The 109687-nt window shown below is 36.4% G+C and overlaps 3 protein-coding genes across 8 annotated transcripts; 2 read left to right on the forward strand and 1 right to left on the reverse strand.

The window, feature by feature from the left end:
- The first annotated feature begins 253 nt into the window (after positions 1 to 253).
- Positions 254 to 11875, forward strand: dele1 (DAP3 binding cell death enhancer 1). The gene is made up of 12 exons (XM_028459269.1): positions 254 to 460; positions 1368 to 1485; positions 3330 to 3450; positions 4526 to 4670; positions 4768 to 4962; positions 6434 to 6504; positions 6624 to 6711; positions 6796 to 6938; positions 7554 to 7712; positions 8723 to 8815; positions 8985 to 9144; positions 11078 to 11875. The coding sequence occupies exons 1-12, from the start codon at positions 430 to 432 to the stop codon at positions 11326 to 11328; spliced, it is 1575 nt and encodes a 524-aa protein (XP_028315070.1). The 5' UTR covers positions 254 to 429; the 3' UTR covers positions 11329 to 11875.
- On the forward strand, positions 9336 to 73219 carry LOC114470890 (amyloid-beta A4 precursor protein-binding family B member 2-like). Of its 6 annotated transcripts, none has more exons than XM_028459263.1 (15): positions 9336 to 9341; positions 20952 to 22228; positions 24490 to 24698; positions 25201 to 25338; positions 27330 to 27415; positions 27574 to 27634; positions 29277 to 29423; positions 29641 to 29768; positions 57903 to 57908; positions 59966 to 60080; positions 65877 to 65952; positions 70789 to 70869; positions 70948 to 71063; positions 71174 to 71356; positions 72847 to 73219. In XM_028459263.1, the coding sequence occupies exons 2-15, from the start codon at positions 20983 to 20985 to the stop codon at positions 73027 to 73029; spliced, it is 2775 nt and encodes a 924-aa protein (XP_028315064.1). In that variant the 5' UTR covers positions 9336 to 9341; positions 20952 to 20982; the 3' UTR covers positions 73030 to 73219. The 6 variants fall into 6 exon arrangements, with proteins under 6 accessions (XP_028315064.1, XP_028315063.1, XP_028315065.1 ...); XM_028459262.1 differs by lacking the exon at positions 9336 to 9341 and adding an exon at positions 14266 to 14461; XM_028459264.1 differs by lacking the exon at positions 9336 to 9341 and adding an exon at positions 14266 to 14461 and having other exon boundaries at positions 24493 to 24698.
- Positions 73220 to 79840: 6621 nt separating this feature from the next.
- Positions 79841 to 96691, reverse strand: LOC114470768 (putative methyltransferase NSUN7). The gene is made up of 10 exons (XM_028459100.1): positions 96660 to 96691; positions 95147 to 95299; positions 92327 to 92510; positions 91485 to 91725; positions 91204 to 91347; positions 89210 to 89311; positions 87648 to 87783; positions 86817 to 86940; positions 81911 to 82178; positions 79841 to 80289 (listed from the first exon to the last, which is right to left on the reverse strand). Exons 1-10 carry the CDS (start codon positions 96689 to 96691, stop codon positions 79868 to 79870), a joined length of 1806 nt encoding a protein of 601 aa, XP_028314901.1. The 3' UTR covers positions 79841 to 79867.
- Positions 96692 to 109687: the final 12996 nt, after the last annotated feature.

The following is a 109687-nucleotide window of genomic DNA, read 5'->3' on the forward strand; positions in this document are numbered from 1 at the left end:
AAATATTAACATTTGTTTGTGTCTGTATGAATATTCTATAACTATAACTATTTATAACTCTAAGTGTATTTTTATGTTATGTATGTTGTTTTTGTGTGGGGGGGGGTGAGGGTTATGATGATATTTGAACTTTCAATAGCATAATTTATTGCTATCTGGAATAATGCAGTCCCTCTTTTCACCACAGAGAGTCGCTGTAGACCAGATTGTCTCTCTCACTCTATTGCGTCATCACATCCATTTCCGGGTTAGACGTCTTTGGGAAAACAGCTCGTGACCCGGTGTTTTTCTCTGAATCGAAACAACTCACACCGATTAGGAACCACAGAAGCCTTAAGTTATGCATTTTTGGACGTAAAGGTCTCCTAAAACATTTTAAACATGACTTTGTTATAGATAGCAATTTAAATCAACTGTGGTTGACGAACCATGTGGAGAGTTCAAGGGTTGTTTGGCAGAGGTGAGACAAATGTCAGTGAATAATGAAGTTGTTGTCAGTGATTTACATTTACGCACAGTCTGTGCATTGTGTGTCTGTTGATAGTCACGACTGTTTCTCCACGTGTTGTTCCTAAGGGTGTAAATCACCAGCTTCATCACGATACGATATGTATAGATGATGATACCGATATGTTTGCCGATATCACAAAGTCACGATACGATTTCGATTCGATTCACAAGCCAACGATCGATATGATGTGATATATGCGCATCTCACACAATCATTCACATGTATATCAGCTCCCAAAAAACAACTGAAATATGATTTGAACATTTTATTTCTAAGGTATTTCAGGTATCAGGCATTAAATAAACAGTATAAACACCATTCTGTAACATTTAACAAAGTGTTTTGTATTGTTTTGACTTTGATATGTGAGTGATTAAAAAAAAAAAAAAGTATCTGGTAGTTTTATTAAAATTACGACTGTGCAATAAGTTTTTAATAATGCAAAAATATGGCTTTAAAAACAGTTGATTTCACTGTTACAAACTGTAACCAGATGGGGAAAAAGTGTCACTGGCATAATAATAATAATAATAATATATTGTAGGGATGTAACGATTAATCGTAAGGCAGTTAAAAATCGATTCATAGGTATCACGGTTGACATCGATTTTCTGAAAATTGAATCGCAGTACTTTTTTTGACCAGCTACCCACAAGTGTAGGCGGCGGGCGGAGTCTGCTAATCCTTTCTTTCTGGCTGCCTTCTACTCTTAAATATGTTAATAAATGATTCATTACCCCTTTAGCACCGAAAGAATATCTGTAATATTACTTGAATATCTGTAAAAGTCACATTTTTCTATTAGCTCTGTCTACTTTAAAATCCTTAAACTGAGTGTGTTCCTACCACTCCACAGTGCTGCATCGATGCCCAGGCAGCAGCACTCTGCGACTACCTCAGAGTCACCATGTGGAGGATGAGGTCATCAACAGCACGGCTCTGCTCTCTAGCGCTCAGCGCTCCTCTGACAGCAGGTACGCTTCTTATCACCTCAGGCACACGCTCTGAAAATAGCAATCTTTCAAGAGAAATAAATACTCCAGCCAGCCCTGGAGCCTCTCACTTTGATCTCATGGCCTATAATAACTGTCATATCAAACAGTGATTGATGTGAGATGTTTGGATACAGAACAAACTTTACTACTCTTTGAAAAGTCCCTTTCAAGTGGTTGCATCATCATTTAACAGTGAGTCTATCTATCCATCTATCTCACAAATTCCTCGTATATGTAAATGTACTTTGCAATAAAAAACGATTCTGATTTTGATTCTAATGATGAAATGTTCTTTATTAAAACAAGAACTATATATATGAACAATAAAAGAGTCAGGGTTGGTCCCACACCAGACAGGAGTGACCAGAAATGATAAAAAAAAAAAAAAAAAAACTATAGAAATAAATATATTCAGGAGGCACTGCATACTGTTTCATTCCTCCTATTTACAAAGTTAGATTCTTTATAACGTGTGTTGACATCATTATGCTTTATAGTTTTGGTTTTTCATAGTGTTCTGAGCAAAATGTTGGACAAAGTGGGTACTTAAGCCAAAAAAGTTTGAGAACCAATGCTCTAACCTGTGCATGAGACACCAGCACCATTACTAGGGCCCTATAAAATCCATTTAATTATTTTTCCAAATTTTGTTAAATTTTTTTTTTTTTTTTTGATATTTCCTGTTTTCCACACTTTTTTTTTTTTTTTAATATTTATAATTTTTTTCCAGAAAATGTTATTTTTAATTCCTGTGAGGAAACAAAATAAATAATAATAAAAAGAAAACCATAATCAAACAAAAATGTATGTCAAAAATAAAAATGTAATTTAAATTCATGTGTAAGCTCCAATTAAAAGGTAGATATAAATTGAACTGACATATTTAACTATTCATAACAGGGTTGGTGTCAATTAGAATTGTAATTGCATAATTGATAATTACAAATATGGCGTAATTTTCATTTTAATTGTTATTTTTTTAATATGTTGCTGTTGTAATTGTAAATAAGTTGTAATTGAGTTTAGGTAATTTACTTCGTAATTGCCATTAAAATTCTACAAAAATTGTCAATTATAAGTTAACGCAAAACTGGGGAACCGTGTTACAGTTCTTTGTACAGTTCTACACATATGTGGTTAACAATTATTAAAATATGTTTCATATCAAGCTTTCCCACATTGTATCATTTAAAAAAAAAAACTATAAATCTAGGGCTATACTGACACAAAAATGGCTCTGATGCCCACACCAAAAATATTAAAACCTATATATTCATTGATTAGGAAGCTTAACAAGGTAACCAATAGATAGGATAGAAATTAGATGATAGATAATTGTTTTTAGTGTATTTTACAGCTGATTTAGGATTTATCACAAGAGGAAGGTTAACTTTTATTAGGTTATTTATTTCAGGCTCAATAATTGTAATTGAAAATATAATTGTAATTGAGTTACTGGTCACTGTAATCGTAATTGAATTGTAATTGAGCATGTATAATTGAAAATGTAATTGTAACTGAAAAATGTAATTGACCCTAACCCTACATAGGGCCCCTACATTCCTGAAAAAATAAGACTCCAACATGTAAAATGCACTGCGCTCTACCTCACTTCCTCTCTTTTTAGTTTTTCTTTATAAGTAAACAGTAGCGCGTTCAGCCATAATCAGACACACCTTTTTTCTTCTTCATTTCAGGTAACTTAAAGTTTGTTTATGTTTTACACTTGGATTGCTCATCAGATTTCATATCTTCCCTAAACCCAACAGCATGTGGTATGAAAGTGACTTTAAAGAATGTTTATCTGTGTGTTACTGGTACAGCTCCCAGCAGCAGCAGCAGCAGGAGGATGAGGAGGAAGGAGAGAGGAAGAGGAAGAACAGGACCTTTCAGTCCAGCTACTCAGAGCTTCCTCATTACACAGCGCTGGATGCTGTGGGTTGGGTGAGGCTGTTTTAATAATGTTTTATCTTCTTCCTTTTTTTTAATTTACTTTATTCAGGGTGGTGCCACGAGACATAAACAGTAAATAAAATAAAAATGAAGGTTTGGATTGTACCATACTCACTAATCAGCCCAAATATTATAATCAGACGACAGGATAAATATTGACACACACATGAACGAATGTGTGGACTTGCCATTAATATGATGTGAATTACAAAAAAAAAAATAATCAATGACAACTCCCACTGCCTTTAAAAACAATTAAATCTGCCTATTTAAAAGAATGACACACGAAGCAGGAAATCAGAGCAGAATTTATTTAAATTATTGAATAATCAATTACAACCAAAGCACTATAAACATCTGGATTACACATTCAAAATGTATTAAGAAGAAAACTGTATTAAACCTACACATAATTACTGTGCACATAAAAAAGTAAAAAAACAACAGAAAAGCACATCAAAATGACACTGTAGGGGGCCTCTATGCTCAACAGCACTAGTGAGAACCCTGATAGAACAATCACACACAGAAATACTCTTCAAATGCGCTGCATAGGGCTGCATGATTATGGCCAAAATGATAATCACGATTATAGTCACATTTATTTATCATGTTAGGGAAAAATCTGTATTTCTTTTGCACTACTTTAAAAAACAAAACAATATATGAACAGTTTACAGTGCAAAGTTAAGCTTTAAATGAAAATTATACCAAAAAAATAATTAACCCAAGAATTGAAAATGTACCAAGGGTTGCCTGAATAAATACACTATTACAAATACAACTCATTGGAAACAATTACTCAAAATTACTCAAAGCTGCCTCTGACCAATGTTTGAGAAAGTGCCTGATTTGATATGTAGCAGAGCCCACATTTTAAATGTAAATATTGCCAACGATCAGGTTAATTTAATCGTGGCATCCAAAATTGTGATTGATTGTGCAGCCCTAGTGCTGCATAGCTATGGCTAAGGTACAGGTGCTTTGTCATGATTTGAGTTAAAACAACAATGTATATATATATATATATACCAGTGTTTTTCTTACTCTAGTTGTTTGTCTGCAGGGTGCCGTGACAGTTCTGTTCATGCAGATGTGTCGGAGGGTCCACTCCCAGCTTTCCACACGTCCTGATCCCAGCCCCACACCTGGAGCCCTGACGGCTCCTTCTACTCTGCAAAAGTGTGGCTACAACATTCTGCTGGAGATCTGTGAGTGTTTCTCACAGCTGTGTAATCCTACAGCACAGCCACGGTGAGGTCACATGTTGTCCTCACACTGTTGTGCTTTTTTTTTTGATTCATGCAGTATCGAGGCGTGATGTCCTGCCCAGGAGGAGTGTTTATTGTCTGCAGGCGGCGCCAGAGATACAGAGCCGACCTCAGACTCCTCCCACTAACGGCAGCAGCGCTGACAGTCATCACAGCAGCAGTGAGCAGGAACAGCTGAGATCCACCTTTGACCAGCAGAGGGCACTCTTTGCACAGGATTTGTTCATACCTGGTTTGTTAGATTTTAAACAATAACTTATGGTGTGTTCACACCAAACGTGTCCAAAGCATCAACAGCGTCAGGTTTACATAGACAATATATGGTAGACGCGCTTCTAGGGAGTGTCAGAGGGACCGTCCCTCCTGTGTGGCGCATTTTGAAGGTTTTCGCTCGGCGGACGCTGCACAGTTTCAGATTTCAAGTTTTTGGCGTGCATCCGCCGCCTTCAATGCTGGAGATGGGGTTGTTGAACTTTTGGGGCATATTGCGGCGCGTCGACCAATCAGGAGCATTCCCCAACCGTGACGTATTCAGAATAATGAAAAAGAAAACATTCACCAGAGACGGATACACAAGCTCCTCTACTGGAATAGAGCGCCTGTAGTTGGGGTCCTGGTAGGAGATGCGAGCGCCGATGCCGATCAGCAGTTTGTCAAACTGGGCACAGGAGAGACGGAAGTAGCGCTGAAAGCGACTCTCGTCCAGGCGCAGCTCTGGTGAATCCAGAAACGGAGCAAATAAAACCAAGCCACTCTCTTGATAATGTAGAGCTGATGAACAGGAGTCGGAGGAAGCGTGTTCAGCAAGGAACTCCAAACTTTATCGTTCATTCACCCACACTTCTCTATAGCCCTCTAACATCACAGTGCACACACTGAGTCACACCAAAATACATCCGACCACAAACACAGCCTTTTCCACACAACAATGTTCCCCACCACTTCTCAGTCACTGGGTGAATTATACGAATAATAATAATAATAATAATAATAATAATAATAATAAATAAATTTTATATAGCGCTTTTTTGGACACTCAAAGACACTTTACAGAATTAAGGGATTATTCTTTCACTCCACACTTAGTGGTGGTAAGCTACTATTGTAGCCACAGCTACAATAGTAGTGAAGCGAGGCTGCCATAGTGCGCCATCGGCCCCTCCAATAACCACAAACACTCACTCACGTACGACATTCATACTAGGCAATGTTGGTGAAGTGTCTTGCCCATGGACACAATGACAGATACCACTGGGGTGACTGTCCCCCACTGTGGCACCTGGAATTCTCAGTGGTCTTCCATCCACCTACTAACCAGGCCCAGACCTGCTTAGCTCCAGAGATCTAATGGGATCGGGCAATGACAGGCTGGTATGGCCATCATACCTGGTGTGGCAATCAATTATGAGCGTAATTGATCGTCACAATATCATCCATTGTATGAACACCACCGGGAACAGAGAAGCCCCTCCCCTAAACGCGCTCTTCCCAATTTGTTTGGATGCACATCCAGAGCGTCTTCGACGCTGGTGACAAGCGTCTGACTCAATAAGCACAAGTGTCCAACGAGGGGCGTGAGACACGATTTTGACGTCCGAAACGCGTTTGGTGTGAACGCAGCATTACAGACTCACGGAATGATGAGTGTTTTTCTAAATCCTTATTATTTTTTTCTTCCTGATGTTACTTTTCTGCATCTACAGAGGAATCCTCACTGTCAACACCCTGTTCTCAGCAGGAAGAGGCTAATCAGGAAAATGCATCTAGTAGTAAGGTGAAAGGCTTTAGTTTGGATACATGATTTAAAAAAAAAAAAAAGAAAAGAACATTTTATCTCAAAGTGAATCTGTAAAAATGACTTATTCCTACCATTCAATGTGTTTTCACATGAAGCTGCCTGATGAAGAGTTTCTAGCAGCAGCAGCTCTGAACCTCAGGCATGTGGGAGAAACCAGCGTTCCTGTCGTCCTCAACATCATTGGTGATCGAATGGCACAAGCTCACTGTATATATTTTTTCACCACACAGTCTGTTGCTAACATCGTCACATTTTTGTTTGCCGCAGGTGTGGAAAATTCCAAAAGTGGGAGCTACAAGGAAGCGTTCACCTGTTTCCTCGCTGCAGCTCAGCAGGGCTACAATAAAGCTCAGTTTAACACCGCAGTGTGCTACGAGAAAGGCAGAGGAGTGGGTCGGGATAGGGAAAAGGTATTTTAACAAAGGCGCTACTTCAACAGATTTTGAGGGTTAGCATTAAGCCTTATTCAAAACAATAATTGGGCCTATAGTTCACCAATATTCACGGATATTTATTTCTCATTTAATGCCTTTACGTTAAATATTTTGCAAACATCCTTTGTGTTTCATAAATGTAAAAATTGTGACACTGTCATAAGATGGGTGACACAGAAGCTAACAATCAATCAAAGATAAAGTAATGATACACATAAATACATGGCAATCAATCAGGGTTGGGGGACAATTATGATTGTAATCACGTAATGGATAATTAATTACAATTATGGTGTAATTTGCATTCCTATTGTAATTTTGAAAATCAGTTGCTGTCGTAATTGTAATTGAGTTTAGGTAATTTACTTTGTAATTGCCATGAAAATTCTATTGAGTAACTGAAAACATAATTGTAACTCAAAAGTCTAAGTGACTCCAACCCTGAAATCAATAGATAATACATAAGTGCAAAGAGATTTCTCAGTAAACAAATTAAAATACATGTTACATGTCTGTCATTTTAAAATGTGACGATAAAATGGTGTTTTTCAGTGTGATTTACAGGTTTTCATGAAGTTGTTTCTTCCTCAGGCTTTGTATTATTACCAGCTGGCAGCAGATGGTGGCCACAAACAGGCTCAGTACTGTTATGCAAAGCTTATTTTGACCAGCAGGGGGCAGCACAGCTCAGAGGAGCTAGAAACTGCCATCACACTGTTAAAACAAGCTGCTGCAGCAGGACTCACTAAGGTAGGGCTGTCAACTACATTCTTACACATTTCTATCAATGGTTATAGAAAGCCCTTGGATCACGTAGGGATGTAAATAATAAATATACAAAATACCCAAAAGTCACTAAAATGAAGGCAGACTACTAATTGGAAACAATGGCTATTCTTAGATTGTCCAGTTTCACAGTGTATTTTTTGTCTTCATCTTGCTTTTGTTTGCCACTAACGACATTCATTTTACACTGTCAATGTTAAAATTCTGAAGGACATATCCTCTTGCTTACAATATTCTCCTCATCTGGCTTATATGTGCCATTAATAAGATGACCAGTGTAGTTCTGTGTAGTAATCACTTTGAAGCAGAATAAGCACCATTACTACACAGAACACTGATTCTTAATCCCATCTGTACAGTCAATATCTCAGTGTTTTATACAGTAATCAGTATTGTGCAGAATAAGCACTACTGCTTTCGCTCCCTAGTGTTAGTCCAACATGCAGTTTATGTTGATCACCTGTGAGATTCCACACCCCCAAACAATGAAGCCGCTCGGCTCTAAAACAAGCAGTTTTCAAAGACAGCGTTTTTAAAACCTTTGATACAGATACATTATTTGAAGCATGGAGTGATTTATTTATAGCTATAACTAGTATATTTAGCACAAAACAAAAATGAAGGTTTTTGTCTTTTTTCTCTGTTCCTCCCATGCCGACGTGTTCCTGGTTTTCTCATGTATTTCTTCTGACCTATTTGAAATTGCCACACTTTTAATGTATCTTCATTGACTTGTTGAGTTAAAATTGATTATCAGTCAGTATTAAAACCATCAGAGAATTCATTTTCACTGTGTAATGTTGCCTAAAGGGTAACATTAAATGTATCAAAAAAATATTGAAATCTCGAAATAGCAAGAAAATGGAAAAGTGATTTTCTTCACTGTGTTTATATTGAATGTTAGAAATGTAGAAATCCAGAACTATGTGAATGTTTTTGAAACTGCATTTAAAAATGTAAATTTTTGTCCTCAGGCTCAGGTTTGCCTGGCCTCCGTCTACTCCAGAGAGCCTCTGAAATATGGCTACAAGTTCATTGAGTACCTGGAGATGGCAGCAGAGAGCGGCGTGAGTGCAGTCCTTAAGGCTTCTAGACTTCATTAGAGATTAATCACAGACATCTCGCCCTCATTAAGAGGAGTTATTTAATGATGCATTTCAATGGGGGACTGATCTGAGTGCCATTCGTGGGCATGAACATGCTGAGTGTTTAGCTCAAGTTGGTTTCTGTGCTCAGGATGATACGGCCCTGTTCCTGTTGGGTGACTGTTATAACAGCGGCTTTGGTGTACAGCAGAACGTCTCCACTGCAGTTGAGTTCTTCAAACGAGCTGCTCAAGCAGGCAACATGCAGGCTAAGATGATGCTAACGCCACCAAAAGACATCTACGGTAAAGGTAAGGACAGAACTATGTGCATTAGAGCAGTGGTTTTGTTTTCCTTGGGAAATTATTTATTTTCACCTAATTGGTCTAAAAAAAAACATTTTTTAAAACTAATTCATTATTGTGTGTAAATATGCCATTGTGCTGCTATGAGTCCTTCCCAAAAGTGAGAGAGTCAGCTTCACAGCAGCTCCCAACCTCAGCTGCAGGTCAGAGTGGAGAGGAGACCCCCACCACTGTGGATGTGTGCAAATAAAACGACCTTAACTTTGATAGACATAAAAATCTTGTATACCATAGGATTTTTTTTCTCGCTATAAGCACCGCATGTGTACTTTGCTGTGCTTTAGGTCTGCACTCACTCTGAGGAGGAACAGATGAGGAGCTTATGTTTGCTTCTATCTGAAACACAGCGATAAAAGATAAAACAATTAAAAAGATGGCACACAACTGCCACTCAGTTCTCATCATTCTTGTTAATAAACTAGATTTGGTTCATTGTTGAACATCACCTCCCTCCATAACAACCTTTAGATCAAATCTGACACTCTTAATGGGATCCTCTACTGTTTTTACAAATGTGGCCTAAAACCTTTGAAATGTCCTTAGAAGATCAATGCCTAACAAAACATTATTTTGTACCATATTCTTTTTATTAACGTTTTAAAATGGGACTACTTTACCCTGTGCGCCGCCATGTTGAAATGACGTCATTGATTACGTGATTAGCCCATTTTAGTCCATTGAGTTCTTTAGGAGGTGAAGCATTCAGGATCATTTAGCAGCTTTTTCAGTCAAAATAACAACTTGTGCTGCTTTGGGTTGCTCTAAAAATCAATAAAAGTAAAAAAAAAAAGAAAGTCGACGTAAACCTCTTTTGTTTTACAAAATTTGATAATTTGATAAACAAAATCTGTGAGCCGAAAAAACCTGTGACCACAGGGGGCGACAGTTCCATCTACTGTTTTGTAGACTGCATGAAGAAAAGAAGACGAGCTCCGTGTATGTAAATACAGGCAACCAGGATCGACTGCAGCTTGTTAATGTCGGCCCAAGTTGAATCTGTCTGCTGCGAAGAACCAGTGTTCTTGTCAGAAATGGTTGAAGTTATGGTTTAAGTCCGGATTTTTTGCTCTTCTGCTCAATGGACTAAAATGGGCTAATCATGCCACCAAAGATGTAATTTCAACATGGCGGCGCACAGGGTAAAGTAAAAGATTAAAAGATTAAATCGGGGCTTTCGCCTTTAATTGGCCATGTAATGTTACTACATTAATGGAATTCCTCCTCTGCATTTAACCCATCCCTGAGGAGCAGTGGGCAGCCATTTTTGCGGCGCCTGGGGAGCAGTTCGGGGTTAAGGGACTTGCTCAACATCCCACAGTGACGGCCCAGGTGAGGCTTGAACCGGCAACCCTCCGATTACAAGCCCAGCGTCCTTAACCACTAGGCCACCACTCCCCATCAGTAGTCCCATTTTAAAAGTTAATAAAACAAATATGGTGCAAAATAATGTGTTTTGTTAGGCATAGATCTTCTAGTAAGGACATTTCAAAGGTTTTAGGCCACATTTGTAAAAACAGTGGAGGATTCCTTTAACGTTGAACAATTCAGAACAAAATTGAATTCTATAAATCTATTATGTATTTATTTATTGATGATAATGTGTTTATTTATTATAAAGATACAAAAGATTGTTAGTTGCACTTTTTATGCGAAAAACTAAATATGAAAGACCATGATAACTTTTTTCTTTGTGTTTATTTGATTCCTTTTCAAGACACTTTGATAACAATGACTGTATCTTGTTAACAAAGTTTCATTTTTTTTAACATTTTATTGTTGGTGGTGTGCCTTGGTATATTTTTTAAACCAAAAGAAAAACACTGCATTAGAGAATAATTATAATATCCCACTGACACCATCTGGTTTGTTTTGTTCCCAGTACATGGTGCTACATTGAGAACCACCCACTCTGCTCCGTGCTTCTCTGCCGTCCACTCTCAGATCAGGCACCCTCTGTCCCCTATGGCCGGCGTCACTGTGGCGTCCACCCCACAGGCTGCAGCTCTGCCTCTGCTGACTCACTCCTGTAGCACTGGGAGCTTGTGTTTGCCTCTGTCATCCACACCTCTCCACCTTCTTACACCCAGTACACAGACAGGAAGCTGCCAGTGGACCGTGGGAGTCGGATAAAAACCAACGGGGCAACAAATCAAACTGAGGAACGTATTAGAGACTGTGAAGGTTGTTTTCTACCAGGATGTACAGTAGGTCACAGTGTGTTTGCATTATATTTGTTTCTAAGCTTTTATACAAAGATGTGAGTATTGGATAGTTCAGCTTTTGTTACTAAAGTTTTTTTAGGGTTTAATCTCATAAAGTTTCTTATATGTTTGGAAAGTGTTGCAGGTGCCTTTAAGGTAAACTTATCTTGAAGCTAACAAGGCATTTTTACCACTACAAAAAAGAAAAACATGACATTTCAACTGCACTTTAATCTGTACACCAGTAAAACTGATAAAGTGCTGTTTGTGGCAGGTTTATCCCTAAATGTTTTACGCTCATTTAAAGTGAACTTGTGTTTCATGTTGTGGGAATAACTCTAAAAGAAAACGTGTTGCTCTCGCACACTTTGTTGTGGTGCACCCAGTTAGAAATAAGACACCACTGAGGGGAATTTTTGTACTGCAAGTTAAAAAAAAATGAATAAAAAGCAGTTTTAAAGCTGCTGTGTCTTGTTTGGTTGTTTTCACTTCTCATAATGTCCACACTCCACCTAAAACATCAGACTAGATATGTGTGCCAATAAATGTAATATCAGTTGGCATCTCCTTCATGTCTGCATCTGTAGTGGTGGTGGTTTAATTTAGCACTGAGTGGGGGTGGGGTTAATACTTTGTATCACTTAATAACTGAAATTAAGTAATGGACAATATCAGATATTGGGAAAAAGCTATCGAACATCTCTAAATTTTACTCCAGTGGTTTTTAGGTTTTTCAGTCAAAATGTGCAAAAACTTAATATTTATCAGACAAAATAATATATTGACAAGATCTGTTTCATTCTCTTGCATTAATAAACATGAGGATAAATGTAAAAATTTTATTTCTATTTGTTACAGTATTACATTCAATTAGTCAATGTAATACTGTGCAAACCCCGCCTCTGTCCACAACACCTTAAGAATTTAAGAAACTACTTTTTTGTATCCGCATGCTTTTGGGCAACCATTAGATCCATGAGCTGTAATGTTGGAAATACTGAGGTGTACTTTAAACAAAATAAAGTTAGCATACATTAATAAAAGCGCATAAACTATAGAAGAACACACAAGCTATTAGAACACCTTTCTTAGATGTTTGTTCTGCTGAATTTGCTGTCACTGCTCAGCTATTTATGATCCAGTAAGTGAATAGTAATGAGTGTCTAAATCTGTTTTAAGTAAGGCAAAAAACAAATTAAAATTAAGGACTTTATTAATTCTTGAGGAGCTCTAAAATTGATTTCATTCGTTGAAAACGTCAAGATTTTCTAAAATATGTCTCAGGTAAAAAAATAATTCCTTTGACCTTAAGGAATTTCTGTTAACATCTATTGTTTGCAGTAAAATCCTTAATACTGGTTATCTTAATATCATTCTTCACATCTATAAAACATTTTTTCTTCCTCCATTTGTTTTGCATGACAATTCCACCAGCAACATCCTTCTCAGCACTTTCAATATATTCTTATACATTCTAACATCATATGTGTATATTTTGAAGAGGATATACAGTATATATATATTATATTATTATTTTTTAAGTTAAAATTCTATCGTTTATTATTCCATTGTTTATTATCCACATTTGGTTGTTCGGAGACTCCAAATGAACACCATCCTGTCCAGAACGCTCATTTCCTTGAACAATAATTTGTTCTAACGCTTTATTTAATTTTCAAATCCATTTCTTTATTTTGTTATTTTCAGCCCTACAATGTAAAGCTTTTATTTATGTGTTTAACATATAGGGATAAGAGGAAGTTGCATTTTCTCTGAAGGGCTCAAGTTCAGGAACAACATCACTGTCAAGTTATGTTTAATTTTAAAAGCGTGTTTTGGTGTTGGATTGTTAGATGGTTAAAAGACGCTGAATTTGAACTTGAGATAAAAATAAAAAGTTTTACATTTAATTTAGTTTAGTTTAGTTCCTTCATAAATGAGAAGATTACACCACGAATAAATTAAGTGGGCTGCCCTATATTGTGATTCTGTCCATTCGAATTAAAAAATAAAAAAAATAAAAAATCAAGGTTTTATTAATTTATGGACTTGTTTACTTTGGGGGGCGCATTAAATTAGGCCTAGGGCCGCATGTGGGTCCCAAACCCCCAGTTGCCCATGTCTGGTCTATGGTATTGTGAACATTGTATGGTCCTTCCCTTACAAACAATCAAAGATCATGGTATCACTGTCAACATGCTTCACTTGGTGTCAAAAAGGTTCTCTTTAATATAAAAAGGTGTGTTTGTTTTTAATTGAAGTGAGTTATTTGATTGAAAAATAACCCACTTGTTTTTTATTGAATAATATAAAGACACATAACTACTTTCACACTGCTGAAGTTAAATCTCATTAACTTAACATTAACTTTGTGTATTAGAATATTATTTTGTTTGTTTTAATTTGAAAAATACAAATTTACAACAAGTCAGAAGTGCACACTATACAAAGATGCAGGAAGGGGACAAGCAAGCAAGAATTATCCATATACAATTCAAAGAATAAATAAAAAGGGTCAATCAGTCATTATTCCACTTTAAAAAATATTGTTATATATTGTCACAGTTTGTTTGTTTTATTATTGTTTTTTTTTTTTTTTTGTATAAATAAAGGACAAATTAAAGTTTTGATTAATTATTTAAATTCCCACAGAAAGCTTAGAAAAAGGGGAAACCTCTGTCAACAGTTGCTTTATGACGTCACACTCCGATGAAGAAGTATATAGTTGTATATTAGCTGAGTAATCATAGTTAAACAGTAATCACATCACTCATACCAGCTGCGCTCCCTCGCGCGCCTGTACGTCCTGCGTCTGCGGCTCTGATTGGTCAGCTCTGATTGGCGCTCCACAGCGCCGCCCCGAACCGAGCCGAGCGAAGCCGAGCAGAGCCGAACCGAGCCGAGCCTCTCCGTGGTTCCTCCCTGGCGCAGAGACACAGCCTGTGAGCACCGAGCCCTGTTGGAAGTGCTGCCGGTGTGATGAGACTCACTCATACGGGCGGAGTGGCTCCTAAAGGCGGCTGTGGTGTGCGTCGCTGAGGGAAGCGGGCGAAGCAGCATCGGTGAGTGGATGAACAGATGCTCCCCGTCCTCCCTGTGCGGCGCTGGGGATGTGGCTAGAGAGAGAGAGACAGAGAGGTGCTACATATTTACTGCGTTTATTCTGATTAAAACACATCCGCCTGGTAAATAAGGACATCTCCAGTGGAACAGCTCTGGTTTCTGGGTGTTTTTAAAGATAAACCTGCTTGTGAAGTGTTAGAGAGGGAGTTTAAAGGGAAAGCACCAAAAAGCGGGCAGCGAGGATATACTCCACCCATGACATCATCGACTTTCTCAAGTTCATCTCGGCCTCTTCGTGTGATTTCATCTGTTGCATTTTCCTTCTTTGGAAGTAAGAGCAGCTCTGACATTTAAGAAAGAGGACAAGTCACTAAAAATGGATTTATACACCCAAAGATCCCTGTCAATAACACACATCATATTCATCTTTACAGCACTTGTTTCTATGAATGATCGATTAATCCATTTGAATTGATTTTTCATCGAATGTCTTAATATCGATTCATCATATCCTAAAATTAATCAATTGAGACGTCATGTCTGATGCAGTGTTGCTGGTTCAATTCTTAATGTAAACATTTCAATATTTGTATTAGAGCCGGGCAAAAAAAAAATTAAAGAAAAAAAAATCGATGTAATCAATTTATTGAGCATGTAGATAAAAAGGATTTTTATTTTGCGAATTCGAGTTTAAAAAAATAAATAATAATTGAAAATAGAATCGAAACTAAAATTTTTCTTCAAAAAAATCAGAGATGTTTTTTTCAGGCAAAATCGCCCAACTCTAATTTGCTCGATATTACACATGGTAGAAAAGACATATTTAAATAATTTTAGATATTTTTCAATACTGCACTAAGCTAGAGTTATTTTCCACTATTAGCAGCATTAGATCACTTCCATATTCAAGTAAAATTGATACTACGGCTGCACGATAACGGCCAAAATGATAATTTTGATCAATATTGTAGTCACAATTATTGTCATGTTAGGGAAAAATGTGTTTTTATTTCACTACTTTTAAAGAAACAATATGTGTACAGTTTAGAGTGCAAAATGCACCTTAAAAATGTTATTATACTAAAAAAAAGTGTATTAAAAAAATCAACCCAATATATTAAAATTTACCAAAGGCTACCTGAATAAATACATAATTACAGAGTGCAGAGCCTGTATTATACATGTAAATATTGCTGACAATCAGGTGAATTTAATCGTGGCAAGCAAAATCGTGATCATGATTAAAATGTGATTAATTGTGCGGGTCTAATTAGTAATGACTGAAATATCCTTAACCAAATTGGAAAAACTAATGACTTCGCGAATCAAATCAAATCGGGCCGTTGTGAATCAAATCGTAATAGTTTTGAGAAATCTCAATGGATACCCAGCTCTGTTTGCTTAATGAAAAGTAATCAGAAAATGATGATGTACGTTGTCATTTTAAACCATGTCTTATAAAACTGTTGAAAACATCAAAGACATGCACTATCTTCAGGAAAGTTAAGTAACAGACTGGGAGATAATGGTTTGACCAGGATGTGGCTCTAACCAGCTGCAAACATCTCCTGCATCCATAAGTGACCTCTGCTGTCACAGAGCACATGGGATTTATGGAAGACAACAGTCTAACCACCTCTGGGTGTACTGAGCGTCCTGCAAACTGCTGTGTCATCCCACCACTCCCTCTTCCATCCCCCACACTGTTTAAGATCAGACTGGTTTCTGGTTATTGATCTTTTTCGCGAGGGATTTTCAGCTTCAGATCATGGTTTGTAATATATCTCCTGAGTTGAAGTGCGAGGTTATTTACATGACAATAATAGAGGGAAAGCTGCTGGTGTTTTGATGAGTCACAGGAGTTCAGATCAGTGCATAGTTGGTACCTGTTGAGTTCAGCACCGAAGTGTTGTTGTTGTCGTCTGGCTCAGTGACAGAAGGAGAGGAGGAAATTGGGTGGGGGGGTTATCTGTATAGATTGTTCCTTATACTCAGGATGTTGTCCTTATTTATTTATGTATTTATATAATCAGCTTTTACACATTTCTGTCTGCCTCAGACACTACCAATAATGACTGCAGTGTTATTGGAGATCTGCGTTTATGATAAAATGCATGTTTCAAGATGTCTACTACATTGTTTATTATCTTGTTCTCAGCTTCCTGACTATAATTTAATAGCTTTGAGCGTATACAGTATGAGCCAAGGAAATAAAAAAAAAAAAAACAAAAACACGTTTCCTCACCATCAGACATTAAATCAAACCTTTTTTTTTTTTTTTTTTTACCTGACCCTCTTCAGTGCACCTAATAACAAAAAGTATATATTAACAAATAGGAGCTTTACTCATCTTTAGGAGTTTTTTTAATAGTTGCTTGACCACAGAAAAAAACCCCTTCTGCATGTGTACCCCCTTTTCATCTCATAAGTACCCTCTCAATAATTTCATATGATTTTTCATGTGGAACAGCAGCTCTCCTAAAACCCTAGTAACTGTGTCTCAAGCATTGAGTGGAATTTAAAGTGGAATTTTTTTTTTTTTTTTAAATAGCATGTAACTTTTATGTGATTTCTTCAGTGGTAAGTAAATAGTCTCCTTTGTAAAATGTAGCTTATTATTAGGGATGTCCCGATACAACTTTTTAATTTCCGATATGATACCGATATTGCAGCCTTGCGTATCTGCCAGTATTGAGCCGATATCAGCATAAATCATACATACTTTTTTTTTTTTCTCTGTTCTTTAATAAACACATAATAATTACTTATTTTGTAGTGTGTAGTGTTAGAAAATGCTTGATCAAGTGATGTTACTCAGAGAACAATAGTCAGCAACAGTAGCGATGAGAAAAACTGACCCATTTATTATGAACAGATTGGTTACATAATTTTTTTTTAATACACAAGCTATTGTTGTAGGTAGGGCTGGGCAAAAAATTTGTAGAATTTGTAGATGAAAACGATTATTGTTTTGCAAATTCGAGTTAAAAAAAGAAATAATTTTTTTTTATTATTAATATTTATTTATTTTTTCACCAGTTATTTTTTTTGACTTTTTTGCGATTTGTCCCTGTGGGTTACTGTAGCGCGATGTTACCAACCCCCTCTTTGTTTACATTTGTTTACCCTTCGCCACAGGCATGTTTAATGTTTGATTCGCACTATGCTGAGATGCTAAGGGAAGAGTTTATTATTTTTTTAATTGTAATGTTATATGTTAAAATATGCAGTTATCTGATTTCTTAATCAGAAAATTTAAGCTACTGTGAAGTTGCTGTTGCACTTTTGCTTAAACCTGGGTTAAAGCTTGAAATTGTTGAACGACAGAGCCTCATTTACTTATTATTTTGGGATTGTTCTATGCATTTTAACTCTTGAGGACAATCACAGCAATAAAGTTGCACTTTTGACATTATATATGATGTCTGCAGTCATTTTTAAGTGCATTGAAAAAAAATAAAATAAAATTAAAATTTTTTTAGGCAAAATAGCCCAGCCATAGTTGTAGGCGATATATTAATTTTCTATATCACCAAAATAGACATCTTGACTATCGATATATTACCCAGGCTCATGGGAGAGGTAAGAGGAGATATTAAGAATGATACCTAACAGCCCTGAGGCAAGGTAGAACAACTGTCATTACTAATCAATAGTTGTAATAAAACCTCTTTGAGTCACTTTCTCTCTTTTACTCTCTGCTGCTCTCCTTTTACTGATCCTCGTGTCACTGATGAGCATCACATGTTTGATCTACACAGAGATAAGAGAGGCTGAACTGGTTAGCTCATCCTCTCCCTCTCTGCAGACCGTCTTACAGCTTTGAGTGCCCGTCCTGAGTGAATACATCAGGAGGCTGACTCATTCCTAATAGCATGCTAATGTATTCCAGCTTTAATAAATCTGATGTATTGTTTTCTTGTTCTTCTCCTTAACACTGCAGTGCTGACACTTCAAGTAAAACGAGATGTGAGGATAAGAGAATATTGGCACGTAAGGGTGTTGATAAAATCCTGTAGGAGTAAAGTGGTGGAGAAAATTATATTCCGACTTTGTCTTTGGTCATGAGATCAGAAACGTACATTTCATTCTGAAGCCTCTTCTTTCAGAAGCAGCATTAACTTCTTCAGCAGTTTGAGTTACAGCTGCTCATGTGTTGGATCTGATTACACAGCTTCCTTAAATGCATTGACTTTACTTGGCACGATGTAACCAAGTCACAGTTTCACTGTTTTTTTTTACCACGTTTAATAAATACTGGCCATTAGGGCTGGGCGATAAGGACTAAAACTCACATCTTGATATAAATCTCAATATTTTTAACAATTCTGGGTTAAATTTGCTGATGAAAAATGCCAAACATGCACATTTATTAACAAACGGCTATACAATATGTGCCACTTTTGGCTTTTTCTCCTGTAAGGGACAGCACATGTGAGTGAGCGCTGTTGTGTGGCTTGTTTAGATAATGGCCTGGGGTTTGGGGGACTCAGCAATCCATCTAACTGTGCTTTCCATACTGTTCTGGGTATTGAGATTATAGATTATATCAGTCTGCATCTAAAATATCTGATATAGATATTGCTTTGATTGGGTTTATTAAAGTTATTTGTTAGGGTCTTCTAATTTAATCAACTGTTGAATATTCTTATCTTTAAGGTTAAATAAATATAACCCATTCATTATTAATAAATGGGTACATTTTTCTCCTACTTACCTTTGCTGACCAATGTTCTTTGTTTGATATCTTATATCTGTTGCGCAACATTAAACACTACAAAGGTATGAATGATCTGTGCTGATGTCATGTCAGATCAATATCAGCATCGGGCAATACTAGGATTCAATGTCTGTATCGTATTGGAAGTGAAAAAGCAGTATCGGGACACACCTAATAACACTAAATAAGATTTGGTTTCAAAATGAACACTGCGAAAAAGCTATATTTTAATTTTTGGTTTGTGATCGTATGTAAAGTAATTAATAGCAGTGATAAATGACTTTAGGAAAGGTGGTTGGAAAGAGACAAAAAGAGTAAAATGATGAAGTTACAAACCACAGCAGAGGGTGTGGACGGCATTAAGGAAAACGCTGCTTCACAGTATTTCTGTTCTAAAGAAGGGGGTCATTGGTACCAGCTTGCATGAAACACATCGACATTATGTATAGGGCCTTTGAAATCCATTTGATTTTTCTTTAAATTCCATTTTATTTTTTCCCAAATTCTGTTTTTTCAACATTATTTTTTAGAAATATTTTATACATTTTTTCAGAAAATATTAGTTTTCAACTTGTGTGAGGAAACAAGTAAAAGCATATCCCCCTTAGGATGATGGCGTTTCATTCACATTATGTCTGTTTCTGTGTTCAACGGTGGATTCAGTTTTCATTGGTCAATTCCGTTAACGTGGAAATTATAGGGCTATAATTATACAGTGAGTACGGAGAGTATTCAGACCCCTTTAAAATTTTAATTCTTGGTTTCATTGCAGCTAAAATCAATCAAAAAAGTTCATTTTATTTCTCATTAATCTACACTCAGCACCCCAAAACAGAAATTTAGAAATTTTTGCAAATTTATTAAAAAAGAAAAACTGAAATATCACATGGTCATAAGTATTCAGACCCTTTGCTCAGCATTGAGTAGAAGCACCCTTCCATCGGGCCACTGCCATAAAGCCCAGACTGGTGGAGGACTGCAGTGATAGTTGACTTCGTGGAACTTTCTCCTATCTTCCTACTGCATCTCTGGAGCTCAGTGATCTTTGGGTTCCTCTTTAACTCTCTCCAAGGCTCTTCTCCCACGATTTCTCAGTTTGGCTGGACGGCCAGGTCTAGGAAGAGTTCTGGTCGTCCCAAACTTCTTCCATTTAAGGATTATGGAGGCCACCATGCTCTTTAAAACCTTGTGTGCTGCAGAAATTCTTTTGTAACCTTGGCCAGATCTGTGCCTTGCCAATTCTGTCTCTGAGCTCCTTGGGAAGTTCCTTTGACCTCATGATTCTCATTTGGTCTGACATGAGCTGTAAGGTATTATATAGACAGGTGTGTGCCTTTCCTAATCAAGTCCAATCAGTTTAATTAAACACAGCTGGACTCCAATGAAGGCGCTGAACCATCTCAAGGAGGATCAGAAGAAATGGACAGCATGTGCGTTAAATATGAGTGTCACAGCAAAGGGTCTGAATACTTATGACCATGTGATATTTCAGTTGGTGTTTTTTTTAATAAATTTGCAAAAAATTCTACATTTGTTTTTTTCTGTCAAGATGGGGTGCTGAGTGTACATTAATGAGAAATAAAATTAACCTTTTTTTTTTTTTAGCAAATGGCTGCAATGAAACAGAGCGAAAAAGTTAAAGGGCTCTGAATACTTTCTGTGCCCACTGTATAAATGTTGTATGGTAATACCATCAAATTCATTGAATAGATTGTATCTAAAATTTGTGTTGAACGTCCTCTCACAAAGTGTCTCTCTTCTCCAATCAGCTCTCTCTTTGCAGTGCTTGTCCAATCAACCATGACGTCAGTAGAAACCCCTCCCCTCTCACGCTCTGGCTCCTCCCCTTGTGGTGTGGGTTTAGTCAATCGCAGCGGCCCTACCACCACTCCTCCAAAATCCCTCAGCCTTCGCTCATCGTACAACCAGCTGCTCGGGCGTGATGTCATCAAAGAGTCTTTGGAAACTGGGAGTTCAGCTACGTTGCCCAGAAGCCGTCAGAGGCACACAATGACCAGCCTGCGGAGCGTTGCTGGGATGGGAGACAGCCTAAGCTTTAAGAATCAACCTGTCTCCAAGGGAAGAGGGCTCCCAATCAAGTCATCCTCTAGTTCGGCCCTGTACACCTCATGTTCGTCCTCCTCGAACACGGCCAACCCCAAACTGGCAAAGAATGGTGCCAACATGCAGAGAAGAGCAGAAAGTCAACAACTGGAGTTAAGCAGAGCCAACACAGAAAGCAAGATTCACAATGATCCCATCAATAATTTCGATTCTGATTGGCTGGAGTTTGGAAAAGACAACTCGCAGCTGCCTCCATTTCGTAGAAGGACCAAGAGCTTCCTGGAGTACCAAGGCAAAGGCTGGGATCTGGATGTTAATCGAGGAAACAAGGAAGAGACGGAGGAGAAGAAGCTGCAGCTGTCACCGGAGAAGGAGCAGGCCAGCTCTGCAAAAGAAAGGGAGAGCCACAAGGAGGAGAAACACAGCAGCAAGCAGAGCTCCCCGGAGGAGAAGGAGGAGGTGGAGCCTGTGGTGGAGGTGGACGAAGAGGAGGATGAACCCACACCACCACCAAGACCACCTCTACTCCCAGTGGTCGTTGAAGCTCCTCTATCCCCCACTTCTTCTTCTTCCTCTACCAACAGCCCAGAGTGGGAAGGCCACAACCACCTCCCATATCAGACTCCATCCCAGCTCCGTGAGGAGATCCCTGCCCAAGTTCCAGGGAGTCCTCGCAGTCCTGCAAAGCCACCTCGAAGCTCCCAGCCCCGAGTGATCAAGGTGGAATTGCATCCCAACAATGAAAACCAGTTTTTGCAACAGTATCCCCCATCGTCTCCCAAACAGGCCCGGTCTTCAGAGAAAAGCACACCCACTAAGACCAAGGCTGTTCCTGCCCTGTCAGACTCTCAACCTGAGGGTGGGCCACCTAAAGTGGGCCTAAGAATGGATCTGACTCCTGAAAGTCCTTCAGAGGATGAAGACTCAAGCTGGACCACGCTGTCCCAGGAGACGCCCTCTCCACAGACCCCACAAGAGACAGGTTTGATAGTCTTTATTTTCACTATCCTTTAGCAATAGCAGAAGTGTTGAGGTTTTTGAACAGATACTGCAGTACATACTTTATTCCCATAAACTCGGGTGACCATATGTCTGGTTTTAACCAGGCCGGACATGTCCTCTTTCTATATCCTGTCTGGGGGGATTTTCTAATTTTTGGAAGTTTCCCATTGACCCTGAACGTGCCACAGAGAGCACATTTGAATTACCGTAACTCTGTTAATATTGAAAAACATTTCACAGTTTCTCAAAACTTAGATATTTCTCTTTGTAGCCAATATGGTATCATTACAGTGATTTTACTCGCATGTGACTGTCTATTGAAGCGGCCGCTTTGTTTGGTTATTTTTGTTTTGTACTATTACACTAAAATCCTAAATATTTTAAGTAAGATGAATAGTCAATACTAGTAACCACTGAAGAACCTTTTAAAATGTGTCCCAGACAATTTGACGACATCAAAACATGACAACTTATATTTGAGTAAACTTTGAGTATTGAGTCTCAGGCCGGCCAGGACTTTTTTTTTCTGTCATACTTTAAAGAGAAACTAAACCCTTGCTTTCGCCTGACCTGCCACTTGTAGGGAAATTCAAAAAATGCCTTGATTATGGGTGGGGCTCCTGGAGCAGTTAAGACATGCCCAGTCTATACTATAAACTAGTATAGACAACACAACTATACTAGTCACAACTTCTTCACAATAGACCACTCCACTTTCTCTCTCTCCCCTCATATCCAAAATCTTGGAATCATCTTTGGCAGCCAGCTCTCCTTTGACCACCATGTCACTCAGCTCACTAGAACCGCCTTTTTTCACCTCATAAACATAGCCCGCCTCCGTCGACTACTCTCATTTTCTACTGCTGAAACCCTTATTCATGCAATGATAACATCTAGACTCGACTATTGCAATAACATCCTGTTCGGCACATCATCCAAAGTCCTTCATAAACTTTAATGCATCCAAAACTCTGCTGCACGCCTCCCACCCACCCCCGAAAACACGAACACATTACCCCTGTCCTTCAAAATGTCCACTGGCTCGCTGTCCCTTACCGTGTCCAATTCAAAATCCTTCTCCTCATACTTAAAGCCGTTAACCACCAGGCTCCGCCCCCTCCTACCTCACAGGTCTTCTACACCTTCATACCCCTGCACGCGGCCTCCGTTCTTCTAAAACCTATCTCCCCCTCTCAGAACCAAGCTGCCCCCTCCCTCTGGAACACATTAAACACTGTTCTAACCCTCCAACTTTCAAATCACTCATCAAAACTCACCTTTTTAAACTAGCTTTTAACTTATGATTGTTACTTATTTTCTGTATTTACCTTTGTTAGTTTCTTTTTATACTTGTGTGTAATTGTTTTAACTGTAAAGTGTCTGAGTTTTTTTTTTAAAGCGCTTATAAACAAAATGAATTATGATTAGAAAATCTCCAATGGACAATCTATGCTATGCTAACTAGCTACTCATTACTCAATATTCCTTTCTGCTCACTCTTCTCTCAATCCAACCTACTCACTACAGATTGTAGAGCCCACAGGTAATAGTTTTTATAAAAGGGGCGGGGCTAGCAGTGCTCGTTTGTGACGCAAGATGGTCCGAAAACGTCCCATGATCTTGTTCTCGGCCAATAGCAAAAATCACTTGTAAAAGCCTGGTTTCAACCCATAGAGGACAGTCACTCTGACATTTTACAACTAAATATTCCGAATTGAAATACTTTGACTAAAATGCTGAGAGTTGGACCAGGATTCATCAACAGCACTATTTCATACCCACATACATTTTGGGGTTTAAGTAGACTGTATCACACCATCCTCCTCTGTCTTTAACCTGCTTTTTACAGACAGCCCTCAGCTGCATCTATAACTAAAATTATTTTCTCTTTGAAGCAAGTCACCTCAGCAATATCACAGGAGTGTTTAAGATCCCCCCGAGCAGCGTTATGGTGCAGAGAGTGATTAGGATGGAGAAAGTACTGCAGACAGCAGGATATAAGAAAAGAAAGAAACGGGAAGCGGTCTGAACTAGATTCAATAAGAGGTTATTGTCAAGGATATACGGTGAAACAAGCATTAAAAGGAAGACAATCCATGTGATTATACTACGAAAAAAAAAGCCATGTCGTTGCTATGACAACACAAACTAGGCATTGTCAGTCTGTCCATTTCTAAAATGTATGATGTCGGGTCCCACTGAGTGTGTGCACCAGCAGTGTGTGTGTCTGTGTTCTCTCAGCAGATGTCTGGGTGGAAGGGAACCTGCCTCCGGGCTGGCGAGAGATCTCCGACTCATCCGAGATCTATTTCTGGCACATACCCACCGGCACCACACAGTATGACCGACCTGTTGCACCCGGCAACCAACGGGCTTGTTCTGGTGAAGAGTCAGAGGCTGAGCACGACCTGCAAAAGGAAACGCAGGACGCACTCAAGCCACCCAATGAGGTGGGAGCACAACACAGAACACACAATCAATAGATATATTTAGGGTTTTAGGGAGTTTTGAAAAAGGTTGGCATAAATATGAATACATGCAGGATGCTTGGCTATTTTTTGCTGCTGTAGGGAACAATATGTTAGAGCAAGGTTGTGTGTTTGCTTTGAGGGCCACCAGTTGTAGGTCTGCACTAGACATTAGAAAAAAATTAGTTTTACCCTATGTAATTATAGTGGCATTTTTTCCCCCAATTCCGTTTACTGTGAAGTTGGTCTTAAATTTAGGGACCCTGTAGAGGTAATAATTCTGGTGACAAACCCTGTATTTTAATGTTTACATTTTTACATTTAATCAAATCAGGTGAAAATATCAAACTAAATGTCTTATTCAAAGACTGGTGCACTACTGGCATCGATACTGGGAGGCTTTGGTTGAGTTGCTTTTGTCTATCAGTCCGACTCTTTACTGTTGACCATCTCATAATCTTCATCCTTTATTTCTCTGATGTAGCGTCCCAGCAGTCTGATATCTGACAGCTCAGTGGAGCCTGTCCCCTGGTCTTCAGGCTCGTCCCCATCCTCTTCCTCCTCCACGCCCTCTAATGACATCATCACTGCTGAATGTAACCCAGGCAGCTCCATCTCTGATGTAGGTTCACTTTGAAATGACTGCTTTTACAGCCGTGATCCTGTGTCTCAGATAAGAACATTTCCACTGCAGGTTCTGCTAACCTCTGACGACATATGCAGACATGATGAGTCATCATTAAAATCTTTAGTCATCGCAACCTTTTTTCTTTACAACTATTACTACTACATTTTATTATTTATTTCCTTTCACAAATATCTTTTTGAACTCCTATCCAATAACATCCTTTCAAAAAAAACAAAAAAAAACTAAAACCATTAAATATTTTTGCAATATTTTATGTTATCATTATTGTTAGTATTATTGCCATTACATATTGCAAGTTATACTGAATTAGAATAATACTGGTGATTCTGATTGACTGTAATCATGAAGTCAGGTTTAGTAATAATATTAGACTTGAAATTAATATTATTATAAGGGTTTTTTACGTCCGAGTCCTTAGATTTTGAGAATTGGCCGATACTGAGTCCCAATCCGATACTTCTATAATACATTAAAAAGATAAAGAAGAGCAAAAAAACAGATCCAGGACGACCCTTATTTATTTTATTCACCTTATTAAACATTCAACCCTAAACAGAGCACTTCTGTGACGTAGCTTGATCAATCAAGCAATAAATTCAAAGAAAATTCACTTTAGACTTTAGTGCAAGATTAAATAATATTAAATAAAAATGTCTAATATAAAAATGAATAGTGCCTCATCTTAAAATACCCAACAGGCATGTGAACAAATAAGAAAATAAAAGTGCCACAGTGCTGTAAAGTAAGGCCAGTAATGTGCTTTTAGGAACTGCACTCCTAATGCTTTCTTTCCTCATTTAGTTTCACAAATTGAAATGTATGTTTTTCTTGATGAAAAGTACAACTTAATTTTGTTGGTATTGCAGGTGCACAGCATATAAAGCATTGGCTGCTTACTAAATGAAGTGTGTGAAGTCTACAGATAGAGGTTGATTTAGAACAGGGGTTCTCATTTGTTCTCACCCTGGGACCCACATTTTTCCACGGTCATTAAATCTCGACCCACTTTTTTTTTTTACCAACCAAAGTTAGTATTTAAAAAAAAGCTTATATATAAAGTTTTTTTTAAACATGAATCCGCATATTTTTCTGTGCAACATGTGCCTGTCAAAAGAAAAGCGTCTTTCAAAATAAAAGACAAGTTCATCATTAGAGACATTAAGTATTTATTTATTTTTGACCAGCTGCTTCCGACCCACCCAGTACAGGTCCGCGACTCGCTTTTGGGTCCCGACCCACCAGTTGAGAATCGCTGATTTAGAACACACCTGCACGTCACAAACACTGGCACGAGCGCGCGCACACAAACACGCATGCATGTGCAAACAAACACTTGTGCGGAGCAGCCGAACACGCCCTCAAACATCTGTGAGCAGTGCACACACACACACTAGCATCAGGCTAGTTACCAGAGAGGCTAACGATACGTTTGGTCTCTTCCAAACAGAACAAATGTTGTAGGGATTTACTTGCTGTTGAACTCCTTTATTCCTTTATTCACTCCTTTATTATAGACTTGGGTCTAACTCTCCACCTCCGCTCTGCATCCAACTTGTTCTGCTGACCAAACAACAGACAGGGCTCCTCTTTTTGACACAAGTTCTTCTGCGTCATCATGTTCTACTAGTTCAGCAGCTTCAGAGCTTTCTTTATCCATTTACACCGTAACCAGAGCGCTACTGTTTACCTTTGCAGCGGTATATTCAAAATTTATATCATATCGAAAATATTTACCGGTATTTGGTATGAACCGGTATACCGCCCACCCCTATAATGATAATAAATATACATATATATCCGAGTCCTGATCGGAAGATAACGTCCGATTCTGATTGAGTCTGAAACCACGTGATCGGGCCCGATTTACGATCATGTCCTAATTAAGGACATCATTAATTATTATCACATCATATGAAGAGTTTTAATTGAAGGAATCCTGCTTTATTGAATCGTTTCCTTTTCAGGGTCTGAAGGACTACCCAGTGTATCCAGATCCCAGTCTGAAGGCTTTTGAAGGAGCAACTCTCCGCTATGCTTCACTGAATCTCAAGTAAAACTTACAAGCGTACATGTTTTTTTTTTAGATGGCAAAGTTCAAGACTTTTTGTGTGTTGTAATAACTATGCTATGTTTTATTTGCACTGTAAAAAAATAACCTTTATGCAATGATTGAGAATGTTTCTTTTGTTTTGTGCATATTCTCTGTAGTCCTCCAGCTCAGCTTGAAACTGTGGACCTCGACAATTCATTTTCTGACCCAGAGGCAATGGTGGGTTCATAACAATGACACACTTAGTGTCTTAATGTTTGAAACCACTTAAGGTTAAAGAAGAACAATCCTGTTTTGTCTTCACACTTACACATGAATAAATGCATGCATTATAAAAGACTGCTGCTGCCAACAACCACACCGTGCTATTGTTTGTTTAATATTTGTGTGGTTAGCTGTACAACAAAGACATCATCTCTCAAAGTGTACAAATATCTAACACAAGATAGCATTACTTCCACATACTGCTAAATTAAACTAAATAAAATTATCATTTCATAATTTACTCTAAATACTCATCCTTATTTTTTTACATTTTAAAGCACATTTGCATTTGGTAATTAGAGGGAAGTTGCCAGGTCTCTTTTGCAATGATGTAATCTACATCTCTCATTACCTATGCACCCCCCCACCCTGCCTTTTGATTGCTGCAGTGCCACCCAGTGGTCACTGTGGGAGCTGTTAAATGTTTTGACGACTGAGGTTTTTTATGAGGCCCCCCAGCACACACACCAAAACTCTCTCTCTCTCTCTCTCTCTCTCTCTCTCTCTCTCATTTGCCATATAGTTTCATTGCCACAGTAGCAGTTAGTGCCTCTGCTGTAATTGCAGTGAGATCAGTGCAGCGCATTTCTTAGTATTTTGCTAAAGTTCAGGAAAAAAAATAGTTGAATTAGAATGATACACATTAGTTAAATAATTTACTTAATATCATCGGCATTGGAGTCCAACATTTAGTTTAATCCTTTTGTTTCTGTACCAGCCTAATTCAATTAAATATGAAAGATGATGACAAGAAATGCAATGTGCATATTGCCCCCCCAAAATGGCTTAAATATTTAACCTTTATTGAAAAAGGTGAAAGATTATGACTATTCTGCTTCGAAACTTCTGAAAAATGACAAATGTGCAATCACATCTGCATCAGTAATAATAAATAATATATAGTTAAAAAACACATTTGTGTTTTGGGGGGGATTTTTGCCTATACTGCTAAGCACGCTCAATCTAAATCAATCCTTAGCAAATATTACAAATTGTTTCATTGTTAATAAAGGAAGCATTTACATTTAGATTACTTTATTTTTTTAGCTTGAGGTTTAAGGTTTTAGACAGATTTTTTTTTTACTGGGACAAGGGGGGGCTAATTTCCATCCACTGTCCCATTAGCAGGTTGGTGTCAACACATAAAACAGTTATGAATAAACCACATAGAGCTTATTAAAGTCAACTGTGAACAACTTACATGACACATTTATACCCAGTAAATTCTGAAGTTCTAGAGTGGTAATTATAGTGCTCAAGCTCATAATGCTAAAGTGCAATGTGCTAGCTACCTGGAAGCTCAGGTCCTCATTATAATGCACATTGCCAGATTTTTGCACAGAAACATGGAGTATAGATTGCATTGCACACTACCCTACTTTCAAAGATTATAAAGTGACATTTTGGATATAATATTGCACAATGCCCTGAGCACACTTTTGCACATGTAGCTTGTTAGTGAATATTGCACTAAAAAGCATACATATGTTTTACGTTAGCACTACTTCACAAAAAAATGCATAGTTTATGTTATGATTTAATATTGTTTATTTGTCCTTAAACAGCAATTATAAATATAACTGCATGTTTCTATTAGTCATTCCCAGTCCGGTCTCTGGGCTGGGTGGAGATGGCAGAGCGGGATCTGTGTGAGGGGAGGAGCAGCGTGGCGGTCCATCACTGTATCAGACAGCTGTCCTACTGCAGGAGGGACATACGAGACTCAGCGGGTGTCTGGGGCGAGGTCAGTGCAATGACAACATAATACACATTAGTAAAGATGTGTGAATTAGCCATTAAAGTTTAAAAAAAAAGAATGATTGTAAAACCTTTGAGCATACACCTCTTGTGTACTTTAATTGTTATTTAGACCTTTGAGGAGGAGAAAACATCACTGAACAATGATCAACTTTGAAGAACCTTGTTCCACATTGATTGCTCTCTTGTTTGCTGTCTGTCAGGGTAAAGGAATGCTCTTAGTGCTCCAGGACCACATGTTGAACCTTGTTGACCCAGACGACTCCAGCTTGCTTCACTCCCAGCCAATCAGCAGCATTCGCGTTTGGGGCGTCGGCCGAGACCACGACAGGTAGGAGTGAACTGTTGTTGTTTGTCTGTGACACAAGTGTTCAGTCTACTCCGTCCATACACACACACACACACACACTCAAATGCACAGATTTACCATGGTGTGGGATTACAGTGCATGTGGCCCTCTGGCTGGAGCTGAATCTGTGGAATGCAATAATTAATTCAAGACGAGAATCCTCCTCCTGACCATTTAGTCCATATATCAGCGCTAGACTCAGTTCTTAGTCTTTACCTGCCACCACTGAACTGACGGTGTGTTCAATCTTCATTGATTCTCCTCAAAGTTTCCATTTACCGTGTGCTAATATGGCACTAATGTCTAATCTGACTGAGTTTCTGGTTCCTCTGAATTTCTATAAATGGGAAGTCGTGCCCTTTGTGTATCAAAAACCTCATTTTCTGTAAAACTTGCTAATGGTTTCAATATTTTGAGTATAAATTGTTCCAAAGTTCTTCAAATACCTTGATTCATATCACTGAAGGTCCCTTATGTCATATGATGAAGTTTGGTTGGAATTTGGGATGCATATTTTAAGAAATGAATGGAAATGGAAATTGCATTTTTTTTTTTTTCTTTGCAGTTTTCACCAAATAAGGGGTTAATATGACATGATGTACACAGAAGCTGCAACTACAACATCTTTTTTCAGAAGCTAAACATCCTCATGGTTAAAATGATACTAATTTACCTTGTTATACCTCCTGTTGTAGTACCTCCTTAATGAGAGGCCTTTTTTTTTAGCTTGCACATGCACTATTGGATTGAATTGAATGAAACAATAAAAAATTATGATTCTATTGACAGAATTTTAGCACATAATCGGTTCTTGTTTGAAAACGTGTTTTGTTTAAACTTATATTTTACCACATACAGTATACAAGTTTATATTTGTATATTGTATTATATTTTCATGCGTATTTGCACACGTGTTTAATCCTGATTTTATATATTTAAACCATTTTTCTTGTTAATCATTGTATTGGTTTCTCTGTGTACTTTATAATCATGCATGTATCTTTTGTTAGTGTTTCTTTTCACCTTTGTTACCATTTCTACTTGTAGCCACTGTAACAAAGGTAATTTCCTCCTGGGATTATTACATTATTTCTGATTATGGTTGTATTTGTGACGAGGGACTGTTACCATGGTAACGTGTCACAGTGGAAACAGTGCAGGGTAGGAATGGAAGTGAATTTATGATGTGTTAGAAATAAGGTAAGAAGAGTGCAGTGAAACATAATCAGATGCACTTTAATGCTGAGCCACTTAGAGTAAAGGGATGTTGTTACAAATGAGAAGAGTGGAGGTCTGATCCTGACATGTGCACTCAGCTCAGCTGTACAGAAACTGTAGGAAAGATGAGATTTAAAAGGAGCTTATGGGAAGGATGAATCCTTTTTAGTGTCTGTGTGGATTTTTATTCCTAGTTCATTTATGTTTAAGTGCTTGTCTAGTCTTAAGTGTGTGTGCGTGCGTGTGTGTGTGTACATGACGAGGTGAGAGGAGAAAGTTGCTCCACGATGTTCGGTCCCAGAGGACTGTGAAACTTTCAGCGGATTCTCTCAGCAGTAATGGAGAAAGCATGTAGTGGAGATGGGAGAAAAGAGTCGGCCTAGGATATCTCTACCTACTGAAAAATAAAAAACTCTCACTGCTTCTTGTTGGCACTTTTATAACCTGACAGTTTGCTTTATGTTCTGCTCTCACTCAGTCACTCAAAAGATGGATTTTTGTAACTATTAGAGACCCAACATCCTCAAATGAACCATTTAATCATCATTTACATGGCGAGGACGTCATTCGTTCTAGCCCTGATGTCATTAGTCTTTCACTGTGGGATCTGCATGTTCTCCCTGTGTTACATCATCTGACCCAATCTGTACTATACAGTAAATATAAAGAAATATTTATTTTGTTTACAGTTCATGGGATGTTTACACTTCTACATTGAGATGTGAGATAATAAGAAAGAAGGAATAGCTACACTAAGAAATTTTTTACATATTTTGTATAACTTAAAGGGATCCTCCACTGTTTTTTTACAAATGTGACCTAAAACCTTTGAAATGTTCTTATTAGAAGATCAATGCCTAACAAAACATTATTTTGCACCATATTCCTTTTATAAACTTTTTAAAATGGGACTACTTTACCTCTTCAGTCCATTTATAGACCCTTTGATTGTTTGTAAACATTGTGATGTATTTTTTTTGGGCGGGGCTTAGCCTAGAAACAAAACCACAATTGTCTTTGTTTTTTATGAGCACGAGTGTCCCCTGGAGTCCTATTAAACTACGTTCACTAACGTTATTCCTCTTATTCTGGCACCCAAATACACAACAAGACGACATTCTAAAGCTGTAACATTACTAGCCTCCACAGTCTTTAGCCAGCAGCGTTTCCTTTTTTTTGCCTCCAGCGGGCCATTAAGGGTCTATATTTCAGGATCATTTAGCAGCTTTTTCAGTCAAAATGACAACTTGTGCTGCTTTGGGTTGCTCTAAAAATCAGTAAAAGTTAAAAAAGTCGATCTAAACCTCTTTTGTTTATCAAATTTCTGGAACCAAAAGAGGTTTACGTTGACTTTTTTTTTGCTTTTATTGATTTTTATAGCAATCCAAAGCAGTGCAAGTTGTGATTTTGACTGAAAAAGCTGTTGAATTATCCTGAATGCCTTCACTCCGATAACTCAATAGACAGAAGGGGCTATTCGCGTTATCAATGACATCATTTCAACATGGCGGCGCACAGTCTCAAAAACGGTACAGTAGTCCCATTTTTTAAAAGTTAATAAAATGAATGGGGTGCAAAAATAATGTGGTTTGTTAGGCATAGATCATCTGATAAGGACAATACAACATTTTTGGCCACATTTGTAAAAACAGTGGAGGATTCTTTTAATGCTTCAGACTTGATGTTTAAGTGTTACATTGGTATTGAGAACTAAAGCAAAGATATTTGATCCCATTTCAACTCAGATTATGATCTAATCTTGTGTGATGGGTTCACTAATGAGTGCACATGCACAAGGGTTCACATCCAGTTCCAAGCGTGTACTGTATTCCCTGGGTTTTCCAGTTTCTTCCGTCTGTCTGATTAATCTAAATTGCCCTTTAGAGTGGGTATCTCTGTGCTGGCCTTGTTATATACTGGTGACCTGTTGCTCCCCCTGCAGTGTGTAAACTGGCATGTCCTAAAGATGAATGAATGCACTCAGATTACAATTCAGAGATTTCTATAACTTCCAGTATGCATGGACATTGAAATGTTAACCGTAATCCCATTGTTATTATTAACGTCCAAAGATGTTGTTTCCCACTTCCTGTTCCAACACCCCTGATTGAATGAAGTGTCATCAAGCAGCTCTGCAGAAAATCTACTAATGATCCTGTCAGCTGTGTTGGAGCAGGAAGATGTTTAAAACATGCAGAGCAATGACCTTTTAGGACCTTGTTTCGACACCCAATGGAAACTGACGTCGAAGTTGTTTTTATTTGCCACTAGATGGCGTTAGACTCAAAGCCAGGATATAGGGAGAAAACAGTGGAAACACCAGATTGCAGGTTAACTGGATACTTGGACTAGAATAGAGTTAAGAGTAAATCCACTCTTATGTGTTAAGGTTTCATATACTCACATTTATTCAGTCATTTTGCTGTAAAATGTTTCTGAATATGTGAAACTTTAACACATTATTCCAAAAGAAGTCAAAATGAACTTTGCTCGAATTATTAAATCCACTCTTGTGTATAAGTGCAATTCTTTGACAGTCTCAATGTGCAAAAATGATAGTTTTGAACTAAAATAATGTTCTTTTCCCCCTTCAAAAAACAGTGTGACATAAATATGTCTCCTGACAAAATGGTATGAATTCATGATAAAAGCTGTTTATTATTAGTGGCACTTTTTGTTTGTGGAGTTGGCACATTTTTTGTGATACTTTGCCAATGTTAATGAGAGGGTGCGCAAACACACGCACACACACAAACATGCACACAGGAAGATGCATTTAAATAATTCAAAAAAAAAAACACATTTCTGTTCTATCAAGCTTTGCAGACTCACATGGAGCAGATTGATGATTTGTGTGTTTTCACTGGGCAATGGGCACACATCAATTATCTTCAGGTACCTGCGTGACCCTGAACAGAATATGCAGGTGTTAAACATGTAAAAGATCATTGCCACATTCAATATCTTCAATTTTATTCTACAGATAAAAATAATATTTTCAAATTGAAATGCTCTCATTGTGTGTTATAGTGTTATTAGTCTGTGGTTATCTAGGACTTTTTATGAAGATGTTAGATTACCAAGTGTGCTTACCTCACTTAATGGATCATTGTAAGTTCAAATGTACCTGATATCACACTAATTAGTAGTCTCTTGATATCAGATGGCTAAAGGATATAAGCTACTTGTAATTTCTGGAATATTATTAAAAGCCACAGATATACAGTAAAGGCGAGTCCAGGAAATCTAGAAGAGAACATTGGACAATGTGTGACTATAGTTTTCCTTCCCTTTGCTACTCATCTTAAAGCCACACAGCTCCTTTATCTGGACAGTGTTCCTTATTCTGCTTTGTGTGTTTTCTCTCCCCTTCAACTTGATCCAATGTGAATGAGTCCTCCAGTCCTAAACAGGGCGGGACAGTGGGGAAGGTGGGGTCTGCTCCCCGATGAGGTCATGAAGCTATATCTGGAGCACTCAGCAAGTCTGACTTTGTGCACGCTCAGTTTGCGTGTGTGAGTTTTTGCATATTTATGATACACCTGTGTTTGTATCTTCATGCAGACTTGAAGTGATGAGGTCATGGATCTTAATGTGCAGCTCTCTGCTTGCACGTGTGTGATGCTGAATGAAGGGTGTGGATGTGTCTGTGCTCTTTGTCTCCAGCGCTCTTTCTGCCTCCCTCTTATGTCATTGGCTGAACAGCTTTGCCTCCTCTTCTCTCTGCCTCTCTTTGTTTGTTTGATCTTTGCTTTTTAGTGGGGTGGGAGCTTTCCCTCTTCAGTCAGTTTGGAAATGCCAAACAGATTAAAGGAACACAGGCAGCAGGAGAGAAGATGGTTTAGAGAGAACAGGGAGGACAGAGTGCTTTTGAGAGGAAGTCCTCCACAATCAGTGTGATAGAGAACCAGTGAGAGAGAGAGAGGAAAACAAGGACCTGCTTCTCTGCTCGCTCTGAGCAGGACTCAGTGGGAGACTTTTCGGACCAGGAGAGCAAAGCCAGGGAAGCCGAGTGCAGAGGAAGGCAAGGAGAGGTGTACCAGAGGGAAGGGGAAGGAAAGAGAGGAGAGTTGAAGGGGGCAAGTGGCCCAAGAGGATTTGAAGAAAAAGGATAAGAGTGGGGAAAAATAGACACGGCAGACTGGAGGAGATTTACTCGGGAGTGCTGCAGAGAAGCCGCTGTAGCTATGTCACAGTGGAGAAAGAGCTAATGAGGCAGCCAAGTAGTTGTTGGTGACGGAACGAGAATGTCTGCCTGTGTAAGTACTCTTGTCTCAAGTTGTCTCCTCCATCCATCCGCCCATCCACCCTCCTCCAGCATCCCTCCGTTTGTGTTAGTGTAGAGAACACAACCCATGTGCATCCCTCTGCCATTAACTCCCCATCACTCCTTCCCTTCATTCATCTCCCACAGACTTTAAGCAGTGTCTGCCCCTCTCTCTCTCATTGGACAGCCATCAGGTGTAGAAGTGCAGGCTGTTAGTTTATGAGATACGAAGGAGACGTAAAGATCTTAGATCAGCTTGAAAAATCTTTGGAGTGAAAGAAAAATAAAGGAATAGAAAACAGAAGTCATGGATTGAATGTGCTGCAGGGATGTTTCAACGTGGACATGTTTGAGTGCGTGTGTTACTTACTCTGCAGAACCACATTGTGACAAATACAAATGGACGTTCTGATCTGTCTTGTAAAATGATAAATGTGCTGGAAATGCATATGCGGAGTTTTTTTCTCTTTCTCTCACTTTTCTTGTACGATAAGCCGAAGATGAGCAGGGAACCACGTATAGGATGATTGATAACTTCTGTCGTCAATTTGTGGTTTCTCTGATGTTTCTCATGCGGTCTTATTAGCTTTGAAACAGTGATGCTAAAAAAAATGTCAGTTTTAATCAGTGTATCTCTCACCCCAATAGCTCTAGCAATTTTTTGCTAAGTGAACTAATATTAGCTTTCGACACTCCCAAGTCTGAAGCAGATGTGTGAGCACATACACGCATGCACACACACTGAAGCCATATTCATTAGTGTGCAGCAGACGGACCCTCTGCTTGCCTTTTCTCTCCTTTTCTCACTCATTTCCGTCCACTTCTGACCTTCTGTGGACAGCTGTGGAATGTAGAAGAGAGACATGATGCCCTCTATTAACATTAATGTTTCAGGTCTGAAAACGTCTGTGCAATCTCCTCCATTCATGTCAATGGAGGGAGTTTCTGTGCACACATGGCCACTCCTCAAGCCCCTCCAGCACAGAGTTGGAGGTTATCGGCTGATAATAAGGCCCCTGTCGCCCTAATTAACATGCAGGACCCCTCCGATGATCCACAGGGACGGAGCCAGAACACCTCGACCCACTCGATAGATGCCACCGTGATTGATGGGCTTTCCTCCCCACTCCAGCTCTGATTTAAGGCCCATATCAACGTCTCTCCCTCTCATTTCTTCCAAGAAGTCATTGTTATTTTACATCTACTTCTATTTACCCACAATGCATCACTTCCATTTTACCACGTGCAACCACATAGTAGGATATGTTCACCGGGCTCCCAGAAACCTCGATCCTCCTAAGTCAATATAGGAGAGAAATGTACTCACCTCTGTCCAGCCCAGTTGTTAACCACACGGCGAGTGAAAGAGAGAGACTTACTTTGCTTTCGAAAAGAAAATCCCTTTCACATAAGTCCCATCGTCTAGTATTTTCCTCCTTACATTAGCATTGTTAGGCACACCTGCTGTAATCCCCGTCTCCCTGACAGATTACTCCTGCCTCTCCTATAGATTTCCTCCCTTGCTCCAGCAGCCAATAAATCTCCCTCCAATAAAAACCCTCTGTGGTCCTAGCTGTGGTGTCCGGAGGTGTGTGCAGATGCTGATGTTCGCTGATCATACAGAAGGACTCTGGTGTGTAATCAGTGTCTACCTGTAATCCCTCAACGTATTCAGACCACAGGCAGCTCTCTGTTTGAGGAGAATACATTAGAATGAGTTAGTATTGCCTGCTTTGATCAATGTTTCCTGCCTCCTACACGTCTAAGGGAATAATCATGAAGTGGGTTTCATTCTGTTTAATCCTAGTTTGTTTTCATGGGTGAGATACAAGTACGACTGCTGTTTGAGAACAAATGGGGTACCAATACAACACATTACCAATATAATTGGTGTTGTACCAATTATTTTCTGATGTAGCAACAATTTCAATCAAATCTTTTCAGTGTACTCACACCAAACAAATGGCCTTACAGACTCCAGTCAAGCCAAGTCATTTTTATTTATAGAACACATTTCAAAACAACAGATATTGACCAAAGTGCTGTACAAAGTTTATACAAGTTTACAAAAGTAAAAGAAAATCTGATAAAATAAATAAAAATACAAAACATTTGGAACAACTAGGAGCAGTTGGTCAGCAGACCTCAGTCAACAGGAAGGAGTGTGCACGATCAGAAAGATAAGAGGGTGCCATTCCATGTAAAGCCTTCAAAACAAACAGTAAAATCTTCAAATCAATTCTATAATGAACCAGGAGCCAGTGAGAGGCTAAAACAGGCGTAATATGCTATTTTTTGAGTGTACCGGTTAAGAGGCGGGCAGCAGCATTTTGGACCAACTGAAGCCAGGACAGCAGAGACTAAGAGACCCCTGAGTAAAGAGGGTACACACTTCACAGCACACTAGTCTCTGCCAGCACTAACACACAGATGTATCTTATATTCTCTTCTACACATCTTAGACTGTGCTGTGAAGCCAAATAAAAGTTCAAGAAAATGCTAGCTCAACCAGGAAAGGTGCCTCATCCACACATAGTCAAACCCAAACTACACTTTGCACAGGCCGGCTAAAGATATACAATTAAAGATTAGAAATAAACGTCATCTTGCCTCATATGGTGAGCGGCAGGGGTGGACTGGGACAAAAATTCAGTCCTGGCATTTTGTGTCCAGACCAGCCCATTACATTATCAGCGACACCACATAGAAGCCGTTGTTAAGTCAGCAATGCTAAACATGTGGCTCTTTATGTCTTAATTTTAATTATTATTCCCCCTGAAAATTTTGAAAGGGGGAAACTTTAACCCATTTTTACTTATTTCCTTTGGCCATTTTGCAACTTCTTTTGTCCCATTTTTACCCCTTTTCAAAAAGTTCTGACATTTTTTCAGACTTTAGCTATCTTTGGCCAATAAATATATTTTTTCCTATTTTTCGTTCATTTCTGCAAGTTCAATTTGACACTTTAAGCTAACATTTTTGCCCTTTTTCACTATTAATTGCCACATTATGCCCTTTGCCATTAAATACCACCTGGTTCCTCTTTATTTGCCAATTTTTTTTTCCACTCTTGACTGCTTTTGGCCACTCTTTTCTTGCCGCGTTTTTTGCCACTTTTGGACCATTTTGGACCACTTGTTACCATGTCTGCCTCCACTCACTCTTAGAAAGAAAACAAAAACATAGCCGACTGGACTGGCCTACTTGGGATCGACAATCGCCGTCGACCCCTAGTGAGCGGTAATCTGGATTAAAAGACAAAATGTGGCACAGAAGAACAAGAAAGACTTGCTTTCCAGCCACAACCAAGTCGTTCCCTCTATGTCCACTTTTAAAGGTTACTTCCAACAGAATAACTCACTAGATCACAATGCTTTGAGATGTGATGCAACTGTACGCTCATGTCATGGATGTGCAGCTGACCTGACAAATATGCAGCAACTGTTTCATGTCAATAAGAACGCTTGCTCTGTGGGAGATTACAATTGGAACAAAATGAACCATATCTAGTATAACCTGGTGTACCTTTGGACAATGTGGATGTATGATCTACTTGTGTCCACAGCCTTATTAAAATGGATTGTGGAGGATTTCTCCCAATTCAGACTGAGGGTGTATTTTATGTGATTTTGATGAAGTACATCTTCCTCTGTAAGTAGATGGGCCATAGATTACTGTATGTGCTGGCAGCGTAACGATTAATGGCACATGCGGCTAATTAGGTTACACATGCAAAATGTGGGATCCAAGCAGTACTGTGTGCAAAGCTTAGAAATAGCTCCTCACTACCACACACACACACACACACTACAGTGTGAAATCAGTGTAGCACTGCCTCAGAATGTTCACACTCTTTTATGAAAAGAACAGGCAGATTCACACTGACTCACATACATCGTAGCTTCCACCCGTACACACTGCAGGGGTATGATGTATAAATGATCATTTTCTCCCCTCTATACACATCTCCATATATTTCCATCTCGCCCACCCGCTTAAACACACTGTTAAATAGCTAATGAAGCATGACGGCTGTTGACACATGGGTGGTGCCTCTGTGTGTTTCCCCTCCCTTCTTCATTTCACAGTGAATGAGTGGAATGAGGTCACAAAGCTTTAAGAAAAATAAACCATGTTTGCGTGTTCTTCTCCTCAGGGAAACACTTTTTATTTAACCATCAAATCTGTAATTGTGTGTGTGAATTAGAGACAACTGTAAACATCATCAACGCTTAGCAAACAGCTGGGTTGGGGTCAATTTTTCAATTACAATTACGTTTTCAATTACCCATGTTTAATTACAATTAAATTATGATTACAGTGACCAGCATTTTTTCCAATTACAGTTCAATTACAATTATTTTCTGTCCTCAGAAAGTGAATTACAATTATGTTCTCAATTACTACATTTCAAATAAATAACCTAATAAAAGGTATTAAGTGTCTATTTGTACGGTTGTCGTACGGACAACCCCCGGTGCTATTGGGACGTTTACCAAAGTACACGTACGTAGCGTCTTAGGGTTAGATTTAGGGTTAGGTTATAACCCTATATCGTAACAATTTTTAGGTTTAGGTTTAGCATTAGGTTTAGTCTTAGTCACGTGACCTAAACTGGCCAATGAGGGGCACTGCGTACGAATAAAATGTCAGTGTTAGGGTCCAAGCAGTGAGGCAAGGAGACAAAAGCTTTACATTTCAAAAAAGGTGCTTTATTGGCCACAGACAAACACAGGCCAATAAAAGAGGTAGAATGTGCAAAAAGAACTAACACAAACCAACTGACTCAAATGAGACAGGAGTCAACTTAAATACAGGTTGGACCATACCAAATATAAATAAGCAGAAACACAGGGGATAAACAACCAAAACTAAGGGACAAACACAGCCCCCTTAACCCCAGTCCCCCTCTGCAATGGTCTGGTCCACTTCAGGCTGCCTCCAGCTCTCTCCAGGCCAGCCCCTCGCCACCCTTCTGTTCTTCTTAAAGGGACAGAGAATAATGTCAGTGTCAATCATCAAATGATTTAGGAGTTGTTACCTCTGTGTGGCCCGGCCATCACAGTCAGTATATTGATAAGGCAACCGTACAGATAGCCACTGCCTAAAAGTTAACCTTCCTCTTGTGTTAGCTTTCTGTTAGCATCTCTCTGATAATATGTCCTAAATCAGCTGTAAAATACACTAAAAACAAATATCTATTATCTAATTTCTTTCCTATCTATTGGTTGCCTTTTTAGACTTCCTAATCAATTAAAATATAGGTGTTAATATTTTTGATGTGGGCGTCTGAGCCTTTTTTTTGTGTCAGTGTAGCATACCACTCAATTTCAATCTCTTTAAAATGGTAAAATATGGGAAAGTTTGATATGAAACATATTTTAACAATTGTTAACCACATATGTGTAGAACTGTGCACAGAATTGTAACATTGTTCCCCAGTTTTGCATTAAATTATTTCATTTAATTTCGCTTATTTGTTTTTTTTTCGAGCAGGGACAAGAAAACAAAACAAAAAAACTTTGTGTACAAGGAAACCCAACAGAGAAAAACAGAGATGTTCAAAATAATAGATGAGATCCATGTACACTTATAATTGTAATGATATGTCTGCTCAAAAGGGAGTGGTAATATTGATAATTTATAGAATTTTCATGGCAATTACAATTAAAAAGTAAATTATATAAACTCAATTACAATTTATTTAAGATTACAACAGCAACAGGTTTTTAAAATTACAATTACAATAAGGATTATGCCATATTTGTAATTAATTATCAATTACACAAGGGCTAACAGCGTGGGCATTAATTGCGTGTGCGTGCACTGACATGGTGTCTTTCTAAAGTTCCTCATATCATGTGACAGCAGTGCTGCAGAGTCTGGTCCTCCTTTTGCCCGCGGTGTTCACTCTGCTGTTCATCTTGTTGCTGTAAACAAGTTTAGTGAGTGGAGGTAATTACGCACAGACGTTTTACATTAGGCCTAATGACTGAGGGCCATGACTAATTCACCAGGTCGCAGAGGGGTTTATCCTCACACAGGCTGTGAATACTGCATTGCCGCTGTGGATGCAGAAAGATTTACTGGCACTGCTGTGGTTCACTCCAAAATAGCTCCAAAACTCTCCTTTAAATTTGTTTGCCACCTTCACATAAAAGTTACAGTGTTGCAAGCAGTTAAAGGTGTTGTGGAGGATGTTATTTTGGCTTCGAATTCCAGGTGGATCATCAAGACTATTGGTCCTCCTAATTGTCAATCATTCTGACGTAAGGCCGGCGTACGTGCTCGTCCCTAGCTAGTTTTTGCTTGCTGCGCATGCGCACATTCAAGTAAGCTTGTATGAGCGATGCCGACACCATCTTGTAAACAGAGCTGTGCACGAGGAAAACTGGGCTCGTGCTGGGCGTCTTCACTCACAGCGGGGGCCACAAAAATATAGTTGTTTGATTGAAGGGCCACATTATCAACAATCATGTCAGCATTAGAATAATGACCAAATAGAGCATTAACACAGGAAAGAACACAGAGTTTTTATAGTAATGTTGTGTGTTTTCTGTCATTCTGTGTATGTTTGCTGTTGTCTTGCTTGTTATGGTTGCATTTTGTGCATTTCTGTTGTCTTTTTGTGTCATTTTCCTGTGAAATGCATATTTTATTGTGTATTTATGTTGCCATTTTGCATTTTTTTGCACATTTTGTGTATTTCTGTTGTTGTTTTGCTTGTTTGTTAGTACCGGGTTTGCGGAGTAATTTTTCTTTTTTTTCTTGTCTTTTTGTGTACTTTTGTTGTCATGTTCTGTAATTTTGTATAAAATTTGAGTACTTTTGTGTATTACAGTCTTGGGTTTGTTAATTTTTGCTTTAGTTTTCTGTGTTTTTGGAGTATTTTCTTTGTTTTTCTTGTCTTTTACTGTATTGTCCTGCAGTGTATTTTTAATTCTTTTGTTCTATGTATTTTTCTGTCAATTTCTAAGATTCTGTGACCACACGCAAAGTGACAGTAAAATACACAATACGGCAAAAAGTAAAAATGTACATATTTATGTATTGTTTATTTTGTGAGTTCTTCAAGAAGTGAGCAATTGTTGAGAACATATTCACTGTTTTGCATTATCATGTTTTACATTTTTTATTTAAAATATCAGCAGTATTATATATGTTTGTTTGCGCTATTTAGCACCATATAGTGCAGAATTTATTTTGAGTTTTAAAATATGCACAATAAATTGCATTATATGAGTTTGTTGTTATTTTTTTTATCTTTTTTAAAGCAATTTAGCTTTGTTAAGGGACTATATAATCCAATTAGAAACACTTACATTGTAATGTTTACACTTCAAGTTCATATTTCGATACATACCACTACCGTGAAGGGATTCAATTTATAACGTGTAATGGTAGGTCATGTAATATGGCCTTTGGATCAGACAGTCACATTTTTGTGGCCCCCACTGTCATAAAAGTTGTCCATCTTTGATCTAAAACTTTTTCTACATAAAATGCCTATTTTTCTCAAATATTGTTCACAAAAGTGTCTAAGTTTATGTTTGTGATCACTTATAAATAAATAAATAAATGAATAAAATCTAATTTAATTTGATGTTGTCAATAGTTGTCATGATACATACCATGTAAAAATGTAATAAATAAAAGAACCGTTACAACTGTTACCCAAGTCTAATACTAAGCATTGAAACATGCAATTTCTTGTGATAACCTGCACATTCAAGGTTTCAGCTCCAGATCTTCATATATTTGTTACTCATGCAGAAAAATTAAATAAAAAAAAATCACCAGAAAGTAGAAGTTCATAAAGGTGTTTTTCTTACCATGGATAAAGTAATGATATATCAGCTGTGCTTTAATAAAAAAATACTGTAAAAACATCATATTGCACCCAAATGTAGCTGAGCTTAGTTCTGTCTACTGGCTGGTACAACCCTGTTTACAACTCTGTGAAGTATGTGCGTGTCTGTGTGCGTGTGTTCTTCTTTCGTTCTTTTGCTATTTTTACGACTTTTTTATTACCATATCCCACATTCCATTACAATAAACTACAATTAACTTTGGTAATAAGCAACATTAGCTGTTTTCTATAACACAATTACAGGCCCTCAGGGGCCAATTTTAGAAATGTGCTTCTTTAAAGCAGTGTTTTGTAAAGCGTATGGAGTTGGAAGCAATGGAAATACATGCAGATGTAATGATAACATCATTGAATGGACACGGAAGCCTGAGAGTAGAGAGTTCACCCTGTTTCTACACTTGAGCAGGGCACTTAAGAGTAGATGCTTCTTTTACAAGGGTCGTTACTTCTTATAGCTGTCATTAATGACAATTATTTTAATGGTAATTTTTATTAACACTAACTTGTTAAAGGGTTTGTATAGTGGTTTTCTTTCCTTATAATGATTTGTAACATTTTTAAAGATCTGATTTACAGCTGTGTCATTAATAATGCTCACACTTCTCTATAACATGCATAATATTATTTTGTTATTGTTTTTTAAACTATTATCAGGTTTTATAATTGAAATATTTTTTTTATTTAGGTGTTTAATAGACGTCATAAAGGTTCCTTAAAAGCATCTATCCATCCATCCTCGATCCTAACTAGGCTCTAGTTAATGATAACTTTCCTTGTATTATATATCACACTTAATTGGTAACACTAAGGTCATGATAAAATGCAATGGTAATAATTAACGGGTCAAACTGCATTTCTCAAAGAAAATGCAAGTGAGGATGCATAAGCTGAACCCCTCAGAGTCAGTATAATTCTTACTATAACCCCTTGGAGTCAGAATTACCCCTCGGAGTCAGTATTATTAATAAAGTAAAATGTATTAATAATTACTAACAGCAAGTATTCAAATATTGTTCAATTCAAAAGAGTCATCCCAAGATACAGTATCTTTGTTCCATTCCAACTGGTTTGAATGGGAAAATTTCAAATTGTTTTTGCCAATTATTCTGTATAACTGTTAAACCAGGGATGGGCAACTCTATCACAGCGGGGACCACAAAAATGTGATTGTATCTGATCAAATAAACTTTATTCGTCCATTTGGAACTCGATTTACAGAGAAAGCGCCAGTGCAGAAACAATAAAACACATCACATATCCATTCACATAGTAAAATTCTGACATTCACGAGTTCCATAATGAATAAATTAAAAAACTATATAAGATTAAAAATAAATGGGCCAAAATTCATAGTCCTCAACTACATGATCAACATTCATGTCAGCATTTAAAATAATGACCAATCTGAGCATTAATACAGGGGGGAGGGTTTTGTCTTTATTTTGTCTTTGTCTGTGGTTTTGATGTTTTGTCAGTTTTAGTCATCTTGTGTGTTTTTGGCGTCCTGTGTTTTTTTGTTTTTTTATGTGTGTTCTTCGTGTAATTTTGTGAAATTTTTTTGTCATTTTCTGCATTTTTGTTGTCGATTTGTGTGTTGTGGTCAATTTCTATGTTTTTCTTGTTTTCTGTATTATCTTGTCATTTTGTGTAATTTTGTTAAGTTTGCGTGTCTTTGGATCTATCCTGTGTTGTGTTGTTGTTTTGTGTGTTTTTGTAGTCAGTTTGTTTGTTTATGTGGTTTTTATGTCTCTTTGTTGTCATTTTGCGTTTATGAATAACTTTGTGTATTTTTTAAATTTTCTGTGTGTTTTGTGTACTTTGTGAATTATGTTGGGCTTCATATTCCTTCCAACTTCTTGAATTACAATTTTTGGGGCTTTGGGAGCCGCAAGAAATTAGACCGAGGGCCACATGTGATGTACTGTATCTATTCCTAGTGCTGTCAATAGAAAAAATTAAAGCAGAACTAAGTAACTTGCACTTAGCGCGCCCCCTAAAGGTCCCTTTTGGTTATGTCACTGTCGTAATCCGTACCCCCCCACCACCTTCCCCACCCCACAGCTACATGCGCACCTTTGCTCCCTCAAAACAGTAGCAACCGATCACTGAAAAATCCTAATACATCAGTGACACTTTCACACATATAGTCCATGTGACCATGTGAACAGTATGTGGTAGAGAGACAGGTAAAATAAATGAATGATATGGGATTAATACGGAAGGGAGTGTGGAAATGTGTCATGTGTTTGTGTGCTGACAAAGCGGCTCTGAAAATGGATGGATAGATAGATAGATGGATATTTGTGTGTGTGCTGCCTGATGTAGCGCTGGGTTGCGAGTGTGTGTGATTGCTGTGTGTTGCTGCTGAGCTGTCACTGCATGGAGTTGCTCCGTTCCTCTGAAAAAAGGTCTTCTCTGCCTTTTTTTTGTTGGCTCTGCCATGATATTTGTTAGAGAAAAGTGAATTTGTAGACAACCGTGTGCAGCCACGGGGCTGGCCATAATCTAGCATTAGTTTGTATTGGACTGCCATAAAGCAGTACGACTTGCCACCGGGTCGGAGGCAGGAAAGTTGCTCTTTCCTGGCCAGTGACAGCAGGGGGAGATGAAAGACCCCCCAATCACCTCATAAACACTTGTATTACCCTCACAGGGACTACGAAAAGGATTTATTAAGGTGAAAAAGTTACTTAGTTCTACTTTAATTATGCTTTGTGAATAATTAATCTAATTAATCTCTTATTTAATCTCACCTAAAAATTGCTGAGAAACACCCTCAACTTGAGGTATTTTCATTTAAATTACATTATTATTGCAGATCGAAACATTTATCTGTAACAAAGTGGCTTTATAAAGTAATTTATTGTTTGTTTAAATCAGACTTGAACCATTTACCCTCCACTGTATGTGAGACTAGTCCCAAGGGCTGCTGACACCTTTAGTTTAGACCATCAGGGATATATTGATGTGTAGTTTAGTCAATCTACAAATAATAGAAAATAGAAATGAAATGAAGCATCAGGTCCATTTGAAGTGCTATAAGTTAGCACATCATAAACAGTAAGAACAATTTTATAATCAATACAATTATATAACACCAAATTGCCTTTTCTCTCCTTCAGATAATATAATAAATAAAACACTCAATCACAGTGCTGTAAATTAGCACATCAAAAATAACATTGTTCATCACAAAATAATGTACTGTAATAACATCAAGAATCTCTTAATAGTGGTAGTAGCCCCACCCACATCCTCTACAACCGCCACTCGGTCTAGTGTTGCATCCGAATAGGAGAATAGAAGGACTGCTGTCCGTGCTAGCTTCTATATAGATAGCATTGAGGTGCTAGCTGCTACATAGCTAGCATTGAGGTGCTAGCTGCCACACACAACTGGTCTTTAGTTTTCCATCCGGTGTGTTTTTATTTAACTAAAATTAACGGCCACAAATACTCAGGATCTATCGTTGTAGCCGGTGCATCAGTATTATGGGTATACCGGAAACGTGTGCAATGGAGAAAAGTTTCGGGGTTGTAAAAAAACAAGCGATTAACGAAATAAAATTTTTTAGCGCGTGAATTTTACCTGTAAATAATTAATCTCAGTTAACGCGTTAAAGTGACAGCCCTATCTATTCCAGACTTGAATGTGGCAGTGTAATATTGTTACTGTAATACACCAAAGAATAGAGACGTGTGACATGATGTTATTAGCTGTGTTTCCATTACAGATTTTCACAAAATAAAAGTGATATTTCTAAATGTCAACAAAGTATTATTGCACATTGATCGTGTTTCTGTTCAACGTTGTTTTGGGGAGGAGCCTCGTATCTCCTGTGAAATCTCATCCCGCGAGATTTTGCTGCAGGAAGACAGATGCTTAGAACCTCCTTATAACACTCTGTATTCTTTTGTTGTTTCATGTTAATGTGACAGTAATTTTAAAATACAATGCTAAGAAATATCTTGGTCCCCTCTTCTGTTTACACGTACTGCGCCATGTTTTCTCAGAAAGAAGAGATCATGTGCTTTTGCGACGCATTTCAATATCGAAACGTCTGAAATTCCTCCTCATGAAAGCATAAAAACTTCTTGGTGATATTTGAGTGTTTTTTCAAAATGCAGGTGTTTTCATTACCAGTTTTTATTGTGCTATCATTATCTCACTCAGTGTTAAATCTGGTTCTGGTCCACACTCCCTCTGGACTTCACCCCTAAGTCACAACACTGTCAGCAACAATGACTGTCAGCTCATTTGCTGTCAATATTTGAGACTGGGGTACACAAACTAAGCACACACCTGGTCCTCACCTCCTCCTTGTCTACATTCTGCTGACAGGAGGTTTGCAGGAGCTACTTAGACCTTTGAAATCAACATTTGCCTGTGTAATTACCATATGTAAGTACGTCAGCAGAGAAGCCAGTGCTATGGCGACACTCAGTGAAGCTGTTTGATAATCTAAATGGGTGTGAGGTCTGTGCTGAGCCTTGCTCCTCTATTCACTCCCTATATGTGGGACAGATGGTTTGGAGGAGACAGCAGCAGAAGAAAGATGGGTGGAGTGGGATTAGGACTAGTTTCATTTCTTTTTTATGTGTGTGAATGCGTGTGTGTGCTCAAACTTTAGCAAAAACATTTTCCCACTTTATTCAGGCTTGCAGAGCTGTGGATTTAAATATTTTACAGGAGATAAACCACATTTACAAAGGAAACATGTTAACTAAGCAGGAAAATCATGTGAATGATGTTACCAGGGTTGGGTCAATCACATTTTTCAGTTACAATTACGCTTTCAATTACAATTCAATTACGATAACAGTGACCAGCATTTTTTCCATTTACAATTTTTTTTTTATCTTTTATCAATTACAATTATGCTGTCAAATACTAATGTTCAATTACAATTAATCACAATTACTGAGCCTGAAATAAATAACCTAATAAAAGTTAACCATCCTCTTGTGTTAGCTTTTTGTTAGCATCTCTTATAATAACGGGTCCTAAATCAGCTGTAAAATACACTAAAAACAAATATGTGTCATCTAATTTCTTCCCTATCTATTAATTACCTTATTAGGCTTCCTAATCAGTAAAAAAATGTAGGTTTTAATATTTCTGGTGTGAGCATCTGAGCCTTCTCTGTGTCACTATACATCTCAATTTCAGTTTTTTTAAATGGTAAAATGGGGGAAAGCTTTATATGAAACATATTTTAATAATTGTTAACTACATATGTGTAGAACTGTACATAGAACTGTGACATCGTTCCCCAGTTTTGCGTTAAATTATAACTGACAATTTTCCATAAAATTTTCATGGCAATTACAATTACAAGTAAAATCGTAAATTAGCCATAGTTGTAATGAATTATCATTTACGCGATTACAATTATAATTGACCCAAACCCTGGATGTTACAACTTTGAATATATTTCCTTTTCTACAAACAAATCAGCACCTTTAGTACATGCTGAGGCAAGTGCGTTTGTTATTGATTTGTGACTTAACTGGGATAAAGGTGCTAAATTTTGTTGATATGAGATTTTAGTGATTGTGTTTTGTGCTCATTTCTGTGTTTTTGTCCCGTAAGAGTATACATGGTTGCATACATAGATCTATTGATTAAGTGGACTCCACTTATTTTGTGTTTTCTGCAGTTTTATTGATTCAGTGACTTGTGCTTGTAGTCAGATTAAAGATCTAAATGTCCTCCTACAGCATTTTTCTGTATAAACTATTAAAGTGTTTTCATTCCTGGCCTTATAAGAAATAGTCATTATGCAGCAAAGGGTGAGTGTTTAAAGAGAGAATTGCTCTTTGGGGGGAAAGCAGGCTAAATACTTGATGGTGATACAGACAAGGTTTTAAATCCCTGAACTGTGGCACAGAAGTGTGCTGACATCATCATACGGTATATGCTGTTTCGAAACATTTATGTTTGCATTATTGAATAAGAATATGCATAATGTATGTAGCAATCAATCAGCCTCACACCTTCAGTGTACAGTTACTACGCCTACATGCCACATTAGATAAAATTTACTGTGGTACTTTGAGCAAAACAAAGTGAAGTAAAAGAAGGCAGAAAGTAGACAAAAAAAAATTGAACAATAAATTATCCAAGTGTACAAATTTATTAGAATACAAAGTAGCTTTTCAGAAAAGTTTGCAAAGAGTTTGTCCGATTATTATAAGTCAGATAAGGGCAAATGGTGGCCCGGGGTCCACATGTGGTTGTTGGTCCAATTTTGTGCAGCCCTCAAAACAATGACTCCTGAAACCAACAAAAAACGACCACAAAAACACACGTAATAACAGAGGAATATATAAATCAACACTAAAAATACACAAAAGGAAAACAAAAACAAAAAAAAGCATGAAAACGAAAGCAATAATACACAAAATGAACGAAAACGACACAAAACAACCACAGAGCAACACAAACAACTAGGAAAAAACATACAAATATAAGGAAAATTTACAAAAGAAATTTATTAAGAAATCACAAACAAGATAACCACATAATTAAGAAAAAAAACACACACAATTACAAGAAAAATAAACACAACAAATATACAAAAAATAATGATAAAAATATACAAAAATGACAGGAAAAGACCGAAAACAAAAATACTCACACCCTGATTTCTTAGCTATTATTGCTCAGGTTGGTGATTTTTATAATGTGGCCCTCAGATAAAATACAATTATATTTTTGTTGCCCCCGCTGTGATAAAAGCTGCCCCTCCCTGTTATAAGTTATTAATTCAGGGCTCTGACTAATGCTACTAAAGGTTGCATCATTAATGCATTATTTGCCTATAGAAATTAATATGTGTACACACCTGTATTTCAATAGCATTCTATTTTGGCTTGTAGGTAATTATCAAACATCATTTAAAACCTTTCAACACAGTTATATTTAATTGCAAAAACACTTTTAAAGGACCCCAACCCTCACCCTGTGCACACTGTCACTCTGTGTTTTAAACATGTGTTGTGTCTGTAAAACAGAGTTGTCCTAACAGACTACAACCAGTAACTTGACTAAGTAGCATCTAGCTGCTGCCTCAGTTTCACTTGTTAAGGTTGCTTGTCTTTGTATGTACAAGCAGGCGCGTCCCACCCGTGGGGGATTCGGGGGATGCGACACCTGCACTTTGACACTGTAGATCATACAATTTTGTTGCACAGATTGCAAACATGGGTTGGACTAAATGGAAAAGTAATGCAATGGTTTAAGTCATACTTGGAGGAGCGAAGCTATTTTGTAAGCATTGGAAACTTTGAATCTGACAGATTACCAATGTCCTGTGGGGTTCCTCAGGGATCTGTTCTTGGACCCCTTCTGTTTAACCTTTACATGCTTCCTTTAGGACAAATTTTACAGAACTGTAAGGTTGATTATCAGAGCTATGCAGATGACACACAACTATATCTATCACTGAACCCAGATGACCATGGTCCCATTGAGGTGTTGTGTGACTGTTTAGAAAAAGTAAACTGCTGGATGAGTGAAAACTTCCTTCAACTAAACCATGACAAGACGGAGGTGATCGCCTTTGGCAACAAGGAAAAGAGGACTGCTGTCAGCAATTATCTTGAGTCTCGATCTTTAAAAGCTAAAGACCAAGTCAAAAACCTTGGTGTTCTGATTGACTCAGATCTTACATTCAGCAGTCAGATCAAATCTATCACAAAAACAGCTTCTACCACCTAAAGAACATTTCCAGAGCGAAAGGTTTAATGGCTCAGAAAGACCAGGAGAAACTGGCCCATGCTTTTATCTCCAGCAGACTGGACTATTGTAATGGTCTTCTGACAGGAATCCCCCAAAAGAGCATCAAACAGCTACAGCTGGTTCAGAACGCTGCAGCTCGGGTCTTAACCAGAACAAAGAGGTCAGAGCACATTACTCCAGTTTTAAAGTCTTTACACTGGCTCCCAGTCAGCCTCAGAATAGACTTTAAAGTTCTGCTGCTGGTGTATAAATCTGTGAATGGGTTTGGTCCAGAATACATCAGTGACATGTTAGTCAGGTATGAACCCAGCAGGTCTCTCAGATCTATGGACACAGATCAGATAGTGGAGCCCAGAGTTCACAGTAAACATGGTGATGCTGCGTTTAGTTGTTATGCTGCAAAGAAGTGGAACAAACTGCCAGCGGAGCTGAAGTCAGTATCTAATGTGAACATTTTTAAATCAAAGTTAAAGGCACTTTTTTTCTCTACTGCATATGATTGAGAGAGAGATTTTTTGTCATGTTGTTGATGTAATGATGATTTTACTGATGATTTTAATTGATTTTACTGATGATTTTAAATGTTCTTATTGATTTAAATGTTCTTATTGATTTTAAACGATTGAATGTTTTATCATGTAAAGCACATTGAGTTGCCTTGAGTATGAAATGTGCTATATAAATAAATTTGCCTTGCCTTGCCTTGCCTTTTATAAAAACAAACATTCATCCCCTCACTTTTCACAGAGGGATTCATTGTTGAAAATGTATTGGTCCAGTTAGAGTGATTGAATGGTGATCAAGCCAATCACAGCCATTTGACGAAGCCGCCGTTTCAAGAAGGTAAACAAAGAGTTAACAGCGATGAGTAAAGTATAAGTAAAGTGACAATAAATGAGTAACAGGTGGCAAAAATGTGGCAGGAACAGAGTGAAAAGGGACTATAATGGGCCAAACGTAGTCAAGAGTGGCAAAAAAAGAGGAAACATGTGGTATGTAATGGCAAAGGTAGCAAAATGTGGCAAACAATAGAGAAAAAGGGTAAAAATGTGGAACAAAAAGTTGGGAAAAAGGACAAGTCTTATTTATTGGGCTAAAGGGATAGCTTATTTGGAAGTAAAGTGTCAAAGGATCATGGTTAAAGAATCAACAAAAATGTGATGAAAGTGGCAAAAAGAAGCTAAAGTTTGAAAAAAAAATGAAAAAGTATCAAAGGGGCTAAAATGGGACAAAGGAAGTTGCAAAATGGCCAAAGAAAAAGGTTAAAAAGTTTCCCCTTTTAATGTTTTCTGGGGGAATAATTATGTTGAGTATCATTGACTTAATAACAGCTTTATCATGGTTTCAGTAAATTAATTTAATAAACTAAATTGGGAGTTGATGGTTGCCCTACCCTTAGAACACCCTCACGTTTAAAATCGCTGCTCCACCCCTGAGTACAGGTGGTGAAAACCATCAGCCATGGCAGTGCATTAGCACTATTTTGGTTTCAAATAGAGGTATTTTGTCCCTGTTTGATCTCTGTAGAACACGCCTCACACACAGCCTGTGGACAAGCAGAATATATCGTTCTAATGAGGTATTTACTGACTTTCAGTAAAACAATAAAGCAGATTTAAACATTTTTGTGTGTCTGCTGATGCTAATAAGCTGCACATGTTTTTGTGCTGCTGCTGAATGACTGATGTCAGGTACTGTGAACTGAGCTCATCGTATCTGCTGCTGTGACCTCCTTTAATTTCCGAGCCCTTTGCATCCTCTTCCAGCAGAGCTTGCCTCACAGCCATCAGGATCAAAGAGTGATCGCTAGTAACCTAGTGAGTCACTCAGTCTTTATTGAGCTCTGGAAATATGAGGAACACACACACACACACACACACACAGAGGGGAGCTTTGCTTTCACTCATCTCTCTGCTTTGTTGCTGATACGTTGCTCAGACTCTACCTTTCCTAACCTCCTCTACTATCATTGAGCCCCCTGCTTTTCCCACATCTCATTTCAATTCCTCTGATTCACTCCCACTTTTTTCATGCAGCTCCTAAGACTTCATCACCATCCTGTCTCCAGATTCCATCTCTCATTCCCTCTGCTAACCTTCCCACTTAAAGTACAATCAACATCTCTGAGGTCCACATGACATTTATCCTGAAGTTTTTTATTCTATTTCTTCTCTTCCTCAACAATCTCACTCATCTTACAGTGTTCTTCACAAATGCTCCCTATGACACATTAAATTAACTGATTCATGGTTCCCGCGCATCCTTAAAAAGGGCATTCCATTCCTGAATCTAAAAATAAGGCCTTAATTGTCATTAAAATGTCAAATCATCATTTTAAAAAGTCTTAAATTGTATCACGTTTCAAAGTAAATGGTACATTTTTTCTTTTCTTTTTTTTATGAATAAAAACGTAAATTTAATAAAAATTTAATTAAAGTTGCTTGTCCAAAAAAGATTTTTCTTAATGGCTTTTCTTAATGTTTTTTTCTGTTATATTTTTTAGTTGGTTTTAATATTTCTGGCTATTTTTGAAGTCATCTTGTGTTATTGGAGTGATTTTGATTATATTAGTCTTTTTGTGTGTGTGTATTTTACAGTCATTTTGTGTATTTTTGTGTGTTCACTTTGGGGGCTGCCAGTTGCACTAGACACTAAAAAAAAATGGACCCTAACCCTATATACTGTAATTGATGTAGTGTTTTTTACCCCCCAATTATGTTTACTGTGAAGTTGGTCTTAAATTGAATTTCAAATGGCAATTAAAATGCTTGAATTTAATTCTACTAAAGCTGTAGGAACCCTGTTATATATTTAACTCAAAGTGTGGATTTACTCATTGAATTTCAAAAACAAAAAAAACATGTATACGCACACACACACGTATTTATTCTTTACGATATATCCTAATATAATACATCTTTGGTTTTTTTTTTTAATTCAATTCAACTCTATTTGTATAGCGTAAATAACAACAAAGTCATCTCATTGCAGTTATCTAAATCTAGAATTCATAATAAGAAAGATAAAACCCAACAAGATCCACATGAACAAGCATTTAGCGACAGTGGGAAGAAACAACTCCCTCTAAATGAAATCTCCAGTAGAACCAGGTTCTGCCCTTTATTTGATATGGACATCACAATTACGTTGGTAACCCAGATATATTGTTTGTGTTAGCACACATGCTAATTTACGACACCTGTCCACAGGAGGCTTTTAAAAAGGTTAAAAGTAACAGAAATAATTAGAAAGTAGGGAGGAAATATGCACCGCACAAAACAGTACAATGTCTGCACATGTCATAGGTTAACACTACATTGCACTTTAATACACAGTATTATAATAAATGTCAGACTGACATGTAATGTTGATTGTTTATTGGAACTGTGACTCATATATTGTTTCTATATGTTTATAATTCAACTGTTTTTGAAAAATGGAAATAATAAATACAAATTTTAATAGTCATCACTACTGAATTGCAATACTTAATAAATATCTATAAATAGCATATCTGTTCCTGATTCGCCCTGTGCTAAATTGCTTTACTGCTTTATCCCCTTTTGATAAAAAACAATTTCACTCTAGATCTCCGTCAAGTGGACTGAATGTCGGGCCTGTTGTTGCATATAACATAGATTAACAAAGCGTAAAAATATAACTTTTAGTAAAATTAGGTCTTCATAATTTGCCTCCTTGGAGTCGAACAGAAACCGAAAACAATACTTGTAAGCTAAATTTTTGCACCAAAAAAACAAAGCGAGGTTCCCTTTGAGTTTTCTGGGGAAAAGGGACAACTTTTTATTTAATTACATGTAATTACTCTCTGCAGGATGCCACCATTAAAAAAAAAATAACTCTTTCAATCCTCAGTTTACAAATAGCTCACTTCATGAATCACAGGCTTTATGAATACATTTTTTAACTAGAATTTGCACTCATCTGTTCAACAACTTGACACGCTTTTAGCATGGCACCACTTAGTGCACCAGTGCTCCAATTTACTGCCCAGTACAACCCAGTGACATATTACAGAGCTTTATTTGTGAATAAGTGTAACACCTTTTTAGGCTGTGTGTATGGTGAACGGTGTAAGAAGCAAAGTGACGCATATTGGAGTTTGGTTTGAAGAAGCTTAATGAGGCTTTTGCATCAGGTCTCCTCGGCACATCATGATTCATTTAGGAACAGCTTTATTTAGGTGCTTGTTGTGGTTTTAGTGCTGGGTATAGAACCTAGTCCAGACTCTTTTTGACATGAGAAAGGATTATGGACATTTTAGGAGTTGTGGAAGAAAACTTATTCTTGTGTTTTTCTCTGATTCTTGCTAATATACTGTATGTTGTTGAAGTTATTTAAGAAAGGAAGTGTTTGATGATAATAGTATTGTATTCTTGTGTGTAGTCGTTGCTATCTATTGGTTATGTTCTGTACTTAATTTATAAATCAATCATCATGTCCCTTAACAAACGGCAGGTGTTGTTCCAGCTGTGCGAGACAGACAAAAATGTCACGGAATACAATTTTCAAAGTGTTGTTTGCTCACTATATGGGCCACTAATATCATGTGAACACAAACGACCAATTCATCTAAATGTTTAATAAAATAATGATGAATCAGCGTTGAAGAAACATTGACAATCGGCCATTACGGAGCACATGCGTCTGTCACTTTGAGTGACAGCTGTCAAAATCTGCCATGTTTCAGCACCAAGGACAGCGTAAAATCACCACTAATTTAGACACAAAGGACACTAAACTTTCAGAACACAAAAACCCATTAATACAAATTATTTACAAACTTTTACACCCGTAATGCCATAACGCCGCCAATGAATCAGCAACACAGTAGAAAATGAAAATAAAATGTGTGCGCTTACTTGTTTATTTGTCAAAACGGCAAAAACAAAAAAAAAAAAACAGCCGCGGAGAACTTTGTATCCTCGCAACATTTTTTTTTTTACATATTTCACAGCCGAGGTCTGCCTTGTTTTTCATAAGCCAAAATTAGCTGCTCTTCTTGGCTTTGAACTAAGCCTCTGTCTCAATGTCCATAGCAGAACTTTGACCATTGTCACCTTCTCTTCTCTTTGTCCCTGAGTCCTCCTCCGGTCCACTGAATAGTTCGCCTGCCATGTCCTGAATTGAAGGCAGGTGCTCCTGCATTAGCATCATTGCTACAGGTGTTGCTAGTCGCTAAGCTAACTGCTGCTGTGCTGCTGCTTTTATCCGCGATTTCCACAGAAACAACCTTGGACTTCTTTACCTCAGGCTTAGCTTCACTTATTGGCTTAAAAAACTCTTTAAATCCAACTTTTAGCCATTTTCTACTGTCTTCTAAGCTGACAGAGTGCAAAATCACACTTTAGACGTAGCCTGGGGACGTGGCCTGACTTTCCCCTCTCTTTCTCATAAAAAACACCTTAAAGCAAATGAGGTGCTTTGAGCAAAAATAAATAGCTACTGGTTATGTTTTCACTTTTTTGACCTGCTCAACATCTTTAGCAGCATCTAAGCTAAAGTGAGTTTCACGCCATGAAGTAGATGATGGAGAAACTAGGAGACTGACTGATGTGTGTCTGGAAATTCAGATAAATGCTTTGGTTGTGGTTGTGGCTACTGGACCAGTCACTCTCTGACAGCACACTACGTCACAGTTGCTAGTTTTTATAGGAGGGGCGGGGCCAACAGTGGTGTTTTGTGACGAAAGCAAAAGAAAGACGTTATCGGCAAAATTAAATTGTAATTGCTGGGTTTCAACCCATTGAGGGCAGTCACTGTTACATTTATACAACAAAATATGCCAAATTAAAATACTTTGACTTTAACAGTGGTTCTCAAACTTTTTTGGCTGAAATACCCAAATTCTCTTATTTTTGTATCAAAGTACCCCCTTTGTCTGACTGCAACATTTTTCCCAAAATACTGTTAAAAAAACAACTGCAGAGTATAATAATGGAATGATTGTCAAGTGATTAAAGAATCTAATTTTGTAAATAAGTGGGATGAAACGGTGTTTAGTGCCTCCTGAATAGAGTAATTTCTATAGTTGTATTATTTCCAGTCATCTCCCACCTGGTCGACTCTTGTATTTTCATTATCATTATTATGATTGTCATTTTTAACTAAAAATAAATATAACCCCATATTTTTTATGCTTTAATCTGTTAATTGTCCACTCTCTCTCATGTACCTCCTGTAGTGCCATTGCGTATCCCCATTTGAGAAACACTGGACTAAAATGTTGAGTTGGACTAAGATCGATCAACAACACTACTAACCCAAATACGTTTGTTTTCAGCAGAAAAAAAAAGTTATTTGACCAAAAGTGACAACATGTATGAAAGAAACTTGAAGAAAATCTGCATACACGACTTATAGCGTAAATCTGCTTTTATTGGGAATAATCTCATTGTCACTGTGCAATCTTATAACTGTTTGGAGGATTATTGTGTCTGTACCTTACCTGATCTTTTACAGTGTTAACATTGCTGTTGTGTTTTTGTCCTTGCTTTCTTTTAACCTTTTGTTCTTTGTTTTGTACTTTTTTTTTGTTGTTGTTTTGCCATTTTTTTTTTACTTTGTCTGCACTTGCTGTCGAAGGTCAACACAACATGTAGTGCAATCTTTTTGTGACAGCTATGCATGTTTTATTATTGCAATTAAATAAATATCTTTATGCTATGCATAATTGTGACCATCACCAGCCCTCCCTAAGGAAGGGTAAGAAACACTTTATCAAATGGAGAATATAAAAACAGAGGGCAGCGTTACACCGAGGTGAGGGAGAAAGGAACAGGGAAGAGGGAGTCAGGGTGGGACAGTGGAAGGGGTAGGGAAGAGTCGACTATTTGAAGTTGAGAGTTACAGTTGTGTTCTTTGTTTTGTACAATAAATATATTTACAACTTCCCATCTTTCCATTTTCTCATTTTCACTTTTATTCTGATGGTTTTCCTCTTACCAATCTTCTTTTTGTTCCTTTCCCACCATTCCTCCCTCTGCTTCCTGGAACTCAGAGAAAGGTAACTGCACTTTTTGGTGTAATCTTTTCTCTGCACTGTTTGCTGTGATTATAATGTCAGGACTCTTACTGCTGTGCACTCATATCAGTGGCTCTGCTTCACCAAAAAACTCACAGATGCTCTTTACAGGAAGTGGAGGTGCAGCTACTAGAAGTCCAAATTACTGGTGTTAAATCATCAAACAGGCCTACAAGCTATTTCCTATTAAGAGCCGCATGCTGCTTTATGGCTTTTTGATCCTCCAGTGCGGTTATAGACGTAATAAAAGAGCCATTTGTATGTGAAGCAAGGCCGCTCGCGCCGCTGTGAGGGTGCACCGTGCAAATGTCCCTGAACAAAGTGCACCACACCACACACACACGCAGTCACACACCTTATTGCACTTTCCCTTTTGGCCACAGGCAGCGAGCATTATCGACCAAAGTGTGTGAGCACACATCTGAGCTGAGCAACCAGGGCCGATAATGGACTTATAAACACAAAGAGCCGGCCGTGATAAATTGTAGCTTTGTTTGATATCGCTCTGCTGTTGTTTGAAGTAATTTGCCTGTGTGTGTGTGTGTGTGTGTGTGTGTGTGTGTGTGTGTGTGTGTGTGTGTGTGTGTGTGTGTGTGTGTGTGTGTGTGTGTGTGTGTGTGTGTGTGTGTGTGTGTGTGTGTGTGTGTGTGTGTGTGTGTGTGTGTGTGTGATGCCACCCACTTGACTTACTTTCATGTGTCTGATCCCTCTTCCTCTCTGCTTTATTTAATTAGTCATTTGTGTCGTGCCATGAAACACTTTCGTTTCTTCTTTTGCCCTGTGGCTTTTTTAAACATCTGTTAATGAGGAAAAGATGTTTTTGTCGTTTATCTTTTGTATGCGTTCACGTGCACACACGACTGCACGCGTGGGATTTCTCTCATGTTGACATTGTTTATCTGCCACCCACTCACTGCATAAACATTTCATCCCAGCAGAGCCTTTTCCCCTCAATCGTACCTTTTGTACTCATTATTCCTACCGCTTGGCACTGCTGTGTGACAGGTATACACATCTTTTGTTTTGTCAGTTGTTTTTTGGTGAGTCATTGAATACAATTAAATGATTGTTTCCCCCCCTTCACACATGACATTAAAACACTTTTATGTGGTACACAGTGCATTCAATGGCAACTGAGGCCTGTAAATATCACAAATATTTAAAGTGTCATTAATGGGGGAAGATAACTCAACGGAGTAAAAAGTTATCTTTAACCAAAACAATCCAATTTAATTTCAATGTTTTATCTTCAGTATAAGAAGCAAATGTCTCCAGCAAGTGTTTGCATAAGAAAGATAAGCGCAAACCTCCAAAACAGAGCTGCAGAAGCAAAATAAATAAGAAAAAGTTGGAAAAAATACAAAGAAATCCATCAATGTACAAAATCTAAAGATTTAGATCAACACTAGCTTACAAAATGCTACAAAAAAGTGGATGGAAACAAGATTTAAAATGGTAATTGTATCTGATAGTGTAGTCATTTGGGAGAAAGGAGTGAAATTATGTTGCTTTAGTGTGAAAACGATATAGAAATGGCTCATCACTGATCAGTATAAGATCTGCATATTGCCTGTAAGCCTAGAGCCTTTTGGGAGGTGTTTACAGGGTTATCTGATCATTGGAGATAAAATAAAATGTTCAGAGTGCTCTCCAAAGAATAAAACTGCAATAATATCCCTGGCTTTTCACAGTTTGTGAAAGCACGCTGCCTTGGTTTAAAGGCTTACCTTTGAACGACCTGCAGGTCCTTCTGCTTCTTTTGGATTGTCTCTTAGAATCTGGGACTTGTTTTTTGAAAGATGAACCAGACTCTACTTCTTTTGTGTCTACTTATCTACTTTACAGTCACCTTAAAGAAAACCCGTAGACAGTTTGTCCTCTGTAGTATTTACTGAAAGAGAAATTAAATAATGACAAAACTAGCTTTTTATTCAGTATTAATACTAAACAGAGGGGTTTCTATAATTATTACGTCTAACAAATATTAACCAAAATGGTTGATGGCATTAGATATTCACTGTTGTTTCCCTCTTCTTCAGGGATTTTGCTTACGTGGCCAGAGACAAAAACACGCGGGTTTTAAAGTGCCACGTGTTTCGATGTGATACCCCCGCCGCAGCCATTGCCACGAGTCTTCACGAAATCTGTTCCAAGGTGAGTGTCATTACGGGAAGCGCCGCTGCATGAATGAGTTTATCCACTGCTTTGAACCAAGCCATTGAACTAAGCCTTTAATCAGAGTGCCTATTACAGAGAGAACAAAAATCTATTGCTGCTGATGCACTTCTCTAGAGCTACTTTTAACGCTTTCACTTAGACAATACCTGGACCTGGTATAGAAAACGCGTAGCCATGACTACAAATGCACTGATAAGGTTTCTCTTGGCATTTACTCAAGCAATTTAAACAAGTTCAAGCAAAGGAGGGAAGTTTTATAATCCTCTAAAATGTAACAATTAGAAACTTGTTGGAGCACATGTGTAAACGTGTTTAATAGCTTTAAGGTGTCTATGTTGTAATCTTAAGATTGACCAACGTCTATTGGTGAAGTTTGCGTGAATCACTTGCTTATTCTACTACAATATAAATCAAGTTCAGCAATACCGTCAACATCATAATTATTTACTCAGCAAACAATTAGTTGTGGCTATGCCACTGTAGAAGCCAGAATAGCATTAGGCTGTATTGATGCTTAAAATAGTTTATTCAAATATTAAGAAATACACACATGAATATGACATGGGCGTACAAATATTGAACACGATATATCGCAATTTTTTTTATTTATTTTTTTATTTATTTTTGTAACGATTGTATAAATCAACATTTTGCCCCGTAATGGACTTAAATAGAATATTGATTTATTTTAAACTGTCTGCATAGGCCTATATGGTCATAGGTTAACACTATATAGTGTAGTACACTTTCATGTGCAGTTATTTATAAATAAATGTCAGACCAACTGACTGAAGACTCGTATATTGTTTCTGAAAGTGTGTGATTCAACTTTTGGCTTCTGAATAATGGAAAAAAGAAAATTTATATTGCAATAAATGGTACTATCAAATCGCAATTAAGCAGAATCGGAGAATATATCGAATTGGCACCCAACTATCGTTATAAAATGAAATTAGGAGAAAAGCATATCCTTCCAGCCCTACTGAAAAACTGTTTTTTGTTTTGTCGACATTAGAGAGAGCTAATGTAATATAAAGCAACATTTTTATAAGATATGTGTAAACGGGAGCTATGAGCTACTTGGAGCATGATAAGGTTGTACCGTTATAATTCCCAAAAAAAATTATTTTGGTGAATATTTTCGTCTGACTTAGTTACAAACTAACTTAATAGACTAGCAAGCAACGTAGCATGCCAGGGTAAACAGCACAGTGGATAGGTCAGCAACATAGCACAAAATGAGCCTTGTAAAGATTGCATAATAATAAACATAATAATTCATTTTATTCACTTTACATTTGAAAATCTCAAAGTGCTACTTTTGTAAAAACCTCAAAAAAAAAAATACCTTAAAGGTATTGTGGACGATGTTATTTTGGCTTCAACTTCCAGGTGGATCATCTTAACTATTGGTCCACCTAATTGCCAATCATTCTTATGATATGTTAACATAAGGCCGTCGTACGTGCTTGTGCTCGTGCCCGGTGTGCATTGGGAATTTTGAAAATGGATTTTCACTTATCGGTGGCGAGTCTGACATTGTGGGAAAAGTGCAAATCTTCTTTAGGAAGGTAAGCCTGTATGAGGGATGCCAACTGCAACTTGTAAACAGAGCTGGAAAACTGGACTTGTGCACGCTGTCTTGCACACGTAGGCGTTCCCTCTTGGAAGCAGGTAGAGTGTTGTGCTTGTGCAGAGGGCGTTTCTTTTCTAAACTTTGGGAAAATCATCCTCTACACCTTTAAGGCTTGGTTTAAAAGCAGTTTGTGGGGCCTTCAGGTGGTCAGTGAAGGCGTTCCACAGCCTAGGAGCAGCAGCAGAGAAGGCCCTATCGCCCATGGTGAGTAGCTTAGGCGTAGGTGGTCTGAGGGTGTGAGTGGATGTTGAACGGAGGGTGCGTGAGGTCGTCTGGCGGGTGAGGAGCTCCTGGAGGTAAGGGTGGGGGAGCAGATTCATGGGTGAGGAGGGAAACCTTATACTCGATTCTGAGTTTGACAGGGAGCCAGTGAAGGGATTTACAGACATTGTTGTTAAGACTGACGATACATTTACTTTTGTTATTATTTTTAATGAACTAACAAGCTAGCTGGCCACAGTTGGGAAATAGGATACTACTTCAAATATTGAAAATGTAATGCTATATTTCCTGAGGCAATGCTTATGTGCTTCCACCTGTAATAATGTGACTGTTGTGCTGGGTGGTTAATGTTTACAGTGAAGCTACAGCGTTTTCTTCTTCTGCCTGCTTTAATAAAATCTCATTTCTGAGATATGACAAAAACTGAACATTTTTGTGTTTCCTTTTCAAAGTCTGATAAGCATTCACATTTCAGCGTATTGTTAGAAGGATGTTCATCATGGTGGTGTAAACCTAGACACAATGTAGGCAATTGTTTACACAAATAGCTTAATTCTAAGAAAAAAAGTACACTTATAGGTAGGGTATGTAATTTCCTCGAGATGCACTTTTTAAGTTTTTGGTTGAAATTGTCTTTATGTCCTGACAGAAATTAGGATCTCATGTGCTCTGAAAAAGGAACGATGAAAATCTGTCATCTGTAGCAGCTGTAAGCCTGTAAAAAATTCAACCAATGAAAAAAGACGGTTTGTTTTTTATTAACCAATCATGTCTCCCTGCTCATTCTCGACCCCTTACGTACAGCACCAGCACTTGTGTGAGTGAGGGGCGTGGCTTTAGAAGGAGCGCAGAGGGGAGGGGGCGGGTAAGAGCGGAGCACTGGAGGATGCTACTTTCACATTCATGCTGGTTTTTGAAAATTACCTACCCTGCCTTTATTAGTGTTGGAGTATTAAAGACCGATGTTGGGCTTGATCTTGTGACCATTGGAGTCCAGCACTGATCTGTTAATCTTCATTAATGTGATAATAATAAGAAGCTCTTGAAACTGTTCCTGAATAATTAATGTTGCAATTTGACTTAAATAATTTACCATTAGCTTATTGATTGATTTCCGGTGTCTTGTGTATCAGACACCTGCAAAAATTTAGAGATCAGTCCATCCTTCTTCTCGTCAGAAATATCTCTGAACACTTAATTCACATTCACCTACTTTTGGAAAATTTTAATAATTCTGAACATATCAGTGGGTTTTTAAATACTTACAAGAATTTTGTTAAACTAATTTGTCAAGATTTGAGAATTTTGCTTAATGTGCTTTGAAAGAGTTGCAGACACCTTGTTTTTTCTGGCATATGTATTCAATTTGTCTCAGCTTGTCTTGATCTTGAGGCATTTTGGTCTCTGGCCAGGCTTGGTTTTGGAAAATGTGGTCTTGATTACAACACTAGCCTACTGATTTACTGTATCAAATCCTTAGATTCCCCTAATGTTTGCCTTATGATACAGTAGCCATTAATATTAGGGAGCTAAGTAGCTATTTTAATGTGAGTGATTTGCTTTAGAAAAGCATGTCGCTAATACAGTGATGCTTCACTGGTAAAGCCTGTATTTCACCTGATTCTAGTCCTTTTGCTGCACACACAGACTTACATACTCTCTGAAAAGCATTTTTCAAGCAAAAAAACCCCATTTATTCTTTTTCCCAGTAGTGAACTTGTGAAAGATAGCTCTACTTGGAACTACAGATCTTTTCCTCAGAGGCATGTTGACCCATTTACCGACAAAAGCCTTTTCTCTCCTTTAATTTCTCATTTCTTTGTCTGTCAAACTGATGGAGGAGTGTGTATCAGTGATGGGTGAATATGACCCTTCACATCCTCACACTGCCTATTTCAAACACTGGTAGTTTTTATTTCACTGCAGGGGGAGTGGAACTCTGTGACCTGGGTCTTGCAGTTGTGCTCTGTATGTGCGTCTTTGGGTGTGTGTGTGTGTGTGTGTACAGGCTTTCCTGCGTGCACGTGTGTATGTGTCTTCTCGTGAGTTCCCCTGGGTGCAGATTTGCAGACTCACCACAGGCTGCGACATCAGCAATTAATCAAGTATCTGTTGCAGAAAAAGGGTGCGGTGCAGGCCAGGACCATGTCCAAACATTTACTGGGTCAGATGGTGAGAGGAAAGGACAGCAAAGGAATGAATGAATACAAAAGATCCTCAGACTCGATCCGTGCACCCTTCGGTCTTTGTTTATTCCGTTTCAAAGCCAAATCAAAATAACAAATAAACGGTGTGGTTGTTTTGTTTTACTGACTTTAAACCTGAACAGAAATACCGAAAAATAAAAAAACCAGACAAGCAGCATTTTTTTTGTTTTAAGATTAAATCTTTTGTTTGTGATATTTGAATATTTACGGGGAAACTATGGATGAGAGCTTCATGTTTTAAGCTCACCACACAGAGGGGACCCACAGATGGGGGTCGATGACGTTTTTTTGAAGAGTTATTGATGCTAGTCCGAATCTGTGAATATCTGCCAACGTTACCAAACAGTGTTACGGTCCAAATAGTATCCAAATAAACTGTTGAATGACTATTGACTGTGAGGCAGGTGTGAGGAACAATAACTGTTAGAACTTCTACGATTTGACATTTTTGCAAAAACAATGACAGCTTTTTGGAGGGCAGTAAAACATATATATTTTGCGAACGTTTTATATACCGCAAGCCACTAATGGCAGCACACACGGAAGTTGATCGCAAGAAATGAGGAGCACCAGTAGATTGATTACACCACCTGTGGTACCTTTAACCACATATCATGTGCATGTTTTACATACCATCCATTTTACACAATTAATCCCGATTACTGAGCCTTTAAAAAATTAACCTATAAAACTTACACTTTCTGTTGTACAAGCTTTCTGTTAGCATCTCTTATGATAACGGGCCAGTTTGATCCATGTCATAAATCAGCTGTAAAATACAATTTGTTTATCTAATAGTTACCTTATTAGGGTTCTTAATCAATGAAAATTGGTTGTTAATATTTTTGGTGTGGGCGTCTGAGCCTTTTTTCTGTCAGTATACCCCTAGATTTCAATTTATATATATATATGATACTCAAGAGAACGTAGTGGGAAAAGTTGATATGAAACTTGTTTTAATATATAAATAACTACGTATGTGTAAGACATAGAACTGTAACATGGCTATAGAGGTTTGCGTTTAATTAAATTCTAAATGACAGTTTTCATAGAATTTCCATGACAATTACAATTACAAAGTCAATTATCTGAACTCAATTACAATTCAATTAACAATTTTGCGATTACAATTTCAATTGACCCCTACCCTTTCTATAGGAAACAGTTGTGCCATTAGACAGCGATAGGAACCTGGACGCAGGCAGATGGAAATGTTTCTTTTTTACTTTTTTACTTTTTTTTTATCATGCTCATTTGTAAGAGATAAAAATGTAATTTTAAGCCTGTGTTGCCTGTTTTTAAAATGGCTGCTTCTCCTCTTTGTCGTTTATTACTGTAGTTTTTTTTCTCACATCTTTTTTACCTCCAACAAGGAGGAAATATTTTCGCCTGCGTTTATTACCCATATTTGTTTGTTTGTTAGCCGGTTTACGTCAAAGTACTAACTATTTTGACAACATTTTAACCAAACACAGACCTTACGTCATGGAAGATTTTATTACAGAAATTTCTTTCAAGCCTTTAAAGTGTGAATGATCACTCTACCATGATCAGTATCACTGATCCAGATAATAAGGGATATTTGGCACTTGACCGAAGTTTGACTCTCTCCATGTTTTTCCCCAATTTCTGTTTTCTTATCTCCACTCTGCATTTCCTCCTCCTGCCCCTCCTTTTGCCTAATTTCCCTTACGCTCTCATCTTCAGATTATGGCTGAAAGGAAAAGTGCCAAGGCTGCAGCCGGCAGCTCAACTCAGAATGGCTCTGATGTACCGCTACAAGGTACACACACACACACACACACACACACACGTGCACACAAATCTTCACCTGACTTTAATGAGTAAAAATTGTAAAGTTAGAGTAAGATTTATGACAGGAAGTTGAGGATGTGACAAAACATTACCAGTTACTCTAGACACATTTAGACCCTTTACGGCTGATATTTGATTTATACAGCAGTGTTTTATCATCTTGTCATTTACAAGCAGAGAAAAACTCAAATCCTGACACAGCATTTGACTTTTAGTTTCTGCCACTTGTGCTCCTGGTTACAGAAGAACACCTTGATTTGAACGCTGATATCCATTTAGTCAAACTTAGCCTAAGGCACTTCTCTTTCTCCTGAGATTACAGGTGCTTTTGTATGTGGCAGTAGATAAGAAAGGAGATGGGCAATAAGCGAGACAGCATGGCTTAGTTTACTTTATTTGTTATGCCTAAATGTAAAAGCCCAATGGTCAGCAACACAAGGCTTTTGAGTGTCTTGCTGTGAATCAAGTTTTATTTGTGTGCAATCTTTCCCTTAGTGTTTCCTTCTGGATCCCATCCCTGCATTTCTTTCCATCTGTAACTCTCTTTATGCTTTGTTGAAAATGTCCCCTAGAGTTCCAGGAGCTGTACTGGGTAATAAAGAGATGGTACTCGTGTTTGGTTTGGGACTGGCTAGGGAACTGTACTCTCAAAAAGCTTTATTCACACTGAGCTAATAGAATCTTCCATAATTGCACACTGGGGCTGGTGACGTCAAAGGTCATGAGATCATTTGTGATAAACACAAGCTTGGAGTGGTTCTTACTAGACTTGTACAGAGAGCACAGCTGTACGTAGGACGTAAGTTACAGCGATTCAGTAGTTCCTAATCTGTTAACCCCAGCTGAAACCACAAAATGACTATGACGAAAATGTTTAGTTAACAAAATTAACACTGCTGTCTGTCTGTCTGTTTGTCTGTAAAGCAGCTGGTTCAAATTATTCAAAATTTACATAAATCTGTGTAATGCTAAATTTACTGAAGCAGTGTAGACGATTAAGTCATTCATTAAAAAGGGACAACAAGGCTGATAGGGAACTCTCTAAACTTTGATCCATGCGTATGGCACAGCTGTGAGAGAAATCCTCAAAATGAAAGGTTTACTTCTAAAGCATTCTGTGCTTCCTCTGCTTCAGTGTATCAATAACATCTGAAATAAAAAAAAAACAATAAACCCACACATTTAATTACTCCTAAACATTTGTAAAGTGACATTATGAGTAAAGCTGAGAAGAGGTACATAATTTTGTAGAGCACATGTGTCAAAGTTAAGGGCCAGGGGCCAAATCCAGCCCGTTAGAGTGTCCATTTTGGCCCGCAGGAGAAAGTAAAAAAGTCAAAGAAATCATGAATCATTTTGTAAATTATCAACTAATTCAGTTGTAGATATCTCCAAAATAATACACAAATTCAAAGAACTCGACAATATAACAATTTTCCTTACGCTTATATCACATGATGGCAGTCATTTTTAATCTGAAATTGTTGAAATAACTCAATATTTTCCAAATTATTCCACAAAATTTCTCAAAATTATGTAAAATTTGGCGACAAAATCTAAAAGATTTGAAGTGAAAATTATGCAGGTATTGATATGTGTCACTTATTGCTTTTATATTATCAGTGTCGGACATATTTTAGAATTAATTTATAAATTGAAGTACAAACTAGAGCACAATAATCCTGCCTAAAATCTGCAACGCACATAAGTTCAACTGCTTTGTATTTGGCCCCTGAACTAAACTGAGTTTGACACCCCTGGTGTAAAGGATATTACTGAACAAAACTGCTGCTTACTATCTTCACACAAAGAGTATCTAAAGTATAAATACATTTACACTATAATTGAATCATAATAACGTGTCGTGACACAAAAGTTAAGTTTTTAATAGTGTGTGGTTACATTCATTAGCAGTCACTGTACAGACTCGTCACATTCACACTGTGTGGCTCTGTATGTAGCACGGATTCTAGCCTGTAAGCAGCAAGTTTGGCCATGTTTAACACATGATAAATTTAACACAATAACACATTTCCTTGCTTTAACAACTTGACAGCTTAAAAATGCCTGTAGAAATGTATGAAATGGCACCAAAGCCCAGCAAAGCTAATTTTAACATGGAAACAAACACAGAAATACTCCCAAATTCATTGTTACACACATTCGACAAAAAGACTTAAGTTGCATCAGAAACTTTCCTGGTTATGTAGCAGTTTGTAGCAGTTAAATCGTCTTCTTTTCCATTCTTCCCAATTATTTTCCACCTGCCTCCATTCAAGATCAATGAGTGAGACACTGTGTGCGAGAGGGTTTATTCTATGCAGTATTTTCCATTTGGTTTGTTCCACTTCGTTCCAAACAATTACTGAAAGATAGAAAAAAGGCCCGAGTACAACTCATCCACTAATTTAAGTTGCCCCAGTGTGTGTGTCTGCCCAACCAGAGAGAAAGGAGCTTCACATCAGAATATAAACACACGACTATATCTTCTCTTACATTGACAGTTGACCTCATTAAATCCCAATTACAGTTTCTTTGAGTCAGAAGCTGGTTTTCCACAGCTCTACGCCTCAACCCCGAATCAAAGACCTTTTCGGAGAAACATCCTCTACATTTTTTATAGCATTAGCTTGATAAACTCACAAAGGGATTGAAATAAAACAAGAGGGTATTGAGGTAGATAGAAACACCAGGCTTTGAATGAAAAACTAGATGAGTGGAGAAGATCTTTCTAGGATAGAAGTAACACATGTTTGACCCAACATGTACGTGTGACAATATATACATACTGTACATGCATAACTGAACAATAGCGTTCAGTACCGTTAAACGTTCTGAAGTTTTGACCGAATGCGTCTGTGCTTTTCTTTGGTAGACTTTTCTTTAGTAAAGCACAGATGTATGGAATGCAGGGGGAGATGCAGTGGGGCCGTTCGGCTAAAGTCGAGGGCTTGTCATTGGTCTGATTCGGAATTGTGGCTGAAAAAATGATACGGTATAGTTAGAAAGGCACCACTTGCTCACACCCAGTTCCTTCCCAGTTTCAGAAATTAAATAAGGCTGCCTCTTTACAAATGCTCTACATTCCACTGTCCCTAGAGAAGGACTGAAAGCTGAGAAAGTATGAGCAAAGATCTACATGCCTACACCATACCAGCCTGTCATTGCCCGATCTCATTAGATCTCTGAAGCTAAGCAGGTCTGGGTCTGGTTAGTATTTGGATGTGAGACCACTGAGAATTGCAGGGGCCACAGTGGGGGACAGTCACTTCAGTGGCATCTGTCATTGTGTCCTTGGGCAAAACACTTTACCCACATTGCCTAGTATGAATGTGATGTGTGAGTGAGTGTTTGTGGTGGTCAGCGGGACCGATTGCGCACTACCGTCAGTCTGCCCCAGGGCAACTGTGGCTACAATAGTAGCTTACCACCACTAAGTGTGGAGTGAAAGAATAATGCCTTGATTCTGTAAAGAGCTTTGAGTGTCTATGATGAAGCGCTATATAAAATCCAATGCATTATTATTATTAGATAAAATGTCAAGGACCTCTAATTTTTTGTAACCATAGAATTCACTAAATAGAAGTGGCAGTATTTTAATTTTTGCATTTATTCAGACAAAGTCATGCGGAAATGGGAATATAACACGGAATACACTCTCACGTGCATGTTGTGGGACAATAGCGCACATTTGCACCCTATTATTCCATCACAAAGACACATAAATCTCACAATATTCAAAAGAATGCCTGACTTCATCTCCCTTTCGTATTCTGTATTTTGTGGAGCATTATGTGCTTTATTGATGTCATCATGTGTTGAAATCTTTCCTTAAATGTGTATAAACAGCATTTCTTTTCTGACTGCAGAGCCCAAGCATACAACTTATGTACACTTTATAGTATAGTGTATAGTTCATTGTTTTCCTCCATTCATTTATCTTCTATGTTAATGCTATTCAGGTTTTCAGTTCAACCTATCCCTGCGTACTCAGGGAAAACCTGCTCCAGTTACTTACAGAATCTGTGGCATACATTTGGAACCAGATCAGCTAATGTATGTTTAGGGAGAACATGCAAACCAGGAAGAGGACTTACCTATTCCATAACAATCCAGTGCTCAGGTAGAAATGCTTTGAGGCATTTTTAAATTTTAAAGAGTTAAAAAAATTTTTGAATCGTCGATAACAGGTTTCATCCTCATTCATTTTATATGGCTTCAGTGCTCTAAATCAGTGTTTCTCAAATGGGGGTACATGTACCCCTAGGAATACGCAATGGCACTAGAGATGGGGTACTTGAGAGAGAAAGAGAGAAATAATGGAAAATTAAAGAAAGCATTACAAATATGGGGGTTTTATGATGTTTATTTTTAGTTTAAAATTATAATCCAGATAATAATGATGGAAATTATTTTAACTAAAACATTAACTGAAAGCACAAGGGACAGTCTTGGTCCCACATCAGGCGGGAGATGACTGGAAATGTTCAAAACCATAAAAATAAATCTATTCAGAAGCCACTAAATATTGTTTCATTCAACTTATTTAGAATGAGATTCTTTAAAATGTGTGTTATCACTAATTTATTCTATCTATAAATGTTGTAGTCGGACAAAGGGGGTACTTGGATTCAGAAATATGAGAAAGAGGGTACTTTTTGAGAACCACTGCTCTAAAAAGGTTTTCTCATCCTCTGATCTGATTCCTGCTATTCCATTTTCATGTCTTCTCTTTTCAAACACCTCACTAGATGTGTTCGTATGTGTTTGACAGTAGCTTTGTCTTCGTTACTCTCCTCTACAGAGTTCCCAATGCCAAAGACTGAACTAGTGCAGAAGTTCCATGTGTTCTATCTGGGAATGACCTCTGTAACTCGGCCAATAGGTAAAACTGGAGTCTGTGTGTGTCCATGTAAATCCCTCCTCCTGCTCTAACTGTGCACTCTCCTGTGTTACTCTACAGGTATGGACATCATAAATGGTGCGATAGACAACCTCATATCATCCACGGGTAAGGAGGACTGGACTCCGGTTATACTGAGCATCGCTGACACCACGGTGGCAGTGATCAAAGAGAAGGTGAGACTTCTGGTGGCATCATGAGAACTAACAAATAGTTACAAACTTTGCATTCAGTTAGAGAGAGCGATCTGTTAGGACTCTGATTACGCTGTGTGATGGCTGTGCAGGAGGAGGAAGAGGAGGCGTTGGTGGAGTGCCGTGTCCGCTTTTTGTCCTTCATGGGCGTGGGACGGGATGTGCATACGTTTGCCTTCATTATGGACACGGGGAACCAGCATTTCCAGTGCCACGTGTTCTGGTGTGACCCCAATGCAGGATGTGTATCTGAGGCTGTGCAGGCGGCGTGTGTGGTAAGTTATGGTGGGAGGAGATCTTATGATTGCTGTAGGCCAGGGCTGTCAAACTCATTTTAGTTCAGGGCCCGAACATAAATTAGTTTTATCTTAGGCGGGCCACAGGTTTTAGGTGGGAAAATGAGCAATTTCACTTACAATCTCCACAAGTTTGCACTTTGACGTATAAATGATACATAAACAATATAAGGCACCAACAATATCCAAGCAATAAGTGACAGATATCAGTCCCTGCAGGATTTTCTCTTTTAAATGTCATTGATTTAGTTAATAATTATGAGAAATCATTTCAGGAATATTGAGATTTGAGATTTAAAAATACTGCAGTCATGTGATAAAAGCATGGGAAAATTGTGATCCTCCAAATATTGTGGATTTTGATTGAATTTGTGTATTTAGAAGGGCTGAGATATCTACATGGTAGTTTATACAATAATTTATGTTTGTTTGGGTTAGTTTTTTTCTTTGTTTTGCGCATGCAGTCAAAGGGCAACACTACAAAAAGTGCAATCTTTTAAAGACAGCAATGCATGTTTTGTTATTGCAATTAAAATAAATGAATTTATTTTATTGCATAATTGTGACCATCACCAGCCCTCCCTAAGGAAGGGTAATAAATACTTTATTAAAGGGAGGATATAAAGAGAGAGGGCAGTGTTGCACCTAGGTGAGGGGGAAGGGAACAGGGAAGAGGGAGTCAGGGTAGGACAATGGAAAGGGTGGGGAAGGGTTGACTGTTTTAAGTTGACAGTGAGATGTGATGTTATAGTTGTGCTTATTGTGCTGTGTAATCAGTTCAGCCAGTCTGGTGACACGTGTGGAGCTTAGGTATAATGACCGTGAACAGAGGGAAGGAGTGAGTGGTTATACCTAAAACTGGTATTTGGGTTCAACGTGCGTAAGGTTAAAACCAGTATGAGTTTTATCCCACAGCCCAAGGCCAGTGCATCCATGACCAAGAATCACTTGGGTTATTTAAATTGTTAACTAACAGCTTGTAAGTTTCATAAATCCTTAACAAATTGTCAGCAAAAAATCAACAAGCAATTTATAACTCATTAACTAACAGTTTATTAATGATCTATTAACCACTTATAATGGATAGTTATTATAGTGTTTCTACATATTTTGATAATTGTTAACTACGTGTGTGTAAGCCATAGAACTGTAACATGGTTCTCCAGTTTTGCGTTTGATTGAATTGTAATTGACAGTTTTTATAGAATTTACAGTCAATTACAAAGCCAATTATCTGAACTCTATCAATTCAATTATGATTACAACAGAAAGATATTTTTTCAATTACAATTATAATTGGGTCATAATTGCAATTAACTATCTATTACGCAATTACAGTTATAATTGACCCCAGCCCTGGTGTAAAGCCTTGCACAGATGAATAATTGATCAAACCCTGACTTTTATCCTGTCAGGAAGCTTAAATATTAGCCACTGATTGTTAAACCTCCTTCTTTCCCTCCTCACAGCTCCGCTACCAAAAGTGTCTGGTGGCACGGCCGCCCCCCCAGCGGGCTGGCTCCTCCTCCTCCTCCTCACCCTCTGCAGACTCAGTGACTCGGCGTGTGAGCGTCAGCGTGAAACGCGGCGTCCAGTCCCTCATAGACACTCTGAAAACCAAGAAACAGCCGTCAGAGCTCCCACAGCAATGACAGTCACCACCTGCACCTGCACCAAGCCTGGAAGCCACGCCCACAAACCATCCCACCAACACGTAATCAGTGACAGTCATGGTAACCTATGGTGTACATACAGCATAACAAACATTACGGCAGATACAGATGAGGTGAGCTGTTCGTGAACATGCCTGATGTTTAAAAAAAAAAAAAAAAAAAAGAAAAAGAAGAAAATGTGAGAAATGAGAAAACTCACCTGTTAGTTGTAATGAAAGGAACATGGCTCCTGTATGGACTCCTTAAAAAGATGGATTAGTGCACATGTGTCAAACTCAAGGCCCAGGGGCCTAATCCGGCCCTTTAGAGCAGTGTTTCTCAAATGAGGGTACGCGATGGCACTACTTATGAGAGAGTGGAAAATTAACAAATAAAGTAACCAGAAGTGATAAAAACTATAGAAATGAATCTATTCAGGTGCCACTAAATCAGTGTTTTTCAACCTTGGGGTTGGGACCCCAGGTGGGGTTGCCTGAAATTTTGGAAAAATTAAGATTTTCAATTTTTTTCAAGTAGTATTTTTTTTTTTTCATCAAAACAGCACACAATTTCATATTTTTATACTTTCACTCTGTGAAATGTAAATCTACTTCAACTAAATATACTGTGTGTGTATATATATATATATATATATAACTTCCTCACCCACCGCGGGCATTCTCTTTATTTATCTCTTTATTTATTTATTTATTTATTTATAATTTTTTTTCCTCCAAGCTCAGGTCCTCTACCAGAGGCCTGGGAGCTTGAGGGTCCTGCACAGTATCTTTGCTGTTCTTAGCACTGCACTTTTCTGGACCGAGATGTCTGATGTATTTCCTGGAATCTGCTGGAGCCACTCCTCCAGTTTGGGGGTCACTGCCCTGAGTACCCCGATGACCACGGGCACCACTGATGCCTTCACCCTCCAGGTTTTCTCCAACTCTTCTCTGAGCCCCTGGTATTTCTCTAGTTTCTCGTGTTCCTTTTTCCTGATGTTGCAGTTACTTGGTATTGCTATGTCGACCACAACGGCTTTCCTCTGCTCTTTGTCCACCACCACAATGTCTGGTTGGTTCGCCATTACCATTCTGTTTGTCTGTATCTGGAAGTCCCACAGGATCTTGGCTCGGTCATTCTCTACCACCTTTGGAGGTGTTTCCCACTTTGACCTTGGGGTTTCCAGCCCATACTCTGCACAGATGTTCCTGTACACTATGCCAGCCTGGTTATGGCGCTCCATGCAAGCTTTCCCTGCCAGCATCTTACACCCTGCAGTTATGTGCTGGACTGTCTCATTGGCCTCTTTGCACAGTCTACACCTGGGGTCTTGTCTAGTGTGGTGGATCTGGGCCTCTATTGCTCTGGTGCTCAAGGCCTGCTCCTGTGCAGCCATGATGAGTGTCTCTGTGCTGTCCTTCAGTCCAGCTCTGTCTAGCCATTGGTAGGATTTCCTGATATCCACCACTTCAGTTATGTTTCGGTGGTACATCCCATGTAGGGGCTTGTCCTCCCATGACGGAACCTCCGGCACCTCATCTTCTGTTCCCCATTGTCTGAGACATTTACTGAGCACATCATCTGTTGGAGCCTTGTTCTTGATGTACTTATGAATCATGTGTATATATATATATATATATATATATATATCAGAGATGTCCAGGAAGGTTAGAAGGCTAAAACATGCGTTGTATATAGTGGCTTTTGGTGCATATATTAGTGTAATTGTGGCTTTTCTTCTATTTTGTTGGACTTTTTTTAGCGTGATGTATTTTCTCACCTAGTTTTTATTTGCATGATGCATTTACAAGTTGAAATGCGGTATCCATGGTAATGATGACAAAGAATTGAGTTAATAGAAAAACCTGACTTTTACAGATATTCACGTAATATTACAGATAATCTTTCGTCGCTAAAGAGTAAGGAATCATTTATGAACATGTTTAAAGCTTTAGATCTTTGAGCATATTGTAATCAAAGTGTTCTGAGTGGACAGTGAAGCTATTCTTCTTCTCCTGTCTCAGCCAATCAGAGATCTTTCTACAAACACGTGTGCTCCATGAGCTGTTTTTGGCGTTAGGCGTTCAGGTTTCCTCGGTAGAAAAAGTGTAATGACGGACATCCCAGCAAAAGTCTCCATAACAGCGTTATGCTGCATTCACACCGGATGCGTCACGAAATGTCCGTATGTCCAGATTACATACAAAGTCAATGGATAGATGCATCCCAGATGCAAAATCTTTCCAGTGCGGTGCAATCCGCACGTCAAGTGCGTTGGCCGTGCGAGTGCGCTTCCGATTTTTCTTTGTTGACTATGACGTCAGGCCGTCAACACGAACACCGGTTTGTTCGTGTTGACGTAAATAGACTAATGACATTCTATATTGAGAAAAAAGTCGCTAAGAGCGTTCGGATAATATATCGGTAAGGGAGGTTTGGTTCTGATTTCAAAATGGAGCGGATAGAGGATTCTACAAACTGCAGCTTTAAGAGTAGGTGTTTCTGCCCGCTCCCTATGCTTCTGGACATCCCTGATATACACAGTATATGAGGTCAAACATGATCAAAAACTAATCCTAGAAACACAATCCAAAAAAAGATGAGCCACTGCACTAAATAATGTTTATTTCCACTTATTTACAAAATGAGATTGTTTTAAATGTGTGTTATTACTAGTTCATCCCATCACAATGCTCTATAGTTGTTTTTAGGTAAAATGTTGTAGTCAGACAAAGGGGGTACATGGATTCAGAAATCAGAGAAATGGGGTACTTGAGCCTAAAGAGTTTGAGGAACACTGCTCTAGAGCATCTAATTCAGCCTGCAGGAGACAGTAATTAATTCCCAATAATCACGTTGTAGATATCTCAAATTCAACATTATTTTTAGGAGCTTGCAGTTTTCCTTTGTTTTTTTTTTGTTTTTTTTTATATCACATTAATGGAGTCATTTTTAATTGCAAATTGTGGAAAAAACTCAATTGTTCCACAAATCTTGCAATTTTTCTTAAAAACAATTCCACAGCATTCCTCTAAATTACACAAAAAATGGTTACAAAATCAACATTATTTTAAGTGAAGATCTGGCAGGGCCTGATATTAAAAACTACGGCACAATTGATGTTAAGGTAAAAATCTGTGGCCCACTAAAGATTAAAAATTGGCCCCTATTTGGCCCCTGAACTAAAATGAGTTTGACACCTCTGGATTACTGGGTCATGTACTTTTCCAATGTTTACAAGAACAACCAGACAAAAAAAAAAATTACATTTGCATACTGGAGACACTTGTTGATTCACTCAATGTTCTTCTCCATCTGAAATGCAGAAAGCAGACCCACCAAAAGCACTAAAGGTGGGGGAAAAAAAAAAAAAAAAGACGGTGTACCACCTCCTCTAATGATAATTGAATTGGTTGTAATGATAAATGATGTGTAAATGATTGTAGTTAGAAAGAGAGTTATTGTAGATAGAAAGGTGACGGTGTCATTGGTTAAACATGGGACGGAGGATTAGTTTGATTTTGCATGTTTTATTGACGGCTGATGTGAAGAGTTAAAGGTTTCAATAGGAAGAGATTCAGCACAAGTCATCACCACTCAAACAGGACTGGATATTCACTGGCACAACGACAAAAATACAACTTAAAGAGTAACTGAACGCCTGCTTTCTCCTGATCCGCCACAAGGAGGAAAATTTAAAAAAAATGCCTTGATTATGGGCGGGGCTCCTGGAGCAGTTAAGCCACGCCCAGTCTATACTATAAAATCTCCAATGAACAATCTATGCTATGCTAATTAGTTACTCATAACTCAATATACCTCTCTATTCATTCTTCTCTCAATCCAACATACTCACTACAGATTGTAGAGCCCATAGGTAGTAGTTTTTATAAAGGGGGCGGGGTTAACGGTGTTGGTTGTGACACAAGATGATCCCAAAACATCACATGATCTTTGTTCTCAGCCAATAGCGAAAATCAATTGTAATAGCCTGGTTTCAACCCATAGAGGGCAGTCATTCTGATGTTTTACAACTAAATATGACAAATTTAAATACTTTGACTAAAAAGGGGGATTTGGGGTTCAGTTACTCTTTAAATAAACTAATATCTACTGATTGACTGCTTATATACATACTTTGGTGATTTCTACTTGATTTTCCTAAAAAATGATTCAATCATTGAAATTGTATGCATTTTATTTTAAAGTTAAGGAGGTAAAACACTGAAGAATGTTGCTTTATCTCCTTTGAAACTTTACAAAACCCTCAGGAATCTTTACGCATAAACCCAAAAAATATTCCGACACCTGGCTTTGATGACAGCTCCTCTTCCTCATGCTTGAACGCAGCAGGAAAGATTCATATCGGTGTCCCGCGGCGAGGATCAACTGTATGTTCTTTTCCACGGTAAATCTTGCCAGTGAACTCCCACTCAAAAATAAACACTACGCATGTCTAGCAGTTAAAAAACGTCTGCTGTCACTACTGTCGACGCGTTTTTTTTACAACCGTCCCATGGCTCTGGGCGACGCCTGCACTCCATGTGAACTCTGAGGATTTTAAAGACGGTTGTGAATGAACAAACTGACAAACAGCAGAAATGCTACAAACGCTTCATTTCTGTTCTTCACCCACCTCTACACTGCGTACATGTAATCTGTTGTGACAATAAATGCATTAACAAATGGAAAAACATGGAGTCATTTATTTAGCTCGTGTGCACCATGATTACTGCTCATTATTATGTTAATATTAAATACTGAAAAGTACCTCACGGTAAAAGGTTAAAGACAGGGTTGGGGTTAATTACACTTTTCAGTTACAGTTATGTTTTCAATTCAAATTCATGTTCAATTACAATTCATTTATGATTACTGTACAGTACCCAGCCTTTTTTTTTTTGCAATTACAATCAAATTACAATATTTTTTTTTATACTCAGAAAAACAATTTCAACTACATTTTCAATTACTAAAGTTCAATTAGAATTAAATAATAATAATAAAAGTTAACCCTCCTCTTGTGTTAGCTTTCTGTTAGCATCTAATAATAATAATCGTTCCTAAATCAGTTATAAAATACACTAAAAACAAATATCTATCATCTAATTTTTTTCCTATCTATTGGTTACATTGTTAGGCCTCATAATCAATGAAAATATACCTTTTTGATATTTTTGGTGTGGGCGTCGTCTTAAGTCTTTTTGGTGTCACTATAGCCCTCGATTAAATTTTTTTTAAATGGTAAAATGTGGGAAAACTTGATATGAAACGTAATTAAATAATTGTTAACTACACGTGTAGAACTGTACATAGGACTTTAACATGGTTCCCCAGTTTTGAGTGAAATTATAATTGACATTTTTTATGGAATTTTGATGTCATTTATCTGAACTCAATTACAATTTATATACGATAATGACAGCAACAGAGTTTTGAAATTACAATAATAATTATGCCATAATTGTAATTGATTATCAATACGCAATTATTGACCCCAACCCTGGTTAAAGTTACAAAATAAATCAATCTTAATTTACTTCATCATATTGTGTGTAATTAGATCTATTTTTTCTATCTTAAGAGATGACTGTACATTATTATTATTATTATTATTATTATTTTCTATTAACACAATCAATAAAACACCTACTTTAACTTCTGTCCTTTACAACAACAGCCCTGCATAGAACGGATTAAAACACATTAGAATAACTGACATTTACAAGTAAAGTGCTTGACTTTGTTTTTAAACTAACTAAAATATTTTAGAAATACTGCAGTTAATAAATCAGCTCTTCTATTGCACATATATTAAGGCGCATATTCATAACTACAGTAAAGCCTCCAGGAGATGCTGGATACACGTACATATTTCAATCAAAATGTAATCAAAAGTGGTCATAGAAAGAGATTAAATCCCTGACAGTTTTATCCTGGCTTTATATTTTATTGACATAAGAGACGCTCGGTGCCCCAGAGAACTTGATGGTTTTTAGACGAGCAGTCGATGTGTAGTTTCTGGCTTGGCTAAATCTTGGCGCTAAATGTAGTGTTTAGAAGTTTAGTATTAGTCTAGAAGCGTTTATGGTTAAAATAATTCAGGAGTGCTGAAGGACTGCATGTTCTGTGTTTGAGTCCAGTGAATAAGTAAACAGGGCCCACCACTGAGTGTGACCCTTAACCAGGGTTAGGGTCAATTACAATTGTAATAGATAAATAATTACAATTCTAATTGTAACTTTAAAAATCTGTTGCTGTTGTAATAAATAAATTGTAATTGAGTTCAGATAATTGACTAATTGTAATTGCCATGAAAATAATTTAAAAATTGTCATTTATAATATAACGCAAAACTGGGGAACCATGTGACAGTTCTATGTACAGTTCTACACATACTGTATGTAGTTAACAATCATCAAAATATGTTTATATCAAGCTTTCCCACATTTTACCATTTAAAAACGTTGAAATTCAGGGGTTTAGTGACACAAAAAAGGCTCAGATGCTCACAACATAAATATTAAAACCTATAATTTCATTGATTATGAAGCCTAATAAGGTAAAAACAAATAGAAAAGAAATTAGATGATAGATATTTGTTTTTAGTGTATTTTACAGCTGATTTAGGACCAGTTATCATAAGAGATGCTAACAAAAAGCTAATACAAGAGAAGGGTTAACTTTTATTAGGTTATTTATTTCAGGCTCAATAATTGTGATTATTTGTAATTGGAAAGAATGCAATCGTAATTGAATTGTTAATGAACATTGGTTATTGAAACTTAATTGTAACTCCCCTCAGGGGGACAAGTGGTAAAATACAGAGGCTGAATTATTATAATGGAAATAGAGGGGGAGATTTGTCTGCAGTCCCCTTTGAGGGGAAGACGTACACGGGTTGAGGGGGGGTCTTCTTCTTGCTGTACCAGGGGCTGTGGCTCACTCCTGACCCACTGCGTTGGGGGGGGAGGAAGCTTGGGAAGTGAACAGGAGGCAGGACCAGAACCACAGGTTTCAGCACTTCCTGGGCTCTACTGGGGCGGAGGAGGGGGGCCACAGGGGGAGCGGGTGGGGCGGTGCGGCTGGTAGAAGAAGACGTCATGTTGAGAGCGTGAGAGATGATTTTAGTAGGTGTGTCATTTTGTGGATGGGTGGAGGAAGCAGGAGCAGACGAGGTGGAGTATTTTTGTCTGGAGTCCCAGAAGACCCTCACTGCAGAGCTCTTTACGGGCTGAAAGTGCCGCCCTTTGGGCTGCGCTGGAACACAAGCAAAAATAGACCTTTTTTTTTTCTAGTTCCTTTACTCTACCTGATGAATTATCAAGCATCTGTCTCAGAGAGGCAACATTTACCCCAGGGGAGCCACAAGAATGTGACTATCTGATCCTAGGGCCACATTATCAATATTCATGTCAGCATTAAAAATAATAACCAACCTGAGCAATAAAGCAGGAAAAAACAAAGGGTCATTTTCTATGTTTTTCTGTCATTTTCTATGTTTTTGTTGTTATTTTGTTGGAGTTAATCTGTGTGCTTTTGTAATCATTGTCATTCTGTTTAAGTTCATGTTGATGTTGTCACTTTGTGTTTTTGGAGTCATTTATGTATATTTTTTGCAAATTTGTTGATTTTTGTTCTTGTTTAGTGTAGTTTTGGAATCATTTATGTATTCTTTGTTTAGTTTTTTTAGTATTTTTTTTTTATATATATATATTTGTTGTTTTTTTAGTGAATCTGTATATTTTAGCCTGTTTTGTAAAATGTTCTGTTTATTTTGTGTGTTTTTGGAGTAATTTTGTTTGTTTGCTGGATGGTCCTTGCCCGTGTTTGATCTGTCTGATGGACGGAGCGACTCTGATCTCTACAGAATAAACTGACTGTGATTGACAACGTCTTATTGATTTATCTTATTGAATAAAAGCAATGTTTTTCATATTTAGTGAAAGAAAAGCCAGCTGTGCGTTTTATCACCATCTTCATCAAAGTTGGCACTAAAGTTTGTATTTGTTGGACTTGTTAGTATTTTTACTGAACAGCTGCATGTTGGTCGATGGAATTGACAATATTGTTTTCTTAATTATTCAAAACAATTTTATTTGAACTTAAAATGCTTCTTTTTTTTTTTTTTTTTTTTACTGATGGCCACTTTAAATTTGGTGCAGCCGTTGAAATAATTCATTTCATCCAAAAGGAAGAAAAAATACATAAATAAATGTGATTTACTGTATGTGACCTTTTTTCATTACAGATAAAAGCATATGCAAATAATTTATTTTGAAAATCTGTCGTCGTTTTTGGTAAAAATTACTGTCCCCGTTTTGAGTTTTAAAAATCTGGTCACCCTATGCTAACATGTAGCCATGCTAACATGCAATGCCAGTGCATAATCCTTCCATGCGGATCCTTTAAAACGTTTGTGCGAAATGCGTCTACATCCAGTCGCCGTATTTTACAGCAGGTCGTGCACTATTTAAAAGGTTGAAACCGTGCTATTTTGAAATATTTAGAAATTCATGTTTCGAGTGAATTTCGATGTATTTTGGTTATTATTATTTTTTTTTTCTGTTTGCTTTTTGATTGTCAATGTTGTGTTTTGATCTGTTTTTGTGTATATCGTCTTGTGGTGGCTTTACACTTTTGTCCTTTTTTTAAAAAAAATAACAATTAAAAACATCACTAAACAGTCACATATTTACATGTGTACTATTAAAATATTGAACAAACGTCGTATGGTCAGTTTACATTCAAATATCACGTCCCAAGTGCTCTGTTGTGAAGGAAGTGACATAGTCTACACGCATGTGTTGCAAGGATCCAAAACGATCAGGCCCGTGAAAGGATCGGGCACTGTGACGTGCAGCGCAGTAATCTTCCTTACCTTGTTGTTGTGGTTGCTGTGTGTTGATGTGTCCCTGCTGAATGCTGCTGCTGCTGCTGTTTCTGTTTCTGTTTCTGCTGCTTTGGGGCGGATGTTTGAGTGGAATGCTACTCCACGGTTTAGCCTGTAAGCGTCGGGTGTGTCCAATAGACGTACGGGTGTGGTTCTCTTTCTTGTCCGGACGGTTGGAGCCGATCCTGTCCAGTATTCCTCTGGTATTTGCCTTTGCAATTACATCCTCAGGAGCCTCTTTGACCACTGGCTCAGGCTGTTGGGAAATGACAAGAACAACAAATTATTTTGCTTTTCATGAATAGTAGAAACTGATCGGAGGGCGGTGGCAGTGGCTATCCGTACAGTTGCCGTATCAATATATCGACATTCTGTCCGTATGCAGCGCCCCTATTTGGCTTAGTTTAGGTCACGTGACTAAGACTAAACCTTACCCTAAACCTAACCCTAAAAATTGTTGCAATATAGGATTATAACCTAACCCTAATCCTAACCTATTTACGTGTTTTTCGGTAACCATACCAATAGCACCGGGGGTTGTCCGTACGGCAACCGTACAAATAGACACGTTTGTGTAACAAAATGTTGGCAAGCCTGCTCACTGATGTGTTTATTTATCCGGATTGTGGTTAAAAAAGCCCAATCACTATTTAACAGCTGTACCACAAAACACTCCTTGGAGCTTTATACAGTATGGACAAGTAAAACAAAGAGAATAGAGGGAGGGGCCCTGTGTCCTTTCTGTTGGCAGCAGGGTCACTTGCTGTCTCAGCAGCAGAGGACACATCCTCGCAGTGCTTGAATTATTCATGAGTCCAGTGCACACAACACAAACAGGCAGCCAGTGTTAGTTTGTCTTCTTTTTTGTATTTGCTTCTTAAATCTTCATTCTTAAATGCAGTTTGAATGCATTCTGCACAGACGTGTGTGTGTGTGACGTAAACCTGTGCATGTGATACACATCAAGAAGGTATAAGATGCTTTTAGCAGCATCTTAGTAATTCAGTCGCTGGTGGACGCTGAGAACTTCATCGATGCTAACTCATACGGACAGAGGACACTGAATTATTCAATGGACGCACTTCCTTGCCTGACCTTTTTTCCTTCCATCTTTGTAAATTTTATTTCCTCTCTATCTTCACTTACCAACCTGTGTAAATCTCTCATTACCGTAAACACTGCCACACTCGGTGACCGCGGCTTTTCCTCTTTTCACCACTAACATCTAAATCATTACCTCTGATGTTTTCTGGCAACTGTACACTTAAGTGGATGAAATGTGCAGAGGAGCGACAAAAACAGAGTGAAGAGTGTAGTAATGCTTTACATTTTTTGATTTAGCGCCATCATTTTATTTCACTTGATCATCGGGGAGCTGAAGCTTAAATGATGTATATTTCTGATTAGAAACACACTGTAAATATCTTTATTGTCCCCATCTGTTTCTGTACAAAAAGCTCATAAAGAACTTTAGTGGGCACCACTATGACAGCCCAACCAGGCCAGACAGCATTGAAACACTTATATAATTGCTATTTTTATGGCGCTTTCGGCGTGCCACAATAACTTTTGATTAGCTGTGTTTATTGGAAGGAGGACAGGAGAAAAACTTCTTGTTTGAGGCACCTTAACAGCACTTTGATTATCTTTTCATTCCTATCGGTGGAGGTATAAAACATGATGGAAGGCCAGAGAGAAGACAAATCTACAATAGATGCAGCTTCACTCCATCCAATGGGCTAAGACGTCTTAATAACACAGCACTGGCACCACATGCACAGAAGAGGATTTCATACTGTGAGGCTCAGTGACATAAACATGCACGTGTTTGGGTCAGTCACAAACATTTGATAAGCCTTAAAGTATTGTCTTTCACATTTGTAAGTGAAATGTAGAATAATATAAAGATGCAATATTGAAATGACATGCTGAGGAAGGAGGTGGCATAAACAAATAGACATTAATGACATAGACTTGATGATGACCACAGAGCATATTGGCATAAGTCATATTTTAAAGCAACATTTGTCAGCTGCATATCCCTGAACTCAAGAACGTCACATGACTATTTCACAAGTGGTCTACTTTTTTTTTCTTATCCAAACACTTATCTATAAATTCATTTAATAATAGTCCCTCCTATCTCCTTTCCTATCCACTGTTCCTTAACCCCTGGAAATGTTTAAGTGGCGGCCATGATAAGGAGCATTCCAATTGTCTTAAAGCCAAGTTGATAAAGCTCAATGCTTCCTTTATAACCTCCTTTAGCTTAGGAAACACTGATGCATTATTTACCAAAGAAGACCTTGCGGTAACATTTAAAGGGACCAAGCTCATCCGAGCGCTCACGGAAACTCACGATGACTGAAAAGGGACGCATTATGTAAGTTTAATTATGTAAGTTACTAATAATCTAAAACCCATATTTTATGATATGCAAACCATATTATCAGATTATAACTGACATAAATCAGACACTCTGTCATTCAAGAAAAAGGGATCAGAGACATTTTTAATCTCATTATGTTTTATTCAATGTGTTTCATTCATCTAGGAATGCTTTGTACATTTGCATGCCTACAACATTATGTATGCATATAGCTTGCATAAATGTAACAATTTCATAAAGTCCTACTTATTTTGGATGTGAATGGTGAGTGTGAGAAACCATTCTCAATGTGACGTTCTTTTAGTTGCACTTTTGTTCCTTGTAGCCTGGTAGCCTCTTTTCCTTTGATTTACATTCAAACCTTGTGATATTTGTGATTATATCAGTGGTTAGAGGCACAGGGGAAAGTGTTATAATCGTGTTTTTAGTAGTCCATTTTCAGAAATGTGTTGTTTTTTCTCCACGGCAAGTCGTCAACAACCTTCACCACCGTCTGATTATTACGTCACCTAGTGGAAGTGCATTTGATTGTCAAAAACTATATGATGGCCTTTCCCTAACTCCTTTAGGAAGTCTCCTAACACCTTTTCTGACGTCATCCACTGGGCTAGGGAAAAGTGGATAGGAAAGGAGATAGGAAGGACTATTCAGACACAGCTATTTGCTATTTACTTTGCACCTGAAGGACATTTTTCCCCTTATTTTCTAACTTTTTGAATCAGTAGTGTTCCAGGAGTTGGTTAGGGTTGATATCACAGCCAAATTACGATACAAGCTATTTTACAATGAAGCAAACATAAAATACACATCTTTTTGTTTTGTCTGACTGAATGACCTAAACCTTTGTCCATGACTTCTCTTATCTCCTTATCTTGAATGAGAGCCAAGCAAAGGCTGTGTCTCTCTACATTCAAACGTATGTCCAAACATAATGAGTCCAATGGTTTTCCTGCAGTGGATAATAATTCATTACTTGCATTTATTTTCAAGCTTTAATTATCTAGCAAAATTAAAAGTTTTTTTTTTCTGTGTGTGTGAAATACTGGGTTCAGAGAATGTGTCTCTGACAAAAATGTTCTCACCACATGGTTTAATACAGAGGAAAAAATGTCATGTATATACCAGTGTCATCATCTTCTCCTGGTATAGAGCTGCAGGTGCTTAGAATAGTTGATTGACATGTGACTATACTTTGTGTGTAAAGATGCCCAAAACAAACAAATAAGAAATATAATATCTGTTCAGTGTCTCTGTGGAGAAAGTAGAAATTAATAATAAGTATTTCATAATTTTTGTTAGTTTCTTTGTTTCCTGATGTGTTTTACACTGAAGACAACTTGACTGCACAAGTAGAAAAATGAAATGTTTTCCCTTTTTGTCCAAGAATTGGCCTTGTTTAGAGGAGGACGTGACTTAGCACTGAATTAGTGTTAAATCAGGGTAAAGTACGTTATAACGGGTGGATGTGTTTTTCATCATGAGAGAAAATAAACTGAATATATTCCATTGTTTCCACCAGATATTGGCCCTTCCATATGAATGGTGTTGCCATTATCTGGCCAGGAAATATTAATCATTGTGTAAATTACAAACTGCTCCAGTTGTCGATATCACAACCCACCAATTCAATAAAACTCCACAATATTTATGAGTGCTCACTGGTTTTCTGCACTTATATCACATGATGGCAGTCATTTCTAATCACAAATTTTTAAAAAGAATCTCGGTTTTTCCAAAATCCTGCATTTCTCCAAATCAAACAGAATTTTTTCAGAGAATGTATTAATTACAGGTACTAATATCTGTCACTTGTTGCTTGTATATTATTGTTGCCTTTACATATCAATTACAGGTGGATGTGAAATAGGGAACAATAATGTTAAGATGACTCGTTTTCCTGTCTATGGAATCAAACTGCTCCGTACTTTATCCCCTGAACTAAAAGAGTTTTGACACCCCTAGATCCAGGGTTGGGCTCAATTATAACTGTAATTGTGTGATTGATCATTCATTACAATTATGGAGTAAAGTTGCAGTTGTAATTTTAAAAATCTGTTCATTAAATTAAAGCGTTGTTAAATTGTATTTGAGTTTAGATAATTGTAATTGCCATGAAAATTCTTTAGAAAATGTCAATTATAATTTCAAATCTTGGGGAACCACGTTACAGTTGTATGTAGAGTTCTACACATACGTACGTAGTTAACAATTATTAAAATATGTTTCATATCAAGCTTTCCCACATTTTACCATTTAAAAAAATGTAAATCTAGGGTTATACTGATAGAAAAAAGGCTCACACACACACACACCAATAGGTATTAGGTAACCAATAGATAGGAAATAAATTAGATAATTAAAAACGTAATTGTAACTGAAAAATGAAATTGACCGCAACCCTGACTAGATCATGCAAATATATTAATTTATCATCTTATTTTGGTCAGACTCCAGAAATCTGGTATTTGAGGTTCCCTTTGTTAGCTGACAGATGAAGCAGCGTACCTTTCTCATTAGAACAGCGAGGAAGCAGCCATTGTTGAGCTCTGACGGCTCCAGGAGGAAGAACGGCTCTTTTTCATTGGTCGCCTCTGCCTGGTCACAGGAGCTGAGATGCAAAGGACTCAACCTGGAAGAAAAAAAACACACAAATGACAATGTAGGACACAGAGGTGGTTGCATTAGGATAGAAACAAACAAACACACACAAACACTGAAAATCCCATAAACTATTAGACACTTTCTCAAATAAACAAATAAATAAGTGCAAAAGACTTTCTGCTGCTTGTGAGACGTTTTAAATAAATGTCATTTTCACTGTGTCTGGTGAGCGCAGCAGGTGGCCTGTTTGAGAAAATACTATGTCAACTCAAAGTGCAGAATGAAAATATCCTGGGTATAAAAACAGTGTGAAAACCATTAGAAAGAAAGAGTTAGAAGAGAAGGAGGGAACAAACCGGTAATAGAAAAACACCGAGGAAAAACCAACGCGATTCATACCAATATTATTACTTGTGATTTATTTATGCTGCCCTGAGGCATTGCCAGCAAACCATGTCTGCTCCCTGTAGACAGGAGTCAATCTTCATTGGATCAGTTTACCAAGAATGATAAACATCAACAGCTCTGTTTCAAACCTTGCTGTTTTTGCACAGCGTTTACAGACACCTTTGATTACGGAATCTTTTTCATTCCCTGCCTGAGAGGTGAGGACAATTCCACAAAAGCCTGATGTCGTCTAGAGAGGTATGAAAAAAAAAAAAAAAAACTTGTCCCAGAAACAAACAAAAACAAGCAGACAATAAGGACACAACAGTGTGGCCAGGCAGATCTGACCTGAACTTGCTTTGTTTTGGTTCCCCGTCCTGGTCTGAGGAGGCCTTGGCTTCCTGCAGGACTCCATTAACCACGTCTTCATTCTCCGTCTGACATGACGAACACGTACAGTACACCACCACCAAAACCTGAGGGACTACACAGAGAAACACACATTGACGACTGAGCCATTCTCCTCCTGCAGCCTGATCTCTGGATATTTAACAGTTGTGTTTTTCAATCTTTCTCTGTTCTACCTCATTTGTGCTTTGTTGTCCTTTTCTTACTAATTAAAATCAGACAGAAACATTTCATTCTCAGAAGGTGACATACGACGTTCGCTCAGATGTGAAAAACAAAATATTTGTTTGAAAGTGTGGTCCTTGTAGAGAAGCAGTGGTGACAGACGTTCTACAGCAAGGATGGGCGACTCTAGCACAGCAGGGGCCACAAACATGTGTTGTATCTGATCTGAGGGCCACATGATTAGTATTCATGTTAGCATTAGACTAAAGGGAGGTGGGGGGCGGGGCTTTTGTCTTTGTGGTTTTGGTGTTTAGTCAGTTTTTAACCATTCAGTGTGTTTTTAGGAGTCATTATGTGAGTTTTTTTGTAATTATTTTGTGTTCTTGTCATTTTGTTGTCGTTTTCTGCATTTTTTGGTTCACTCTGTCATTTTGTGTCATTTCTTAACAGTTGAGTCTTTGGAACTTTAATCTAATGAGTTGTTGTTTTGTGTTTTTGTAGTCATTTGGTTTGTTTAAGTGGTTGTTTGCATGTTTTATGAATAATTTTGTGTATTTTTGGAATTTCTTGTCTACTTGCATTTGTGTACTTTGTGTATTATGTTGGGTATCATATTCCGTCCAACATCCTGCAGTACAATTTTTGGGGACTTGCTTTAGGGGCTGAGGGCCACCTCAGCCTGCTCTACAGGCTGGGGCCAATGTTTGTACACTGCAATGTGTGTCATGTAGACATTCAAATGAAACCATTGACTCAGTTGAGCGATGGTATTCAATAAATGCTCACTATTATCTAGCAGTCCTATTAGAGAGTATCTATACTGGCAAAAACACAGATAAAGACCGATCAATAGAGTGTGATTAGAGACGCTGGTGTACGCGGCCTCCCCCTGAGAAACTATGAATGCAGACGATTACAACCTCGTTCATTCTCAGAAGAAAAACTGCAAACCAATGCAAGAAACACGAAGGGCAATTTAAGAAGCATTCCTACAACTATTAAAAACACACTTGTTACAATTACAATATCGTCTTCAATTATCCTTCAATTACAACTCAATTACTATTACGATGGCCACCATTTTTTCCAGTTACAATTCAAATTGCAAATCTTATTTTTCCCCTGAAAGTCAATTCCCATGCCAATTACAATGACAAAGTCAATTATCTGAACTAAATTACAATTCAATTGTGAATGCAACAGCAACAGATATTTTTCAATTACAGTTACAATTATTGTTACACCATAATTGCATTAAATTATCAATTACACTATTACATTTATAATTGAGCCCAACCCTGGTGTGTTGGCATGAGAGCAGGTCACTGTACACTTACATTTCAAAGCATGGCCAAAGTCTTTTCTCTGCTGGGCTGCCAGATCCTCCAATTTGCTCTGAGCTATGGAACCATGGGACAGGTCCTGCAGCAGACCTGGATCTAACAGGAACAGTGACTTTGAAAAGGGCATAAAATATTCAACTGATCTATTGATCGTAACTGTAAATCAACTTAGGTTGTTGTTTTGGGGTTACAGAGTGCTTAAAGCTGCAGTTTATAAAATCTGTTTAGAATCCATTCTTCATTCACTGGCATCCTCATGAATGTTCACGACTGTGGAGCTTTTTGTTGAAAAACTTTGATGTCAGACACTTACTATGGCCGAATTCCAGGTAAGGATTGACTCCACCTGTCTCTTTGAGACAAAGTGAACTTATGTATGGATTGTTATTCATAATAGTAATAGTTGTTGTTGAAAATGCACAAAAAACATATTTTTTTTTATTATTAATAAGAGCGATAGAGACCAACAAGCTCGTTTTTTCTGCTGAAGTTATTGTCAGAGCTAAGTTTTTATTATTTATTATTTTATCCCTCTGAGACTATCTCTTCTCCATATTGGTCTTCCTTTTTTTGGCTTGCTTTGTTGTGTAAGCCGTTGTGCCTAATGCTGCGATTGGTATTTTTTCTTCCAAAATGCCTGCCACTGCACCTTCACTACCGATAAGACGTGAATGTGCATCGACTCTTGAAACACTTTGTAAAAAGTCCTGTGATTGGCTGAACAATAACATCATGATGTCTGTTTTTCTACAGCTTTAATACAGAGCCAAGAGAGACAGAGGTCCAGAATCCTCTCAGAACACTTAAGGCTCAAACATACTCAGGCAGACTCTGCATGGTCAGTCCACACTCCTCAGAGCTTACATATTGGACCGCACCGTGTAGTAATTTCCAGTAAAATCAGTATGCTGAAAGTTTATAATGGATTTTTGACCAAATGACGCCAAAAATAACTTACATACTGCAGCTTTAAGCTTATCCCTGGTTACACAGGGAGCACAACCTGAACAGGTCACCAGTCCATCCTAAGAAGGATTTTGTACAAATGGAGAATGGGGGTTTGATATGACCAGCGCCATCCAGCCAAACTCATCGTATACCTTCCAAGAAACAAATCTGTATTCAGCAGCAAAGAGCTGGGATGCCATAGACAGAGCACAGCAGGATGTTAGAGCAAAGAACAAGCTGTGATGAGGAATCCTATAAAGCTCTTGATTTATAGAGATGAGAAAACAAGCTGTGAATGATTTGTGTTTGTAGTTATTAACATCATCTGCAGCAGGAGAAAAAATAAGAATCAAGCACTCTCTTTCTGACTAAATGGAAAAAAAAAAATCAACTATGGTGGCATTGAAGGGACAAACATGATCAAAATCAACAAAGGGACAATACAGTAAAATATGTGGGGACATCACTCTCTACATAAATCATACTGCCTACAATTCAGTGTTACAAACGTGTTCGCGGCCAACATCAACCCCCAGTCCAGCATTGGAACTGAAATGTCAAAGAAAGCAGCATATACTGTAAGACAGAGGCCAGTGGAGCTTAACCAATTTTTATAACTTTTATAAATAAAGGTCAAATAACAGGGTTGACTGGGCCTGACAAGAGGATATGTTTTTTTATTACAACAATCTAAGAGTCTAAGAACACCCGGAGGTTTGGGCTGACTTGCGTCTACACTGGAATTTAATGCTTCGATTATGGCCATTGCTACTGGAGCAATTAGGACACGCCCACTCAGTGACCCATCAACAATCAAGACACCAGTGCACATAATGGGCACCACCCAGCAAGAAAAAGCCTTCCCCCATCCACACACATTACAGATCTCACCCTGATGAGTCTGTGTGCCACCCACGCATGCACGCGCGCACACACACACACACAAAAGAAAGTTTGAGGAAGGTGGGCAAGAAAAAGGCCAGATATGCACCGTATGCTGTAAAAAAGAAATATATCTCAATGCACGAAGCCTAACTTACCTCCATTTTCTTGGAGAATGAACTTGACTGTGTTGCTGACTGCGGACATGGAGCACCTGGGGATCAACAGAATAACCCGAACATTCCGAAGATGTTTGTCATCAGCATCCAAAGACTGGAAACCCTGCTGTAATAGCTTTACATCTGATGGGCAGATAAAGAGAGTAAAATTATAACTTCAAACATTAAAAGTGAGGGAAAGAAGCTGACAATCATTTCAGTTTTATCTACTTTGTCTCAATATAAATCCACTAAAAGACTGAAGGCCATTCACTACTTACTCTTGCAGCCCATTTTGTCGACTGTGTGCTGAATCTCCTCGCTTTGACGTTCAGTTATATCTGTGGTACATACGTAAACCATAGGCTGGTCGTTGTTGTTTTTGTCTCCTTCGTATTTCTCTGCAATCAAGGAGGCCGTGTGTGCAACAGTGAGGCCGGAGAAGCAGCCAACCATTAGAATGTCTCCTTCATCTGGCAAAAGGGATGCCGCTGCATTTGTGGGGAGGATGCATGACTTATCCTGCAAGTACAGCGGGTAGAACTATTAGTGTGAACAACAGGGCCGCAACAACAAACCTAAAATGAGAACATAAACAATGACGTTTACAGTCACATGAGTTTATGCCTCGTGGCATGAAATGGGAATTGAAGAAGAACCATAAAAGACAGACGACCAGAGTAATGAAAAAAAGTGAAAAACTCATCTTCAAACTGTGATAAAGAAACATAAATTGAGCAAAAACTGTGAGGGGAGAATATGAACCACACAGCAGTGATGAATATTCCATTGAATTTGCGGCAAATAGAAATTTAATTGACTTGTACTGTTGTGTATTGGTTTTAATGGCAGCATGAGTTTTATGGAGTAGAAAATAAAAGATTAATCAATCCCCTCTTCACAATCCAGATAGTTCTTTACAGCTCAAAGTGAGGCATGGCCATATGCGTGGGAATGCTGTGACGTATTAGTATCTCGGAAAACTCATTTCAGTTGACATAGAGGATCTCAATTCATTCTGAAAAGTCCATTACCAAAATGAAATCATAAATAAATGGGAAGTTTGGCGAGGCTGAACCCATTTCACCAGCAGAGAAGAACCTTTATATGCTACAGTGTGTACCTGGATGATGAGCTTGTGGTCTCTAAGAAGCTTTGTAAAGGAGAGAGGAGCTTTGAGCTGAGCAGGGAATACCAGCGTATCCCAACAGTGGGAATCTTGGCAGAAGGTCTGACCTGCCAACTGTCTAATCGATTTCACTTGCAATAATCCGTCATTCTTCAGCACACCTTGAACCTCATCATGGCTGGAAGTAAAGAAGAGAATCAGTGTAGAGAGTGGGATTAGAGGAAGCCCGAGAGAAGGGATAAGGCAAAAAAGGTTAGAGGTGGGAATGAGAGCAAGGATGTCATCACAGATAATAGTCAAGTGTAAAATCCCTATGTGGCCTTTTTAAAGCAATTTAATGATAATGTGTGATGTAGGAGCCACTGTGGCACCCCCCCCCCACACACACACACACCACTAGACGTGCACATACACGTATGCATGTCCAAACAGGTGACCTTTAAAGTCCAGAAGCTGGTTGACGGATGCTACTGATTGAATCTGTCAGCAGCAGCAGAATTTACACCGAACTGAATCAACCTGTCGCAGTGCGCAAGAACACACACACACACACACACACACACACACACACACACACACACTCACACAGACCTACACACACACGGTCACTTAATTGGAAGTCAGTCGGGTACCTGGCCCATAAAGCATGGGACAACAGCACACCCAAAGTTAAAGGTCTGTGTCCTCCCATGTAGGAGGGCTTGCCAACAATGTGCATCGTGTGCAGTCTTCAGGCCTTCAGTCTGCTGGTGCTCCACACTATATACGTACACTAAATGTGTTCATTTCATCAACTAAAAAATGTAGTCATCGTTGACTAATAAAAACGAAAATATAATTTTGTCACATGGGACGAAATCCAATCAGAACTCATGTGATCATGTGGTCTTCTGCATTGATCACATCAAATCTGTCTGTGTGTATTTACAAACATCATCCCATATAAGGTTGATAAACAGTAACAGAATCTTTAAAGAGTAACTAAACCCCAAAACCACCTTTTATTTCTGCTGAATACAAATGTATGTGGGTATGAAGTAGTGCTGTTGGTGAATCCTGGTCCAACTCTCAACATTTTAGTCAGAGTATTTCAATTTGTCATATTTAGTTATCAAATATCAGAGTGACTGCCCTCTATGGGTTGAACCCTTGCTATTACAATTGATTTTTGCTATTGGCTGAGAACAAGATCATGTGACATTTTTGGACCATCTTGCATCACAAACAAGCACTGTTAGCCCCGCCCCTTTTATAAAACTACTACCTGTGGGCTCTACAATCTGTGGTGAGTAGGCTGGATTGAGAGAAGAGTGAATAGAGATATATTGAGTAATGAGTAGCTAGTTAGCATAGCATAGATTGTTTATTGGAGATTTTATAGTATAGACTGGGCGTGTCTTAACTGCTCCAGGTGCCACGCCCATAATCAAGGCACTTTTTGGATTTCTCTCCTAGTGGCAGGTCAAGAGAATGCAGGGGTTTAATTACTCTTTTTTTTTTTTAAAAAAAAAAAAGCATAATCTTACTTCTTATACTTTCTATTTTAGTCTGTAACAGATTTAGTTGCCTAAAGTCCTAATGTGATTTAGTTAACTTTTAACCTGATGACAAAAATTTGACTACAGTAAGACTAAAAATACAGTAAATCAAGATTTGCTGGCAAAATGAACATTGCTAAATACATAAACATGCTGAGCCTCCTGTGCGTACTTTTGTCAGTTTTGCAGAGATTTTGAACGATTCCGTGTGTGGACTACACAGAGTATTCATGTGTGTCTGTAGCTCTGAGCATCTGATGAAGAAACATTATGGAGAATTTTTTGAACTATGTTTTTCTTTCCTTTCTCGCAAAGTCATATTTTATTACAATCTCTTTGACAGTTTGTCCTTGTTCGTCAAATAGTTTGCCACAAAGAGTTCACTCTCTACACCCACGAGTATACAATACGTTTAACATAGGGATGCAACGATTAATCGTAAGGCAGTTAAAAATCGATTCATAGGTATCACGGTTGATATCGATTTTCTGAAAATTGAGTCGCAGTACTTTTTTTTAACCAGCAGAGGACGCTATCCACAAGTGTAGGCGGCGGGCGAAGTCTGCTAATACTTTCTTTCTGGCCTCCTTCTACTCTTAAATATGTTAATAAATGATTCATTACCCCTTTAGCACCAAAAGAATATCTGTAATATTACTTGAATATCTGTAAAAGTCACGTTTTTCTATTAGCTCTGTCTGCTAGCATAGCTTCTCTTCTTCACTGCAAGATATCTGCATGCCAACCGACCACTGTGTTACCAGCGCCCTCTGCTGGTCCAAACAAATATGACGTAAATCAGTGCAATCACGGTTTTTTTTTTTTTAAAGTCCAATTGTTAAGGCACAAAATACATTTTCAGTTGCACTTTTAAAAATAAAAAGAACTATTATGCAGTTTTTCATTGTTTATTGTAGAACCAGAATTTAAATTAATAGGCTTAATTTTCATTTGTATTATTCCTTTATTTATTTCATTCAAGATTTATTTTTAGTTAAATTGCATTGTTTTGAATTGTTTATCAAGGAATTCTTTTGACAATGAAAAATAAAATAAAAATAGTACCGTATTTTCCCAAAAAAAAAAATTGTCTACAGTCCCATTTTGTAAAATAAATCGTGAGAGAATCGTATCGTGAACCCAGTATTGTGAATCGAATCGTATCGGGAGTTGAGTGAATCGTTACATCCCTACCTGCTAATATCAGGAACTTACTAAATGTAAGGGCACAGTTTGTAGCATTAATGGGTGTATTATCAGAAGCTGCTCAGCTGACCTGCTCTTTAGCCTGTTCACCCAAGCATAAAGTGGAAGGCTGCATGATCTCTGCTGCTTCTTCCTCACACACTCAGGCAGGATACACTCCATGGACAGAAGATCATGTTTGATCCTACTGCGGGCCAAAGAGGCAGCAAGCTTGGTCTTAAACCTACAACATATACAGAGAATAAAGTTATGATTAAATGTTCTTTTACCTTCTTTATTAGGCCCAAGCACCACAAGATGGCGAAGGGCCTCTTGCTGTCGTAGTGGCCACACTACGAGGGAAGGGGCGGAGCCTATGCGAACGCATCATGCTCGTCAGTGACATACCCCTGCGGTTTTCGAAAATGTACAGTTCATTGTACTCAAAAAGGGGGAAACATTGTTATTCTTTCTTTCTTTCTTTCTTTCTTTCTTTCTTTCTTTCTTTCTTTCTTTATTTCTTTCTTTCTTTCTTTCTTTCTCGGTGTCGGAATCAACTCACCTACTTTTCACCCACTGAACCATTATGTAGAGTCTCAAAAATTCAAACAAAATTCAATCGCACACTTCTCTAATTTATGGCTATTTTTCCGATTTAAAAAATGCAAAAAATCTGACGCGCCAGCGCCCCCAAGTACGCCAAAAACACATTACGAGATAGGAATTGTCAAAAAAATTAATTCATTGCAGAATCATGAAAATTGACACAGAAGTAGACCATGACAAGACAAGTAAACAATATTGTTAAGACCACGCCAAAAAATACACAGGAAGTCCAGAATCTTGAATTGAAAATTGAAAATTAAAAAATTGCTATTTTTGCGCACGTTGTATTTTAACGTATTTCTCATAGGGTGTTTCACTGGCGTGTTCAAAGTTGCTGGAGATCATCTGGAAAAGTGGGACACCAAAAGCTAGCCATGGATTTTTGATAACTTTTACGGTGTTTGCAGGGCAGAGCTGTGAATCTTGGCCCAATTTTTTTTCTTTTCTTTTTAATAATGCTCCCATTTGCACATACAAAGTCAGATTTACGTCAAATGTGACTTAGTTGTTAAACTCCCGGCCCTAAACCAGCTCAAAAAATCACATTTTTTTTTCATTTTTATGCCTAAAAATTCAAATTTTTTCATTTTCATACTTTACTATAGCCTTACCCCAAAAAAAATAATTCAGATTGAAATCATTTTTTATGCCTTACTATAGCCATACCTCAGGAAAAAAAATCTGTTTTTTTATTTTTTTATTTTTATGCCTTATTTTAGCCTTACCTCAGGAAAAAAATCAGATTTTTTTTTTTCATTTTTATGTCTTACTATAGCATTACCTCAGGAAAAAAAAAACAGATTTAATTCATTTTAATGCCTTACTAAAGCCTTACCTCAAAAAAAGTGGTTCTGATTTTTTTCGTTTTTATGGTTGACGATAGCCTTACCTCAGAAAATAATTACAATTTTTTTTAATTTCCATGCTTTACTAAAGCCATACCCCAAGAGAATAATCAGTTTTTTTTTTTTCATTTTTATGCCTTACTTTAGCCTTACCTCAGAAAAAAATCCAAGTTTTTCATTTCCATGCTTTACTATAGCCTTACCTCAGGATTTTTTTTTTCATTTTTATGCCTTACTTTAGCCTTACCTCAGCAAAAATAATTGATTGAATTAATTTTTATGCTTTACTATAGCCATACCTCAGGAAAACAAAATCAGATTTAATTCATTTTAATGCCTTTCTATAGCCTTACCTAAAAAAAAATGGTTCTGATTTTTTTCATTTTTATGGTTTACTATCGCCTTGCCTCAGAAAAAAATTCCATTTTTTTTTCATTTCCATGCTTTACGAAAGCCTTACCTCAGGAAAAAAAATCACATTTTTTTTTTATTTTTATGCCTTACTATAGCCTTACCTCAGAAAAAAAATCACATTTTTTTTTTCATTTTTATGCCTAAAAATTCAATTTTTTTCATTTTCATGCTTTACTATAGCCTTACCTCAAAAAAATAATTCAGATTGAATTCATTTTTATGCCTTACTATATAGCCTTACCTCAGAAAAAATGATTCTGATTTTTTTCATTTTAATTGTTTAGCCTTACCTCAGGAAAAAAAATAGATTTTTTTTCTCATTTTTTTTTTTTTTTTTTTTGTATTATTATGCCTTGTTTTAGCCTTACCTCAGAAAAAAAATCAGATTTTTTTTGGTTCATTTTTATGTCTTACTATAGCATTACCTCAGGAAAAAAAAAATCAGATTTAATTCATTTTAATGCTGTACTATAGCCTTACCTCAGAAAAAATTCCAATTTTTTTAATTTCCATGCTTTACTAAAGCCTTACCCCAAGAAAAAATTAAAAAAAATTTCATTTCCTTACCTCAGGAAAAAAATCTGTTTTTTTTCATTTTCTTGCCTTACTAGCCTTACATCAGAAAAAAATCAAATTTTTTTTTCATTTTTGTGCCTAAAAATTCAATTTTTTTTCATTTTCATGCTTTACTATAGCCTTACATCAGAAAAAATAATTCAGATTGAATTCATTTTTATGCTTTACTACAGCCTTACCTCAGCAAAAATAATTCAGATTTAATTCTTTTTTATGCCTTACTATATAGCCTTACCTCGGAAAAAATGGTTCTGATTTTTTTCATTTTAATTGTTTAGCCTTACCTCAGGAAAAAAAAATAGATTTTTTTTCTCATTTTTTTTTTTTTTTTTTTGTATTATTATGCCTTGTTGTAGCCTTACCTCAGAAAAAAAATCAGATTTTTTTTGGTTCATTTTTATGTCTTACTATAGCATGACCTCAGGAAAAAAAAATCAGATTTAATTCATTTTAATGCTGTACTATAGCCTTACCTCAGAAAAAATTCCAATTTTTTTAATTTCCATGCTTTACTAAAGCCTTACCCCAAGAAAAAAATTAAAAAAAAATTCATTTCCTTACCTCAGGAAAAAAATCTGTTTTTTTTCATTTTCTTGCTTTACTAGCCTTACATCAGAAAAAAATCACATTTTTTTTTTCATTTTTGTGCCTTAAAATTCAATTTTTTTTTCATTTTCATGCTTTACTATAGCCTTACATCAGAAAAAATAATTCAGATTGAATTCATTTTTATGTTTTACTGCAGCCTTACCTCAGCAAAAATAATTCAGATTTAATTTTTTTTTATGCCTTACTATATAGCCTTACCTCGGAAAAAATGGTTCTGATTTTTTTCATTTTAATGGTTTAGCCTTACCTCAGGAAAAAAAACAACATTTTTTTTTTTTTTTTTTTTTTTTTTTTTTTTTTTGTATTATTTTGCCTTGTTTTAGCCTTACCTCAGGAAAAAAAAATTGTGTTTTTTTTTTTTTTCATTTTTATGCCTTACTTTAGCCTAACCTCCAAAAAAAAATCCAAGTTTTTTCATTTCTTTATATTTTTTTTACGTTACTTTAGCCTTACCTTAAAAAAAATTAACAAAAAAAAAAAATAAATAAATTATGCCTTACTATACAGGTTTACCTCAGGAGAAAAAAAGCCCATTTTTTTCCATTTTCTTTTGCCTTACTATAGCCTTACGTCAGAAAAAAATCAGATTTTTTTCAATTTTTATGTCTTACTATTGCCTTACCTCAGGAAAAAATAATTCAGATTTAATTCATTTTTTTGCCTTTCTATAGTCTTACCTCAGAAAAAAAATCAGATTTTTTTTATTTTTATGCCATACTATGGCCTTACCTCGATAAAAAAATTTCCGATTTATTTCATTTTTATACCTTACCTCAGAAAAAAGGTTCTATTTTATTTAATTTTTTTTGCTTTACTCTAGGTTCCCTCAGAAAACAGTCAGATTTTTTTTTTCATTTTTATGCCTTACTTTAGCCTAACCTCCAAAAAAAATCCTAGTTTTTTTATTTCTTTATATTTTTCTACGTTACTTTAGCCTTACCTTAAAAAAAAACAAAATAAATAAATAAATAAATTATTAAAATGAATTACCTCAGGAGAAATAAAAGGTACCTCAGGAAAAAAAATTATTTTTTTTTTCGTTTTTTTTTCATTTTTATGTCTTACTATAGCCTTACCTCAGGAAAAAAAATTCAAATTGAATTAATTTTTATGCTTTACTATAGCTTTACATCTGGAAAAAAAAATCAGATTGAATTCATTTTAATGCCTTACCTCAGAAAAAAAAGATAACGATTTTTTTTTCTTCAATTTTATGTCTTACTATAGCCTTACCTCAGAAAGAATAATTAAGATTCAATTAATTTTTATGCTTTACTATAGCCTTACCTCAGGAAAAAAAAATCAGATTTAATTCATTTTAATGCCTTACTATAGCCTTACATCAAAAAAAAAAAACAAAAAAAAAAAAAACATTTTTTTTATTTTCATGCTTTACTACAGCCTTAGCTCAGGAATTTTTTTTTTATTTTTTTTATTTTGATTTTCATGCTTTACTATAGCCTTACCTCAGAAAAAAAAACAGTTTTTTTTCATTTTCATGCTTTACTATAGCCTTACCTCAGAAAAAATAATTCAGATTTAATTCATTTTTAGGCCTTTCTATAGCCTTACTTCAGGAAAAAAAAAATCTGATTTAATTAATATTAATGCCTTACTATAGCCTTACCTCAGGAAAAAAAGATAATTTTTTTTTTTTTTACCTTACTTTCCTTACCTCAGGAAAAAGAATCACATTTCTTTATATTTTTTTTTCATTACTTTAGCCTTTCCTTAAAAAAAAATCTAATTAAAAAAAAAAAAAAAAAAAAATTATGCCTTACTTTTCAGCTTTACTTTAGGAGAAAAAATCACATTTTTTTTGCCTTACTATAGCCTTACCTCAGAAAAAAAAAATCAGATTTTTTTTTTTTCATTTTTATACTTTACTATAGCGTTATCACAGAAAAATAATTCAGATTTAATTCATTTTTATGCCTTACTATAACCTTACTTTGGGAAAAAAAACAGGTTTAATTCATTTTAATGCCTTACTATAGCCTTACCTCAGGAAAAATAGGTAATGACTTTTTTTTTAATTTTTATGCCTTACTTGGCTTACATCAGAAAAAAAATCTGATTTTCAAAAAAAAAAAAATTATGCCTTACTATAGCGTTATCATTAAAAAAATCTGATTTTTTTCATTTTCATAGTAAACTATAGCCTTACTTTAGGAAAAACAGATTTAATTCATTTTTATGCCTTACTATAAACTTACTTTAGGAAAAAACAGATTTAATTCATTTTTATGCCTTACTATAGCGTTATCATTAAAAAAAATCTAATTTTTTTTCATTTTCATAGTAAACTATAGCCTTACTTTAGGAAAAACAGATTTAATTCCTTTTTATGCCTTACTATAACCTTACTTTAGGAAAAAACAGATTGAATTCATTTTTATGCCTTACTTGCCTTTCCTCAGAAAAAAAATCTGATTTTCAAAAAAAAAAAAAATGCCTTACTATAGTGTTATCATAGAAAAAAATCTGATTTTTTTCATTTTTATGCTTTACTATAGCCTCATCACAGAAATAAATCTGATTTTTTTTTTTCATTTTTATGCCTTACTATAGCCTTCCCTCTGAAAAAACAGATTTTATGGTTTACTATAGCTTTATCTCAGGAAAAACAATCTGATTTTTTTTTTTCATTTTATGTCTTACCTCAAGAAAAATATTTCAGATTTAATTCATTTTATGCTTTACTTTAGCCTTCCTCAGAAAAAAAAAGGTTCTATTTTAGTTCATTTTTATGCCTTACTAAAGCCTTCCCTCAGAAAAAACAGATTTTTTTCAATGTTATGGTTTATTATAACTTTACCTCAGGAAAAAAAAATCAAGATTTGTTTTTCATTTTTATGTCTTACTATTGCCTTACCTCAAGAAAAATAATTCAGATTTAATTCATTTTTATGCCTTACTATAGCCTTACCTCAGAAAAAAGGTTCCAATTTATTACATTTTTTTGCCTTACTATAGGTTCCCTCAGAAAACAATCAGATTTTTTTTTTCATTTTTATGCCTTACTATAGCCTTAGCTCAGAAAAAAATCTATTTTTTTCATTTTCATGCTTTACAATAGCCTTACCTCAGAAAAAAAAAAAATCAGATTTTTTTGTTGATGTTTTATCAAAATAATATCAGCCAGGAACATATAACATTTTATGCCTTACTACCTTACCTCAGAAAGAAAATTCAGATTTTTTTTTTTTTCATTTTTAAGCCTTAATATAGCCTTACCTCAGAAAAAAATTCAGATTTATTTCATTTTTATGCCTTAAAATATCTTAGAAAAAAAATCGAATTTATTTCATTTTTATGCCTTATCCCGAAAAAAAAATATTCCATTTTTTTTTTTTATGCCTTTTATCAAAATAATATCAGCTAAGAACATTTAGTGAACTTCATGTCCTAGTGGTGGAGTAATGGTTAGTGAAATGGGTTTCTAATCAGAAGGCTACTGGTTCAAATCCATCCTGGGTCATTACTGTGTGCAGTTCTGCAAGACCCTATAAACCCAACTGTTCATGTTGTAAGAAAAAGCCTTATCTGTATCTAAAAAAAAGTTATGTATTTTTTGCCTTATCTCAGAAAAAAAACATTTTTTTTTTCATTTGTATGCCTTACTTTAGCCTTACCTCAGAAAAAATAATTCAGATTTAATTCTTTTTAATGCCTTACTATAACCTTACCTCAGAAAAAAGGTTCTATTTAATTTCATTTTTATGCCTTACTTTAGCCTTCCCTCAAAAAATCTGATTTTTTTTTTTCATTTTATGTCTCACTATGCCTTACCTCAGGAAAAATAATTCAGATTTAATTCATTTGTATGCCTTACTATAGCCTTACCTCAGAAAAAAAAAAAAAAAAAAATTCATTTTCATGCTTTAGCCTTACCTCAGGAAAAAAAATCTTTTTTTTTTTTCCAGTTTCATGCTTTACTATAGCCTTACCTCTGGGGAAAAAAATCTGATTTTGTTTTCATTTTCATGTCTTACTATAGCCTTACCTCAAAAAAAAATATTCAGATTTTTTTTTTGTTTTTTTTGTTTTGATGTTTATCAAAATAATATCAGCCAAGAACATGTAACTCATTCACAGCCAAGTGGTGGTGTAATGGTTAGGGAAGTAGGCTTTTAATCAGAGGGGCACTGGTTCTAATCCATCCTATCATTACTGTGGGATGTTCTGCAAGTCCCTCAAATCTATGTTCATGTTGTGTTGTAAGAAAAAAATACTTCATTCATTCTATTGCCTAACTATAGCCCTATCAAAAAAAAAATAATTCATTTTATTTCATTTTAATGCCTTACTTTAGCCTTATCAGAGAAAAAAAAAATCTGATTTTTTTCATTCATATGCTTTACTATAGCCTTATTCAGAAAAAAAAATCTGATTTCTTTTTTTCATTTTTATGCCTTACTATAGCCTTACTTCAGAAAAAAAAAAATCTGTTTTTTTATTTTTATGCCTCACAGCTTTACCTGCATTTCATGTACCAGTGGTGGAGTAATGGTTAGTGAAATGGGTTTCTAATCAGAAGGCTACTGGTTCAAATCCATCCTGGGTCATTACTGTGGACAGTTCTGCAAGCCCCTATAAACAAAACTGTTCATGTTGTAAGAATAATCCTTATCCCTATCTAAAAAAAATCTATATTTTTATGCCTTATCTCAGAAAAAAAGCAGATTTTTTTCATTTTATGCCTTACTTTAGCCTTACCTCAGAAAAAATAATTCAGATTTAATTCTTTTTTATGCCTTACTATAGCCTTCCCTCAAAAAAATCAGATTTTTATTTTCATTTTTATGTCTTACAATTTGCTTTACTTCAGGAAAAATAATTCAGATTTAATTCATTTTAATGCCTTACTCCAGCCTTATCAGAGAAAAAAAAAAAATCTGATTTATTTTTTTCATTCTTAAGCCTTACTATATATAGACCTCAGGAAAAAAAAAATCCTGTTATTTTTCATTTTTAAGCCTTAAAATATTTTTATGCCTTAAAATATGTCAGAAAAAAATCAGATTTATTTCATTTGTATGCCTTACGATAGCCTTATCCCATTTTGTCTTTTTTTATGTTTTATCAAAATAATATCAGCTAAGAACATACAGTGGGTTTCATGTCCCAGTGGTGGAGTAATGGTTAGTGCAATTGATTTCTAATCAGAAGGCTACTGGTTCAAATCCATCCTGGGTCATTACTGTAGACAGTTCTGCAAGCCCCTATAAACCCAACTGTTCATGTTGTAAGAAAAATCCATATCTGTATCTAAAAAAAATTCAATGTATTTTATGCTTTATCTTAGAAAAAAAACTGACTTTTTTCATTTTAATGCCTTAATATAGCCTTACCTCAGAAAAAAAAAAAAAATCTGATTTTTTTTTTCATTTATATGCCTTACTAAAGCCTTATCACAGAAAAAAAATCAGATTTTTTATTTTATGCTTTAGTAATGGTTAGTGAAATGGGTTTCTAATCAGAGGGCTACTGGTTCAAATCCATCCTGGGTCATTACTGTGCACAGTTCTGCAAGACCCTAAACCCAACTGTTCATGTTGTAAGAATAATCCTTATCCCTATCTAATACAAAACTTAAATATTCCATGCCTTATCTAAATAAAAAGCAGATTTTTTTCATTTTTATGCCTTACAATAGCCCTACCTCAGAAAAAAGAAAAGTCAGTTTTTTTTTCAGTTTTATTTCATACTGTATCCTTAACTCAGAAAAAAAAATTAGATTTTTTTTTTATTTTATGCCTTACTACAGCCTTACATCAGAAAAAATTGCATTTTTTTTCATTTTCATGCCTTACTAAAGCCTTATCACAGAAAAAAAATCGGATTTTTTTTCTTCATTTTAATGTCTCACTATAGCTTTACTTCAGAAAAAAAATCTAATGTTTTTCATTTCTATGCCTTAATATAGTCTAACATTAAAAAATCAGATGTTTTCAATTTTATGCCTTACCATAGTCTTACCTAAAAAAATCAGATATGTTTTCATTTGTGTCTTAATGTAGCCTTATCACAGAAAAAAAATCTGATTTTGTTTTTCATTTTCATTCATTTTCATTTTCATTTTTTTTTCATTTTTATGCCTTATCACAGAAAAAAAATCAGATTTTTTTTCTTCATTTTATTGCCTCACTATAGCTTTACTTCAGAAAAAAAAAAATCAAATATTTTTCATTTCTATGCCTTAATATAGTCTAACATTAAAAAAATCAGATGTTTTCAATTTTATGCCTTAGTCTTACCTAAAAAAATCAGATGTTTTCATTTGTGTCTTAATAATCCTTATCACAGAAAAAAAATCAAATATTTTCATTTCTATGCCTTAATATGGCCTTACCTCAGAAAAAATCTGATTTTTTTCATTTTTATGCTTTACTATAGCCTTATCTTAGAAGAAAAATCTGATTTTTTTATTTTTATGCTTTACTACAGCCTTACCTCAGAAATAAAATTCTGATTTTTTTTTTCATTTTATGCCTTACTATAGCCTTATCTTAGAAAAAAAATCAATTTTTTTTTATTTTTATGCCTTACTACAGCCTTACCTCAGAAATAAAATTCCGATTTTTTCATTTTTATGCCTAGCGTTATCAGAAAAAAAGTGATTTTTTTTCGTTTTTATGCGTTACTTTAGCCTTAACTAAAAAAAAGATTTTTTTTTCATTTTTATGCCTTATCTTAGAAAAAAAATCTGATTTTTTTCTTCAGTTTAATGCCTCACTATTGCTTTACTTCAGAAAAAAACAAATATTTTCATTTCTATTCCTTAATATAGCCTTAACATTAAAAAAAAATAGATGTTTTGATTTTTATGCCTTACTATAGCCTTACCTCAAAAAAAAAAAAAAAAAACAGATTTGTTTGCATTTGTGTCCTAATATAGCCTTACCTCAAAAAAAATCTGATTTTTTTTTTCATTTTTATGCCTTACTATAGCCTTATCACAGAAAAAAAAATGAGATTTTTTTCTTCATTTTAATGTCTCACTTTAGCTTTACTTCAAAAAAAAAAATCAAATATTTTTCATTTTATGCCTAGCGTTATCACAAAAAAAGTGATTGTTTTTTTCAGTTTTTATGCTGTTACTATAGCCTGCTGAACTAAAAAAAGATTTTTTTTTCATTTTTATGCCTTACTATAGCCTTTTTTATGCCTCTTGACTATAGCCTTATAAAAAAAACAATCTGATTTTTTTCATTTTATGGCCTTACTATAGCCTGATCACAGAAAAAAAATTAGATTTTTTTCTTCATTTTAATGTCTCACTATAGCTTACTTCAGAAAAAAAATCTAATGTTTTTCATTTCTATGCCTTAATATAGTCTAACATTAAAAAAATCAGATGTTTTCAATTTTATGCCTTACCATAGTCTTACCTAAAAAAATCAGATATGTTTTCATTTGTGTCTTAATGTAGCCTTATCACAGAAAAAAAATCTGATTTTGTTTTTCATTTTCATTCATTTTCATTTTCATTTTTTTTCATTTTTATGCCTTATCACAGAAAAAAAATCAGATTTTTTTTCTTCATTTTATTGCCTCACTATAGCTTTACTTTCAGAAAAAAAAAAAATCAAATATTTTTCATTTCTATGCCTTAATATAGTCTAACATTAAAAAAATCAGATGTTTTCAATTTTATGCCTTAGTCTTACCTAAAAAAAATCAGATGTTTTCATTTGTGTCTTAATAATCCTTATCACAGAAAAAAAATCAAATATTTTTCATTTCTATGCCTTAATATGGCCTTACCTCAGAAAAAAATCTGATTTTTTTCATTTTTTATGCTTTACTATAGCCTTATCTTAGAAGAAAATCTGATTTTTTTATTTTTATGCTTTACTACAGCCTTACCTCAGAAATAAAATTCTGATTTTTTTTTTCATTTTTATGCCTTACTATAGCCTTATCTTAGAAAAAAAATCAATTTTTTTTATTTTTATGCCTTACTACAGCCTTACCTCAGAAATAAAATTCCGATTTTTTTCATTTTTATGCCTAGCGTTATCAGAAAAAAAGTGATTTTTTTTCGTTTTTATGCGTTACTTTAGCCTTAACTAAAAAAAAGAGTTTTTTTCATTTTTATGCCTTATCTTAGAAAAAAAATCTGATTTTTTTTCTTCATTTTAATGCCTCACTATTGCTTTACTTCAGAAAAAAACAAATATTTTTCATTTCTATTCCTTAATATAGCCTTACATTAAAAAAAAATAGATGTTTGATTTTTATGCCTTACTATAGCCGTACCTCAAAAAAAAAAAAAAAACAGATTTGTTGCATTTGTGTCCTAATATAGCCTTACCTCAAAAAAAAATCTGATTTTTTTTTTCATTTTTATGCCTTACTATAGCCTTATCACAGAAAAAAAAATGAGATTTTTTTCTTCATTTTAATGTCTCACTTTAGCTTTACTTCAAAAAAAAAAATCAAATATTTTTCATTTTTATGCCTAGCGTTATCACAAAAAAAGTGATTTTTTTTTCATTTTTATGCTTTACTATAGCCTGAACTAAAAAAAAGATTTTTTTTTTCATTTTTATGCCTTACTATAGCCTTTTTTATGCCTTACTATAGCCTTATCACAAAAAACAAATCTGATTTTTTTTCATTTTTATGCCTTACTATAGCCTTATCACAGAAAAAAAATTAGATTTTTTTTCTTCATTTTAATGTCTCACTATAGCTTTACTTCAGAAAAAAATCTAATGTTTTTCATTTCTATGCTTATATAGTCTAACATTAAAAAAATCAGATGTTTTCAATTTTATGCCTTACCATAGTCTTACCTAAAAAAATCAGATATGTTTTCATTTGTGTCTTAATGTAGCCTTATCACAGAAAAAAAATCTGATTTTGTTTTTCATTTTCATTCATTTTCATTTTCATTTTTTTTTCATTTTTATGCCTTATCACAGAAAAAAAATCAAATATTTTTCATTTCTATGCCTTAATATGGCCTTACCTCAGAAAAAAATCTGATTTTTTTTCATTTTTATGCTTTACTATAGCCTTATCTTAGAAGAAAAATCTGATTTTTTTATTTTTTATGCTTTACTACAGCCCTTACCTCAGAATACAATTCTGATTTTTTTTTTACATTTTTATGCCTTACTATAGCCTTATCTTAGAAAAAAATGCAGTTCTTTTTCCATTTTTATGCCTTACGACAGGCCTTACCTCAGAAATAAAATTCCGATTTTTTTTCATTTTTATGCCTAGCGTTATCAGAAAAAAAGTGATTTTTTTTTCGTTTTTATGCGTTACTTTAGCCTTAACTAAAAAAAAGATTTTTTTTTCATTTTTATGCCTTATCTTAGAAAAAAAATCTGATTTTTTTTCTTCATTTTAATGCCTCACTATTGCTTTACTTCAGAAAAAAACAAATATTTTCATTTCTATTCCTTAATATAGCCTTACATTAAAAAAAATAGATGTTTTGATTTTTATGCCTTACTATAGCCTTACCTCAAAAAAAAAAAAAAAACAGATTTGTTTGCATTTGTGTCCTAATATAGCCTTACCTCAAAAAAAAATCTGATTTTTTTTTTCATTTTTATGCCTTACTATAGCCTTATCACAGAAAAAAAATGAGATTTTTTTTCTTCATTTTAATGTCTCACTTTAGCTTTACTTCAGAAAAAAAAAATTCAAATATTTTTCATTTTTATGCCTAGCGTTATCACAAAAAAAAGTGATTTTTTTTTTCATTTTATGCTTTACTATAGCCTGAACTAAAAAAAAGATTTTTTTTTTCATTTTTATGCCTTACTATAGCCTTTTTTTATGCCTTACTATAGCCTTATCACAAAAAACAAATCTGATTTTTTTTCATTTTTTATGCCTTACTATAGCCTTATCACAGAAAAAAATTAGATTTTTTTTCTTCTTCATTTTAATGCCTCACTCTACTGCTTTACTTCAGGAAAAAAATCTAATTTTTTTCATTTCTATGCCTAATATAGCCTTACCTTGAAAAAATCAGATGTTTCATTTTTATGCCTTACGATGCCTTATCACAGAAAAAAAAATCAGATTTTTTTTCTTCATTTTAATGTCTCACTATAGCTTTACTTCAGAAAAAAAATCTAATGTTTTTCATTTCTATGCCTTAATATGTCTAACATTAAAAAAATCAGATGTTTTCAATTTTATATTAATGCCTTAGTCCTTACCTAAAAAAAATCAGATGTTTTCATTTGTGTCTTAATATAGCCTATCACAGAAAAAAACATCAAATATTTTTCATTTCTATGCCTTAATATGGCCTTACCCAGAAAAAAATCTGATTTTTTTCATTTTTATGCTTACTATAGCCTTATCTTAGAAAAAAAATCTGATTTTTTATTTTTATGCTTTACTACAGCCTTACCTCAGAAATAAAATTCTGATTTTTTTTTCATTTTTATGCTTTACTATAGCTTATCTTAGAAAAAAAATCGATTTTTTTATTTTTTGCTTTACTACACTACCTGCCTTACCTCAGAAATAAAATTCCGATTTTTTTCATTTTTATGCCTAGCGTTATCAGAAAAAAAGTGATTTTTTTTGTTTTAGCTGTTACTTTAGCTTTAACTAAAAAAAAGATTTTTTTTTTTTTTCATTTTATGCCTTATCTTAGAAAAAAAAATCTGATTTTTTTTTACAGAAAAAAAAATCTCATTTTTTTCCTTCATTTTAATGCCTCACTATAGCTTTACTTCAGAAAAAACCAAATATTTTTCATTTCTATTCCTTAATATAGCCTTAGATTAAAAAAAATTTAGATGTTTTGATTTTATGCCTTACTATAGCTTACCTCAAAAAAAAAAAAAAAAACAGATTTGTTTTTCATTGTGTGTCCTAATATAGCCTTACCTCAGAAAAAAATTAGATTTTTTTTTCTTTCATTTTAATGCGCCTCACTATAGCTTTACTTCAGAAAAAAAAATATTTTTCATTTATGCCTTAATATAGTCTTACCTTTAAAAAAAAATCAGATGTTTTCATTTTTATGCCTGACTATGCCTTACCTAAAAAATCAGATATGTTTTTCATTTGTATGTCTTAATATAGCCTTATCACAGAAAAAAAATCTGATATTTTTTTATTTTTATGCCTTAATATAGCCTTACCTCAGAAATAAATTTAGATTTTTTCATTTTTATGCCTTACTATAGCCTTATCTTAGAGAAAAAATATTTTTTTTTTTTATTTTTATCCCACTACACAGCCTTACCTCAGAAATAAAATTCCGATTTTTTCATTTTTATGCCTTACTATAGCCTTATCTTAGAAAAAAATTCAAATTTTTTTATTTTTATGCCTTACTACAGCCTTACCTCAGAAATAAAATTTGGATTTTGTCATTTTTATGCCTATAGCATTATCAGAAAAAAAGTGATTTTTTTCGTTTTTATGCGTTAGTTAGCCTTAAACTAAAAAAAAGATTTTTTTTTTTCATTTTTATGCCTTATCTAGAAAAAAAATCGATTTTTTTTCTTTCATTTAATGCCTCACTATTGCTTTACTTCAGAAAAAAACAAATATTTTTCATTTCTGTCCTTAATATAGCCTTACATTAAAAA

The sequence above is a fragment of the Gouania willdenowi genome, chromosome 10, assembly GCF_900634775.1.
Source record: "Gouania willdenowi chromosome 10, fGouWil2.1, whole genome shotgun sequence".
Classification (NCBI taxonomy): domain Eukaryota; kingdom Metazoa; phylum Chordata; class Actinopteri; order Blenniiformes; family Gobiesocidae; genus Gouania; species Gouania willdenowi.

Excerpts from the sequence above, each read along its gene's own strand:
- dele1 (XM_028459269.1), top strand. The coding sequence starts at position 430 with ATGTGGAGAGTTCAAGGGTTGTTTGGCAGAG. Across the intron at positions 1,486-3,329 it reads CAGCGCTCCTCTGACAGCAG|CTCCCAGCAGCAGCAGCAGC; the intron begins GTACGCTTCTTA and ends TTACTGGTACAG. Across the intron at positions 9,145-11,077 it reads AAAAGACATCTACGGTAAAG|TACATGGTGCTACATTGAGA; the intron begins GTAAGGACAGAA and ends TTTTGTTCCCAG.
- LOC114470890 (XM_028459263.1), top strand. The coding sequence starts at position 20,983 with ATGACGTCAGTAGAAACCCCTCCCCTCTCACGCTCTGGCTCCTCCCCT. Across the intron at positions 22,229-24,489 it reads ACAGACCCCACAAGAGACAG|CAGATGTCTGGGTGGAAGGG; the intron begins GTTTGATAGTCT and ends GTGTTCTCTCAG. Across the intron at positions 25,339-27,329 it reads CAGGCAGCTCCATCTCTGAT|GGTCTGAAGGACTACCCAGT; the intron begins GTAGGTTCACTT and ends TTTCCTTTTCAG.
- LOC114470768 (XM_028459100.1), bottom strand. The coding sequence starts at position 96,691 with ATGGAAATGAAAAACTTGGATTTTTTTCTGAG. Across the intron at positions 82,179-86,816 it reads TCGCTGTTCTAATGAGAAAG|CCTGAGCCAGTGGTCAAAGA; the intron begins GTACGCTGCTTC and ends ATTTCCCAACAG. Across the intron at positions 80,290-81,910 it reads ACAGCAACCACAACAACAAG|CGCAGCCCAAAGGGCGGCAC; the intron begins GTAAGGAAGATT and ends CTTGTGTTCCAG.